General features: G+C 44.5%; 1 protein-coding gene across 2 annotated transcripts; it reads right to left on the reverse strand.

Annotated features, from left to right (window-relative positions):
- Positions 1 to 2339: 2339 nt before the first annotated feature.
- Positions 2340 to 107416, reverse strand: LOC138784709 (maternal DNA replication licensing factor mcm6). 2 transcript variants are annotated; one of them, XM_069960367.1, is made up of 17 exons: positions 107310 to 107416; positions 104022 to 104168; positions 99715 to 99825; positions 99356 to 99605; positions 85515 to 85680; positions 83726 to 83871; positions 83448 to 83598; positions 54928 to 55069; positions 46963 to 47104; positions 38251 to 38358; positions 36993 to 37148; positions 31721 to 31849; positions 25264 to 25425; positions 25029 to 25140; positions 12250 to 12414; positions 11526 to 11665; positions 2340 to 2465 (listed from the first exon to the last, which is right to left on the reverse strand). In XM_069960367.1, exons 1-17 carry the CDS (start codon positions 107414 to 107416, stop codon positions 2340 to 2342), a joined length of 2460 nt encoding a protein of 819 aa, XP_069816468.1. The 2 variants fall into 2 exon arrangements, with proteins under 2 accessions (XP_069816468.1, XP_069816467.1); XM_069960366.1 differs by having other exon boundaries at positions 12250 to 12441.
- Positions 107417 to 144179: the final 36763 nt, after the last annotated feature.

Here is a 144179-nt window from a genome sequence, read left to right on the forward strand (position 1 = left end):
TTCCTCTTGGATGTTGTCCCAATATTATCACCCCTGACCCTCTAATTGCACAGCAGGCACAGAGCGATGTGCTTATCTGTCCCCAGCCGAAACTGCCAGACGACAGAGGACCGTGGTTTGCTGCCAGCCACGGGGAGTCTTGCTGGTTGTTCACTGCCACCACTGCCTGTGGGTCCCCTCTCAGGACCAAGGCTTAAAAGGTATTGATGATGTCTGCCTGGTAGGTCTTCTACCCCTCCCTCTTGTGCTTTGCTTCCTTGCAGCTTCCTTGCTGCTTCGGTAGCACCTCACTTTCCTCCCCTGATGACGCCGAAGATAATGCTGCTTGAGGGCGCCACGTCCGATCAGCGACATCATCATCACCACCACTGCTACTTTCCTCCAGGGGCTGGGACAGGATCTCAGGTGTGGCACTGGATGCCCCTCCCTGACTGTTGACTGCTTACAGCCAACACCTCCTCTGCAGCCTCTGCACGTTCCACCTGCTGCCTTTGGGGGACTACTACCTCCTCCTCATCATCACTAAAAAGTAGTAGAGACTCCAAGGGCAAATCAAGGTTTGCCAAGAGTTCCCTGGCAGAAGGTGCCCCAAAGGTGAGTGGCATATTAATAACAGGGGACGGGGCAGAGCACTGTCGCTGACCGTCCCATGTAAGGGTGGTGTCGGATGATCCAGCCGACCTCGTTTGGGAGCTTTGGGCAGTGGAACTGGAGGATTGGGTAAGCCAATCTAGAACCGCTGGCTGTGTGGTTCTTAAATGACCCGTGGGCGTCTGGGGTAGCTGCACCCTGCTGCCTTGCCTGTTGCCCCGGCTGCCACCGGGCCTTGTGCTGCCACTCCTCCTACCCTCACTGCCTGCCATTGCAGTCCTTGCCTGGGAAGTGCTGGAAGTAGGACGCTTGGACATAGTTGTTTGGTTGGTGTAAATTTTGAAAAAGAAATAATCTATTGGCCAAAAGGCACAAAGTTTCAGTGACTATTGCTTTGTGGGTTGGAGGCACACAGCAAAGCAGAAATGTACAGGTTATTACAAAAAAAAAATTATTTTTTATTTTTTAACTTTTTTGGTTGCCGGTGGCTAAACGGGTGTGACGGCAACCAGCAGAGCACAAATGGACAGCTTTTGTGGGGCGCTGACTTAGCGTCACATAGAACAGCTTATCACAAACAAACTTTTTTTTTTTTTACTTTTTTGCTTGCGGCTATACACGGTTAACGGCACTCAGCAGAGCAGCAACGTCTAGCGTCTCCTCTCTGTCACGGAACAGTAGCTGGTTCAATGCTACGTGTCCTGAGTGACTCTTCTCACTTTTCTCTCCGTATTTCTTTTTTTTTTAATCTCCCTATCTCTCCCTAGATAGGCATCCAACTCAAAAATTGTGCTATCCCTCTCTCTACCTAACTCTTGATTTCTCAGCCTCTTTCACTATGTATGGGCTTATCAAGCTTTCCCTGGATCTTGCGATTTTTTTTTTTTTATCTTCCTCTCTCCTGCTTCTCTCACAAACAATATATACTTCTTCTCTATCTCTAACTGTACTTATCCAGTTGTTTTGATATGTAATCTATGTGTTTTCCCTCTCTGCCTAACGTACACCTCCTCTCTCTCTGCAGTCTAGACACACAATGAGAGAGCATGGACGCTCAGGCACTTCCTGTTCCTGTAGTGACGTCACACACTTTGATATTCACATGACAGGATAAAAGGGATTATAGGAGTAATAATTCCTTATATCCTCTTCCATTCTGTGAAAACAATCCAGTTTTGCGACGCCGTTGCGATTTTAACGAACTTCGTAACAAACTTTTGGAAAGTTCGGTTCGATACCGAACCGAACTTTTTGCAAAGTTCGTAACAAATCTAGTTCGTAGCGGTTCGGTTCGCTCATCCCTAAGTGAAGACCATCTATTAGTATTATTGAAGTGCACAACAGGTTTTGGTGCAAAGCCACATTACTTGGGTCACACCCCTTCTTTAGAGACACATTCCCGCTTATTATAAAGTTTTAAAACTTTGGGACTAAGTGTATAAAAGTATTTTGCCGCACATTTTGGGCGCATATATGTTAGGCACATCTGGGCCCATGTGTATTCTCTTTTAGTAAAACATACAGCTACTAGTATAGTAATCAAATTACCTCAATTTATAAGGCTCTATCATGTGCAGAAGTAGTTTGTAAATCAATCAATAGAATAGTTAACTAAAACTTTCTAAATGTTAAAGCTTTGGTATAATTAAAAAAAAAAAAAAAATCAAATAATTTAAATACTGCTTTATTTGAAACACATTTAGCAAAATATCAAAGTAGAATAAAATGGAATACTATACAATATTGGCTTAATCTTCCAATACATAATTTGGGTTGACCACCAAAAGATGATTTTCCTCTGAAGTCTCATCAGTATCATCTTTGTCATCTATCGATTTTAAATCAGATTTGCTGAGTTCTATCAAAATATGATCCTTTAAAAAAAACAAAAAAAATAAAGTGTTACATCAGTGACAAAATTATGGACAAGGCATGTTCACAAATCATATTCTTCAGTAGTGCATAGTATAAACCAATAAACACTTTCTAATTTATTGTTCCTTTAATGATCACAACTACCGGCTGTTATTCCCTTATGCTTCGTTTACACAGAACGATTACTGTTCGAATTTTCGCAATAACTATCGCATTTAAAAAACACAGCAAACAATTGAGCGACAAGCGAGAAATTGTTCATTTTGATCTTTCAACATGTTCTCAAATAGTCGTTCGCTAAAAATTCGCAGAACGCTTAGCGTAAACAGTCTTTCAAAGATTCACCCTATGTAAAAGATGGGCTTAAGCGATCTTAAAAACGTTTGCAATAACAATTTTTCTAATGATTTGTCTAAACGCTGATCTTTAAAAAAAAAGTGCTGTCTCTGAAGACAAGGAGGCACAGCCAGAAGAAAGAGGCGCCCTCTGCAGCAGAATGGCTGTGCTGGAACGCAGCCACGGCGTTATGTCAGACTTCCATCGGCACTGTCCCATCTACATCAGTCAATGATTGGCTGAGCAGGCTGTCACTTGTGTCTCAAAATTGAAAGCCAGCTCAGCAAATCAGTGGCCACAGAGCTGTCCCTCAGTCAGATTGGCTAAACGTGATTTTGGCTGCGGGGACACCGGAGAAGAGAGGACACCATGGGAGTGGGGACAGGAAAATAGACATGACAATAGCATAACAGCACCAAAACAGCTACAAATACCTGCAATTGTTTAGCTGTTTTAGTACAGTTTATTAAGGTTTGGAGGAACCAGACACTGAAATTTTCAAAAGTTCAGTTTGGCAGGTTTGAAAATTTTTACTCACCTCTAACAGTTATCCTTCAATTCTTTGTTGCCTCTTTAACCCCTTCACATCAGCCATACAGCTATGCACGTTTTAACTGTCAATAACCCAGGCAGTTGGAATGTATGTATATATATTCATATACACACACACACACACACACACACACACACACACACACACACGTTCCTGACTTTAATGTAGGCAGTGCTCTTCACAATAAAGCAGTGTCTACCTTTGACCCCCTTAACCCCTTAACGACATCGGGAGTAAACTTACGCCCTCGCGCCCTGGTACTTGGCGCATCAGGGTGTAAATTTACGCCCGATGTTTCCCCGATCGCTGCGTGTTTGCACACAGCGATCGGGGAAGATGGCCTGCTATAAATCATAGCAGGCCATCTTAGCTTCACGGCACGGGGGGTGGTTAACACCCCCTGTGCTTACGATCGCCGCTGTAGGCTGATCAATTCAGATCAGCCAATAGCGGCGATCGGAACCTTTCCGGGTCATCGGCGACCGGATGACCCGGAAAAAAATGGCGGTCGGTGCTGTCCGAGGACAGCACCGACCGCCATTACTGTAAAAAGTAATGGCGATCGGGCCGGTGGCACGGTGATCAGAGTCCCACAAAATAGTAAATACCTGCCCTGGACCCCTCAGCTAGGTAGCCGAGGGGTCCAGAGCAGGTATTTGTACATTACTCACCTGTCCCGGGCTCCTGATTGGCGTCTTCGGGGTTCGCGGCGTCCTAGTCTTCGTTCGGGTCTTCGGCTTCCACCGTGACGTCACGTTCGGCTTCTCTCGGCTATTTTCGGCTCCAGCGTTGGCTTTTTCCGTATTTTGCGCTCTGCTGCCCTCTAGCGGCTGATATGTGTAATACACTTAGCAGCTACAGGGATGTTCAGAATGTAGAAAATTTATTTTTTTTTTTCAAATTTTTTTTTTCTATTTTCCGCACCCTATCGCCGCTGAGTGTTGATCAGCATCGCACGAAAGTGCGCTGCTAATCAGCAACTCCTCCTTTTTGGCGTAGGGTGTTTTTTTTCTATATTCTACTGCCACGGTCTGCTTATAAGTGCCGCGCATAAGTGCGGCATTTATCAGCAACTCCTTTGTTGGCGTAGGTTTTTTTTTTATACTTACTGTAAAAAAACACGTAAAAAAACACTACATTACACCACACTACATTGAATAAAGTTTGACACTACACCACTACATACCCCATATACTAGTCCCCATATAAAGATGGCCCCCAGGGTGTTTTCGGCGTCAGAGGGATATGTTATTGCCTCCGACACCGAAACAGCCAGTGAGGATGAATGGGGGGAATCCTTCTTTCCTCCATTCATCCTCATCATCCAGTGACGTGTCTGGGGGTAGCGTAGCGTACGCTGCCCCCCAGACACGTCTTTTCCGCCAGTACCGTCCCAATAAGAGATGACGGTATGGAGTGAAATTCTACACACTCTGTGAGCGTACCTCAGGGTACTCATACAGATTTAGGGTACGTGGACACTGCGGAATGGCAAAGGATAACCCTTTGTGCATTCCGCAGCTGGCACCCGCTGGCGGACTGATGCGGGCGCATGTCTCTACCCGTGTCATAGACTCCATGTTATGCACGGGCGGATTCCATAGTCCGTCCAAAGAATAAATACGTTGGACAGAGAGCGGAATCCGCCCGTGCATAGAATGGAGTCTATGACACAAACGGAGACGTGCGCCTGCATCACTCCGCAGGCGGGTGCCAACTGCGGAATGCACGAAGGGTTATCTGTCGCGATTCCGCAGTGTGCACGTACCCTTAAGAGTGTATGTAGGAAGGGACACCCGAATCCAGCCCCCAGATGCCCCCTCCCCCCCCATCCTCGGAGTTAGTAGGGAGATCATTCGGGAACTGATCTTCCCACTGCTGGATAAAGGTCACCACCTGTACGGGGATAACTCTTATACCAGCACCCCCTCTTCCGGTCCCTCGCTGCCCGAGCTACTGTAGCTCGCGGCACGATCCGAAAATATCAGAAGTAGTAATAGCGCCCTAATATTTAGCAGCCATGGAGCGGACCCAGCGCTTCTGGATATGAAGGACCCCGTATCGCACCAGGACAACATTTTCCAGGTGACGTCCCCCACACTGGAGAACAGGAGACCCCAGAAGATGTGCAGAGTGTGGCGTAACAGGGGATCAGGAAGGACACCATTTTCCTGTGTGACACCTGTCCTGATCACCCCGGCCTCTGTATACTGGATCGCTCCAAGGCGCACCACACGTCACTGGGGTTCTACATTATCTAAATTCTGTCCCTTATTCCTATTTCAGGGGTCACGTTGATCCAGGGATTATTCTGATCGCCATTATGGAGTCGGGAAGGAATTTTTCCCCTGTGATGAAGCTACTGTCGTCTGCCTCACGAGGGGTTTTTGCCTTCCTCTGGATCAACACAGGTTGAGTTTGATGGACACCTGTCATTTCCAACCTTATAAACTAATAATTGGCCTAATACCCCCAAATAAATTAGAATTGTCCCTTTTCCCCAGCTAAGTAGGTATGGCCGCCATTCCCATTAGAGGATGCCATGATGCAATTACAGAGCCTCTGTGCGGCCAGGACAGTAGAAACCCCCGACAAGTGACCCCATTCTGGAAACTACACCCCATAAGGAATCTAACAAGGGGGGCAGCGGGGATATGGCCCCCTGGTGACGGCCACATTTGGGACGTGAAAATGAAAAAAATTGTATTTTTTATTTTCTCGGCACATGTTCTACGTAAGTGCCCGTCACCAGTGGGGTCCATATGCTCACTGCACCCCTTGTTAGATTCCTTATGGGGTGTAGTTTCCAGAATGGGGTCACTTGTGAGGGGTTTCTACTGACCTGGCAGCACAGGAGCTTTGTAATTGCGACATGGACTCCATTTTCCATTCCAGCCTCTAAATGGCTCTCTGTCCCTTTGGTGGCTTGCCCTGTGCCCATATAGCACATTATGCCCACATATGGGGTATTTTCGTACTCAGGGGAAACTACCCTACACGTTTTGTGTTCATTTTCTTTTTTAACTCCTTGTGGAAATGGAAAAAAAATCAAGGCTAGACCAACATTTAGTGTAATTTTTGTAAAATTTTTACTCTAAATCATTAATCTTGTCATGATTTTTTCATTTTCACAAGGGGTTAAAAGATAAAAAAAAACATTTAATGTGTAGCACAATTTCCCCTGAGTACGGAAATACCCCACTTGTGGACATAAAGCGCCATGCGGGTGCAGGGTAAGCCTCCAAAGGGAAGGAGCGCCATTTGGTTTTTGAAGGCTGGATTTGGATGGAATGGATTTCGAGGGGCCATGTTGCATTCAAAAGGCCCCTGTGTTGCCAAGACAGTTGAAACCCCCCACAAGTGACCCTAATATGGAAACTGCACCCCTCAAGGAATGTAACAAGGGGTGTAGTGAGCATATGGACCCCACTGGTGACGGACACAAATGTGGAACAATGTGGCGTGAAAATGAAATATTAAATTTTTTACACTATAATGTTGGTTTAGCCTTAAATTTATCATTTTCACAAGGGGTTAAAAGAGGAAAAAAAAAACAAAATGTGTAGAGCAATTTCCCCTGAGTCCGTAAATACCCCACATGTGGACATAAAGCGCCATGTGGGTGCAGGGCAAGCCTCCGAACGGAAGGAGCGCCATTTGGATTTTGGAGGTTGGATTTGGCTAGAATGGATGATGAACGCCATGTCGCATTTACAGAGCCCTCGTGCTGCCAAAACACTGGAAACCCCCCACAAGTGACCCCATTCTGGAAACTGCACCCCTCAGGGAATCTAACAAGGGGTGCAGTGAGGATATGGACCCCTTGATGACTGGCACATTTGTGCCATGAAAGTGAAAAAATGCAATTTTTCCCTTTCACGTCACATTGTTCCACATTTGTGCCCGTCACCAGTGGGGTCCATATGCTCACTGAACCCCTTGTTAGATTCCTTGAGGGGTGTAGCTTCCAGAATGGAGGCACTTTTGGGGGGTTTCCAGTGTCTTGGCAGCACGAGGGCTCTGTAAATGCGACATGGCCCTTGAAATCCTTTTCAGTGAAATTCAGCTTCCAAAAGCCAATTGGCGCTCCTTCCCTTTGGAGGCTCGTCCTGCGCCCCCTTGGCACTCTATCGCCACATGTGGGGTATTTCCGTACTCGGGAGAAACTGCGCTACACATTTTTTGTCTTTTTTTCCCTCTTATCCCTTTAAGAAAATGAAAAATTGAAGGCTAGAACAACATTTTAGTGTAAAAATTTTTTTTTCTTTTTTCAAGCCATATTGTTCTGAAAATCTGTGAAGCACCTGTGGGGTCCAGATGCTCACCGCACCCCTTGTTACATTCCTTGAGGGGTGTAGTTTTCTAAATGGTGTCCCTTTAGGGGTGTTTTTTAGGTTTTGGCACCCCAGAGCCTCTGCCAACCTGAAGTGGTACAGTCAAAAATGACCAAATATAACGGAGGCGTTGAAATTCACTAGGCGCTCCTTTATATCTGAGGCTTGTGGTTGCGTCAAATAGCGCAATAGGGTCACATATGGGGTATTTCTATAAACTGCAGAAACGGTACAATTATTGGGGTGCATTTCTCTGGTAATAGGTTTATAATTATGAAAAATATTGGATTACAATAAAATCTCTGCACAGAAAATTTAAATTTTCAAATTCCTTACACACTTAGCTTTCTGTGACTCCCCTAAAGGGTTAAAACACTTTCTGGATATGCTTTTGCAGAGTTTGGGGGGTGCAGTTTCTGAAATGGGGTGCTTTGTGGGGCTTTCTAACATACAGGCCCCTCAAATACACTTTAAACCTGAACAGGTCCCTAAAAATATCTGATTTTGAAATTTTACTGAAAATTTGGAAATTTGCTCCTAATGTTTTAAGCTTCCTATCGTCTAAAAAAAATGAAAGATAGTTTAATAAATGCCGCCAACATAAAGTAGACATGTTGCTAATGCTAATTAATATATAATTTATGTGGTATAACCACTTTCTGTTTACGCAAAAAAGTTTCAAAGTTGGAAAAATGCATTTTTTCAAATTTTTTTCACATTATTTGGGTTGTTTTCATAAAGATTTGTTATGAGTATCGACTCCAATTTACCAGAAATGTAAAGTACAATATGTCACGAGAAAACAATCTCAGAATCAGCCGGATAGGTAAAAGCATCCCGAAGTTATTAATGAATAAAGTGACACTGGTCATATTCATAAAATTTGTCTCTGTCATTAAGGCCATTTCAGGCTCTGTCCTTAAGGGGTTAAATGCAGCATTTAAGTTTAGTCACACTAGGGGGTTTTCGTTTGGTCAGTGGCATTTAAATGACTATCCCTTTCCCTGAGCTCTTCTTAGAAGGAATCCTAATGTAGAGCACAGCTTCACTATGACCTGGACTCATGTACATCAATGACCTTTGGTCATGAAGGGGTTAGGAATTGCTGCTGATAACAGGGTGTCCAATCCTAGGGACAGAATCTACAAAAAATTGACAGATGTAAACCCACTCTTTAGCTTTTTGTACCCTTTTCCAGATTCATGCATCTCTATAATAGTTTGTGTCAAGACATTGTCAGAGTCCCAGAGAGGAGTATGAATAAAGCTGGGAATACCATGTCTGATGTATCCTGCATAATTGATTAAATACAAGGATCCATAGAGAGGTAAGTAAGCTTCTGATAATATCATATTGCTATTATACATGCTAACCAATCTTTCTTGAAGAGAATAGATTTGATATAATGGGAAGAGGACCTATAAGATCCACATCCACATTCAATCTCATCTGTTTAAATTTAAATATCTTTGCCAATCAGCTCTTGGTAAAGTTCTTAACAGGATCAATTTCTCTCCCTGCACTGTGGGGATTTAGTTAGAATGATTTTAGGTATTAACAAGTTTTACTAGTTTTTATTTTTGTATATAATTGTAACTTAATCAGACCACATCTTAGTAATCAATGCAGAACAGAATTCAAAATGGTGAACTTTTACTATCATCCGTAGCCTGTAGATAAACTCCATGAAAATACAGCATTAGGTTGGTCATGATATTCACTTAAAATTTCTATAGGAAGCCCACCAGGGACTGAAGCTTTCCCTAAGGCCAAGTCCCTGATGGTAAAGCCTATTTCAGTTAAGACAGCTGCATCAAAGAGCTCCCATCTGGTCTCTGTCAAAGCTGGGAATACCATGTCTAATACATCCTGCATAATTTCTTCCTGGGGAATCAGAGTAGCAATCATTCAAACAATCCCTATGGGCTCAGTAAGGATTTTGTTCATAGGTAATTTACTGTAAGTTTTAAAACTGTATTTGATGCAGAAAGTTATCTTACATACAATATGCAAGCAGTTTGTGGTAAGAGGAAAATAGCTTACTCTTGGAGTTTGCATGTAGACATAAACAACAGAATTATTGGTGTCCCGACCAGTTATAATAAATATTATATATATATATATATATATATATATATGTATATATGTATGTATGTATATATGTATATATGTATATATGTATGTATGTATGTATGTATATATATATATATATATATATATATATATATACACACACACACACACACACATATATATATATATATATATATATATATATATATATATGTGTGTGTATGTGTATATAATATGTGTATATATATATATATATATATATATATATATATATATATAATATATGTGTGTATATAATATATATATGTGTATATAATGCAGATGTGTAATCAGCCGATTACAGGACCAAGAGTCGAATCCACACCAGGTATAATAAGCGCAGGAGTATTTAAATTTGCACACAACGGTGCAGCCAGGGATCATCCAGAGGTAGATGGCATAAAAAACATATACTCTTTATTGCAACGCGTTTCGGCCCTATATTGTCTAACATGGGCCTTTATCAAGCATGTGTATATAATATATATATATATATATATATATATATACACATATTACATATGTATATAATATATATATATATATATATATATATATATATATATATATATGTGTATGTGTATAATATATATATATTATATATACACACACTGTATACACACACATATATAATTTTTATTTATTTATTTTTTACTTAACATTCCTTAGCTCTGAGTTTAAATTCCTAATAGCTCTAGGACACACTGCTGATATTGGAAAAATGTTAGTATAGAGCAGCAAAACTTTAGGGTATTTTCACATACAGAAGAGTACTAATTAAAGGGGTACTCAAGCCATGTACATTTTTTATATAAAGCTGTAACAGCCTGCTTAGCTGGTCCCTGGCTGCGGCATTAGGGTCACATAATAGGTAGCTGGGGGTAAAATAAAATGTAGCATTATGTGTGTGTTTCCCTTAAAGTAAAAATGCTTTTAATTGAGCAATATACAAATAATTCAAGCAATGTATGTAAGCGAAATGGTAAATAAATCTGTTAAAACAGTATAGGGTCCTACTCCATAAGCAGATAAAAGAAAACCAAAATGAATAACTGGTAATGTTTATATATTAGTGAAGGGATGTCTAGGATACCTTTTAATCATTCAACATTTACCTCCTGTAGGTTAGACCAGTGTTTCTGAGGTATGATTTATGCAAAACACCACCAGTTACAACCACAAAATGATGACAATGAGTATTACATTGTGTATCTCCTAGGAGACATAGCAAATTTTTCCATTCACACCATGTCAATATCTGGGTGCTAGACCACAGGTATTAACGGGGATATCCAAAAAGCAGAAAGGTCCTTCCTTCTGCCGATTCTTCAAAAGATGAGAGGGGGTGGAAGCATGCTGCAGGCAGTGATCAATAGCTGCCTGATCTTACTGTGATATCAGGAAGCTATTGGGCATAGTGTGTGGGCATGGTTTCGATAACATGCAGTGCCAGCAGTACTTGCCACATGCTCCCACCCCTCTCTTGTCTGTGGAAGTTTGCAGCGTGGGTGGGCAAAAAGAGGAATTGGAGCACCGAAGGACAGAAAATATAGGACCTTTCCTGCTCGCCGGATATCCCATTTAAGAAATAAGTATCGATCCAATAAAAGTCACTTTAGGGCTATGTTCACACATTAAAAAACAAACAAAAAACGTTTGTTATTGTCACATTGTAACAACTTCAATGCATCAAAGGTTTTGTAATACAATTCAGAGATACTTACATAATGAATTAGCCTGTGAATTACCCTCTCAATTAAACGTTTGCGTAGGATTAGTTCAGTTTCTGTTTCAATGTCACTTTCAATTTCTTTAAGATACCAATTAACCAGGTCACTTTTCTTCAGTTGGCAGTCCTCTTCAGCTAGAAAAATAAATAGCATTGCATATATTAAGCCTTGCAGGACCTGGCTAACTTTTAAAAATCTGACTTGTCTTGTTTTACTCAGTTATAGCTCTGTAATGCTTTAACGTACCCTAGCTATTCTGAGATTGTAGCATATTGTGCCATAGGTACATGATAAATATTGGCAGATACTGTATGCTCAAATTTGATTGGAAAAAAAAAAAATGACAATTAGATTTTTTTTGTAACTTGACCTAAAATTTTCTGTGGTCACTGTGTGGGTTGATAATGTCACTTTCACCTTTTTTCACTGTGTCACCTTGGGGACTTCACCGTCTGATTGCCTGATGACATAATACATGGCAGTGCTGATCTATAGATTCTGTGATTGCACTGACCTCAGCATATGTGTATATGTGGGAATGAGGGAAAAAAGGACATGCTGGTATGGCCATCTGCAAGTAACCTCTGACAAGTATCCAACCCAAAGCTTTATTTATCCTGTGCTTTATTGCTATTTTTCACTTGAAAAACAAGTGAGGAGAATGTTCAAATGCAAAAACAGCATTAAACCCAAGAAAGAACATTTCCATTCAACTTACACTCCTCAGTTTTCTGCATGTATAAAACAAGCAGGTTGGAGATTTGTTTGTATTCAGAAAAAGACATTTTTAATTGAGCACTTTGATCAGATTTCTCCTTTGTTTCTTCATCTTTATTTGTTTCCATAGCTGCTTCTTTATTAACACTGGCGTTGTCATCCTCTCCTGTAGTAGAGAAATAGTCAGAATTATCTACTAATCAGTACTGAGCCAGAGAAGTAAAAATGTAATGCAGTTAAAAGAGGTGATCAGAGCTTACAAAACACATGGCTGCTTTCTTCCACAAACGCTTTAGCTTGGGTGTCGTTTTACATTCCACTTCCATTAAAATGAATTGTAATACCACACACAACCTGAGAACAGGTGTGGGGCTGTTTTTGCAAGAAAGTAGCTGTGTTTCTTTTAATTTTGAATACCCCTTAAAATGAGTGTTCCCAACCAGGACCAATAGATTTCCAAACACAATTTATGAGCTGTGAAAGCAGTAGAGAACTGGAAGCTATACTGTTTGGTAAATTCTGAAGCTAGTGCTGCTACGCTGTTTACACAGCTCCCATTAGAAGTAAGCCATCAAAGGTGTTGGGCGGGGGTGGGGGGTGGAAATATGCATCTTCTGTATGTAGGTCCCACCTTTTGTTCTGGATATGGCCTTTTGTATGGCTATGCAATAATTTTCTCACATGGGAATACCCCTTAAAGTGTGATGTCCCTTTAGAAGGGAGCATTAAAGCAGAAGTCCAGCAAAATTTTTTACTAAAAGTATTGTATTGCCCCCCCAAAAGTTATACAAATCACCATTGTACACTTATTACCGGAAATGCTTATAAAGTGCTTTTTCCTTGCACTTATCACTGCATCAAGGCTTTTCCCTTCCTCAATAAAATGGTGATGTCACAACTGGACTCCCAGAGCTGTGCGGGCTGTGGCTGCTGGAGAGAATGATGGCAGGGGGGCACTGAGGGACACAGGGCACTGGAGGGACACTGAGCAATCCCTCTGCCACCATCCTCTCCAGCAGTCACAGCCCGCACAGTTATAGAAGGTCTGGTCATGACATCACCATTTTATACAGGAAGTGATGCAGTAGTAAGTGCAGGGGAAAAAAAACACTTTATAAGCATTTTTTTTTTTTTGGGGGGGGGGGGGTGGAAAATACAATACTTTAATAAAAATTTTTTACCAGATTTCTCCTTTAATTATGTTTAAGGAACAAGGTAAACTTTGCAGAGCTATGCTACACAATCAGAATATTCTGACACTGAGTTCAGCATCTGTTACATTCTCAGTATGTGCCAAGTAGCAAAAGTTGATTGTTGATAGAGACTTCTCACATTATATATATATGCAAAGGACCCTTGTATATAGAATAGAGATGGGCAAGTACTAAAATGCTTGGGTGCTTGTTATTAGAGTCTAAATTTTTCCCGATGCTCGGGTACTCGTTTCGAATAACAAACCCCATTGAAGTCAATAGGAGACTCAAGCATTCTTGCAGGGGATCAAAGCTCTGCACAGGGAAGGTTGGGTGAAAATCTGGAAACCTCAGGTCAATGATGGAAACACCATGGAAATAGAGGCATTCATGCATGATGCCCCTGCTATTTCCTGTCTGAGGCTGCCTAATCGCACCATTACGCCCAATTCTTTGCAACAGCCTGGTGGTGACCCTCAATACAATTTTGGGTGACAGTGTAGTGGCAAGGCTCCAAAAAAAAGTGTGTGAGAGCCTGGAGGTGACCCTCAGAAACAATTGGTTTGAAAAAGCATGATGGTGCACCCCTGAATGATAGTCTGTGATGAAAGCATATGCCAAAACACAAATACCACCTGCCAGTCCTGGTCCCCATAGAGCAGTTGATTTCCACTGCTATATGGGGACCAGGACTGGCAGGTGGTATGTGTGTTTAGGCATATGCTTTCATCATTTAGCTTCATTTTTTCTTTTTTAATTGGGACAGTTACTTTTGTCATATAATTGAACTGTAATTTTCTGCCCAGTAGTCCCCCTGGGGTAAGTCCTGCATATAGCAGGACTGTTAGTGTGAGCACAGCCTGCATCATAGGCTGATGCTGCGTATAGATTTTTAAATGTTTTTTGTATACCCGATTCAATAAAGCCATTTTAACTCTATATTTGTGTGCACTGTGAGTTAATAACTAGAGATGAGCGAACTTCGATCATGCTCGAGTGCATCCGAACCCGAACGTTCAGCTGCTGAAGTTCGATAAAGCTCTAAGGCTATGTGGAAAACATGGATATAGTCATTGGCTGTATCCAAGTTTTCCAGACAACCTTAGAGCTTTATCCAAGTTCAGCAGCCCCAGCTAATCAAATGTCGAACATTCGGGTTCGGATGGACTCAAACCCGATTCGCTCATCTCTATAACCTATGTTTTTCTGTCCCTACTTTCTAACCCGGAGAGGACTTTGGGCAATTTCTTTAGGGTTTATGTGGACTACCCGCTGTCCCCTTTCTGGCTCCTGTCGTTCTACACAGTGTGTAGCCAAGATGCACTACAAGTCCAAACCAGCAAACAAGATTTTGCCTCCCTAACACTCTCCCTGACAGACAGCAGCTCTCTCCCTAAGCTCATCCAGCCTGCATCTGAAGCAAGCATTGCGGGACCTGATTCTTTTATGCCCAGTTCATCTGATCTGGCCAGCCAATCACTGCTATCGACGTGCAGGGGTTCCCACGTGATGCTAGGAGGTCCCGAAGCCTCCCCTGCATGTTGATTGGCTGAGAAAAAGCATAACAGGAAGAGGAAGATGCCATTGCCTCAAGTATCGCGAGATGCTCACCCGAGTACCAAGCACCTTCGAGTACTCTAACACTTGAACGAGTAACAAGCTCGGGCGAGCATGTTCACTCATCTTTAATATAGAACCCTTCATAGAGTACAGAATAGACCATTGAATAATGTAGATGCTCTTATGAATGCCTTACTTATACATATTTGAGTTGCCATTTATGCGTTGTCTGCCGTATTGATATTTATTCTTCCTCTTTGAAATGGCTTCTCTGATGCAGCCCACAATATTTGAAATGGCTTCTCTGATGCAGCCCACAATACTGTGTTGACTCAGACATAGACAGGAAGTGTGAATCCATATAATACGGCAGCTGCAAAACTCCCATGAGTCACTGTACAGCATTGAATTGAATTTTTTAATTCTAGAGTGCTTCTTTAACTTCTCAAGCTCTGCTCATGCTAATAGCTGTGGTCAATACAATTACCCCAAGCAGAGCTTTCCTGAATGTACATGCACTGTCAACAGCAGTTGAAGCTGGAACACTGCTTCAACTGCTGAAAACAGGTATGAATCTGCTAGCCACAGTTTTACTTTTTTTTTCTTCCAGAAGTCAATAGTAGAGGCGATTTTAAGAAACTTTGTAATTGGGTTTATTAGCCGAAAAATGATTTTTTTTATAATGAAAAAGCAGTTTGAAGCTCTGCCCCCTGTCTTCTTGATTGTCTATGGAGAGGGGAGGGGTTGAGGGAGATGAGGCACCAAAACAGGACAACAAAGTTAAATAACAGCTTCACACAGCTTCCTGCTGTGTAATCCTTTGTTCTCTGCTCTCTGCTGGCGACTAATCTCCCTCCTTCCCCCTCCCCTCTTTATAGAACAGACAGGGTCCGACTGATGTAAACTAATCGAGACTTCCTGATAATGAGCAGTGAATGAGAGGGGGGGACCTGAGGAAAATATTTTTGAATGCAGATAATGGCATATTTGCCTAATAAACCCAACTACAAAGTTTCTTAAAATCACCTGGACTATTGACTTCTGCAAAAAAATAAAATAAAATTAATAACAGTACCACTTCAAGGGTATGTGCACACTGAGGAATAGGCGAGGAATTTGAAGTGGAATCCCCTCTTAATTTCTGTATGAAATTCCTCCGGTAAAATATGGCATACTGAATCATAAACTCAGTTACTTGGTATATGCCCCAACAGAAGGGAAAGATTATAAAGGTAAAACGTAACATGATAGTTCGACCACTAGAGGTCGCCATTAAGCTATATTATAATCCAAGTCCTACAACGCACCACTTTGGGAGAAGATTCTGCTTCGCCTTTCATCTTGTTTACAACCCTTTGGATATTTAAGCCCTAGGGTTAAATACTGCCATTATGTATTTTTCCTACATTGATTCTATTTTTCTTAACACTGTAGTTACTTATCTCTGGCATTTTTGTATGTGCATTCATTATACAAAAGTTGATTACATATTTTTATTTAATTAAATTCGGAACTATTTTTTATACACAAACTGTTAAGTGGTTTGAGGTTTCTTACTCACTGGGCAAAAGTTTTTAGAATTCTTGGATACTTTAGAGGAGGACTATTGGTTAACACTATTTTTATACACAATTTTTATACCCATTTGTGCAAATTATCGGCATTATTATTTTTTCATATTTTCTATATTTTCATTTTTTATATTTTATTTTTCAATTAAATTTTTAGATTTAAGATTTAATGGTTTTGTTTAGCCTTAATAGACCAATACTTTTATTTATTTTTACTTTCATCATTATTTTGGTTTTCATTCAAATTTTTCTTGCTTTATATACACTATGCACTTTGAGTATAAAGGTTTATCCTCCTATGTTGTAGAACTTTGAATATAATGTAGCTTTAGGGCAACCTCTAGTGGCTAAACTACCTTGTTACATTTTACATTTAAAAAGCTATTCCTCCTGTTGGGGCATATACCAATGATGTGCGCTTTTTTATGAGGTCTAATTGCGGAGATTAGTAGTATTTTTTGGCTAAGTTTGTGTTTTACGGTATGAATTTTTGCTGGGATGGAATAGATCATGTATGTGTCTAGCATGCTTACAATTCATTTATTCATATTTGGGAGAAGGCTATCTTGGTATATGTTTACTGTCATTAAGCGTTCCAACGTGTGTTCTGCACCATGGTTGCTGTCCAAGTGTATTCCATTGTGCGTTTTAGAGGCACATCCGGTGTCCGATGGTTGTGTCGCGATATTTGCTCATGTGACCATTGTAAAAATAATTTGGCTGTCATTTAATGGCAATTAATGGCCGCTATTTCAATACAACACTCGTTATTGTAAAATAATGAAAATTTGTCATTAAATGACAGCCATCCACTAAATTCCAGCAGTGTGTGAACATAGCCTGTTTTGGAGTCCTAAAGTTCAGATCCCCATTGACTTCAATGAGGTTTGGTTCCATGTAAAAGTATGGGTTATAAGTCTGGCTCAAACTTTTCTTTCCCATAATTTGAACGAACTGGTCAACCTGAATATCCACGGGTCCGCTCATTGCTACTTTGGAGGTTTGTACAAACAAAACGAAAAGAGAAACTGTAATACACAACTAAGTGAATAATGACTTAGTTAGTTTTATTAGGTAAATACAGGAAAGAGTGTATTGCCACTACAAAAGTCAAGTGGTAGACCAAAGTAAATAAACAAAAAACAAATCCCAATTCGGGACAAAGGGTAACTAAAGTGATGACCTACTATGCCCAACCCGACAACTAGGTCCCCTAGGTGTGGGCGTTCCTACTGGGAGAGTATGACCCTACACTAGGTTAGTAAAGTCAGTGTGGTATGATGCATAGGTCACTAAGAGAAGGAGATATCGTAGCCCTCAATGATATGATGTAACATCTGTGATGTACTGGACCAGTTTAAAGTCAAATAAGGTCTTATATTGCTAGTGGGTGAATAGAGACTACACCCCACGTCTGCCGACGCGTTTCTTCCGCTCTGGTCAACGGTTCATCAGGGAGGTGGGATGATGTAGTAAAGTGCATGAGGATTTATGCGACGACCCAATGTTTGAGGAGTCTGTCAGCTTTGAAAGATAGATGTCCTTGTGGGGCTAATTTGTTTGTTGTGGAGCTAACAGGATAATAGTTCAGGAATGGACTCCCTTAGTTGTAGGTTAGTGTGGCATCCATACAGAGAATAATAGTAAGATGTAGATTAAGTTCTTGAGAGAGCGCTAGTACGTCCACTCGTAGTAGCTTGATAAGGTATAGGTGTCTGGATAATCCGTACTCCGGTATAGCGTCCGTGTCTCCTGGCGTCTGGATGCGACGTGTACAGTAGGCAGTAGACAGTGTGGCGTACTATTTGTTTGCAGTCCAGATAAATGCAAAAATATTGAATCCGTATGTTGGACACTGGACGAATGGATGCTGGGAGTGTTGTCTGCAAAGATAGATAGATCAGGAGGCGTCCTGGTGAAAGTCCTCCATTCCTGTGCCCCGTGCGGGATGCAAGCGCTGGCGTCCCGCACTGGGCACACAGCCAGGAATGGAGGACTTTCACCAGGACACCTCCTGATCTATCTATCTTTGCAGACATCGCTCCCAGCAACCATTCGTCCAGTGTCCAGAAAAATGCAAAAATATTGGATCCGTATGTTGGACACTGGACAAATGGATGCTGGGAGCGTTGTCTGCAGTGTCCAACATACGGATCCAATATTTTTGCATTTATCTGGACACTGGACGAATGGTTGCTGGGAGCGTTGTCTGCAAAGATAGATAGATAGATCAGGAGGTGTCCTGGTGAAAGTCCTCCATTCCTGGCTGTGAGCCCCGTGCGGGACGCCAGCACTTGCATCCTGCTCGGGGTACAGGAATGGAGGACTTTTACCAGGACGCCTTCTGTTCTATCTATCTTTGCAGACAACGCTCCCAGCATACATTCGTCCAGTGTCCAACATACGGATCCAATAGTTTTGCATTTATCTGGACTACAAACAAATAGTACGCCACACTGTCTACTGCCTACTGTACACAACGCCAGGTGACACGGACGCTATACCGGAGTACCGATTATCCAGACATCTATACCTTATCAAGCTACTACGAGTGGACATACTAGCGCTCTCTCAAGAACTTAATCTACGTCTTACTATTATTCTCTGTATTGATGCCACACTAACCTACAACTAAGGGAGTCAATTCTTGAGCTATTATCCTGTTAGCTCCACAACAAACAAATTATCTTTCAAAGCTGACAGACTCAAACATTGGGCCGTCGCATAAATCCTCATGCACTTTACTACATCACCCGACCTCCCTGATGAACCGTTGACCAGAGCGGAAGAAACGCGTTGGCATACATGGGGTGCAATCTCTATTCACCCACTAGCAATATAAGACCTCTTTTGACATTAAACTGGTCTAGTATATCACAGACATTACATCACATCATTGACGGCTACGATATCTCTTGCTCTTATGGACCTATGCATCATACCACACTGACTTTACTAACCTAGTCATACTCCCCCAGTGGGGTCGCACAAACCTAGGGGACCTAGATGTCAGGTAGGGCATAATAGGTCACCACTTTAGTTACCCTTTGTCCCGAATTGGGATTTGTATTTTGTTCATTTACTTTGGTCTACCACTTCATTTTTGTAGTGGAAATACACTCTTTCCTGTATACACTCTTTCCTGTATATACCTAATAAAACTAAGTCATTATTCACTTAGTCGTGTATTACAGTTTCTCTTTTCGTTTTGTACAATCTCTTTTCGTTTTGTTTGTACAAATAGTTTTAGACTGGGTTCACACTACGTATATTTCAGTCAGTATTGTGGTCCTCATATTGCAACCAAAACCAGGAGTCGATTAAAAACACAGAAAGGATCTGTTCACACAATGTTGAAATTGAGTGAATGGCCACCATATAACAGTAAATAACTGCCATTATTTCAATACAACAGCCGTTGTTTTAAAATAACAGCAAATATTTGCCATTAAATGGCGGCCATCCACTCAATTACAACATTGTGTGAACAGATGCTTTCTGTGTTTTTAATCCACTCCTGGTTTTGGTTGCAATATGAGGACCACAATACTGACTAAAATATACGTAGTGTGAACCCAGCCTTAAACTGTAAGCACAACATTTCATCTCCTCACCTACAATGGGACACCTTTGATATACTTTGTCCTATAACCAATAGGTAAACCTCCAATTAAAGGAACATAGCTTGACTCATCCCTTTGACCAGTTGCTAGGTTATGTAGGCCCAATTAGTTTTGTAGTTGTGCCATGTTGGCCACATGTTCCGAAACCAGGCACACTTCTTTAATGTTTCAAGAAAAGTAAAGCTTTCCTTTGAAACCTTTAAAAAAAAAAAAAAAGAAGTTTTTCAAATTGCTCTATTCCCATCCTTAACATTGTTATCCTTTGGTGTATGGGGTTATGTGAGGTGTAATTTTTTGCCCCATTATCTGTACTTTTTATCGGTGCCTTGATTTCGACTTTTTGATCACTTATTACAATTTGGGATTTGATGTGACAAAAATATCAGTAATTTTGCATTTTGGCGGGGTTTTGCACTTACGCAGTTTACCGTGCAAGATCAGGATTGGGATTATTTAATAGTTCGGGCACTACCAAATATGTATGTTTGTTTATTTAAAAAAAAAATAAGAAAATGGGGGGGGGGGGGGGGGGGGGGTTCAGACTTAGGGGAGGGGATTTTTTATTGATGAAAAAAAATGTTTCAATTTTATTTTATGTTTTAGTCCCCCTGGGGGACTTATTACTGCAGTGATCTCCCAGAGATCACTGCAGTTTTCTTACAATACACTGATCCATTAGATTAGTGATAGATTTCTGGCTCCAGCAGCCCTAAGCAATCTATCACCGAGCCGAAATCAGCGCCAGTCAGATGCCGAGGCCTGGCTGGGAAAGCAGAAAGAATCACCTCTCCGTGAACGCATTGCGGGGGGGGGGGGGGGGGGGGCGCGATCTCCCACACTAGACACCAGGGATGGGGCTGTAACTCATCTAATAGTGTGTTTTTACGAAGACCGATTTGTCTGACAGATTTTTGAAGCCAAAGCCAGGAATGGATTTAAGAAAAGAAGAAATCTCAGTCTTTCCTTTATGACCTGTTCTCTGTTTATAGTCTGTTATTGGCTTTGGGTTAAAAAAAAATCTGTTAGATAAAATCTCTGTGTAAACCAGGGGCGTCGCTAGGCAGTTTTCTCCGGGGCTCCTGCCTCTGATAAAATGCCTGCTGCCCCGAATGTTGTGCGCCTGCATCTCCTAAAGGCTGGCAGTGATTGCACTCACACTGACTGTCCCGTGCTGTCAGTCAGAGTCAGTGTGTGCCGGTGCAAGCTGTTATCTGACGGGACCCTGGTTCAGGCACTTACCCAGTCAGATGACAGTCAGCTTCGGAAGCCCCTGCACCTGGGAGGCCCACTTGCTGGGACAGAACACACGCGTAGCGCGCTGACATCCTGTCGCCGTAACTGTACGGCATTATCACATGTCCTGGGGGAGGGGCCTCAGCTTTACAGTGCATCTGACCCAGGCAGACTTGTCTTAGGGAAGGGGGGCTGTCACTGCACACTGAATCTGACTGTCCTGGCCCCGCAGCAGGATGCGCATCAGTCAGTGTGTACAAGCTGTAATTTGATGGGGCTCTTATCTTACCCAGTCAGATGACAACCAGTGTGGGGCCCCCTGCTCCTGGGGAGGCCCAGCAGGCTGCCTCATGCTGGGGTCCACCTTCCTCCACATGAGTTGTTTTCTGCTCTCCTCTGCTGTCGGGAGGAGGGGGAGGGGCGGGAGAACACAGGAGAGCCGGCATCAGGAGGAAGAGGGAGACTGGGACTTCCAGGAGCTAATGACAATCTGGAGTTTCCTTATAAAAATAAGTTTGTGTGTGTGTGTGTGTGTGTGTGTGTGTGCGCACCTGCCTGCCCATGTATGAGAACTGTGGATCTCTATATGCAGTGTTGTGTATGTGTGGAAAGTGGGCTTATGTATGTAAGGTGCACAGTGTGTGTATTGTACATGTAAAGGATGTATAAATGCATGTACAGTATATGATATATGTGCAGTAAGTGCATGCATGTACAGTAATTGCATATGTATGTGTACATGTGCAGTATGTGTATATGATGTATATATATATAGTGCAGGGATGTCAAACTCAAGCCCTCCAGATGTTGCAAAACAACTTCAGCTTTGGCTGTCCAGGCATGATGGGAATTGTAGTTTTAAAAAAGCTGGAGGGCCTGAGTTTGACATGTCTGATATAGTCTATGCATGTTCAGTATGGGTGTATATGGTGTATGCATGTATAGTATGTGTGTATATGATGTATGTGCAGTGTGCATAGGGGTGTGTGATGTATGTGCAGTGTGTATAGGGGTGTGTGTGTGTGTGTGTATGTATATGGGGTTTATATAATGTGTACACAGTGGGACTACCAACAGGGAATATTAAACCACCTGGGATGGCGGCCAAGTGGGGTAGTGTGTGTGTGTGTTAGTAGTAATGTACGATGCACCGAAATATCGATACTACTATGGATATTTCAGGCAAAAAAAAAATGATTCTATACTAGGATTTCCTGGTATCGATACTTTATGTTAAGTTGCGTAATAGAGCAGCTTAATATAAAGTATAGCGCAGAGAACACGGATGGTGGCTAGCTGAGTGCCAGCCATGTTCTCTGTGCCACCCCCAGCCCCCTAGTGTCACCACCTCGGCCCTGCGCACGGTTTAAAAAAATGCTTAAAAATACAAATATAATGCACCCCCCCCCCCCCGCCTGTGGCTATGATGCTAGGAGTTATTGTGCACAAGGAGGTATGCTGGGAGTTGTTGTGCACAAGGAGGTTTACTGGTGGTACTGGGAATTATTTTATTGGAAGGCTGCTGTTGCACAACAGCAACCTTTAGCATACCTCCTTCTCCACTACAACTCCCAGCATATCTCCTTCTGCACTACAACTCGCAGCATACCTCCTTGTGCACAAGGGGGTATGCTGGGAGCTGTAGTGCAAAAGGACATATACCGGCAGTTGCAGCAGCCCCCCACCAAGACCCATCCCCCGCCCCCAAGTGCCGAACCTGCTCCACTGCCACTGTACCGGCAGACATGAAGGACTGCAGCAACGGTGGGTCCTGGGAGAGGGGGGTGGGGAAGGGGTTGTGCTGGAGGACCGCTGCGCCGGGGGAAGGGGGCTTACGCTGGCTGCAGTCTTTAACATTGGGGCCGCTCCATATGTAGCAGACCCCTGCTGCATATGGAGCGGCTCAAGAGTGGTTAAATGCAGCTGTCAAATAGCTGTAAAATAGCTGACACGAGCAATCTGTGTGCCGGCTATTGCTGGGAGCGGCAATAGAGCTGGGCTAATAGCGCAGTCATTGGGGTTACTAACTTATGCACTGGGCTCCTTCGCTAACTGTTTTTGACTACACTCAGAGGGCCCTGTCCCGGATTTTTTTGGACCCTAGCAATTCCCCTGGTGTAAACACACCATAACTAGTCAATTAGCCGGGTGCAGCGATTGGCCGCAGCTGCTAATGCGTACGGTCCCTGGCTTTGCCTTGCGTACAGCCGGGTACCATGCGTTGTGGAGAGGGCTAGTGCAGTGAGCCCTCTCTGCATCTCCTTAACGGCAGCATGACAAATCTACTTTATAATTAAATGTTATAATTTGTGTTTCTATTCATAGTGATACTTTTGCCTATTGCTTAATATTTGGGAATATTCATTAATACTGCTATTCTATTGCATATGATGTATAGGTAGAAATTTGCACTTATTGACCAATTTTAAAGGGAACCATCTCTGGCCAGCAGCCCTTTTTACCTGATGTTCAAATAAAGTCACTGTTGAACCATAAGTTCAATCCCCCTGTTGGTCGATTTCTACTGCACCTTGCCAACACCAAGGGCGTCACTGTAATCTCCTCCGACAACATTAGGGAAAAGGCCCTGTTAGAAACTACAAGGTCCATCAATATCACTAACACCTAGGTGCAGCACTCCCTTCAACCTCTGACAGATCTCTCTAGGAAAGTTATAGGAACTAGCTTGTGACAAGACTTAATAAAGGAGAGAGTATGCTGAAGCAATAATAGAGTTAACCTCACCCTGGAGAGCTCTCCTGAGTGAAGTTAACTCTGTGAGTCACCTGGCAGGTTACATCAGGTGGCCTGTCCTAATACCGCGTCTGCCAGCAGAATAAGTGACATTGTAAAGGACTCTTATTCTGCCGACAGAGAATGTATTCAGACAGGTCATCCGACATAACATGGCAAGTGCTTTAAAGGATTAACTTCAACCAGGGGAGCGGTGGGCAGCATGTAGTGACACAGTGAAAGTGTAAGCTGTGTAGCTGTTAAATCGTTTCTATCCTAATATTCTCACACTATCCTTTATTTGTCCACAATACCTAAGTAACCTTCTTTAGCCCTCTCTAACCCGGTCTCTACCTATCTCTAGTAAGTGAAAATGTATGTGTTCAGTTCACTGTACAGGAGCCAACTTGCTCCAATAAGTATAGTAAGAAAGAAAGTGCAAGGTTGCAGGGGGAAGGGGGGGTTAGGGGCTTGATTACCTTGTGACCAATCTCCCCCTTACAAGGAATTATCTATAACCCCTTGCACCCAAGCTTTTAAATGTAAGGTATTTGGGGCATGCTTTATATGCAAAATGACGAAGTCTTTTTGCCAAGCTCTACCCATCTATTGGACTGAGTGCAAAATTCTTTTGGGGTACAAACACACACACCGATCTGCAGCAGATTTGATGCTGTGTTCAGTTATATAGATCTAATCTGCTGTGTATCTGCTGCGTATCGCAGCAGTAAATACGCAGCGTATACGGTGTGTGTTTATACCCTAAATCTAAAAATAAAATCTGATGAACAGATTTTGCACAAAAATGGCGGACAAGCATTTAATTATTCCCCTGTTTTTCAAATAATGTTGGCAAATAAACTATACCTTCCACAATCTTCTCATCTTCGCCTGGATCAAAACTGACATCAGGTGTGTCTACACGAATGATAGATTTGTTTAGCAGTCTAAAGGCTTCTTTCACATGCTTTGGCTGCACCTGTAGTGTTAGAAGTTTTAGGTGTTTCAATGCTTTGTCTCTTGTAAGCAGTCATACAGTATATTTGGTCTTCGTTATAATTTACTATATAATGTGTTCCATATAACTTAGATTATATCTTACCTCATCAGAGCAGTGCATACGAGCCATACTTTCAGATAATCTAATTAAACTTTCAAGCTGTCTCACTGTAATTCTCCATGCAGATTTTGTAACTCCACTGCCATCACGCTGCCGCAGACGACGGTATTGTTCTACAACAAATTCTTCTGCTTCTTTAGTGATCTTAAATATTGCAAGAAAAATATTTGGCATTAACATGAGATAAAAGCGTAACAAGTCACGTAGAATAAATATACACATGTCTATGAACAGATTACTATATATCTTTCTAGCTATTTTGGTAGAGACTCCTGCCTTTTCAAAATTAGAAATAAGAAAAGGGGAGTGAACAGAGCAACTTTGAATGAGGCATGATCAGAACTAGAGTAGCCAGAGCCCATTAAAACCGTCAATCTTAATACAGAGAATGGTGCAATGGAGGTAAAACATCCCGTGGCCACAAACTTTTCTTCAATTATCCACTAATTCCCTTAATGCAGGAAACCCTTTGTTTTTTTTATTTGAACAGGCACATATTGCATAACAGGATTTTGTGTTTAATAGCTCAGCCACAGCAGTTACAGGCTAAATGGCCCAAGACCTTCTGAACCCACAAATTCTGCTTTTACAGGTCCAGCAACAGTAGATACTGGCAAACTTACAAGCTACTGGTCCCCCAGCCCCTAATCCATGGATATTCAGGGCCCTTCAGATGATTACCCACAAATGTTCTGGCCCAAACATCACTCTTAATGTACAGATGTTTTGTCCCCAATCTTTCTTCACAGACATTTAGGAACCACCCTAGCTCCTTAGCACAGACCATCAGGCATTGTGTATAATTCTGCTTATCTTTCCTGAGCAGTCAGCTCAGGAGTAGGGATGAGGGAACAGAACCATAACAAACCGGATTCGTTACGAACTTTGCAAAAAGCTCTGCACCGAACTTTGAGAAAGTTTGTTACAAATCTAGTAAAAACAACAGCGACGCAAAATTTTACTTTTTCACAGAATAGACCAGGATGCAAGGGATTATTACTCCTATAATCCCTTATATCCTGGTTTTCTGTGAATATCAAGATGTGTGACATCACCCGTTAGGATGAGACCTTACATTAGTTTCCTCAGATATACCTGGGTGCTGCCTAATCAAAAATGTAATGTGACAGCTGTCTGAGTATTAGACACAAGAAAGCAACTTCAGTGTTCAAGCTTATCGAATTTATTAAGGGAAAATCAGTTCATATCTTTACAATAAGGTTAAAAAAAATAGGAGAACGCCGTTTAGCCGCAACAACAAAAAGTAAAAAAAAAAAAAGAAAAATAAAGCCCAAAAACAAAAAGGTCCCACCGGCTGTCCCATCACTGCACAGTGTTGTAGAAAAATGTTGATGACTCATTGGGATTCTTGGTGTCCAAGACCGTGCACCCCAGTGCTGAGGTCTGGTCCTTTAATTATGGGCAAGGGCAGTACAGGTCTGTTAGTGCCCATTGGGTCAACATTCCCCCAGAAGACCACCAGAAAATTAGCCCATTCTTGCCACTGTCACCTCCCTGGTGCTTTAGGGGGCCAGTACCGCAAAAGTTCTGTCTCCACCCGCTTGCAACTATCCACCGCTTCGACTGCAGTCCAACTTGCCCCGGTGTCTTACCAACAATGTCAGGCCCGGCTCTCTCAGGCTGCCTTCCATTTTGTGAGCCTGGGTGAATGGAGCCACAGTGGGCAGAAGCTCCTATGGACCATCAGGGAGAAGATATAGGAATGGCTGACCCCATGTCAATTAACGGTGGGAAGTGTTGTAGCCCACAAAAGGAGGAACCTTTTCTCTGCAGTGCAGCAGGGAGGGCTGCGCCATACACCTTGTATGGCACATGCGATAAACCTCATAATGCACAGGTTTCTTCGAACATGTCCTGCCAATTGTTGATCCCTTTTGAGGACGTGTCTTTAAAGTGCGGTGAACAACATAATCAGCACGGATTCCCAGGCCACCACTCCAAGGCTGAACATTCTCCTCCTTCTCCATGAATAGTCTGTTCTCAATTATACTGGCCTGGGTGCAACCAGGTACTGCCTCTTCCTCCTTAAATAGTCTGATCTGAATCATACTGGGCTGGGTGCAATCAACTTTGTGTCCTATGCCCCGTATAATCACTTACACCTTAGCTAATTTTTTTTCACTATTTTTGCACTTTGATTTTTCCACTTCTTTCATTGTAATAGCCACTGCAACTAAACAAAACTATACCCTATCAGACTCCCACTATTGTAGCTGCAATTATTCAGCCATTATTGCAAGGTTCGTTTTAAGTTCGGTTCGTACAAATCTGAACTTCACGTAAGTTCGCCAGATCAAACAGAGCTTTTCAAAAATTAACTCATCCCTACTCAGGAGCCTTTAAACAAACTTCGAACAATGACTGGTGATGAGCGGTACTAAAATGCTCGGGTGCGCGTTACTCGTGACGAATATCTCCCGATAGTCGAGTGCTCGTTTCGAGTAATGGACCCCATTGAAGTCAATAGGAAACGCAAACATTTTTGTAGGGGACCCAAGTTCGGTAGAGGGAAGGTTGATTAAAAACCTGTCAACCTCAGAAAATGATGGAAACACCACGGAAATGGACAGGAAACAGCAGGGGCAGCATGCAAGGATGGCTCTGAGGCTGCCTAATCGCACCATTATGCCAAATTCTGGGCAACAGCTGTGGGATACAATGTGTTGGTGGCTGCACCTATACACACTCTGTGACACCCCCTTTACACTGTGCAAGCAGTAGTGAACTTAGATATGCCTTGTGTAAGAAAAACAGAAATCAGAAAATATAGCAGTGGTCCCAATAAAATAGTACTGAGCCCTTCCTAGGGGTCTGTATGCAACACCTAATATCCCCTTTCTGCCAGCAGCCGATCACCACAGTGTGCTGCTGAAATCGTAGTAGCTGCACTGCAAGTCCCAGACAGCAGTCTGTAGTAATACAACTTAAAAACAATTTGAAGCCCTTACAAGGGCTGTTTGGTTGTTTTGCTAGTATTCTCTGCCTACTGGAACGCTAATTCCCGCCCTAAAGCTCTACCTGACCAGCAGCAGCTCTGTCCCTAAACTCTTGCAGCATGCATGTGAGCAGAGCCTTGTCGGCCACGCTTTTTATATGGCAGGGTCATCTGAGTCCCACATGATCGCAGGATGTACCAAAGAGTCTCCAGCATGTTTATTGGCTGAGAAATGGCGCCCAAACTTACAAGAAACTGATGAAACGGACAGACTTTCTTGAGTATCGCGAGATACTCGTCCGAGTAACAAGTACCATCGAGTACCCTAATGCTCGAACGAGTACCAAGCTCGGACGAGCATGCTCGCTCATTACTAATAATGACCCTGTCCACAGGCAGACTTGACTATTTGCTATTCGTTATTGCGTTTGAGCTGCTGAACACGTGGGTTTGGGCGTGAACCCATATTTGGTGGTTCAGGTCCTTTCTGAACCTTATTTAACTCCTTAGTGACTGCCGATACGGCTTTTTACGGCGGTCACTAAGGGTCCTTATTCTGCTGCCATCAACTTTTTACGGCGATGGCAGAGAATAAGATTGCGGGGCCAGGCCCCTTCCCCACCCCCCCAGTCACCCCCCCTTCCCCATTTAAGTTACCTGATCCTGGAGCTCCTTCCTCCTCGGCGTCCTGGCTGGTTATGAAGTGTGCATGCGCTCCACATCCAGCCAACTCTGAAAATTTTAAGTGACAGAGACCAATTTGGTCTCTACTCAGGAGAACCTGCGTTACATATATTGGGGTGACATTTCTCTCCTGTTCCTCGTGAAATTGAGAAATTTTAAACTAAAGGAACGTATTATTGGAAAAATGCGAGTTTTTCATTTTTACTGTCTACTTTTGAATACTTTCCTCTAATACCTGTGAGGTCAAAATGCTCACCACACCCCAAAATGAATTCTCTGAGGGGTGTACTTTCCAAAATGGAGTGACTTATTGGGAAATTTTACTCTGCTGGCACTACAGTGGCACTGCAAACGCACCTGGCGCTCGGAAACTTCTTCAGCAAAATCTGCATTGAAAAAGCTAATTGGCGCTCCTTTCCTTCTGAGCCCTCCTGTGTGCCCATGCAGTGGTTTATGCCCACATATGAGGTACCTTTTCACTCAGGAGAACCTGCGTTACAAATTTTGGGGTACTTTTTTCTCTTGTTCCTCTTGAAATTGAGAAATTTCAAACTAAACGAACATATTATTGGAAGAATTTGAGTTTTTAATTTTTACTGTCTTCTTTTGAATACTTTCCTGTAATACCTGTGGGGTCAAAATGGTCACCACACACCAAGATGAATTCTTCGAGGGTTGCACTTTCCAAAATGGGATGACTTATGGGTTTTTTTTTCTCTCTGCTGATACTACAGGGGCACTGCAAACGCACCTGGTGCTTAGAAACTTCAACAAAATCTGCATTCGAAAAGCTAATTGGCGCTCCCTTCCTTCTGAGCCCGGCTGTGTGCCCATACAGTGGTTTACGCCCACATATGGGATACCGTTGTACTCAAGAGAACCTGCGTTACAAATTTTGGGGTGCATTTTCTCTCATGTTCCTTTTGAAAATAAGAAACTTTAATCTAAACGTATCTAATATTGGAAAATTTAAATTGTGAATACTTTCCTCCAGCCCCTGTAGGGTTAAAATGCTCATTATACCCCTAGATTAATTCTTTAAGGTGTGTAGTTTCCAAAATCGGGTCACTTATGGGGGTTTTCAGGATACCAGACTTCTAAATCCATTTAAAAAAAGAACTGGTCCCTAAAAAAAAAAAAAATCAGTTTTGGAAACTTTCACGAAAATGTGATAATTTGCTGATAAATTTCTAAGCCCCATAACACCCTAAAAAAGTAAAAAATGTTTACCAAATTATGCCAGAATAAAGAAGACATATTAGTAATGTGACTTAGTAACCCATTTATGTGCTACGACGTTCTTTTTTTAGAAGCAGAGAATTTCAAAGTTCATAAAATGCATTTTTTATTTTATTTTTCATGATATTTTGATGTTTTTCACAAAAAACACTCAAAGTAGTGACCAAATTCTCCTTCACCCAGTTTAGAGATGCTGCTTTCTGCTGAAAGACAAAACTATAAAACCTGTATGAACTTCTCTCTCTCTCCCCGTCCATTTCAAGAAGGCTGACAGCTGTTTTTATGCTTGTTGGGTCTCATTGCCTGTATTCACTAATTGTAAAAGTTTGCATCAAGGATGTGGGGACCATTTTTTGGGGGTGTAATATATGTTCAGTTTGTACCCTGAGCAGAAAGAGACCATTAAACTGAGTAAAGATAGATTAACTCCTAAAATTACACCTCCATCACGTATCAAGGAATTGTATACATTAAAGTCTACTTTGCTTGCACCATACTTCTCTATTCTGAAGTGAACATTAAAAGGTAGTTTTGTCACAGTACAGTACAAACAAAGGGTAGAATATATAAGGCAGCAAAAGTCAATATGCAAGATGTTTGACAGGAAAAGAGGCTTCTATCTGGCCTCTCTTCCTGTCACTCATCCTGCAAAGTGCGCCAACAGGCAGAGAGCAGTGACTAGTCACAGACCAGATGACTGGTTCCCAGCACTCTGCCTGTCCCGCGCCACAAAAAAAAAATTACTCTGTCTTAGTAGCTAAAAGGTTTTACATTACACACAGGACACATGGTAAGAGGGTGTTTTGGCACATCTTCCGGGGGCTGCTAGTAGCGTAGGGAAAATTTAAGTGATTGATTCGCTTTAAAGCCTCACTGTTATAACTTTCTAAATCTAAAAATAGGTTGTGACATTAAGCCCACAGAAAGGAGTCATTTGACTGACACATTGAGCCGTGACACTCTGTACTGGCCAGGACTTCCTGCATTTGGTCTTTTTTTTTTCAACCAGCAAAAGACTACAGAATACAGACATTACAGAACATCTTAACAGGTCTTTTGGAGTGCATGGGGAAAGTTTATCAAATTCACGGCACGGGCGTATGCCAGGAAGAAGGTGCAGATTCGCCCCTTCTCCCTGGTGTATGCCTGCCGTATCCCCAATGGGTGTGCAGGGGAGGCTGGCGCAGCAAGGCGGGGGGGGGGGGGGGGAGGTGTGAATCATGATCCAATGCTACACCTGATGGACACAGGTGTTGATTTCGGAATGCCAGGCACATGGCCAGCCGTATTCAATAAGAGGCGTGTGCCTCTTAGTGAATTCGGCCGTGAAGTAGTGGACTGGGCCTCTAACCTGGGGGGTGGTGGTGGTGGTTGTGCTGCTGAAGGTCAAAAGGTTCCCACGCATACATTTTTAATGCTATGGCTAATAATAACTTACATACACTTGTATTTTACTATGCATCAGATTGTATTAGCTTATATATATTTTAATATTTGAAATAACTGTCCTACATTTCAATAAAATATACAAAAATATGAGTAAAAAAAATGTAAACTCACTTTTGGCTGGAATTGACGGGCAAACAGCAAATACCTTTGAATGTCTTCAATTGAATAAACTCGCTCTATAGATTCTTCATTTCTCGCATGTAAATCAACAATCCTTCTTGCTATAGCATAGTCTGTTACCTAAAAAGGAAAGTTAAACACTCAATCTGATTTGTTACAAAGCTTTGTTATATAATTTGCTGTTTACAAACAAAAATAATTTACAAAGTCTGTATACCTAGGTAATGCTCTGAAACAAAATCCATTCAACTCCAGATTTATAGGTTGTACCTATTAGGTAAAGTACTGTGTAACTTTAGGCAGGTATGGAATAAATGCTGCAGCGAACGCATTTTAACAATTAACAAAACGCATAGTGAACAAATAGAAGAGAAATCTAAATGAATTCAATATTCGGTGTGACCAGCCCTTGCATTTAAACACAGCTGCACTAAAATGTAGTCATAACAAATCAACCTCAGCAGCCCACATACAATCAGTCACCTCCCCAACCCAAGTCACAGAAAAGCAGCAACATGTAATGTATTGCAAAAGTCACTCCAGTATCAGAAAATTACATTTATCACTCCAAGATATATTACTTAACATGGTATCACTAAAAGAACTGGCTTCAGTGTTCTTTTGCGCAATTCACCTTTAATAGGGTGCCGGAGACAATCTGGTAGTTCTACAGTCCATTTCCTGACTCCTCACTCTCTCCCAAGACAACATATCATCCTCTGATGTCACAGAAGGCTTGGCTGGATCAAGTCTCTCTGCTCTAGAACCCCCCCCCCCCCCTTTCCCGATGGGAAAGACTGCTGTGCGGCCTGTGTCCCCCTAGCTCTTCCTTAATGATACTGCAAAGAAAAACAGAAGATGGCACTGCCTGGCTCTCCACTTGTGGACACCATTGACACTGTCAGAGCCTAACGCTGGTGGTACTCAATTGGAAAATCCACAAGAATATAATATAATATAAATATAAATATATATATATATATATATATATATATATATATATATATATATATATATATATATATACACATATATACATACACACACACATATACACACACACACACACACACACACACAGTATAAGTACACACACACATATACACACACACACACACAGTATAAGTATTTGTGTATATATATTATATACACACACATACTGTATGTGATTGTAATATATATATATATATATATATATATATATATATATATTATATTACATTACAATCACATACACAACTGTGGTCGTCCATTTCCTTCTACTTCCTATCACTGCAATAAAGTACATTGTCTGACGTATATGCAATAGTGAGTGCTGTTCATCATTTCTTATGAATTGTGTTTGTGTGTGTGTGTTTAATATATATAGTGCCTTTGAACGTGGCATGGTTGTTGGTGCCAGAAGGGCTGGTCTGAGTATTTCAGAAACTGCTGATCTACTGGGATTTTCACGCACAACCATCTCTAGGGTTTACAGAGAATTGTCCGAAAAAGAAAAAACATCCAGTGAGCGGCAGTTCTGTGGGCGGAAATGCCTTGTTGATGCCAGAGGTCAGAGGAGAATGGGCAGACTGGTTCGAGCTGATAGAAAGGCAACAGTGACTCAAATAGCCAACCGTTACAACCAAGGTAGGCAGAAGAGCATCTCTGAACACACAGTACCTCCAACTTTGAGGCAGATGGGCTACAGCAGCAGAAGACCACACCGGGTGCCACTCCTTTCAGCTAAGAACAGGAAACTGAGGCTACAATTTGCACAAGCTCATCGAAATTGGACAGTAGAAGATTGGAAAAACGTTGCCTGGTCTGATGAGTCTCGATTTCTGCTTGAACATGACAATGAGTTCACTGTACTCCAATGGCCTCCACAGTCACCAGATCTCAATCCAATAGAGCATCTTTGGGATGTGGTGGAACGGGAGATTCGCATCATGTATGTGCAACCGACAAATCTGCGGCAACTGTGTGATGCCATCATGTCAATATGGACCAAAATCTCTGAGTAATGCTTCCAGCACCTTGTTGTAGCTATGCTACGAAGAATTGAGGCAGTTCTGAAGGCAAAAGGGGGTCCAACCCGTTACTAGCATATATACATATACATACACACACAAACACAATTCATAAGAAATGATGAACAGCACTCACTATTGCATCTACGTCAGACAATCTACTTTATTGCAGTGATAGGAAGTAGAAGGAAATAGACGACCACAGTTGTGCTTTGACTAAACACTACAACTTGTCAATGCAGCACAAGCTGCAAAACTGCGGTCACCCATTTTCTTCTCCACTGCTAGTGAGTGCCGTTCCTTTCTTATGAATTGTGCTTCCTTAATGATATCTTCCAGCTGCTGGCCTTTTGCAGCTCCCCCAGCTGAAATGTCACAGAAGGGCTGATGGGGCTATGGGGGTACAGGGATTGGTAGGTATAACTTTAATAGTCCTGCACCCCAGACTGTCATTCTGCCCCCTGGTCGATGTCTATATATATATATATTATATATATATTATATATATATATATATGGCAGGGGCTTCCCAGTTTACCCATAATTTTCTGGATCTTACATTTAATTGTGCCATTTAATCTCTACAGCCTTTCACAACTCTGCCTATGATAAAAGTGTATGAAAGGCTTGTTCTATACCCTGGGTTTAAATAAATTTCCTGCACTTAACTTCCCCAGTAAAGTGGGTACCTCTGTCACTTTTAAAGGTTTAAGGCACACCAAACCTACAGAGGACTTCTCTCAACTTCTAGGCTGTGGCTTGTGCTTTGGCTCTTGGTACAAGGAATACTTCCGTCCCACCTGAGAAGGGACACACACACACACACACACACACACACACACACACACACAGCGCATCTGCTGTGTACTGTTTAGACTGCATCTAGTGGTTTTTATGTTCACCTATATGTTTATTATTTTCACCTCACGAAAGTGTACAGATGCAGTTAGAGACCAACAGTTTTGCTACTACCACTACGTTCAGTATGCAGTGCTTAGCACCTTAAAGAAGATGTACCATTGGGTGCATCCTCTTTAATATGACCCACGGATAAAACCGCACCTTCATGGGGAAGGTCCATTTTTTTTGAACTGCGGCCCGGTTTCCGTGTACGGCACCGTTTTATCCGTAGGTACCGGGATGGGGCTGAAGCACAGGAGGTGGGCTGGCCTGCCCCCAGTAGGGAGAAACACCCCTTGATTCTAATGGAGCTGCATCATAGAGGAGAGGGTTTCCCTCCCATTGGGGAAGGGCCATTTCAAAAATTGGACCGTGGCACCGATGCCATTCTATCCGTGGGTCATATTAAAGAGGATGTACCTGATGGTACATCCTCGTTAAAAGGGAGAGGTAACCAAAGAACACCCTAACTCATGCCGAGAACATGTCTAAAAGGAGCAGGGCAGTATCCTGATAGAGGAACCAGCCTTGAAAGGACAAAGTTATCATAAAGAAGGTCTACATATCCTATCGTGCTGTGCAGGTAACTGGGACGCCTCAGCACAAAAGGTCAAGCACTCTAGAGTACCAAGATTTGTCTATTCTGTGAAACACGACTGTTATTTTGCAAAGTATTATATGGAAATCCCGGCACTCACCATTTGCAACGCGTTCTGCTGTTAACATTGCAATGGTTATGGAACCGAATAAAAAGTATATGATAATCCTAGAGTTTTGCAAGAATTAAATACTGTGTTAGACAGACCGTTATTCCTAATATTTAAAGATTCTATTACGACAGGGATTGTTCCACAGGACTGGCGCATAGCTAATGTGGTACCAATATTCAAGGGGTAAAAGAGTGATCCTGGAAACTATAGGCCTGTAAGTCTAACATCTATAGTAGGTAAAGTATTTGAGGGGATTGTAAGAGATGCTATACTGGTGTATCTTAATGAAAATAATCTTATAATGCAGCACCAGCATGGATTTATGAGGGATTGTTCCTGTCAGACTAATCTGATTGGCTTCTATGAAGAGGTAAGTTATAGACTTGACCTGGGGGAGGCGGTGAAAGTTGTGTATCTGGACTTTTCAAAGGCATTTGATACTTTGCCGCATGAAAGGTTGGTCTACAAAATGAGGATGCTGTGACTCTGGGAAAATGTATGCAAATGGGTAAGTAACTGGTTGTGTGATAGAAAACAGAGGGTGGTCATTGATGGAACATATTCAGATTGGGTTTTAGTTACTAGTGGGGTACCACAGGGGTCAGTGTTGGGTCCACTTCTTTTTAATATTTTTATTAATGATCTTGTTGAGGGGCTACAGAGTAGAATCTCCATTTTTGCAGATGATACTAAACTGGGTAAAGTAATCAGTACAAAGGAGGATAATATCATATTACAGAGGGATTTGGAGAAGCTAGGGGCTTGGGCAGGGAAATGGCAAATGAAGTTTAATGTGGATAAATGTAAGGTTATGCACTTGGGCCGTAGAAATAATAAGTACAGTTATGTGCTAAATAATAAAACACTGGGTAAAACTACTTCCGAAAAGGACCTGGGGGTATTGGTGGACAGTAAACTCAACTTTAGTGATAAGTGCCAGGCAGCAGATGCCAGGGCTAATAAAATAATGGGATGCATCAAAAGTGGTATAGATGCTAAAGATGAGAACATAGTTTTGCCTCTTTATAAATCACTGGTCAGACCACATATGGAATACGGTGTACAGTTTTGAGCAACGGTATATAAGAAGGACACAGCTGAACTGGAGCGGGTGCAGAGGAGGGCAACAAAGGTCATTAAGGGAATGGGTGGGTTACAGTACCAGGACAGTTTATCAAGCTTGGGGTTATTTACGCTGGAAAAATGACGTCTTAGGGGCGATCTGATCACAATGTACAAATATATGAATGGACAGTACAGAGATCTTTGTAGTGATCTTTTTACTCCTAGGTCTGTAACCATGACAAGGGGGCATCCTCTACGTCTAGAGGAAAGATGATATCATCAGCATCGACGCGGGTTGTTTACTGTACGAGTGGTAAGACTGTGGAACTATAGTCATGATGTATACAGTCAATGCAATATGTTCACTGCTGGTATATAGTTCTGTTTGTGAAAGGAGGGGAGGGGAGGCACATTACAATTTTTGCTTCATGCAGCAGAAAACCTAAAAATTGGCCTTGTATGTAAAAATACATGTAAAAAACACACCACATATCACTTTAAACATTGTATGAATAAAAAAAGGCCGTCCTCACATTGGGCAAAATTGCTCTAAATCAAAATATTTTGAAAAACATACCTCATTGCATTCATCCACTAAAATGAAGAAAAGGTCAAATCTGGACATTATGGGAGCTGAAAGATTTACATTGTGCTTTAGGGACTTTGAGCGTTCATATCTTCCACCAACAGGATTTGCTGCTGCCAAGATGGATGTACGGGCATTTAATGTGGCCTTAAAAAGAGAGACAAGAACATAGTAAGGTGACAATGGTTCTTAAACCACCCTTTTATAAGTTAACCAGAACATTAGCATAGGTTACAGAAAATACAACTGGTTCTTGGCCTTGAAAATTTGTGTAACTCTCAGTGATACTGTACATGGTATATGCTCCTCACATTACAGAGGTAGTCCGGTTTCAGAATTGTATTTAAATAAATAACTAATCACCTAAAGATATAGAACTTACTAATATAAAGGTTATTACGAATAGTATTGGCTCCAGCATGCTTTTGTGAGATTCATCCCTGACAAAATGTGTGTGTCATCTACAGTTCCCCCAGCTCCTCCCTCTCCTGATCTAACAGGAAGCCAACCCCGCTCTCTTGGATGCCAATGACTGCAGAAAAAAAAAAAAAAAAAAAAAAGTGCCAAGGTGATAAGATAACCCACCACCAGATAGGCAATCCATTTCTAAATTCATAGACCTCTTTATCTAGTCTCTATTTATTTTACACATGCTCCTATGCTGTATCCTTGGTGCACCTGACATGCTCTGAAGTCATGGATGCAGTATAGAGAGGGCCAATAAAGATAATACTCCACTTTTTTAAACAGCAAGTACCACTACCAGAGCTACTTCTGTTACATTCAGGTTATCATTTTCTGTTGCTGCATTTGAAGGTCAGCATACCTTTAAAGAGACATCACCCCTTTCTAACATAGCTCAAACCAAGATTGACTGCTACCCTGTGGATGTACTCCAGTATTGTGCTAGGTGTGCTATGCATAGTTGCAGCTGATGGTAGTCTGTTTTTTGTAAAAGGTAGCAGCCACAAAGACTGATGGTGTAGAACACTTCCCTTTTCTAAGTTACTGGTGTAGCCCTATGAGTTACATATAGGCAACTCTGGCTGTGTTAAACAGTAATCACTTTGAGACCCGTAATGGCATAATAGGATGGCTAGAAAGCCAACTGTTACTTTGGCTTAGCCCAAGCTGGTGGAAATGTGCACCAGCTTGCAAAACTGTGGAATTAATTTTTTAACACCACTAGCAGAACAGATGTTCCACTGATTAAAATAAGGAGATATATTCTTTAAGATGTTCACGCTACCTTCACCCCAGCTTTTGTGATTGATATAGTCTGCTGCTCCATAGCTTCATGAATAGCCACCTGATCTTTTAGATCCATTTTGTCAAACTCATCAATACAACAAACACCCTAAAAGAAAATGGGAAAAAAAAGGAAGAGAAGGGTAAGGCTGGGTTCATGCTGCATTTTTGCAATCCGTTTTTTTCATCCGTTTTTGCAAAAAAACTATAAAAAAACGGATTGCAAAAAACTGATGCATTTGTGCGTTGTGCATCTGTTTTGATCAGTTTTTCCATTGACTTATTATTATAAAAAAAACGGATCAAAACGGATCCTTTTTTTTTGACGAACACAAAAAAGGTTGCTGACAATTTTTTTGTCTGTTAAAAAAAACGGATCCATTAAACGTATGCTGAAAACGCAGTGTGAACCAAGCCTAAGACACTGGTGAAATAGAAAAAGAAAAAGTTAAAAGTTAAAACATACCAGCTCTTGACCCCCAGAGTACCGTCACTGTCCAGCCACTTCTCTTTCAGAGCTGAGAGTGGCGGTTGGGAACCTAGACAACTGCTGTTAACAGGACAGACAGAGAAAGGTGCCAAACTTCAAAAGAAAGCAAATTTGCTAATGCAAAGCATCTGCTAAGTTGCTTTCTTTTGCATTCTCTATCACCTATAAAAAAAGGTTATGTGATTGGAAGACTTGAAGGACATGCAACTGTTACAGAGCCACACTGACCAGCTACATATTCCCTTTCCTGTGCCTGATGTTATAAACTGAAGCGATGAGCGCATCTCAAGCATGCTCGAGTCTGATAGTTTGGCATTTGAATCCTGGTGGCTGAAGAAAAAGTCTAAGGCTGTCTGGGAAAACAGGCCTATAGTGTTAGCCATTTTTTCCCAGACTCCCTAGGGCTGCATTCAACTTTAACCACTGGTATTCCTATTCCAAACAATCAGACTCGAGCCTGCTTGAGTTGCAATCATCTCTAATATTGAGATTAATTCTCTTTCAGTTCATTAACTAGTTTTTATTGCATAAAATTACGTTTGAATAAACAGTGGCAAAACCACAAATATCCCTTAACCAATATTAAATCTGGTGTCAATAGTGTTAATTACTGTCATCACTAATCATTACATGTATTGTAAACAATGTAATTACAATGTTTAACTCAATCTTATATATTGCAGTAACAACTTTTATGAAAAGGATGGTGTACCCATGCAGGTAAGCAAACCAAACATTTAACCTTAAAATGTCTGGTAAAGGATGGTCTTACACACGGCAGTTCTGACCCGTAGTTGCCAGTGTTCTTTGATTGCAGGCAGCAAGCCTTATTAGCAGTGGCTGGTCCAGGTGTCATCTGTAATTAGCAATGACTTGCCACAGTGCTTGAGAACAACTACAATTGCAGGCAGCATATGGTCTTGCTACTGCTTAAAATGGCAAAGCCAGATGCCACTGCATGCAGGAGACCCCTAAACGTTTAGTTTTTTTTTTGTAATATACAACAGATGTTTTGCTGTTGACTTTTATATGCAGTGTAAATACTATGCATGTTATAATACGTTTATATTCCTTATTGTGCACCTTTATGCAGGGCCGGATTAAAGGGAGGGCACCCGGGGCTCGTGGCCCCCTCCAACCCGATAATTTATTTTTTCAACCCCCCTCTGCCGCCCCGCCCCCCACGGTAATGTCTGAGCCGGGGAGGGGGGGGGAGGTTGCATGGTGTCAGCCGGGGTGCAGCTTCGGGGTCAGGTGAGCTTCCGGCACGGGCAGCCTGTTGCATACAGGCACAGGAGCCTGGACTTACTGCTCGGCAGCGGCACACAGTGACGTCACGCGCCGAGCAGGGGAGAAGTCCGGGTACTGCGGGCTGCTACTGTGAGCTTCCGTGCCTGTGTGTGACAGGCTGCCTCCCACTATTACCCTCCCACTATTACCCCAGCTGCCCCACCTTCTCCCTCTGCCCCCAGCTTCTCCCCTGTGACCACAGCTTCTCCCCCTACCTCTGTCACCTCAGCTGATCCCCCTGCCCCCCTAGCTGCTCTCCTTGCCCCCCTAGCCGCTCCCCCTCCCCCAGTCACCCCAGCTGCTCCCCCTGCCACCCCCAGTTGCCTCCCTTCCTCAATCACCCCCTGCTGCCCCTCTGCAGATGAATTATGGTTGGAGAAGTCTTCATGATGGCTGCGCCAGATCGAGAGGAAAGCAAAGAGTGAGCGTCGGAGAAGACGTCACCTGTGAGTCATTAGTAACTGCACTGTAATCACTTCTATAGTGTGCAGAGCCTGTGTACTTATTCGGTAGGGGTGCCCAGAGTTATAAAAAAAAAAAAAAAAAAAAAAGGTTAGGCTATATTGCTCTAAGTTATAATACCCACACTGCTTTTCCCTAGCAAAATCCCCCCATTTACTGATCAATGTCTTTCTACATGTTCAAAAATTAGCCACCGGCCGTGCATCGCTACGTTTAATAGTGATGTGCGACTGATGGCTAATCGAGCCAGGAGCGAGGAGGGGTCTCCCGTGCCAAGTCGCCTACAGTAAGCTGACATCTGTATAGGATTGCGATATTGTTTTCTTTTCTTTTTTTTTGGGGGGGGGGGGGGGGGGGGTTGGAAGGGGTTCTCCAACAAAATTGTTGTCCGGGGCCTTCACCAACCTTAATTCAGCCCTGCCGTTATGTATAGCTTACCTTAAGTGTTTTAAAGCGTAACTGTCATTTCAGGGTCATTTTTCTGAAAACATTAAATATCAACAATACAAGCGAATTTAAGAAACTCTGTAATAGGTTTTATGTACTAAAAGAGTTTTCTTCTGTACTAAAAAAAGCAATTTCCCAGCCTCCCCCCTCACATCAAATGAAGCAGGATTTCTGTCTCCATTATGTGGCTATGGAGAGGGGAGGGGCTGTTAGGAGTGACTGAGCACGGAGGATTTCTGCACAGCACAACACCCTGCAATCTTCTCTCAGTAAGTTCATAGATAAGCACTGACCTTTCTGACACCTGAATTTAGCGTTTTAGCTGCCCAGACAGTCTACAAACAGCTGACGTTCATGTCACCTCTTCCTGCTCCCTCATCTCCCTCGGCCCCTCCCCCCTTCATAGGCTTACAACGGAGAGAGCAGAGCCAGTCTTCACTGGCTTCTCTGTAATGAAGACGTGTTTGCCTGATAATGCACAGATAAGAAGTCAGGGGGGAGGCTGGGAGATTGCTTCTTGAGTACAGAAGGAGGCTTTTTTGGCTGATGAAACCTATTACAGAGTTTCTTAAAATCGCTTATACTACTGATTTCTGCAATAAAAAAAAAAACATGACAGTTACTCTTTAACCTCTTAAGGACCCATGACGTACCGGCACGTCATGGATCACTGTCACTTAAGGACCCATGACGTGTCGGTACGTCATCCCTTTAAACGGGCGCCGCGGCCGGCCGGGTCCCGATCGGGGGAGATAGCCTGCTATAATACATAGCAGGCCATCTCTCCCTGTCGGCATGGAGGGTTGTTAACCCCCCCCATGCCGACGATCGCCGCTATTGGCTGATAAGCCCATAGCGGCGATCGGAACCTTTCCGGGCCATCGGTGGCCCGATGACCCGGAAAAAAATGGCGGTCGGTGCTGTCCGAGGACGGCACCGACCGCCATTACTGTAAAAAGTAATGGTGGTCACGGTACCACCGTCCCGATCGCCGTGAACGGCCGGCTAGCCGGCCGGCCGTTCACGGCGATCAAAGTCCCCACAAGTAATAAATACCTGCTCCGGACCCCTCAGCTAGGTAGCTGAGGGGTCCGGAGCAGGTATTTGTACATTACTCACCTGTCCCGGGGTCCTGATCGGCGTCTTCCGGGTTCCCGGCGTCCTCTTCATCTTGTCGGGACTTCGGCTTCTTCCGTGAGTCCCGATCGTCTGTTTCCGGCTCCAGCGTCGTCTTTTTTCGTATTTTTCCGGCTCCAGCGTCGTCTATTTTCGGATCTTGCTCTCTGCTGCCCCCTAGCGGCTGATAAGTGTAATACACGTATCAGCCACTACAGGGATGTTCAGAATGTAGTAAAAAAAAATTTTTTTTTCCCAATTTTTTTTTTTTTCTATTTTCCGCACCCTATCGCCGCTGAGTGTTGATCAGCATCGCACGAAAGTGCGCTGCTAATCAGCAACTCCTCCTTTTTGGCGTAGGGTGTTTTTTTTTATATCCTACTGCCACGGTCTGCTGATAAGTGCCGAACATAAGTGCGGCATTCATCAGCAACACCATTTTTGGCGTAGGTTTTTTTTGTATACTTACTGTAAAAAACACGTAAAAAAACACTACATTACACCACACTACATTGAATAAAGTTTTACACTACACCACTACATACCCCATATACCAATCCCCATATAAAGATGGCCCCCAGGGTGTTTTCGGCGTCAGAGGGATACGTTATTGCCTCCGACACCGAAACAGCCAGTGAGGATGAATGGGGGGTCCTTTGTTCCTCCATTCATCCTCATCCTCCTCATCATCCAGTGACGTGTCTGGGGGTAGCGTAGCGTACACTGCCTCCCAGACACGTCTTTTCCACCAGTACCGTCCCAATAAGAGATGACGGTATGGCGTGAAATTCTACAAACTCTGTGAGAGTACCTCAGGGTACACTTACAGATTTAGGGTACGTGCACACTGCGGAATGGCGAAGGATAACCCTTCGTGCATTCCGCAGCTGGCACCCGCCGGCGGACTGATGCAGGGGCGCGTCTCCGCCCGTGTCATAGACTCTATCCTATGCACGGGCGGAATCCATCATCCGTCATTCCATCAACACGTTGGACGCAGAGCGGAATCCGCCCGTGCATAGAATGGAGTCTACGACACGGACGGAGACGTGCGCTTGCATCAGTCCGCCGGCGGGTGCCAACTGCGGAATGCACAAAGGGTTATCCTTCGCGATTCCGCAGTGTGCACGTACCCTTAGAGTGTATGAAGGAAGGGACACTCGAATCCAGCCCCCAGATGCCCCCTCCCCCCCCATCCTCGGAGTTAGTGGGGACATCGTCCGGGAACTGATCTTCCCACTGCTGGATAAAGGTCACCACCACCTGTACGGGGATAACTTTTATACCAGCACCCCCCTCTTCCGGTCCCTCGCTGCCCTGTAGCTTGCGGCACGATCCGAACATATCAGAAGTAGTAATAGCGCCCTAATATTTAGCAGCCATGGAGCGGACCCAGCGCTTCTGGATATGAAGGACCCCCTATCGCACCAGGGCAACATTCTCCAGGTGACGTCCCCCACACTGGAGAACGGGAGACCCCAGAAGAAGTGCAGAGTGTGGGGTAACAGGGGGATCAGGAAGGACACCATTTTCCCGTGTGACACCTGTCCTGATCCCCCCGGCCTCTGCATACTGGATCGCTCCAAGGCGTACCACACGTCATCGGAGTTCTACATTATCTAAATTCCGTCCCTTATTCCTATTTCAGGGGTCACGTTGATCCAGGGATTATTCTGATCGCCATTATGGAGTCGGGAAGGAATTTTTCCCCTGTGATGAGGCGACTGTCGTCTGCCTCACGAGGGTTTTTTGCCTTCCTCTGGATCAACACAGGTTGAATTTGATGGACACCTGTCATTTCCAACCTTATAAACTAATAATTGGCCTAATACCCCCAAATAAATTAGAATTGTCCCTTTTCCCCAGCTAAATAGGTATGGCCGCCATTCCCATTAGAGGATGCCATGATGCAATTACAAAGCCTCTGTGCGGCCAGGACAGTAGAAACCCCCCACAAGTGACCCCATTCTGGAAACTACACCCCATAAGGAATCTAACAAGGGGGGCAGCGGGGATATGGCCCCCTGGTGACGGCCACATTTGGGACGTGAAAATGAAAAAAATGGTATTTTTTATTTTCACGGCACATGTTCTACACATGTGCCCATCACTAGTGGGGTCCATATGCTCACTGCACCCCTTGTTAGATTCCTTATGGGGTGTAGTTTCCAGAATTGGGTCACTTGTCGGGGGTTTCTACTGTTCTGGCAGCACAGGAGCTTTGTAATTGCGACATGGCCTCCATCCCCCATTCCAGCCTCTAAATGGCGCTCTGTCCTTTTGGTGACTTGCCCTGTGCCCATATGGCAAATTATGTCCACATGTGGGGTATTTTCGTACTCAGGGGAAACTACCCTACACGTTTTGTGTTCATTTTCTTTTTTAACCCCTTGTGAAAATGGAAAAAAATCAAGGCTAGACCAACATTTAGTGTAATTTTTTTTTAATTTTTACTCTAAATCATTGATCTTGTCTTGATTTTTTCATTTTCACAAGGGGTTAAAAGATAAAAAAAAACACAATGTGTAGAGCAATTTCCCCTGAGTACGGAAATACCCCACATGTGGACATAAAGCACCATGCGGGTGCAGGGTAAACCTCCAAAGGGAAGGTGCGCCATTTGAAGGCTGGATTTGGATGGAATGGATTTCGAGGGGCCATGTTGCATTCAAAAGGCCCCTGTGTTGCCAAGACAGTTAAACCCCCCACAAGTGACCCTATTATGGAAACTACACCCCTCAAGGAATGTAACAAGGGGTGTAGTGAGCATATGGACCCCACTGGTGACGGGCACAAATGTGGAACAATGTGGCGTGAAAATGAAATATTAAATTTTTTACACTATAATGTTGGTCTAGCCTTGAATTTATCATTTTCACAAGGGGTTAAAAGAGAAAAAAAAAACACAAAATGTGTAGAGCAATTTCCCCCGAGTCCGTAAATACCCCACATGTGGACATAAAGCGCCATGTGGGTGCAGGGCAAGCCTCCGAAGGGAAGGAGAGCCATTTGGATTTTAGAGGTTGGATTTGGCTAGAATGGATGATGAACGCCATGTCGCATTTACAGAGCCCTCGTGCTGACAAAACACTGGAAACCCCCCACAAGTGACCCCATTCTGGAAACTACACCCCTCAAGGAATCTAACAAGGGGTGCAATGAGGATATGGACCCCTGGATGACGGGCACATTTGTGCCATGAAAGTGAAAAAATGAAAATTTTCACTTTCACGTCACATTTTTCCACATTTGTGCCCGTCACCAGTGGGGTCCATATGCTCACTGCACCCCTTGTTAGATTCCTTGAGGGGTGTAGTTTCCAGAATGGGGTCACTTGTGGGGGGTTTCCAGTGTCTTGGCAGCACGAGGGCTCTGTAAATGCGACATGGCCCTTGAAATCCATTCCAGTGAAATCCAGCTTCCAAAAGCCAATTGGCGCTCCTTCCCTTTGGAGGCTCGTCCTGCGCCCGCTTGGCACTTTATGTCCACATGTGGGGTATTTCCGTATTTGGGAGAAACTGTGCTACATGTTTTGTGTTTTTTTTTTCCTTTTATCCCTTTGTGAAAATGAAAAATTGAAGGCTAGAACAACATTTTAGTGTAAAAAATACTTTAGTCTTTTTTCAAGCCATATTGTTTGGAAAATCTGTGAAGCACCTGTGGGGTCCAGATCCTCACCGCACCCCTTGTTACATTCCTTGAGGGGTGTAGTTTTCTAAATGGTGTCCCTTTAGGGGTGTTTTTTAGGTTTTGGCACCCCAGAGCCTCTGCCAACCTGAAGTGGTACAGTCAAAAATGACCAAAAATAACGGAGCCATTGAAATTCACTAGGCGCTCCCTTATATCTGAGGCTTGTGGTTGCGTCAAATAGCGCAATAGGGCCACATATGGGGTATTTCTATAAACTGCAGAAACGGGGCAATCAATATTGGGGTGCATTTCTCTGGTAATAGGTTTATAATTATGAAAAATATTGGATTACAATAAAATCTCTGCACAGAAAATTAAAATTTTCAAATTTCTTACACACTTAGCTTTTATTTCTGTGACTCCCCTAAAGGGTTAAAAAACTTTCTGGATGTGCTTTTGCAGAGTTTAGGGGGTGCAGTTTCTGAAATGGGGTGCTTCGTGAGGCTTTCTAACACACAGTCCCCTCAAATACACTTTAAACCTGAACAGTTCCCTAAAAATATCTGATTTTGAAATTTTACTGAAAATTTGGAAATTTGCTGCTAATGTTTTAAGCTTCCTATTGTCTAAAAATAATGAAATATAGTTTAATAAATGCCGCCAACATAAAGTAGACATGTTGCTAATGCTATTTAATATATAATTTATGTGATATAACCATTTTCTGTATAAGCAGAAAAGTTTTAAAGTTGGAAAAATGCATTTTTTCACAATTTTTCACGCTATTTTGGTTTTTTTCATAAAGATTCGTTATAAGTATCGACTCCAATTTACAAGAAATGTGAAGTACAATATGTCACGAGAAAACAATCTCAGAATCAGCCGGATAGGTAAAAGCATCCCGAAGTAATTAATGAATAAAGTGACACTGGTCAAATTCATAAAATTTGCTCCGGTCCTTAAGGCCATTTCAGGCCCGGTCCTTAAGGGGTTAAGTACTACTGTGTAAAGTTAAACACAAAACCAAACCTTTGCACTAACTACCAGCTTTAAATATGTAATAAAAACGCAATGTGTTTGCGTTTAACCAATCTATTAAAAAAAGGCAAAAAACTCAATAGAAACCTCATATATTGTATAATTGGAACCCATTTCTACTCAATAGGTTAGTAGCGATTGTGAAGTGATGAATACTTTAAAAATGTTAACATAGAAAATACTATGATTATTGATTCCAAGTTAAATTATGATCGGGAATAAAATGCTTAAGCGACATACATTATCCGCAAGCATCAGTGCTCCTGCTTCAATCACAAATTCATGAGATTCTTCATCCTTTACAACAGCAGCAGTCAAACCTGCAGCACTGCTGGCTTTCCCACTAGTGTACACGGCTCGTGGACTGAATTCTTCCACATGCCTGCAAAAGCAAGGCAGGAAAGGCAAATTAAAAAAAAAATGCATTCAAAATACAATACTTCTAGCACAACTATGTATAGGCACCACAAAAAATTCTTTAACTTGCGAGTCAATGCTTAAATTAAAATTCACCTTGGAGCCTGAAACCTTGACAGGGTATTCTATTCAAACATAACTTAATATATTGCTGCAAAAAGTAAGAACACAACAGCCAGCCTATTGTTACCTTTCCGTGCTCTCCCGGTTTTCTCCTTTGGCATGTTCGAGTCCTCAGCTGAGCGATCCCATCTCCACTTCCAAGTGGAAGCAGGCTCACTCGACCAAGGACCCAAACATGCAGAATCTATCAAAGGAAAATCAATTAGCATTTTATTGCATTAAAAAAAAAAGTATTTGATTACCAACCAACAAGAATTCTGGCTCTCACAAACCTGATGGTTTTCTTTAACCCCTTAGTGACCGCCATGCTGCCTTTTCACGGCGGCCACTAATAGGCTTTATTCCGATGCGTACGCCTTTTAACGGCGGGCGCATCGGAATAAATTACCGCCCGGCGGCGGCTGCAGGATGGGTGATCAGCGGTCAGTGTGACCACTGACACCCTCCTGTAACTGCTCCGGGCAGTTTAACCCATTAAATGCCGCTGTCAAACCATGACAGCGACATCTAACGGGTTCTGGTCGGCGCCGTGGGTCACTTACGTGATCGCGATGTCCTGCGGCGCCGTCCGGTCCTCCGATGTCTCCATGATGATCCCGGGGTCCTAATGAAGGTCCCCGGGATCACCATGGAGATGCCTGATGCTGACGGGGTGGCCGTGGCTATTGCCTGTCAGCATGAGGCATGATACAATACATTGCAGTACATCAGGTACTGCAATGTATTGTATCAATGATCTAAGTATTTTACACTAGTGTACAGTAATGTACACTAGTGTAAAAGTAAAAAAAAGGGGAAAAAAGTGCACCAAACACAACACAGCCCCCCCAGCCCCCCCCCCCCCATAAAGATGCATTACATTCCCCATACCCAATAAAACGTGACATAAAAGTGATCAAAAACACAAATCATATACATATTTGGTATCGTTACGTCCGTAACGACCCAATCTATAAAACTATAGCAAAAATTATATCGCACGACACACGCTGTAAAAAAAAATAAAAAAAAAAACTTACCAGAATAGCTGTATTTTATCAATCCACTTTAGAAAATACGTCATAAAAGAGATCAAAAAGTCATATACATATAAAACTTGGTATCAATAGAAATACAGATCTTCCCGCAAAAAATAAGCCCAAAAACAGCTCTGTCGCGCAAAAGATGAGAACGCTATGGATCTTGCAATGCGGCAACAGTTTTGTGGGTTTTTGCTAGAAAGATAGTTTCTATTGCGCCAAAGCGGTAATAGTTAAAAAAAAACCTATACAAATGTGGTATCGCCGTAACCGTAGCGACCTAGAGAATACATGTATTATGTTATTAGTGACCGCCAATACAGATTTTTATGGCGATCACTAATGGGCTCTATTCTGCTGCCATCAGCTCTTTATGGCGATGGTGCAGAATAGTGCAGCGGCGCTGGTAATGCCCGCAGCCCCCTCCTCTCAGCTACCAGAGGTAGCTGAGGGGTTGGGGCAGAGTGTGGGGTCAGTCCCGGCAAGTCCCCTCACCTTATCAGTATAACGGCGGCCACCGGTAACAGACATTGCCTGCGCAGCTGAACGCCTTCATCTCTTCTCACCGTGAATCCACAGTGAGAGGAGATGAGAACATGTCCCCCCCCCTGTCCCCAGAATTAACCCTAGTGACCTGGTCACTGACCCTCCCCTCCCAGGGTGGCCATCTGATCCAAGATGGCCGCCACCATCACTGTGAACAGACTCTGTTCACACAGTGATGGATTCCTAAAAATGATCAAAGCTTCATTCTCTCCACCACCGGAGGTGGTGGAGAGCATGGGCCAATGATCGGTTGCCACCCGGTGTGGTCCCAGTACAAGTGATCAGCGGTATATACTATATACCACTGATCGCTTGTTCCAAATGGTGCCGGCACTTTTTTACGTCTGTCACCAAAGTCAAGTGCCCTGGATTACCCGTAACCACCCCGAATTACTTGTAACCACCCCAGATTACAGGCAATCTCCCCAGATTGCCTGTATCCACCCCAGATAGCCCATAGCCATCCCAGACAGCCCATAACCACCCCAGATTGCCAGTCACCTCCCCAGATTGCCCGTAACCTCCCCAGATTGCCCGTATCCCCCCCAGATAGCCCATAACCATTCCAGACAGCCCGTAACCACCACAGATTGCCACAGACTGCCTGCAACTACCCCAAATTGCCTGTAACCACCCCAGATTGCCCATCACCACCCCAGATTTCCTGTCACCACCCCAGATTGCCCATTGCAACCCCAGATAGTCAGTGAACACCACCAGATTGCCCGTTACCACCCCAGATAGCCAGTGAAAACCCCCAGATTGCCCATCACCACCCCAGATAGCCAGTAACCACCCCATATAGCCAGTAAACACCCCAAGATTGCCCGTAACCACCCCATACAGCCAGTAAACACCCCCAGATTGCCCGTAACCACCCCAGATTGACCGTTACCACCCCAGATTGGCACAGACAGCTCGTAACCACCCCAGATTGCTCATAACCCCACCAGATTGCCTGTTGCCACCTCAGATAGCCAGTAAACACCCCGAGATTGTCCATTACCACCCCAGATAACCAGTAAACACCCACATATTGCCTGTAACTAAAATGACACTCCTTCCCTTCTGAGCCCTGCTGTGTGCCCATACAGTGGTTTATGCCCACATATGGGGTACCTGTTTCTCGTGAAATTGAGAAATTTCAAACTAAACAAACATGTTATTGGAAAAATTCTATTTTTTCATTTTTACTGTCTTCTTTTGAGTACTTTCCTCTAATACCTGTGGGGTCAAAATGCTCACCACACCCCAAGATGTATTCTTTGAGGGGTGCACTTTCCTAAATGGTGTGACTTTTGGAGGGGGGTTATTCTGCTGACACTACAGGGGCACTGCAAACGCACCTGGCACTCAGAAACTTCAGCAAAATCTGAACTGGAAATGCTTATTGGCTCTCCTTCCTTTCTGAGCCCGGCTGTGTGCCCATACAGTGGTTTACGCCCACATATGGGGTACCATTGTACTCAGGAGAACCTGCGTTACAACATTTGGGGTGCATTTTCTCTCATGTTTATTAAGAAAATGAGATACTTTAATCTTAACAAATATATTATTGGAAAATTTCTATTTTCCATTTTTTTCCGGCCTAACTGAATACTTTCCTCCAACCCCTTGTAGGGTTAAAATGCTCATTATACCCCTAGATTAATTCTTTAAGGTGTCTAGTTTCCAAAATGGGGTCACTTATGGGGGTTTCCAGTATACAAGCCTCCTAAATCAACTTAAAAAAAGAACTGATCCCTAAAAAAACTCAGTTTTGGAAATTTCATGAAAATTTGATAATTTGCTGATACACTTCTAAGCCCCGTAACTCCCTAAAACAGTGAAATATGTTTACGAAATGGAGCCAGAATAAAGAGGACATATCTCAGAATCGCTAGCATTCGTTAAAGCATCACTGAGCTATAAGCGCATAAAGTGAGACAGGTCAGATTTTAAAAAATTAGCCTGGTCATTAAGGCCCAAACAGGCTTGGTCCCTAAGGGGTTAAAAGGCCCTCCTGCCAGTGGCAGGACTACCACTGTAGCTGTTTCTACGGGGCCCACTTCATCAGGGACCCCGGTATCCATTCCTGTAATGGACCAGGCCCCCTGAGCTGTCATTTGCAGCGCGCGGCCACCCAGCAGGTGCTGCAAATCCTTCCAGAGGATATGGGGCTCTCGCTGTGAGCGCTCACAGTTCAATGTGTGGCTCTCTCAGTGTCAGGAGCCAGTGGCTCTGTATCCTGCCTATCACTCCTGCAGGGCTGCCATCAGGGGCCCTCCCACACACTTCCAACACACTTTGTAGAAAGCTTGGCTAATAGAGAATGTGGGGGAAGGATACGAGAGTTGCTGATGATTCTTTTGGTCTCTTGCATCAGCAGGACTCATCCACTCCCCCTGCACTCTCTGTGGACAGGCTGCAGAACCCCCTCACCCCTCATCGGTCTCCCTCCTCAGCAGCTGTAACCCAGTGTGCCCTCTCCCAGGTGACAGACGCTGTGGGCCCTCTCCTGCCTCCCCCTCCCATCCAGCAGATAGGTCTGTTCTCTCCGCTGTACAGCTCTGCAGTCAAAGTAGAGGGGGAGGGGCGGCAGGCTGCACAGTCCTAGTCCAGAGCAGACACTTTACAAGTGGACCCCCCAGCAGCTTGTATAAAAAGTGTGTGTGTGTGTGACTGGGTTCATATTGGTCTATCTGTGTAATGTGTGTTTCTGCATTTATGTTACTTGTCTGTTTTTGTGTTAATGGAGGTATATATGTAATCTGCATGTGTTTGTGTAATGTCCCACCACGGATGTTTGTCTTTACTTCTCTCACAAAAGCCTGTATTTCAAAGTATTAGTGGTGGTGAAGTATTAGTTAAGTTTTACCACTAGATGTCGCTAGTATATGTACTGTATGCCCAAGTCTTGCACAGCTGTAGCAGTTTAAGGGTTATTGTCACTGATCTGTGCACCAATGAGAGCTCTCTTTTCTGCCCATCTCTATCCTTCTCTTTTCTTGCACTCTCTTCTCACCCACTCACAGCACATGCTACATATGCTGTAGAAAGTTGTCACATGGGGAGTGTAAGTGTAGCCACACCTTTGAGAAACTTACTTTGGATTCTGTAGAGGAAGGACACAAGCCAGAACAGTCCCTACAGCGGTCAAGCCGAGCCCTGGCTTATGCCAGGTCCCGTTAGAGGACACACAACTAGTCAGTGTCCGGTGTAGTCTGAGGTGTGATAGTGAACAGACGCACATGGGAAACAAGAGCACTCTTATTGAAAGCAACCCTTCTATACACTATGCAGTGCTGAACGCACACTTAGAGAGGACATGTCCCCTATCATGCCAGCCCACACCGAGAACCTGTCTAAAAGTGCAGGACAGTATCCTGAAGAAATATGAACTGATCCGGATAGATCCCTTGCTAGAAGCCTATGTACACTCTCTCGTAGCGCGGGTGTTAACAGGAAACCTTTGCTACTCTGCTTATCCCAGGTAATGAGGTCTGGGGCTTGTGTCACCCTCTAGGACGGGTCGCCTGACACTGGTGGGCAATAGGTGGTGAAAAGACCAAGAGAGCCAAAACACGGACAGAAGTATTCTTTCTGCTTTCAAGGATTTCTATCTATTCTACTTCTCAAGTTCCGTCAGAGCACAGTACTACTTTGGGTTGGGACTCTCTCAACATCCTCCTCTCTACTTCTCTGAACTTCTTCTACCTCTCAGCACGCAACTCAGTCAGCATGGCTGTCCTCTTTCAAGCTCTCAGCACAGATCTGGTTCCAAAAGTCCAAGGCATCTTATCAAGCCAAAAGCCTATTGCATATGACTGTATCAAGTATTCCTGCAGTAAAGAGGAGTTTATTTATTGTAATGGGACTCTGATTCTTGTCCAATCACCAACACAGTCTTTGCATCTTTCTTGGGTCATCTCCCCTTTCTGTGGGTGGCGGTACCAATAGTCCAGGTGGGTCATGGCTCCACTCCAGACCACCTTGATAAGTACCCAAGGGACCCACAAATAGCCCATCGGGTTACTAACCACAGGGGAAAGGGTTTAGCCAGCCTCACTAAACTAAACGCAGGTGTGCCATCATACCTGTGTGCCCAACCGGCACTGGTATCAAGACAGCATAACACCTGGCTGAGCTATTCCCTGACCAACCACTACTGCAGTGGAGTCACACTTGATCATCTGGCAAGTGACCGGTCACACTTCCCAGTGGGGCTTCACCACATTTGTATCTGTTTAGTTGGCATATTTGTATATCATGTAATGCCTCTGTGTGTGTAAACTTGTATTGTGGATCTGCGTGTAATCTGCCTGTGTTTGTAACTGTGTGATGTGTGTGCATTCTAGTGTATATCTGTCTATTTATACAGCATGGGTTTCTGCATCTATTATGTATTTATGTCATTTGTCTTTCTGTGTGGTAGTACAATATACACATGTAAAGTGTCTGTGTATATAATATAATATATTATATATTATACATATATACAGGGGCGGATTAACTTTACCATAGGCCCCGGGCTGTTCACCAAGCCTGGGCCCCCCCACCCCACTGTAACTATGGAAGCACTAGCCTGGCGTTCATAGTACAGGATAGATAATGTCATGATGTCCAGATTTGTGCAAAATTGCCATAAAAAAAACTGTGATTTTTTTGCAAATCATGGCAGAAGTGTAGCCAGGAGACAGTATACCATTGAAAGTATAAATCTTTTTGGGTGGTCATGGGCCCCCCAGGAGCTCAGGGCCCCGGGCTGCCACCCAAAACGCCCCTATATGTGGATTATACTATAATATGGGCAGTATGGGTGGCCATCCAGGACTCCCAGGTGCCCCATAGCTGCTCACACTGTCCATATTCTGTTGCAGCCCCCACTCTACAATCCAGATTCCCAGACAGTCGCTGTTTTGCAGTGGTAGGTGCCATTACATGTATTGCATCTTAGCGGATTTCAATTCTCTGGTTCCCTGGCATCCTGCTCAGCCAGTTAGTGCGCTGTTTTTGGGCAATGTATCTCAAGATTTTGATCAACAACCTCCTTTCCTCAGTAACAGCATTGAATAAAGTTGTGGCTGGGTCTTCCAGCATGACAATGACCCAAAACACACAGCCAGGGCAACTAGGGAGTAGCTCTGTAAGAAGCATTTCGAGGTTCTGGAGTGGTCTAACCAGTCTCCAGACCTGAACCCAAAAGAAAATCTTTTGGAGGAAGCTGAAACCTGAAAAATCGGCATGAAAGTGTGACAAAATACCTGCTGTAGTGTGTGCAAACTTGGTTAAAAACTACAGAAAATATATCTGAACTTTAAAAAAAAAAGTTTCTGTACCAAATATTAGGTTCTGTTTTTCTATTGTTTCAAATACTTTTTGATCCAATAAAATGCAAAAAAGTGATTTGAAAATCAAAAAATGTGAATTAGATTTCTCTTTTTTTTTATAGATTCACTCACAATTGAAGTGTACCTATGATTAAAAATGCGAGACCTCTCCATCCTTTGTAAGTGGGAAAACTTGCAAAACAGTATCTAATACATACCTTCCCTATGTTCTTAGGTTTAAACAAAAATATATGGTCCTTTAAAAAAGGTTAACAGAAATGACTGTCCAAAAAATAAAAATAAAAATAAATAAATTCAAAAAATTACGGGGGTCAGAATACTTTTTCTTAAATTAATAGAAAGAAATCAGGTTATATAAATTGGGTCTTTTATTTGTTCTGACCCACTAAATAAAAGGTGAAAGGTATTTAAAAAAAAAATTATATAAAAATTATTATATATATATATATATATATATATATATATATAAATACACATACATATACACACACACATATATATACACATACATACATATATATATATATAAAAAATATATATATATATATATAAAAAAAATATATATATATATATATATACACACACACACACACACACAAAATAAATATATATACACATAAAATAAATATATATATAAAATAAATATAAATAAAATATATATATATATATTTATTATATAATAAATATAATATAATTATATATAATATAATTATATAATTATTATAATAATATAAATATTATAAGTTCCGTAAAAAATATTCAGTTCTTACTTTAGAAACTGGCTTTTAGATGTGCTTGGATCTCCAATAATGCACACATTGATATCACCTCTCAAAGAGGTACCTTCCATCGTTGTTTTAGGTACACCTCCAAACAACATTAGAAGTACACCTCGCTTTATTTCATCATTACCTAGGAAACCACAGAAAAATACATTTAAGCAGCATGTTAAAGTTAGTTACTTTTTTAGGCTGGGTTCACACTATGTATATTTCAGGCAGTATTTGGTCCTCATGTCAGGTCCTCATGGCAACCAAAACCAGGAGTGGATTCAAAACACAGAAAGGCTCTGTCCACACAATGTAAATAACTTCCATTATTTCAATACAACAGCCGTTGTTTTAAAATAACAGCACATATTTGCCATTAAATGACTGCCATCCACTCAATTACAACATTATGTGAACAGAGCCCTTCTGTGTTTTCAATCCACTCCTTGTTTTGGTTGCTATACAGCCTCAAACATAGAGCCTCAAATATACGTAGTGTGAACATAGCCTAAAGCAAATAATCAGATGAAGTTCGGGTTTCAGCTCACCTGTTGTTGTCCGGGACCAAAGTTTGTAAGTAGCGAGTGCACGGATCCTGGGTGGCAACCCACTTGTAGCAAAATTTCCGAAAACAAGAAGTAGTGGATCGAGCACTTCCAAGTGGAAGAGATAAACTTTTAAAACATAATACTTAATTCATGTTTAGTTTAAAAACGACACCCATATTAGGAAGTGCTCCGGCTGGCGACGCGTTTCCCTCATGCACGCTTCGTTATGTCTAAAGCCTTGCAATAATTAAAACAACATGTATGGCCATTTGAAGTTGTGGAATCAATAACATGATAAAAAACTGTATTATTTCAGCTGTGTGTGAAGCAAAAACATTGAACTGAATGTCTAAGTCGCAGCAGGCATGTATGTGTAAAGTTGCTGTTGCTGCATTAGAGATGTGTGTGTGTATAGATCCTATCATTCCTAATTTTAAGATCCGAATGGATATAATCTAGTTAATACAATATGGGGGGGGGGGGGACGCAATAGACACTAAACGACCCTAGCAACCAATCATATTCCACCTTTCACGTTCCAAAGAGTCTACGAGGAATGAAAAAAGTGTGTACATGTACCAAAAAGGGGGGGGGGGGGGGGGAATATATAAATACACACACACACACACTTTTTTTTTAAGATATATACACACACACACACACACACCTTTAGGGGGAGGTTACAACATGAAAATATATACTGTGTGCAGGTAGAAACATTTAAAATAGGAACCACCAATATATAGCAACTTGTAAAGAGCCCTAAAAATGTTATGGACAAAAGAAATTACTAAAGATATTCTGAGAACACCAATCAATGATTAATAATGAAACAAACGATCGTTCTTAAAATTTAAACACTTTGAGAACATTTTTCGTTTGGATAATAGAGCACCAGTTTCTATATGTAAAAACTTTTTTTTTTTGCCAATATCCCCCTCTTTTGCCAATATGGGTCTCGTTTTTTTTTTAAACTAAACAAGAATTAAAAGTATATGTGGAAGTGTTGGATCCACTACTTTGTTTCCAGACTTTTTAAAACAAATTAAATCTAGATCACTTTCCTGGCAAAGATTGCTTTATTAGGAACTAAAGCCAGGGGGCGACAGAGTCCAGCACAGCAGCTCTAGCTCAGTGTCACACTGACATTTGCTTTTCAGACCTCCATTCTGGAAAATCAAAGTAATAAAACACAGCACCTCCTAGAACAGGGGTGGGGAACCTTTTCCATGTCGAGGGCCGGTCGGGCATTAATAAAATCATTCGAGGGCCGCATACTGTGCGCGGCAGTTAGTAGCGTGGGTTTGCAGCACATGGAGCAAGGCAAAGTATTGTTCCCCCAGTGCCCCTGCTATTTTAGTTAACCCCCAGTGATGCCCCTTGTAGTCTAGTTAACCCCCCCAGTGATGCCTCTGGTAGCCTAGTTAACTCCCATCAGGCATGTCCCTGGTAGCCTAGTTATCACCCCCATCAGGCATGTCCCTGGTAGCCTAGTTATCACCCCCATCAGGCATGTCCCTGGTAGCCTAGATATCACCCCCATCAGGCATGTCCCTGGAAGCCTAGTTATCACCCCCATCAGGCATGTCCCTGGAAGCCTAGTTATCACCCCCATCAGGCATGTCCCTGGTGGACTTGTTAACCCCCAAATAAAAAAAAAATAAACATCCCTCTCACCTTTCCTCCGCTCCCACGCTGTCCAGGTCCTCTTCTGTCCCAGCTCCTCTGTGCCGGTCTTCTCCTGCAGGCGGCGCGCGCTGAAATGACATCATTGCGCGGCCCGCAGGAGACTGAAGACACGCGCCGCTCTGCTGGTGAAGAAGCCGGCACAGACAGCATCCTCCTGTATCCGGCAGCTGTCACAGACACCGGAGGATGCTGTGTATGCCGGCTCCTTCCTCCTCCAGAGCGGCGCGCATCACAGGGGAGCTGCGGGCCGCATCGGGAGGTCTCAGGGGCCGGAAACAGGGGTGGGGATACAAATGTAATAAAGAATAAAAAGATAAGCCACTGTGCTACATAGACCGTGTGTGAGGGTGTATGCATATGTTCATCCAGCTCACCTGCTGTCTTGTTAGCCCAGAGCTCCAGTCTTGCTGCCAGCACTGGCTCCTGTATCCTTACTTTGTGATAAATATGCTAGCTGCTGCTCTTTAGCTCCTTTATACAATTATCATGAGTCAGTACCTGTAATAGGTATCACTGCTGAGCTCAATCAACACATGTCAAGCATATATCTATAAACCACTCATCTATGCGAATTGTATTGCAATTAGCTATATGTGGTCAAATCAGATGGACTTATAAAAAATAAAAATAAAGAAACCTCTTATTCCAAGCAAAGTGTTTTGGTTCTATATTTTATCAGAAAAACATGCAACAGCTTAACACAATGGCAAGATACAGACCCACTGCAGACATGAAAATAGTGAAAAGCAGCCCCCCCCCCCAAAAAAAAAACAAAAACAAAAATGACACAAAAATAATGAGGCTCTTGGTTACCATTTGCAAACAGTGTAAATCACCCCACCACGTTAACCTTTCTCAGATATTCCTCACCTCATGCCTGGGGAAGGCTCTGATATATAATATAGAACCAAAACCAGTGTTTGGAATAAGTTTTTTTTCCTTTTCACAAGTCAGTCTGTGATGTGACGGACTTGTTGCAATATACTTCGGCTACACAAGCAATTTATGGATATATGCTAATACACCTGCACTTGGCTCCAGATTCTCCGGTGAGTGACCGAGAGCAAGCAGCAGTGGAGGAGTGTGCTACAAGTGTAAGAGTTTTGCCTGTTCCTTTGCACAACTCGTACAGGTTAGCAGGCCCGTATCTGCCATGAGGTGAGGTGAAGTCTTTGCCTCAGGCGGCAGATAACACAGTCCTTGAATGGGGGCCGCATCACTGATGAAGGGAAACACCGTGAAACAGCTGTCTGTGGATGGATACTTGGCCTTGGGTTTTCCCTTGTCATTACATTGACTAAGGGTCTATTTACACAAATATTATCTGCCAAAGATTTGAAGCCAAAGCCAGGAATGGATTTGAAAAGAGGAGAAATCTCAAGCTTTCCTTTATGATCTGACCTCGGTTTATAGTCTGTTTCTTGCTTTGCCCTAATATCTGAGATTATCTGCTAACGATTTACTTTGTGTAAATGGATCCTTATAGTCCTACTTAAAGGGGTTATCCAGCGCTACAAAAACATGGCCACTTTTCCCCCTACTGTTGTCTCCAGTTCAGGTGCGGTTTGCAATTAGGCTCAATTTACTTCAATGAAACAAGTTTCAAAACCCCACCCAAACTGGAGACAACAGTAGGGGGAAGTGGCCATGTTTTTGTAGCGCTGGATAACCCCTTAAATATGGTGGTTATCCTACAGGAGCCGCCTCTTAGCTGTGCCCTTCCTGGAGGGATAGCTGGCTAGTCCTGTGTTTTGAGACTCTTAAATGAGGCTCCACAGGCTCTTATGCACATTCCAAAAGGCATGGCTGTGTAAATTGCCTGTCAGCTCATTGCTGACATAAGCAATACACTGCACTACCGTATTTTTTATTTATGTATACAACTGGTATCAATAAACACTAAACATTTTCCCGCTAAAAAAAAAAAGCCAAAACCACTATTGTTGTGCGAAAGATAAGAACGCTACAGATCTTGAAATGTGGTGACAGTTTCTATTGCGCCAAGGTGGTAATGGTAAAAAAAAAAAAACTAATTTGGGATCAATGCAATCGTAGTAAACCAGAGAACACAATTATTATTACCGCACACTTAATAGCGTATGTTTGATATTTAAAATACTGGAAAAAGAAATAAATTTTTTAGTTTTTTCATGATGTTATGTCCCCCCCAAAAAAAATTTTTTGCCCCTAATATAAAGCATGATGTCACAAAAATCATTAGCATACGTTAATACATTACAGCGCTGTAACTGTATGAAGTGAGACAGCTCAGATTTTGAAAATTTAGCTTCATTATTAAAGCCCCAAACTAGTTGCAGCACTAAAGGGTTAAATTTCCTAGCATGTTTTTGTAGAGTAAATAATGCAAACCCTTCTATTTTAATTCCAGTTTGTGAGGTAGCAAAGCACCAAAAAATTCAAAGGGGTCAATACTTTAAGCCACTTCATTCCTTTCCTGTGAGTGTTCCATTTCAACACAATTGTACAAAAACAAGATTTTATTGCAGTAATCTCTTTACATACTGTCCAAACCTCTTAAGCACAGCTTCACAAAGGACGGATCACAGCGAAAATCTTGCTGTGAGTTTTGCAATGGGATCCATTACAATCCAAGGTCCTGGCAGTTCCCTGTGAATTCATACTTGCAGCGGATCTTTCAGACCGCTGCAAGTCTGTAAATCACCCTCCCCCTTGATGAGGAGGGCAGGGAGGAGGGACAGAGAGGTTGTGCAAAGTTAGAGCACAGATACTCCCATTTGAAGGGGCATAGCGGTTTTATAAATTAGCATTGAAACAGATCCAATGAATTTGTATTTCTTTCAATGTGCATTTTATTACACTTAGTGATGAGCGAACATGCATCTCGCGATACTCAAGAAAATCTCATCCATTTCCTGTAAGTTTGGGCACTATTTCTCAGCCAATAAACATGCAGGAGACTCTTTGGTGCATCCTGCGATCACGTGGGACCCATACATGTCGATAGCAGCGATTGGTGATGACCCTGCCATATAAAAACGCGCAGCTGGCAGACCTCTCTTCAGACGCATGCTGTGAGAGATCAGGGACAGAGCTGCTGCTGGTCAGGGAGAGCGTCAGTGTAGGATTTAGCGTTCCAGTAGGCAGGGAATACTAGCAATACAAACAGCCCTTTTAACCTCTTAAGGACATAGGACGTATGCGTACGTCATATGTCCTCACTTGCACTTCAAAGCGGGGCCGCGCGGCGGCCCCGCTTTGAAGTGCCGCGATCCCGGGTGCCGCGAGTAGCCCGGGACCGCTGCTATTAGCGGGCACGGTCTGATCGCCGTGCCCGCTAATTAGCTAATCGGAGGCAGCTGTCAAAGTTGACAGCTGCCTCCGATTACCGGAGGCAACGTTTCCCTGGGGTCTAGTGGGGGAGATCGCTCCTCCGGGAACTTGTCCCGGAGGAGCGATCTCCGTTACTGATGCCGGCCGGGGACGCGTCCAAGATGGCGCCGTCCTCGGCTCGGCACTCGTTCGTTTTCGGCTGCAGCAGCCGAAAGCAAACGAGTGCCGATCTCATGGATCTCTGCAGCATATCTATGCTGCAGAGATCTCAATGAGAGATCCAAGTGTATATACTAGAAGTCCCCCTAGGGGGGCTTCTAGTATATGTGTAAAAAAAAAAAAAAAAAAAAAAAAAAGTGTTAATAGTAAAAAGCCCCCTCCCCTAATAAAAGTCTGAATCACCCCCCTTTTCCGAGGTTTTAAATAAAAGTAAACAAATAAATAAATAAAAACATGTTTGCTATCGCCGCGTGTGTAATCGCCCGAACTATTAATCACATTCCTGATCTCGTACGGTAAACGGCGTCAGCGCAAAAAAATCCCAAAGTGCAAAATTGTGCATTTTTGGTCGCTTCAAATCCAGAAAAAATGTAATATAAAGCGATCAAAAAGTCGTATATGCGCAATCAAGGTACCGATAGAAAGATCACATCATGGCGCAAAAAATGACACCTCGCACAGCCCCATAGACCAAAGGATAAAAGTGCTATAAGCCTGGGAATGGAGCGATTTTAAGGAACGTATATTGGTTAACAACGGTTTGAATTTTTTACAGGCCATCAGATACAATATAAGTTATACATGTTATATATCGTTTTAATCGTAACGACTTGAGGAACATGCATAACAAGTCAGTTTTACCCCAGGGCGAATGGCGTAAAAACACATTTCCCCCAAATAAAAGAAATGCGTTTTTTTTTTTCAATTTCACCACACTTTGAATTTTTTTCTAATTTCGCAGTGTACTTTATGCAAAAATTCAGCCTGTAATTGCAAAGTACAATTAGTGACGCAAAAAATAAGGGGTCATGTGGGTTTCTAGCTGGAAAAATGCAAGTGCTATGACCTTTTAAACACAAGGAGGAAAAACCGAAAAATAAAAACGAAAATGGGCCATGTCCTTAAAGGGTTAAAGGGCTTCAAATAATTTTTTAATAGTATTACTACAGACTGTTGGCTGCTACCACGATTTCAGAAGCACACTGTGGTGACCAGCTGCTGGCAGAAAGGGGACATTAGGTGTTGCATTCAGACCCCTAAGAAGTGCTCAGTACTCTTGATTTAGTGGCTGGTGGTGCTGCTGTACTACATTGTATTGCTGGGAGTTGTAGTACACCTGCATAGAACTTCACTGTTTATTGATAGATTTTGTCAGGAGAGTGTGTATAGGTGCAATCACTACTGGATTGTATGCCACAGACCCCCAAAACTAGTGGGACCACAAGTATTTTTCCTGATTTCTGTATTTCATACGCAAGGCCTATCTAAGTTCCATACTTTGCAGTGTCCATAAAATAGTGAACCCCAGGGGTAAGGGTCGAGGACGAGGGCATGGGCGTGGGGTTCCAAGCGAAGCAGCTGGCAGAGGGCGTGGTTTAGGGCAGGGTGACAGCAGTACCTGTTGAGTTGGGAGCAGTGGCACACCACAGATGTGCAGTCCCTAGCTTCCTTTCCCAACTCACAGGGTCTCATGGTAGACAGATATTGAAACCGCAGCAGTGTGAACAGGTGATCACATGGATAGCGGATAATGTGTCCAGTAACTTATCCACCATCCAGTCTTCCACGCAGTCCACCCACGCTACCCAAGGGAGTGGAAACCTTACTCCAGTAGCTCAGCCTCCTTCCCCCAGCCTGGCCCCTCCAGGGAAAGGAGGGATTCAGAGCCACCACCACCACGCTCCCAGGAACTCTTTTCTGGACCCTTCCCCGAGTCTGAGCAACCGGAGCAGTTGATCTGTCCTGATGCCCAAACTATGAATCTCACGCAGTCAGTGGGTGATGAGAGTGGGGACTTGCAAGCGGGGTTGGAAGAGGTGTCAGATGATGACGATGAGACCCGTTTGTCAGACAGTGAGGTTGCGGTCATGGATGTAATTCAAAGTGAGGAGGAGAGTGAGGAATTGGAGGAAGAGCTGGATGAGGATGAGGTGACTGACCTGAGCTGGGTGGATAAGCCTAGTGAAGACCGTGCTTCTAAGGGGGAGGCAAGTTCACCCGCAGGACCGGTTGGAAGAAGAAGAGCAGTGGGCAGAGGGAGAAGCAGGGGCAGAGAGAGTAGATCAGCCACTGTTTCACGGAGTCAAACTCCCGTGCCCAGGGCTAGATGTTCCCAAGTCTGGAGGTTTTTTAAAGAAACTGTGGATGTCCGACAGACTGTAGTGTGCAACGTGTGCCATGCCAGGATCAGCAGGGGAGCCACAACTACCAGCCTAACCACTACCAGCATGCGCAGGCATATGAATGCTAAACACCACACTCAGTGGAACAAAGGCTGTTCAGTGAGTGCAAGTGGCACACCTGCTCCTTCCCCTGTGTCAGACGCTGGCTCTGTCAGGCCCCGCCCAGGCCCCAGGCACAAGGGCCTGCCGCCCTACACACCCTCCAGCAAGGTGTCCAAGTGCAGCGTTTAACTGTCCCTTGCCTCCATGTTGGCTACTGCTGGGCCTTAACTGGCATCCATGTTGACTACTGCCGACTACTGCTGTGCCTGCCCTTGCCTCCATGCTGGCTACTGCTGGGCCTCAACTGGCATCCATGTTGACTACTGGTGTGCCTGCCCTTACCACTCAAAACGGTGGGGGGAGAAGTGGGGAGTCACACGATGCAGGGAATGTTACCAACTACTAGAGTCAAATTCATAGTCAAATTCAATTTACCTTCCTTGTCTTGTCCATTTCGAACCATTTTATCTGCGGATGTCATCTTATCTTAGGGGTTTCCTCTGCATTCCTTTCACCAGTACCTTCTACCTTTTTTGAATGTCAGAGCCGTTTTGAAGGCAGGATTGACCAGGCCTTTCACCAGTAGCTTCTATCCTTCCTTGGATGTTGTATTAGCCTTTTTGAAGGCAGGATTGACCGGGCCTTTCAACAGTACAGTCTACCTTCCTTGGATGTTGTAGCCTTTTCAAAGGCAGGATTGACCAGGTCTTTTTAATAGACACTTGCTCTCTCTTAGAGACTCTTTAAAGGATTGAAGGTGAATGCATTCGTTCAAATCAAATTCCGGGGCCTCTTAAAAAGACTGTATTGTTATTCTTTGTCCCTACCTCCAAAAGATATGCCTCTCACGCACAACTGCATGTGGGTGTGAGGCTAAATCTAGCCATAATTGTACTGTCCATCTTGGTCTGGGTCTGTGGTGTCAGGCTAAGTTTTTGGGTGGTCCATATGCTACCAGTGTTTGAATGGTTCCATGTGTTCTCACCGCCATGCTGTGTCAGGCTAAATTTTGGGTTGGTTCAAATGATAACTTTGCTTTAATGAAACTCTGTGCCTCACCGCCGTGCTATGTCAGGCCTAATTTGGGGAGGCTGACTTGCTACCTCACTTTTAATGGTTCTCTGTGTCATCACTGCCATGCTCTGACGTCACACTACGTCTGCGGAGGAGCGGGACTGGTTGCTGGGGGCCCACCAATCGCGCCCCGGCCAGCCAGCCAGCTGTTTTATTTTTTTTATTTTTTTTTTTACTCTTACTCTACTGTGTCAGGCCTAATTTTTGTGAGGTTCCACGCCTGCCTCATCTAACGGCCAGTAATGGCCACTTTATTTTTTTTTTTATTTTCTAACCTTCAATTTAAGTTTTAAAATCAAATAGACTTCAATTCAAGTGCAATTTTGCAGGGCTGTCTGGTCATCTATTATATCTCCAAGATACACGCCACTGTTCAAAGGAAAAGATAGTGATAATGGTGTATCCTAAATTTAGCATCCTTGTGTTGTCCATTTCGTACCAGACAATCTGTGGATGTCAACTTGCGGGTGTTCTCTGCCGTCCTTTCATTTTTTAGCTCGGGGCCTCTTAAGAAGACTGTATTGTTATTCTTCATCCCTACCTCCAAAGAGATGCCTCTCACGCACAACTGCATGAGGGTGTGAGGCTAAATTTAGCCATAATCAGGCTAGATTATGCACCTACCTTGGATGTTTTTGCCGTTTTGAAGGCAGGATTGACCAGGCCTTTCACCAGTACCGTCTACCTTCCTTGGATGTTGTAGCCTTTTTAAAGGCAGGATTGACCAGGTCTTTTTAATACACAGGCTACAGCACTTGCCCTCTCTTAGGGTGGGTTCACACCTACAGGATCCGCAGCAGATCTGCAGCAGATTTGATGGTGCAGATTTCATGCTGTGTTCAGTTAATTAAATGAAATCTGCCGCGGATCTGCCGCAGAAAATCAGCTGCGGATCCGGTAAGTGTGAACTTACCCTTAGAGTCTCTTTAAAGGATTGAAAGTGTATTCGTTCTAATTCCAGGGCCTCTTAAGAAGACTGTATTGTTATTCTTCGTCCCTACCTCCAAAGAGATGCCTCTCATGCACAACTGCATGAGGGTGTGAGGCTAAATCTAGCCATAATCCGGATATTTTCGTTTTACGCGCCGCAGCACTGCCATGGGTAAGCGCCAACAGACTGCTCTCAAACTGATGAACAGCACCTTCTACCTTCCTTTGATGTTTTAGCCGTTTTGAAGGCAGGATTGACCAGGCCTTTTACCAGTAGCTTCTTTCCTTCCTTGGATGTTGTAGTAGCCCTTTTGAAGGCAGGATTGTCTTTTTAATACACAGGCTAACACACTTGCTGTCTCTTAGAGACTCTTTAAAGGATTGAAAGTGTATTCGTTCAAATTCCGGGGCCTCTTAAGAAAACTGTATTGTTCTGTGTCCTCACTGCAATGCTCTGACGTCACACTACGTCTGCGGAGGAGCGGGACTGGTTGCCGGGGCCCGCTGATCGCACCCCCACCAACCAGCCAACTGTTTTATTTTATTTTTTTTGGTCTAGCTGTGGCCGGGGCCTCACCACCCCCGGTCGAGAGACATCAAGTGTACCCTTGATGGTGAGTGGTGACTGACAGCAGGCCTAACCAGTTAGCTGTCAGCACCTGAGTTCATGTCCACTACATATCCCAACCCCTGGACACACTCCAATTTTTGGGTGGGCTCACTTGCTTCCTTACTCACTTGTAATGGTTCTCTGTGTGCTCAATGCCATGCAGTGTCTGGCCTAATTTTGTGGTGGTTCAGTTGCTTCCTCACTCACTTGTAATAGTTCTCTGTGTGCTCAATGCCATGCAGTGTCTGGCCTAATTTTGTGGTGGTTCAGTTACTTCCTCACTCACTTGTAATAGTTCTCTGTGTGTTCAATGCCATGCTGTGTCTGGCCTAATTTTGGGGAGGCTGATTGGCTACCGCTTCAACCTTGTTCACTCTGTCCTCATCACCATGCTGTGTCAGGCTGAATTTTTGGCTGGTTCATGATAGGCTACCTCTGTCTTAATGGTTCCCAGTGTTCTCAAATTCCAGGGCCTCTTAAGAAGACTGCATTGTTCTATGTGTCCTCACTGCCTGACGTCACACTACGTCTGCGGAGAAGCGGGACTGGTTGCCGGGGGCCAGCTGATCGTGCCCCCGGCAACCAGCCAGCTGTTTAATTTTATTTTTTTGGTCTAGCCGTGGCCTCACTACCCCCGGTCAAGAGGCATCAAATGTACCCTTGATAGTGAATGGTGACTGACAGCTGGCCTAGCCAGTTAGCTGTCAGCACCCGGGTTCGTGTCGACTAAATATCCCAGCCCCTGGACTCTAATTTTTGAGTGGGCTCACTTGCTTCCTCCCGCACTTTTAATGGTTCTCTGTGTGCTCACTGCCATGCTAGGTCTGGTATAATTTTTGTAAGGCTCACTGGCTACCGCTTCTACCTTGTTCACTCTGTCCTCACTGCCATGCTGTGTCAGGCTGAATTTTTGGCTGGTTCATGATATGCTACCTCTGTTTTAATGGTTCCCTGTGTTCTCACTGCCATGCTGTGTCAGGCTGAGTTTTGGTCCATATGCCTACCTCTGTTTTAACCAGGCTGTTGCACAGAATTAGACACAATGGTGCCATTAGGCAGCCTCAGAGGCAAGCATACATGCTGCCCCTGCTGTTTCCTGTCCATTTCCGTTGTGTTTCCATCAATTTCTGAGGTTGACAGGTTTTAACACGACCTTCCCTCTACCGAACCCTGCAAAAATGCTCGAGTCTCCCATTGACTTCAATGGGGATCGTTACTCGAAACAAGCAGTCGAGTACACATACATACACTATATACATCATGATAATTACGTTAATTAAAATGCACAATAAAATGTAAGTACAAGCGAAGTACTATAGAAATATAGTTATCAATGTGTGTGAAAAAAAAAAAAAAAAAAAAAAAATTTATATATATATATATATATATATATATATATATATATATATATATATATAAAAAAAGCTAATTGTGCAAGGAGTACTGTTGATTTTTTTTAAAAAGGCGGAGGAGGAAAAAAATGAGAACTATAAAGTGAAAGCAAACCTTGTCATGAAGTGGTTAACCCTTTAAGGATGGGGCCAATTTTCATTTTTGCATTTTCGGTTTTTCCTCCTTGTGTTTAAAAGGCCATAGCACTTGCATTTTTCCACCTAGAAACTCACATGAGCCCTTATTTTTTTCATCACTAATTGTACTTTGCAATGACAGGCTGAATTTTAGCATAAAGTACACTGCGAAACCAGAAAATAATTCAAAGTGTGATAAAAAAAAAAAAAAAACGCATTTCTTTTGTTTGGGGGGAATGTGTTTTTACGCCATTCGCCTTGGGGTAAAACTGACTTATTATGCATGTTCCTCATGTCGTTACGATTAAAATGATATATAACATGCATAACTTTTCTTTTATCTGATGGCCAGTAAAAAATTCAAAACATTGTTTACAAAAATATGTTCCTTAAAATCGCTCTATTCCCATGCTTATAACGCTTTTATCCTTTGGTCTATGGGGCTGTATGAGGTGTCATTTTTTGCGCCATGATGTTTGCTTTCTATCAGTACCTTGATTGCGCATTTACAACTTTTTGATCGATTTTTATTACATTTTTTCTGTATTTGATGCAACCAAAAATGCGCAATTTTGCACTTTGTGATTTTTTTGTGATTTTTTTGCGCTTATGCCATTTACCGTGCGAGATCAGTAATGTGATTAATAATTCGGGCGATTACGCACGCAGCGATAGCAAAGATGTTTATTTATTTACTTTCACTTAAAACCTGGGAAAAGGGGGGTGATTCAGACTTTTATTGGGGGGGGGGGGGCTTTTTACTTATAATTTTTTTTTTTTTTTTTACACATATACTAGAAGCTGCTGCAGCCGAAAACAAACGAGTGCCGAGCCAGGAACGGCGCCACCTTGGAAACGTCCCCGGCCGGCAGCAGGTACGGAGATCGCTCTTCCGGGACAACGTCCGGGAGGAGCGATCTCACCCACTAGACACCAGGGATAAGCTGCGTCCGGTAACGGGTGCAGCTGTCATGTTTGACAGCTGCATCTGATTACTGTATTAGCGGGCATGGCGATCGGACCGTGCCTGCTAATACCCGCCGTCTCGGGCTACAAGGGGCATCCGGAACCGTGGCGGTTCATAGCGGGGTCACTGCACCTCCCCGCTCTGACCACCTCTTACGGGCGCATGACGTACGGGTACGTCATGCGTCCTTAAGAGGTTAAACAAAGCTGTTAATCTGAATCCGTTTTGGCAGATCCGCAAATTAAGGTGTAGTGGAAAAAAAAAAAAAAAAAAATAGATGGCAAAAATGTAAGCAACTAATCAGGGGGCCATTTTACAGCTATTCCCTTCATAAAATGGGTGCCAGGAGATGCACTGTCAGCAAATTTTGCATTCTTCATAGGGGTGCCCCTTTTGCAATCATGGACCGTATTTCAACCTGTCCTAATTTTTTACGCCACGTATTGCAGACCGCAAATGTACTGTATGTATGAATAGGTCCATTGAAATTAATGTGTTCTGTGTTTCCTAGTCAATGAAAATGGATGAAAAATACTGAACGTGTGAATGTAGCGGTGTGTGTATGTGTGTGTGGTGGTGGTGGGGGGAAACGACGCTTGAAAAACGCTTTTTGAGTACAGAAAGAGGGTTTTCTTGCCTAATAAAATCTATTAGTGTGTCATAAAAAAAAAAAAAAAAAAAAAATGACAGTTACACTTTAAGGAATAAGTACTAAAAAGTATTCTTGAAATTCTTGTGATTGCTGCCCCCTTACAGCTCTGTATAACCAATCCCTACTAACAGGAGATGTCCCATATGATTGGAAAAAGGCCAATGTTATACCCATCCACAAGAGGAACCCAGTAACTACAGGCCAGTGAGCTTAAAGGGAACCTGTCACCCCCCGTGCCGGGGTGACAGGCTCCTGACCCCCCATTAGAGCCCCCTATACTTACCTAATCCCGCCGGGTCCCACTTCTGGAGGTAGTCGGGTGATGAAGATCTCAGCCGCTGCAGCCCGGCGCACGCTGAGAGATGAGCCCAACACCCATAGAGAATGACAGGAGTCTCCAGCGCTCCGTCATTCTCTATGAGCGTTGGACTCATCTCTCAGCGCGCACCGGGCTGCAGCGGCTGAGATCTTCATCACCCGACCACCTCCAGAAGCGGGACCCGGCGGGATTAGGTAAGTATGGGGGGCTCTATTGGGGGGTCGGGAGCCTGTCACCCCGGCACAGGGGTGACAGGTTCCCTTTAACATCTGTAGTAGTAAAAATGATAGAAACTCTTAAAGATGATATGAGATGACCAGCACGGCTTTACTGCGGGTCAATCATGTAAGACTAATCTCGTTGTGGTGGTGGTGCCGTGGATATCGCCTATCTGAACTTCAGCAAAGCCTTTTATACAGTTCTCCATAAAGAGCTAATAGAGAAGTTAGAGAAAAAAGACGATTACTTACGGGTAATCTTGTTTTCGGTAGCCCATGACAGCACCCCTTGAGAGCACCTCCCACCGCAGGACAGAAAACAGGATATAAAAGTTTGACACCTCTCCACAGACCTCAGTTCGTTAACAAGTACTCCAGCGGAAATAAAACATACAACACAGAACATAACAAAAAAATTTTCAGCCACCTCTAGGTACATTTTTACGGGCAGGGTATATTTGAGGGGTGCTGTCATGGGCTACCGAAAACAAGATTACCCGTAAGTAATCGTGTCTTTACCCTACCGCCCATGACAGCACCCCTGGAGATTTGTAATAGCTAGCCATAAGCTAGGTCAGAAACTGGCCTAAGCTGAACACGATAGTGTTTGAAAAATGTATGAACAGAACTCCAGGTGGCAGCTTTGCAAATTTGGTCTAATGAAGCATCTGCTCTCTCTGCCCAAGATGTTGCTATTGATCTGGTAGAGTGGGCAGTGAAGAATGGAGGAGGATCTTTCTCTTTACTAGTGTAGGCTAGCGAGATACACTGCTTGATCCATCTACTAACTGAAGCCTTAGAGGCCGCTTTCCCCTTACTTGGGCCTAAAAATTGCAGTAATAGGTTCTCTGAGGACCTGAACTCTTTAGTGACTTTTAGATATTTAAGCAGACACCTTCTAACGTCTAGCGTGTGAAGAGTGGCCTCCTTTTGATTTTTTGGAGCATTGCAAAAAGGAGGGAGAATAATGTCCTGTTTTTGTGAAATTCTGAAACTACTTTGGGCAAAAAAGTGGGAAAAGTCTTCATGACCACTCTGTCTTCAAAGATCTGAGTGTAAGGAGGATGAGCAGATAACACCTGTAGTTCGCCTACCCTTCTTGCTGTAGTTATGGCGAGGAGAAAGGACATCTTGATGGTTAACATTTCCCACTGAGGTACTGTAACTCTTTTCGGAGGATTTAGACGGGAGGCGGCAGTAATAAATCTTTTCACAAGAGAGTTGTCGGCCAACTTATAGTTTAGAAATTAGCTTAATGCAGAGATTTGGACCTTCACGGTACTTGTACTCAAGTTCATGTCCAGTCCCGCTTGGAGGAAACTAAGAACTAAGGGGATATTAGGCTGATCTAATGGATCCTGGCTACCCTTTGAGAAACTAAAGGAAGGCCCTCCAGACACGAAAGTAAATGTTTGACGTGACGTCCTTCCTACTAGAAAGTAGGGTATTTATCACACCATCCGAGAAGCCTCTTCTTAGGATTCCCCGCTCAGCATCCAAGCAGTCAAGTGGAGACTCCGGGATTCTGGGTGCACTACTGGGCCCTGCAACAGGAGATCTTTTATTTCTGGAAGAACACATGGCTGACTTGTTGACATTTTTCTTAGGCAGGTGAACCACGGCCTTCTTGGCCAGAACGGAGCTACTAGAAAAATGGTAGCTTTGTCCTCTGATTTTTTTGATGACTCTTGGGATCAGTTTGAAGGGGGGAAATGCATACCCTTTTTCTTTCCCTCAATGTAGGGAGAATGCTTCTACTGCCGTCGGATGTTCTAGAGGATTTAGGGAGCAGAACTTGTGTAGCTTTCGGTTCTGTTTAGTGGCAAAGAGGTCTATGGACGGATTGCCGAACCTTTTTGTTATGAGGAGGAAGATCTCGTTGTTTAGGGACTACTCTGTTTGATTTAGCTGTACTCTGCTTAGGAAGTCCGCTACCCTGTTTTGCTTTCCTTTTAGATGCACTGCTGATAGCGACATTAAATTCTCCTCTGCGAAGAAAAAAATTTGCGATGACAGATTCAAAAGAGTCTGTGATCTTGTGCCCCCCTGCCAGTTTACGTATGCAACTGCTGTTGTGTTGTCTGTGTAGATCAGTATGTGATTGTGGCGGATCTGAGTTTTGAAGGCTTGTAGGGCCATCTGGATAGCCAACAGTTCCTTATAATTTGAGGATGAGTGCCTGACTTGAAGGGGCCACTGACCTGGTCTCATCTGGGAGCCCATATGAGCCCCCCAACCCCAAGGACTTGCGTCCGTTGTGATTCTCAGTAATGGATGTGGTGACCAATGAATGCCCACTGATAGATTGATTGTATCTAACCACTACCGAAGTGACAGCCTTGCTTCGGATGAAAGGGGGAAAGGTAGGTCTAGTGTCTCCTGTGCTCCGTTCCAATTGAACAGGATGTTTTGTTGTAAGGGTCTTGTTCTGAATTGAGCCCATCTTACTGCTGGGATTGTTGAGGTCAAAAGACCTAAGACAGACATTGCCTCTCGCAAGGATGGTCTGAAGGTTAAGAAAAGCTTATGAACTTTCTCTGATTTGTCTTTTGACCTCTGGCAGGTATGGCATTTGGACTGTAGAGTCCAGTAGGACTTCTAGGAAGATGCATTTGGGTGATGGGATCAAATTTGATTTTTTTGTGTTGATGTTCCAACTCAAAGACTTTATAATTTGTGAAGCTTGGTCCAGATGGAGAAGGAGAGGCTGAACGAATCAGAGATGAGGAGGAAATCATCCAGGTAGGGAACTAGAACGATATCTTTCATCCTTATAATTGCCACCATATCTGCCACAATCTTTGTGAACACCTTTGGTGCCTGGGAGATTCCAAACGGCAGTGCCCTGTACTGGTAGTGGCACCATTGTCCCTTGATATTCACAGCTAGCCTCAGGAATTTCTGATGAGATGGATGAATCGGGACATGGTAATACGCATCCTCTAAATCTATGGATGGCATCAGGCAGTTTGGAAATAAAAGATGCAGAGCAGATTTCAGAGTTTCCATACGGAAATTTTTGTATTTTAGATGAACATTCAGACCTCTTAGATTTATAATTACTCTGAAGGAGCCGTTTGGCTTCTTTACTAAAAAGAGGGGAGAATAGTACCCCGTCCCCCGCTGATCTAAGGGGACTGGCACTATTACGTTTTTGTGAATCAAGGAAAGCACCTCTAATTCCATAGCTGCTTGCTTCTCCTTGTCTGAGACAAGTCTGGTGGGAAGATATGTCCCTCAGGACACTGCTGAATTCCAGCAGAAGACCCCGAGACACAGTATTTAGAACCCAGGGACTGGAGGAGATCTCCCCCCAGGCTGGGGCAAAAAGGGACAGACATCCCCCCACCGGACAAACATCATTGTGGATTCTTGGTTTTGTCCCTCCCGGAAAAAAGAAACCCTATACCTCTACCCGGGGCTTTAAACCTCTTATTTGAGTCCTGTCTAGGACGGAAGGGCCTCTTATACTGTTTCTTGGCCTGGCTCTCCTGAGATTTAGGCTGACCAGGGAATCCCTTTTTTCTGTCTGAGGCCTTCTCCAGCAAGGAGTCAAGGACCGGACCAAAAAGACTCGCAGTCACACGGGATGGCACATAATTTTCCTTTGGCTGCAATATCACCTTTCCATGTTTTCAACCAGAGGGCTCATCTGGCCGAGTTTGAAAGCACTGCTGCTTTTGCTGACATTCTCAGAGAGTCTACAGAGGCCTCAGCCTTAAAGTCCCCTGCTTTGGACAATACTGGAAAATCATTAAGGATACTGGCCGAGGCATTGTCATTGGTTAGTTGTGTTTTTAGTTCACTCAACCAGACTCTTAAAGACCTAGCTACGCAAGTAGCCACCACACTGGTTCGTAGTGTGCTAGTTGTGGCCTCCCAGGTCTTCCGATTGAAGTGATCCGCTTTCGGGTCCATAGGACCTGGCAAGGAGGCTAGATCCTCAAAAGGCAGGCTATCCTATTTTGCCAACCTGGCTATGGACGCATCAACTGCTGGGGCTTTCTCCCAGGTTTTACAATCTTGCTCTTCAAACGGGTATTTTCTATTGTAATAACGTGGCACAAAGAATTTCCTATTTGGGATATCCCATTCTCTTTTAATTAGGGTTTAAATACTTGAATGCAGAGAGAATGTTCGGCCTTTTTTGGGGGCCAAGTCCTGATATAGAGCATCCTTTGCGGACAGTGGATGTTTCGGATCTTCTATGTTCATAGATGAACTAATAGCTTTTATTAGCTGATCCGTATCCTCGGCCGGGAACCATGTTTTACTGGAGACCGGTTCTTCCTCTACATCAGAGACTGTCTGTATCTCCCCTTCTTCTACGTCCTGCCATTGCATAATAGGGGATGGCTCGGACTGGACTAGGCTACCCGAGGGACCAGGGCCTGTATCTGGGAGAAGGAAGTTCTGATTTCATCTCTGACCATCTGTTTGAGACTATCAGCCAGAGACCTGGATTCCTGGGCTACCATACGATCTACACATGTAGGGCACACAGACCTATGGTAATCCTCACTTAATTCCCTTCTACATTCTCCACATTTCTTGTGACAGTCGCTCAGAAGATCTAGATTCCTTAGGCTGGGGGATTATCTCTAAACATAAACACATGTTGCCGGGCCTACTCCCCATACTGCCCCGCGCTGACGTCAGACGCCAGGGTAATCCCGGAAGTCAGCACGCTAGGATGCCTCGTTCCCCGGAGGCCACAATCCCTCAGCCGGGGATCACCGCCTCCAGTTGGAGCCCCGCCAGAGTCCGGAGAGACCCCCGCCAACTTCCAAGCTGCTCACCAGAAGACCCTTACGCCTGCAGGGAGCCCCACTCTTCCTGTCGCAAACTGAGGACCTGCGGCCCACTCCCGATGGAGTGTCCCCAGACCTCCCATCCACAAGGACAGAAAACCTAAACTAGGTCTGTGGAGAGGTGTCAAACTTTTATATCCTCAGGTTTCCTGTCCTGCGGTGGGAGGTGCTCTCCAGGTGTGCTGTCATGGGCGGTAAGGTAAATTAGACTTAATCCCTGGATAGTTTAGTGAATTTGTTGTTGGCTGAAGGAGAGATATCAGAGGGTTGTTGGTAATGGTGTATATTCCGAGCAGAGACTGGTTACAAGTGGTGTGCCACAAGGGTCTGTACTGGGTCCTATTCTTTTTAATATGTTTGTAAGTGATATAGGAGAAGGTTTAGTAGGTAAGGTTTGTCTGTTTGCAGACGACACAAAAGTGTGCAACAGGGTAGATATTCCTGGAGGTGTCAGTAATATGGAAAACTGTTTAGCTTTGCTAGATAAGTGGTTAAAACATTGGAACATTGGAAATTGAAGTTCAATGTTTCCAAATGTAAAATAATGCACAGAGTATTATAATTGGCAGTTCTGTGTTGGCAAAGACTTCAGAAGAGAAGGATTTAGGGGTGTTTATTTCTGACAGCCTTAAAATGAGTCACTAGTACAACTAAGCGATGGGAAAAGCAAATTGTATGCTGGGCTGTGTAACTAGAGGTATAACCAGTAGGAAGAGGGAGATTGCGATGCCGCTGTATGGAGCTCTAGTGAGACCACATCTGGAATACTGTGTCCAGTTCTGGAGACCTCACCTAAAAAAAGGACATTGATAAAATAAAACGGGTCCAAAGACGAGACACAAAAATGGTGGAAGGTGTGAGGTATAAACCATATCAGGAAAGGTTTCAATCAAGTCTCCCCTTTCCCTTTTTTCCTCCAGACTATACAGATTAAAATCCTTAAAAGTTTTTTTTTTTTGCAGAAATCAATAGTACAGACAATTTTAAGAAACTTTGTAATTGCGTTTGTTAGCCGAATAATGCATTTTTATCATGAAAAAGCAGTTTGAAGCCCTCCCCCCTGTATTCATTGTTCTCTATGGAGGAGAGAAGATGAGGCTCCAAAACAGGACAACAGAGTTAATTTAAAGCTACATCACCAGGCTCTCTCCTCTGATGTCACCACTGACCTCTCTGACCTCTGAATAGAGCTTTCAGCGGCTCCCTGTTGTGTAATCCTTTGTTCTTTGCTGCCCACTAACCTCACTCGTCTTTCCTCCCCCCTCCCCTTTCCATAGCACAGACAGGACCTGTCTGAGATTTCCCAATTATGAGCAGTGGATGACAGAAAGGAGAGGAGGGGGGACCTGGGAAAAAAGTCTTGTAAAATGCAGATAATTGCATATTTGCCTAATAAACCCAATTACAACGTTGCTTGAAATCGCCTGGATTATTGATTTCTGCAAAAAAAAAAAACAAAAAAAAAAACCTCTTAAGGACCCATGACATACCGGTACGCGGGTTCTTTAAGAGGGCGCAGCGGCCGGCCGGTACGCGATCGGGAGAGATTGCCTGCAGAAATACACTGCAGGCCATCTCTCCCCATGCCAACGATCGCTGCTATTGGCTGATCAGTTTAGATTAGCCAATAACGGCGATCGGAACCTTTCCGGGCCATCGATGACCCGATGACCCGGAAAACAATGGCAGCCGGTGCTGTCCGAGGTCGGCATCGACTGCCATTACTGTTAAAAGTAATGGTGGCCATGGTGCCACGTCCCGATCACAGCGATCAAAGTCCCCAAAAATGATAACTGCCTGCTCTGGACCCCTCAGCCAGGTAGCTGAGGGGTCCAGAGCAGGTATTTGGCCATACTAACTGGATCCCGAGGTCCCGATCGGTGTCTTCCGGGTTTTGTGACGTCATCTTCTTCCGTTCGGGTCTTCGGCCTTTTCAGTCGGCCCCTCCGATGTCCGACGTTTTTTTCGGCGCTCTGCTACCCTCTAGTGGCTGAAAAGTGTAAAACACTTAGCAGCTAGAGGGATGTTCAGCATGTAGTAAAGGTTTTTTTTTTTTTTTTTTCAAAATTTTTTTGTTGTTGTTATTTCCGCACCTTTACGCCGCTGAGTGTTGATCTGCATCGCACGTAAGTGCGCTGCTAATCAGCAACTCCTCCTTTTTGACGTAGGGTGTTTTTTTCTGTATCCTACTGCCACGATCTGCACATAAGTGCGGCATTTATCAGCAATACCATTTTTGGCGTAGTTTTTTTTTTATACTGAATGTTAAAAAAAACTTAAAAAACACTACGTTGACTAAAGTTTTACACTACACCACTACATACCCCATATACCAATTTCTATATAAAAATGGCCCCCAGGAGGGCGTTTTCGGTGTCGGACGCGTACACTATTATTGCCTCCGACACCAAAACAGCCAGTGAGGATGAATGGGGGGATCCTTCTTTCCTCCATTCATCCTCATCCTCATTATCCAGACACGTGTCTGGGGGTAGCGTAGCATACGCTGCCCCCCAGACACGTCTTTTCCGCCTCTGGATCAACACAGGTTGAATTTGATGAACACCTGTCATTTTCAACCTTATAAACTAATAATTGGCCTAATACCCCCAAATAAATTAGAATTGTCCTCTTTCCCCAGCTAAATAGGTATGGCCGCCATTCCCATTAGAGGATGCCATGATGCAATTACAAAGCCTCTGTGCGGCCAGGACAGTAGAAACCCCCCACAAGTGACCCCATTCTGGAAACTACACCCCATAAGGAATCTAACAAGGGGGGGAAGCGGGGATATGGCCCCCTGGTGACGGACACATTTGGGACATGGAAAAAAAAAAAAAAAAGGTATTTTTTATTTTCACGGCACATGTTCTACATATGTGCCTGTTACCAGTGGGGTCCATATGCTCACTGCACCCCTTGTTAGATTCCTTATGGGGTATAATTTCCAGAATGGGGTCACTTGTGGGGGGGTTTCTACTGTCCTGGCAGCACAGGAGCTTTGTAATTGCGACATGGCCTCCATCCTCCATTCCAGCCTCTAAATGGTGCTCTGTCCTTTTGGTGGATTGCCCTGTGCCCATATGGCACATTATGTCCACATGTGTGGTATTTTCGTACTCAGGGGAAATTACTCTACACGCTTTGCATTTATTTTCTTTTTTAACCCCTTGTGGAAATGGAAAAAAAATCAAGGCTAGACCAACATTTAGTGTAATTTTTTTTTAATAATTTTTACTCTAAATCATTGATCTTGTCTTGATTGTCTCATTTTAACAAGGGGCTGAAAGATAAAAAAAACAAAATGTGTAGAGCAATTTCTCCTGAGTACGGAAATACCCCACATGTGGACAAAGTGCCATGCGAGTGCAGGGTAAGCTTCCAAAGGGAAGGAGCGCTATTTGGTTTTTTGAGGCTTTTAAAAGGCCCCTGTGTAGCCAAAACAGTTGAAACCCCCCACAAGTGACCCTATTATGGAAACTACACCCCTCAAGAAATGTAACAAGGGGTGTAGTGAGCATATGGACCCCACTGGTGACTGGCACAAATGTGGAACAATGTGGCGTGAAAATGAAATATTACATTTTTTACACTATAATGTTGGTCTAGCCTTGAATTTATAATTTTCAAAAGGGGTTAAAAGAGAAAAAAAAAAAACACACAAAATGTGTAGAGAATTTTTCCCCGAGTCCGTAAATACCCCACATGTGGACATAAAGCGCCATGTGGGCGCAGGGCAAGCCTCCGAAGGGAAGGAGCGCCATTTGGATTTTGGAGGTTTGATTTAGCTAGAATGGATGATGAACGCCATGCCCTCGTGCTTCCAAGACACAAGTGACCCCATTCTGGAAACTACACCCCTCAGGGAATCTAACAAGGGGTGCAGTGAGGATATGGACCCCTTGATGACGGGCACATTTGTGCCGTGAAAGTGAAAATTTTCACTTTCACGTCACATTTTTCCACATTTGTGCCAGTCACCAATGGGGTCCATATGCTCACCGCACCTTTAGTTAGATTCCTTAAGGGGTGTAGTTTCCAGAATGGGGTCACTTGTGGGGGGTTTCCAGTGTTTTGGCAGCACAAGGGCTCTGAAATCCATTCCAGTGAAATCCAGCTTCCAAAAGCCAATTGGCGCACCTTCCCTTTGGAGGCTCACCCTGCACCCGCTTGGCACTTTATGTCCACATGTGGGGTATTTCTGTACTCTGGAGAAACTGCGCTACATATCCTGTGTTTTTTTTCCCTTTTATCCCTTTGTGAAAATGAAAAATTGAAGGCTAGAACAACATTTTAGTGTAAAAAATACTTTTTTTCACGCCAAATTGTTCGGAAAATCTGTGAAGCACCTGAGGGGTCCAGATGCTCACCGCACCCCTTGTTACATTCCTTGAGGGGTGCAGTTTTTTAAATGGTGTCCCTTTAGGGGTGTTTAGATTTTGGCACCCCAGAGCCTCTGCCAACCTGAAGTGGTACGGTCAAAAATGACCATATATAACAGAGCCATTGAAATTCACTAGGCGCTCCTTTGTATCTGAGGCTTGTGGTTGCGTCAAATAGCGCAATAGGGCCACATATGGGGTATTTCTATAAACTGCTGAAACGGGGCAATAAATATTGGGGTGCATTTCTCTGGTAATAGGTTTATAATTATGAAAAATATTGGATTACAATAAAATCTCTGCACAGAAAATTAAAATTTTCAAATTTCTTACACACTTAGGGGGAGATTTATCAAAGGGTGTAAAATTTAGACTGGTGCAAACTGGCCACACCAACCAATCACAGCTCAGCTTTCTGCTCTGGTGAAAGGAGAGAGTAGCTGTGACTGGTTGCTGTGGCCAGTTTGCACCAGTCTAAATTTTACACCCTTTGATAAATATCCCCCTTAGTTTTTATTTCTGTGACTGCCCTAAAGGGTTAAAACACTTTCTGGATGTGCTTTTGCAGAGTTTTGGGGGTACAGTTTCTGAAATGGGATGCTTTGTGGGGCTTTCTAACATACAGTCCTCTCAAATACACTTTAAGGCTAGGTTCACACGATGTAACTGTGCGGCTGTATTTTTTATGCAGCTGTAAATGTGCGGGTGAAACTCCGGCCGTGGGAAAAAATAGACATGCGGCTCAAAACATACGGTCATTTACTTGGAAATCTGGTTCAACTAAAAATAACAAATAAAATCTTAAGAAAGTGATGCAAACACCTCTGGATGCATCTGGGAAAGCAGGGAACACCGTTTACATGAATCGCTATTACCGGGGTTTGCGATCCTCTGCACTATAGCCGATGTCTCTCATGGTTAATATATTGAATTAATAAAACACATTTTCTTTGTAATAAAGTCCCTTTCGTTGTTCAATAATTAAATGTAAACGATTCCATCATTTTGCAATTAAATATACTGTTAAAATAAATATATATATATAAATAAATGTATATTTATATATATATTTATTTTTTGACAGTATATTTAATTGCACAATGATGGATTTGTTACAATTAAATTATTGAACAAAGAAACTATTTATTTCAACGAAAATGTGTTTTATTAATTAAATATTAATTAGTACAGGAAGCTCCATAAGCCGTTAATTCATATTCCCGGCAATAGAGCTTTCTGTATTAAATCATCACTTTACTTTAATTAAAACATCAAATGTTTCTTCTAATTATGTTATGACAATAGCATTATTAGAAGAAAAACATTTAGAATTATATGTGCGCTCAGCTAATTGGCTGTTATGCTGAGCGCACATATAATGAGCCGGTCCGCAGTACAGTGACTTCATTGTGCTGCGGACCAGCGAAGAGGACACATCGGGGTGAGTATAGAGCTCTCCCCACCCCCTCCCCAGCACTGCACCCCTCCCAGCAAGGAAGGGGGGTCACTTAACCCCTTCCTTGCTGGGATGGGTGCAGTCTGACATCAGCCTGGCCCCCAGGCGGTTAAAGGGGATGCAATACATCCTCCCTTAACCCCTTGGGGGCCAGACTGTAAGCAGCGATCTGTAAAGATGCTGCATACTGTAAGGAGCACAACACCGCTCACAATGATGGGTGTTGTGCTCCTGTTTGTGTTTTTTTTTTGTGTGTTTCTCCCTTTTTGTTTTTCAGATATCGGTATCCTGGGGATTACGTCGGATTCCATGGACTACGTCGATGACCAGCGGTTGTTGTTTTAATTTTTTTAATAAAATGGTCAATGAGGGGTGTGGGGGTGTTTTTATTTGAATAAAAAAATTTTTTAAACTTGTGCCTTGCCTTTATTTCTTTACTTTATAGACTTAGTAGTGGAAGCCGTCTAATAGACGGAATCCATTACTAAGTCGGGGCCTAGTGTTAGCCGGTATAAAATGGCTAACACTAACCCCCTATTATTACCCCAGTACCCAATGCCACCAGGGGTACTGGGAAGAGCCGGGTGCCAGTGGTCCCGGAGCGTCAGAATTGGCGCTCCTGGACCGGGCGGCAGCAGGCTGGTAAGATTTAGGCTGGGGAGGGCCTAAACCAATGGATCTTCCCACCCTGGTGTTACCAGGCTGCTGTCGTTTGATTTTTAACCCGGCTGGTTATAAAAATAGGGGGGACCCTATGCGTTTTTTTTTTAATTATTTATTTATTTATTTAAAAAAAAACTCGCATAGGGTCCCCCCTATTTTTATAACCAGCCGGGTTAAAAACCAAACGACAGCAGCCTGGTAACACCAGGGTGGGAAGAGCCATTGGTTTAGGCCCTCCCCAGCCTAAATCTTACCAGCCTGCTGCCGCCCGGTCCAGGAGCGCCAATTCTGACGCTCCGGGACCACTGGCACCCGGCTCTTCCCAGTACCCCTGGTGGCATTGGGTACTGGGGTAATAATAGGGGGTTAGTGTTAGCCATTTTATACCGGCTAACACTAGGCACCGACTTAGTAATGGATTCAGTCTATTAGACGGCTTCCACTATTAAGTCTATAAAGTAAAGAAATAAAGACAAGACACGAGTTAAATTTTTTTTTAACACCCCCACACCCCTCATCGACCATTTTATTAAAAAAATTAAAACAACAACCGCTGTCACGTAGTCCATGGAATTCGACGTAATCCCCAGGATACCGATATCTGAAAAACAAAAAGGGAGAAACACACAAAACAAACACAAACAGGAGCACAACTGTGAGCGGTGTTGTGCTCCTTACAGTATGCAGCATCTTTACAGATCGCTGCTTACAGTCTGGCCCCCAAGGGGTTAAGGGAGGATGTATTGCATCCCCCTTAACCCCCTGGGGGCCAGACTGATGTCAGACTGCACCCATCCCAGCAAGGAAGGTGTTAAGTGACCCCCCTTCCTTGCTGGGAGGGGTGCAGTGCTGGGGAGGGGGTGGGGAGAGCTCTATACTCACCCCGATGTGTCCTCTTCGCTGGTCCGCAGCACAATGAAGTCACTGTAGTGCGGACCGGCTCATTATATGTGCGCTCAGCCAATCAGCTGAACGCACATATAATTCTAAATGTTTCTTCTAATAATGCTATTGTCATAACATAATTAGAAGAAACATTTGATGTTTTAATTAAAGTTAAGTGATGATTAGTGCAGAATGGTCTATTGCCGGGAATATGAATTAACGGCTTATGGAGCTTCCTGTACTAATTAATATTTAATTAATAAAACACATTTTCGTGGAAATAAATTCAGTTTCGGTGTTCAATAATTTAATTCTAACGAATCCATCATTGTGCACTTAAATATACTGTCAAAAAATAAATATATAGATAAATATACATTTATTTATATATCTATTTATTTTAACAGTATATTTAATTGCAAAATGATGGATTCATTAGAAATAAATTATTGAACAACGAAAGTGTCTTTATTACAAAGAAAATGTGTTTTAGTAATTTAATATATTAACTATTAGAGGCATCGGCATTCGGCATCATTACCGGCTATTTTTGAAGTACTCCGTACGGACCGCCTGTCAATCCTCGGCCGCATGTCCAGCCGCAAACAATGGTCTTGTTCATTTTTTACGGGTCCATTTACGATAGGGCCGTAGATTCAGACATAGTGTGCACTGTGCAGCCGCATATCCTATACTTCCAAGCATACACACGAACCACCAAAAATACCGCCGCACAATTACAGCCGCAAATACAGCCGCACAGTTACAGCGTCTGAACCTAGCCTAAACCTGAACAGGTCCCTAAAAATATCTGATTTTGAAATTTTACTGAAAATTTGGAAATTTGCTGCTAATGTTTTACACTTTCTATGGTCTAAAAAAAATGAAATATAGTTTAATAAATGCCGCCAACAAAGTAGACATGTTGCTAATGCTATTTAATATATAATTTATGTGGTAAATCCATTCTGTATGAGCAGAAAAGTTTTAAAGTTGGAAAAATGCATTTTTTCACAATTTTTCACGTTTTTTTTTCTTTATAAAGATTCCTTATAAGTATCGACTTCAATTTACAAGAAATGTGAAGTACCATATGTCACAAGAAAACAATCTCAGAATCAGCCGGATAGGTAAAAGCATCCCGAAGTTATTAATGAATAAAGTGACAGGTCATATTTATAAAATTTGCTCCGGTCCTTAAGGCCATTTCAGGCTCGGTCCTTAAGGGGTTAAGGACAGTGTTTGTTAAAGGAGAAGTACGCAATTTTTTCTCCCAGAGCTGTGTGAGCTGTGGCTGCTGGAGAGGATGATGGCAGAGGAATGTTCATTGTCCCTCTAGTGCCCTGTGTCCCTCAGTGTCCCCCTGCCATCATCCTCTCCAGCAGCCACAGCCCGCACAGCTCTGGGAGTCAGGTCGTGACATTACCATTTTATCCAGAAAGTGAAGCCTTGACGTAGTAGTAAGTGCAGGGAAAAAAAGCACTTTATGTGCATTTCCCGTAATAAGTGTATATTGGTGATTTGTTTAACTTTTGGGGGGCAATACAATACTTTAATAAAAATTTTCCTCACGGCACTGGGTGGTAAATTAACTCCGCTGCAGCCTATGCCCGATGCTGCAGCGACGTTAATTTAGGCTGTGTCATCCGCGGCGGGTGCCGGGGACCCGCCGCAACTCTCAGCTCCAGAACACTGTAGATACTGTGTTCACGACCGCAGCATCTATAAGGCTTCAGACAGAATTCTCCCTCTACAGAGGGAGAATTCTCTGTCCGCTTTCCATCTGGCCTCTGAGAAGTGCCTCAGGCTTCCGGTATCCTTGTTAACATGCCGGGGATAAACATATCTATCCTAAGATAATAAAAAGGAAAATACTAAAATGGCAGACTAGATTGACCCAGTGGTCTTTTTCTGCCAACAATCTACTTTTCTATGTTTCTAAATGCCACAAAAAGCCAATGTGTAAATAGGATCCATTTACCCCCAAAACACACCCAAAAAAACATAATAATGAGAAAATTAGGTACTTACCATGTATTGTGGGAAACAGGCTTGCGCATAAATTATGGTACAAATTTTTGTCTTGACTCATCTCAAATACTTTTTCCCATTCTTGAACAGTCATTTGATTCTTTATACTTTCTGCTGTTTGGTCTTCCTCTCTCATATCTTTGCCACCAAACTGCAAAAAGACAAACATTTGATGGGTATGACTATGTAAATATAGGTTTAAAAAAATTTCACATTCTGGGTTTTAAAATGCTTACTAGAGATAAGCGCAACTCTGCATGCTCATCTGTAATGCTTACCCTTGGGTTTGTAGCTCCCACATGACATGCTAGAAATGCGAGTCTGTAAGATAAGTCTCTTACTCCCAAGGCTTTTAAACCCTGAACTCCTTCAGCATTAAATCCTTCCCCACCTGTGACTTTGGCACCTGTCTCCATTCGTGCATCTAGAAACAAAAGTTGAATTTCATTTTTTTTATAGACTATATACACACACACCAAAAAAAAAAAAAAAAAAAAAGTGGTCTCCAGAGATTAGTTTTTAAACTTAAATTGTGTCAAAAAGTTATGATTTGTAAGTGCCTGACAGCGCTCTCTGCTGCCACCTCTGTCTGCAACAGGAACTGTCCAATTCACGAGAGGTTTTCTTTGTTTATTTGCTACTGTTCTGGACAATTCCTGTCATGAACAGAGGTGGCAGCAAAAAGCACTGTCAGGCTGGAAAGAATCTACCACCTCCAGTATTTATCGCCTGCTATATACCATGCTGGAAGACTTGAGACTTTAAATCAACTGGTATCATTAAGATATACAAATTGTAAATTCGTAAATTCTATTTTAAAGACTTTTTCCTGGCGTACCCCTTTAAACTACTACCTACACCATCTGTAAATACTCTGTATAAGAGGGAATGGAAATTTGCCATCGGCACAAAGAATATTTCTGTACCCCAAAATAAAGAGATTCCTGCATACACATTTGGAATTGTATTTATATTTAAGAAAATTCATACTCCTTTTTATAAAAAATTCAAAATAGCTGACTACAAACTCCAATTACACTGAAAACATTTGTACTCTAACCTAGCACACTTCACTCTAGTACTTTTTTTTGGGGGGGGGGGGGGCGCAAGTTGTGGTCATGGACCCCTAAAAATACCTTAGGCTAAGTCCATACTATGTTTTTGCAAATATTTTTATTTTTTTTTTCAAAAATAAGATGAAAAACCTGTGGAAAAAACAGATGCAGTCGTGTGCATCAGTTTTTTAATTAAATTCCATTATAAAAAAAAAAGGATCAAAATGCATTTTTTTTTTTTAAACGTACACAAAAGTAACGTCAGCCACGTTTTTGTGCACGTTAAAAAAACTGATGCGTTTTGATCCTTTTTAACAATGGAAGTCAACAGAAAAACGGATGCACACAACTGCATTTGTTTTTTCCATCCATTTTACATTCATTATTTTGCAAAGACTGATGAAAAAAAAAGGATTTAAAAAACCTAGTGTGGAGCCAACCTTACCTGTGCAAGAGCTCACCACAGAAGTCATGCCCCTTGTTTGCCAGCACAATTCTGCCTGCCTTAAACTTCACTAGATGACCAATACAACAACCCCTGTATTAGTTAATTTTCCCTCATTATTGCAAGTGGTTCTACGGAAAACAAAAGGGGAAAGTTAGCAGCCCTGTTAAGTTTTTATAAATTATAAACCCTTATATTTAGGAATGGGAATGAAGTTGCTCTCATTCCAGGACCTCCTGGGCACCTTGTCAGTCTATACTTCCTGATCCTTCTTGGTGTGACATGTGACAGCAGCAAACAGTCGTCACTAGCTATAGCCAATTTGCAGCTCTAGGTCTACAATATTTTTTTGTTTTATTGGTCCAAAGTATCTATATAAAAAAAAACAACAAAAAAAAAAAACTGTTTTCTGATTGTCTCCTGCACAGTGTACAAAGTAGTTGAAAGCAGTTAAATGTGCCATAAATTGGAATCAAACAGGTTTTTAAATTACTTCAGGTTTGTTTACGCATTAACAGCAAATAAGAATAAGTCTTGCTCAAATAAAATAGAATCTATAAAACATACCTCCTACTGATAATGCAGAAACATCAGGTACAACAATCAATGTGCCTGTGAAATCACAGCGATCTCCCGCCATTGCAGTTTCAACAGCTTCTGCACGGAGAATAACTTCTACGCTGCGTGGAATAGCACCACGTGGCAATTCTGCCTGAGTTTCTTGAATTCTCACCTAAGAAAAACAGACTATTATGACATCCACAAGCTAAAATGGAATTAATAGATTAGACTCTAGAGGTCACCATTTACCTAGTGCTCTAAAATAATTTAACACTGACCGCAAAATCCCCCCCCGTTCCACCCCTCCACACGCCCTCCCACCATACCCGGCAGAAAGTTCAGTTTTGCGAATAAAATATTCGCAATAAACGGCACTTTCCGCCGAAAATCAAAGATACGCCAGATGATACATGTCCCCCATTGTCTTTATCCACTCTTCCATATATTTCCAAAAAGTTTGTTCAGTGACAATAGCTTTCGCACTTACATTTTACAACATTTACATGGGGCCTCACTCATGACCAATTAAAAAGTTGGTGTAGCTCACTCAACCTTAGGGAGCCAAGGTCAAGTAGGAATCCACAAAAGTTAATTGTACAAAAAAATGTAGTGTCCCAGTACTGTTGGTCCACTAAGTCTTTATTTCACCTGGGTAAAGTGCCTGGTTAAAGTATTGCCCTAGAAGGGGATACTTGTCCCCACTAGGTGTCCCTCTGTCTTTTTTATAAGTCTTTTTTATGAGCACAGCTGACGCAGTTCATCGGTTAGGCCAGACACAGCATGGCAGTGAGCACAAAGAGAACCATTAAAAGTGAGTGAGGAAGCAGCATAATGTTGTTTGGTTATGTTTCATGACGGATGGTAATGAACTAGACCGGGTATATTTAGCATATGGAGACTGTATGGGATAAGATGTGGATAATTGAAGTTTTTTAAACAGGATTTCCTGTACTTTCCTGTGAGAGTCTAACACTGCATAGTGTTGTGTAGCGTTACTAAAGGCCCTATTCCACGGAACGATTATCAGCCATATTTGGCCGATGTCGGCTGATAATTGTCTTGTGGAATAGGAGGCAACGATCAGTCGACATGAACGATGGGTGAAAGACATGTTGAAAGACAAAACTACTTATATAGCAGCCGCAGCTCCGTGTAATAGGAGTGGTGGTAGCAGACTGCTGCTATATCCTATGGGCTGCCCGGACGATCAGCGATCACCCGGGCAGCCCCCCTGCAGCTTCCCCAGGCCCTCCCCGGACTCACCCGCTTGCTGTTGCCGTGTGGAATAGCGGCGGCAGTGAGCGGGGAACAAGGAGCAAATGAGCGCTAATAGCACTTGTTCGCTCTTCTCAGTCGGCCCGTGTAATATGGCCTTAAGAAGGAAGACTGTGTGCTGTCTTGCATCCTACCCATGCGGGGTTCTAGCAGAGGGCCAGGGCCCAGTGAGGACCACTATAGAAAGCTGTCTAGCCTGCGTCCTTCCTCTACAATGTCCAACACGAAAGACCTGTGCACTTCCTACACCCATGTGACTTCCTTCCTCAGTACATCTAACGTGCGCTGTGAGTGGTTGAAGAGTGCGAACAGAAGTAGTAAAGAGATGATAGGAGAGAAGAAGAAAAGATTCTAATTGGTCCGCAGATCCATGTGACATACAAATAAACAAAAACCCTTTACAAACTTCAGCCGTGCAGCATCTGAATACACATCTAATACGGCAACATCTAGTGGCGAAACTTTAGTACTACTTTAATCACCACTTAAGTGTATTCAATAGCAACACCCATGGTAGGATACCACATGGAGAAGTGCAGAAATGGTTCTTATGGCTTGAGAAAGGCTTTTTGTTGTTTCATAAGCCGAAACACGTTGCCAAATAAAGTTGATTTTGTTACTACCTGTGGAGGCTACACGTGTTGGAAACCGCATTAGGTAACTAGCGAATGTGACATGCTTACACGCAGGCATCTGGGCTATTTGATGTAAAGGGGATTTGGAGAATCTGTCGGTTCTTGGACTCATTGTGGAACCTTGGATTTACCCTCTGATGTTGGTTGGTAGGGATACCCCTTAGGAAAAGCTGTGGTGCTTTTGCTGAGCTAACAGTAGAGTCGTGCCTGTCTAGAGCACAACTTGGTAAGGTGAGTGCACACTACTTTGCACAATAATCTATTTATCAGTGATATTCCACAAGAAGGCACCCTCCGCTTCTATTTCTCTTTCATATAATAAATTTGGCATATTTAACCTCTTAAGGACCCATGACGTACCGGCACGTCATGGATCACTGTCACTTAAGGACCCATGACGTACCGGTACGCGGGTCCTTTAAGAGAGCGCCGCGGACCGGCCGCATGCGATCGGGAGAGATGGCCTGCAGAAATACACTGCAGGCCATCTCTCCCTGTCAGCATGGGGGGGTTGTTAACCCCCCCCCCATGCCGACGATCGCCGCTATTGGCTTATCAGTTCAGATCAGCCAATAGCGGCGATCGGAACCTTTCCGGGTCATCGGTGACCCGATGACCCGGAAAAAATGGCGGTCGGTGCTGTCCAGAGACGGCACCAACCGCCATTACTGTAAAGAGTAATGGTGGCCAGGTACCACCGGCCCGGTCGCCGTGAACGGCCGGCCGCTAACGGCCGGCCGTTCACGGCGATCAAAGTCCCCAAAAGTTATAAATACCTGCTCCGGACCCCTCAGCTAGGTAGCTGAGGGGTCCAGAGCAGGTATTGGTACATTACTCACCTGTCCCGGGGTCCTGATCGGCGTCTTCCGGGTTTGCGGCGTCCTCGTGGTCTCGTTCGGGTCTTTGGCTTCTTCCATGACGTCACGTTTGGCTATTTTCGGCTCCAGCGTCGGGTTTTCGGGATTTTCCGCTCTGCTGCCCTCTAGCGGCTGATATGTGTAATACACTTATCAGCAGCTACAGGGATGTTCAGTGTGTAATAAAGTATTTTTTTTTTTTTCAATTTTTTTTTTCTATTTTCCGCACCCTATCGCCGCTGAGTGGTGATCAGCATCGCACGAAAGTGCGCTGCTAATCAGCAACTCCTCCTTTTGGCGTAGGGTGTTTTTTTTCTCTATCCTACTGCCACGGTCTGCTGATAAGTGCCGCACATAAGTGCGGCATTTATCAGCAACACCATTTTTGCCGTAGTTTTTTTTTTTTTTTATACTTACTGTAAAAAAACACGTAAAAAACACTACATTACACCACACTACACTACATTGAATAAAGTTTGACACTACACCACTACATACCCCATATACCAATCCCTATATAAAAGTGGCCCCCGGCGTGTTTTCGGCGTCAGAGGGATACGTTATTATTGCCTCCGACACCGAAACAGCCAGTGAGGATGAATAGGGGGGATCCTTCGTTCCTCCATTCATCCTCATCCTCCAATGACATATCTGGGGGTAGCGTAGCGTACGCTGCCCCCCAGACACGTCTTTTCCGCCAGTACCGTCCCAATAAGAGATCACGGTATGGCGTAAAATTCTACTAACTCTGTGAGCGTACCTCTGGGTACTCTTACAGATTTAGGGTACGTGCACACTGCGGAATGGCGAAGGATAACCCTTTGTGCATTCCGCAGCTGGCACCCACCGGCGGACTGATGCGGGCGCGCGTCTCCACCCGTGTCATAGACTCCATTCTATGCACGGGTGGATTCGATCGTCTGTCCAAAGAATGAATACGTTGGACAGAGAGCGGAATCCGCCCGTGCATAGAATGGAGTCTATGACACGGACGGAGACGCGCGCCCGCATCAGTCCGCCGGTGGGTGCCAACTGCGGAATGCACGAAGGGTTATCCTTCGCCATTCCGCAGTGTGCACGTGCCCTTAGAGTGTATGTAGGAAGGGACACCCGAATCCAGCCCCCAGATGCCCCCCCCCCCCCATCCTCGGAACAAGTGGGAAGATCGTCCGGGAACTGATCTTCCCACTGCTGGATAAAGGTCACCACCTGTACGGGGATAACTTTTATACCAGCGCCCCCTCTTCCGGTCCCTCGCTGCCCTGTAGCTTGCGGCACGATCCGAAAATATCAGAAGTAGTAATAAAGCCCTAATATTTAGCAGCCATGGAGCGGACCCAGCGCTTCTGGATATGAAGGACCCCGTATCGCACCAGGACAACATTTTCCAGGTGACGTCCCCCACACTGGAAAACAGGAGACCCCAGAAGAAGTGCAGAGTGTGGGGTAACAGGGGGATCAGGAAGGACACCATTTTCCAGTGTGACACCTGTACTGATCCCCCCGGCCTCTGCATACTGGATCGCTCCAAGGCGCACCACACGTCACTGGGGTTTTACATTATCTAAATTCTGTCCCTTATTCCTATTTCAGGGGTCACGTTGATCCAGGGATTATTCTGATCGCCATTATGGAGTCGGGAAGGAATTTTTCCCCTGTGATGAGGCTACTGTCGTTTGCCTTACAAGGGTTTTTTTTGCCTTCCTCTGGATCAACACAGGTTGAATTTGATGGACACCTGTCATTTCCAACCTTATAAAATAATAATTGGCCTAATACCCCCAAATAAATTAGAATTGTCCCTTTTCCCCAGCTAAGTAGGTATGGCCGCCATTGCCATTAGAGGAGGCCATGATGCAATTATAAACCCTCTGTGCGGCCAGGACAGTAGAAACCCCCCACAAGTGACCCCATTCTGGAAACTACACCCCATAAGGAATCTAACAAGGGGGGCAGTGAGGATATGGACCCCACTGGTAACAGGCACATGTGTAGAACATGTGCCGTGAAAATAAAAAATACCATTTTTTTTCATTTTCACGTCCCAAATGTGGCCGTCACTAGGGGGCCATATACCCGCTGCCCCCCTTGTTAGATTCCTTATGGGGTGTAGTTTCCAGAATGGGGTCACTTGTGGGGGGTTTCTACTGTCCTGGCAGCACAGGAGCTTTGTAATTGCGACATGGCCTCCATCCACCATTCCAGCCTCTAAATGGCGCTCTGTCCCTTTGGTGGCTTGCCCTGTGCCCATATGGCACATTATGCCCACATGTGGGGTATTTTCGTACTCCGGGGAAACTACCCTACACGTTTTGTGTTCACTTTCTTTTTTAACCCCTTGTGGAAATGGAAAAAAATCAAGGCTAGACCAACATTTAGTGTAATTTTTTTTTAAATTTTTACTCTAAATCATTAATCTTGTCATGATTTTTTCATTTTCACAAGGGGCTAAAAGGTAAAAAAAAAAAACACTAAATGTGTAGCACAATTTCTCCTGAGTACGGAAATACCCCACATGTGGACATAAAGCGCCATGCGGGCGCAGGGTAAGCCTCCAAAGGGAAGGAGCGCCATTTGGTTTTTTGAGGCTGGATTTGCCTGGATTGGATTTCGAGGGGCCATGTTGCATTTAAAAGGCCATTGTGTTGCCAAGACAGTTGAAACCCCCCACAAGTGACCCCATTATGGAAACTACACCCCTCAAGGAATGTAACAAGGGGTGTAGTGAGCATATGGACCCCACTGGTGACGGGCACAAATGTGGAACAATGTGGCGTGAAAATGAAATATTACATTTTTTACACTATAATGTTGGTCTAGCCTTGAATTTATCATTTTCACAAGGGGTTAAAAGAGAAAAAAAACCACAATGTTTAGAGCAATTTCCCCCGAGTCCGTAAATACCCCACATGTGGACATAAAGCGCCATGTGGGCGCAGGGCAAGCCTCCCAAGGGAAGGAGCGCCATTTGGATTTTGGAGGTTGGATTTGGCTAGAATGGATTATGAACGCCATGTCGCATTTACAGAGCCCTTGTGCTGCCAAGACAGTGGAAACCCCCCACAAGTGACCCCATTCTGGAAACTAAACCCCTCAAGGAATCTAACAAGGGGTGTAGTGAGCAAATGGACCACTTGATGATGGGCACATTTGTGCCGTGAAAGTGAAAAAATGAAATTTTTCACTTTCACGTCACATTGTTCCACATTTGTGCGCGTCACCAGTGGGGTCCATATGCTCACTGCCCCCCTTGTTATATTCCTTGAGGGGTTTAGTTTCCAGAATGGGGTCAGTTGTGGAGGGTTTCCAGTGTTTTGGCAGCACGAGGGCTCTGTAAATGCGACATGGCCCTTGAAATCCATTCCAGTGAAATCCAGCTTCCAAACGCTCCTTCCCTTTGGAGGCTCGTCCTGCGCCCGTTTGGCACTTTATGTCCACATGTGGGGTATTTCCGTACTCGGGAGAAACTGCGCTACACTTTGTGTCTTTTTTTTCCTTTTATCCCTTTGTGAAAATGAAAAATTGAAGGCTAGAACAACGTTTTAGTGTAAAAAATACTTTTGTCTTTTTTCACGCCACATTGTTCGGAAAATTTAAAATTACTAACCGGTAATTTCTTTTCTTTGAGCCCATGACGGCACCCCTGGAGAGGTCCACCTCCTTTCCCTATTGGACAGGAAACAGGATGCAGGGAATCCCTGGATCTTTAAAAGAAGTAACCTTCCCTCCTCTCGTCAGTATTTAGCAAGGACCTAGGAGCGAAGCTCACAACACACAAAAAAAATATAGAAATGCACACTTTTTTTTTTTGTGTTTTGTATGTCTTTTTTTTTATTTTTTTTTTTTTATATACAATATATACAAGGGCGGGATTTAGGCGGGGTGCCGTCATGGGCTCAAAGAAAAGAAATTACCGGTTAGTAATTTTAAATTTTCTCTTTTCGCCCTATGACGGCACCACTGGAGAGTAGAATAGGAATATGGCCGCCTAGGGGGGGACTACAGCTTGTAAAACTCTGCGACCAAAGGTCAGATCCTCAGTAGATGATAGTTGTAATCTGTAATGTCTGAAAAAATTATGTGGGGTGCTCCATGTTGCTGCTCTGCAAATTTGGTCGATGGAAACTGCTGCCCTCTTCGCCCATGAGGTAGCTACTGCTCTAGTTGAATGAGCTCCAAACCCCACTGGCGTTATCATGTCTTTAGCCCTGTAACACTCTCCAATCGCTTGTTTGACCCATCTGGCTATTGTTTGTGTAGAGGCTGCTCTACCCCTATATTTCCCTTGGAAGGATATCAGTAAGTTATTACTTAAGCGCCATTCTTCTGTGACTTTTAAATAATGTCAAATAACGTCAAGACTATGAAAAGATGTCTCTTGTTCATTAGATGGTGTGCTGCAAAATGATGCTAACACTACCTCCTGAGATCTATGAAAGTCAGTGACTACCTTTGGTAAGAAGGCTGGGTCAGGTGATAGGACCACCCTGTCATCTCTAATGGTCATATAGGGAGTCTGTATAGAGAAAGCCCTAATCTCGCTAACCCTTCTGGCTGACGTTATGGCTAGGAGAAAGGCTAACTTATATGATAGAAATTTAATATGGCTTTCTGCTAATGGCTCAAAGGGCTTAGTGGTGAGGCCATTTAACACTAGATTGAGATCCCAGGGAGGAATCTTAGACTTGACAGTGGGACACAACCTGCTGGCTGCTTTAACGAACCTCTTAATCCATGGATGGTCCGCCAGTTTATAATCGTAGAGGGCAGAGAGTGCCAAGATCTGTACTTTAATAGTGCTGGGTCTAAGGTTTTTATTTAGACCTTCCTGAAGAAACTGTAGAATTAAAGGAATGTCCGGGGCAGCCAGTACATTTATCGGTTTATTTACAAATCTGCAAAATGTTTTCCAAGTGCGTAAGTATATCATCGAGGTAACTCTCTTTCTGCTGGCAAGCAAGGTGGTGATGACTTCAGAAGAAAGGCCTCTATCAGCAGTTGCCTTTCAAATGCCAGGCAGTCATGTGAAGATTGTGAGCTTGTGGATGGAAGACTGGGCCCTGGCTGAGGAGATCTGCTCTGTCTGGTAGTATCCAAGGAGCCGTCAGGGACATTTTTCTGAGCCAGGTAAACCAGACCCTTCTTGGCCAAAAGGGTGCTATCAGTATGACATGGGCGCTGTCCTGTCTGATCTTCCTGACCACTCTCGGAATTAGTCTGATGGGAGGGAACGCATAAAGAAGGCCCCTGTTCCACGGTTGGGCTAACGCATCCAGTGCTATGGGCTTGTCGGCAGGGCAGAGGGAGAAGAACTTGGGAATCTTCCTGTTTGCTCGAGAGGCAAACAGGTCTATTTCTGGTGTTCCCCATAGTCTGGAGATCTGGTAAAAAACTTCCTGTGAAAGTTCCCACTCTCCCTGATTTAGAGAGTGTCGGCTGAGGAAATCTGCTTTTACATTGTCTACCCCCCTTAAGTGAAGTGCTGACAGGGATAGGCAATGTGGTCCTATTAATCTGAAAAGAAAATGAGTTACCCTCATGAGCTGTGGTGACCTTGTGCCTCCCTGGTGGTTGACATATGCCACTGCCGCCCTGTTGTCTGATAAGATTCTCACATTTTTGTTTCTTTTTAGTGGAAGAGCCTGGGATAAGGAGAAGAATATTGCTCTCAACTCTCACGTTTTGTGGGTACCTGGCATCCTCTGGAGACCATTGGCCCTGGAAGACCTGGGAATCTGCATGGGCTCCCCATCCCCGAGGACTGGCGTCCGTGGTGATGGTCACAACTTCTTCTAAGCTCCAAGGAAGTCCCTTGGAGAGATGATTTCTTTGTGTCCACCAGGAAAGAGATCTGAGTGTCTGTGGAGATAGAAGGAAGGGCAAATCAAGAGATTCAACCGCACCGTCCCATTCACCAAGAATTTGAGACTGGAACACCCTAGAGTGATATTGTGCCCAGGGAACCGCAGGAATACAGGAAGTGAATAGACCCAAAAGTGACATAGCCTTCCTGAAAGTAGTCTGAGGGTTATCCAAAAGTTCCTGAGTTTTAGCGCAATTGTTGGAAATTTTGTTTTCGGGTAAAAAGGATCTTTTGGATCTAGAATCCAGACAGATCCCCAAGAACTGGCAATACTGAGAGGGTATTTTGTTGGATTTGTCATCATTAATTTCCCAACCTAATTTAACCAGGATGTCCTCTACTACTTTGATCTGGGTCTGTAGTGAATCAGCGGAGTTACTCACCAGCAAAAAATCATCTAGATAGGGAATGATTATTATGTCTTGTTCCCTTATGTGTGCCATCACTTCTGCCATTACTTTAGTAAACACTCTAGGGGCCTGTGAGATACCAAAGGGTAACGCCTGGTACTGAAAATGACATACTGAATCCAGCATCTTTACGGCCACCCTTAAGAACCTCTGATGGTCTGGGTAAATGGGGATATGGTAATAAGCGTCCCTCAAATCTAACGTGGCCATGTAACAATTCTGGGAGAGATTTAGGATGGCAGTGGCAACAGATTCCATCTTAAACCTTTCATAAGTAAGAACCTTATTGAGCGGTTTAAGATTGATGATGGTTCTATAAGAACCATTGGGCTTTTTTACCAGGAACAAGGTGGAATAAAACCCTCTACCATACTCTGCTTCTGGGACCGGGATCAGAACTTTTTTATCCAGTAAGGACTGAACTTCTAGTGTGAGGGCTATCTGTTTTTCAGGCTCTGATGATAGATCTGTAACCACAAATCTTACCCCTGGGGAGGACAAAAATGAAATCTTTAAACCATGTTTTATTATATCCAGTACAACCGTGCTATTAGAAATGCTACACCACTGTGACCAAGACGCCCTCCCACAGGGACCTGGCGTCATTGTGTAGGTTTTTTAGGGTTATCTGTATTCTTAAAGAGGAACCCCTTGGTTTTTTTCGTGGGTCTCCACTCTTTTTTATTAGTGTTAGAGCTCCTCTGTGTGTTCCTACCTTTTCCCTTGAAGGGACGAGTAGATTGTTGCGGTATCAGGGGGAACCCCTTCTTCCTGTCTGATGCTTTCTCTAATATATTGTCCAGAGCTGTACCGAAAAGCAAGTTACCTTCGCAGGGGACCCCACATAACTTAGATCTTGAAGTGACGTCCCCTTTCCACTCTTTAAGCCACATGGATCTGCGAGCAGAGTTAGATACCGCGGCTGAACGAGCGGAAAGCTTCAGGGCGTCAGCTGAAGCCTCAGAAACGAAAGACATGGCTTTTTCCAAGGTTTCAAATGGTTTAAGGAGTTCGTCAACAGGTGTCCCTTTACTAATCATCTCCTTAAGTTCAGACAACCAAACCTCTAGGGCTCTTGAGACTGAAGTGGCTGCCACTAAAGGTTTAAACAAGGCAGTAGATGCCTCCCAATCCTTTTTTAAATAAATCTCTGCTCGTCTGTCCATTGGGTCTTTCAGAGAGGCACAGTCCTCAAATGGTAGAGCATTCTGTTTGAATATCTTGGCTATAGGAGGATCTATTTTGGGGGCCACGCCCCAAGTGCTAGATTCCTCTTGGTCAAATGGATATTTCCTTTTGAACTGTAAGAGAAATAACACAAGGTGGTAGGTGTAAATCGTATGATATTCAAAAAGAAATTGTATATATACACCAGACAAGACAGCACTTACAGCGGCTGGTATAAAGAATTTTCTATCTGGGTTAGACCATTCATGTTTGATGAGAGTCTTGATGTTCTGATGAATAGGGAAGACTGGACGTTTTTTAGGAGCCAAACCGCCAAACATTCTATCCTGTATGGTCTGAGGTTCTGGAGTCTCCTCTATGCCCATAGTCTATCTTACGGCCTTGATTAAGGTATCCACAAAATCTACCGTAGGTGATGGCTCAGACACTACTTCCTCCACCTCCAAGCCCGACTGCCCCATATCCTCTGCCTCTGTGCCGAGACTCTGGTCCTCCTCTTCTCCTAAAGAGGACGGAGGATGAGACACAGATCTGACCAACTAGGTCCAGGTTGTTCAAGATCAATAATCGGAAAAACGGCTGGAGCTGACATAGGAAGAGGCAGAGCTGGAGCCGGTATAGGGGCTAACGGAGGGGCTGGTGTTGTAGGAGGCTGAGCCTGAAAAGGCATAGAAGCCTGAAATTAAGCAGAAGAAAGAAAAATATGTCTATATATCTAAAAAAAAAAACTTTTTTTTTTTTTTTTTAAAACCTACCCTAATTTCCTTTTTTATGATGTTCTTCATGTTACGAACAAAAGATGGTCCCTGGTCTTCCAGAACTCTATTCATACAGCTACCACAAAGAAGCTTATTGTAGGAGATACTTAATCGTTTTCTACAGGTTGGACATTCTTTACTCTTAGAGCGAGTCTTACTGGATGACCCTTCCTAAAATTGATAAGACATTAAAAACTTTAGAGAAGGAAAAAACATAAAATTGATTGGGGAACTTCCCCTCTTACCCACTCCATACCTTTGGAACCTGAGTTGCAGGAGGAGTAGATTCAGTAATTTCAGCGCTCTCACCCTCCATGATGATCGTATCAAGATCCAGGAGGTCAGATACTTCGGTATAGCACCAGGTAGCTGCTTCACAAGGGAGAGCAGCTCAAGCACCCAGGATTGAGCACTGACCTGGCGTCTATCATGGCACCTTTTTTAAATCTGGCACCGAAATCCCATGTGACCGGCTGGCTCCGCCCCCACGCCGTGCACTGACCCGGCGTCACCCTCCCGGCGCTCCACCTGAGCAGGCACAGACCCTGGAAGTTGCCGAACACGGCCGGCAGAGCTACCCCCTCCCCCGTACTTCGGGCTACTCATGCCGCAGCGCGCGCGGGCGCAGCGCTGCAGACTGGAGCTCCAGCCGCACCGAGGAGGGCCAGGGGAGGTCCGGGGACCCGTCTTCCGGAGGTGTCGGGGGGAAGCCAGACTAGGAGGCTGCTCCATAAACGGAGCCTGACGCCGCCGGGAAGCCGTAAGTTTTAATCCGGTAACCCCCAGTCACTCTCTCTTTAATCCAGGGTAGGGAAGGGAGAGTCCCTTCCAGCTCCTGCTCCCTTGGGACAGGAAACAGAAACTGACGAGAGGAGGGAAGGTTACTTCTTTTAAAGATCCAGGGATTCCCTGCATCCTGTTTCCTGTCCAATAGGGAAAGGAGGTGGACCTCTCCAGGGGTGCCGTCATAGGGCGAAAAGAGAAAATCTGTGAAGCCCCTGTGGGGTCCAGATGCTCACTGCACCCCTAGTTACATTCCTTGAGGGGTGTAGTTTTCTGAATGGTGTCCCTTTAGGGGTGTTTTTTAGGTTTTGGCACCCCAGAGCCTCTGCCAACCTGAAGTGGTACAGTCAGAAATGACCAAATATAATGGAGCCATTGAAATTCACTAGGCGCTCCTTTGTATCTGAGGCTTGTGGTTGCGTCAAATAGCGCAATAGGGCCACATATGGGGTATTTCTATAAACTGCAGAAACTGGGCAATAATTATTGGGGTGCATTTCTCTGGTAATAGGTTCATAATTATGAAAAATATTGGATTACAATAAAATCTCTGCACAGAAAATTAAAATTTTCAAATTTCTTACACACTTAGCTTTTATTTCTGTGACTCCCCTAAAGGGTTAAAACACTTTCTGGATATGCTTTTGCAGAGTTTGGGGGGTGCAGTTTCTGAAATGGGGTGCTTCGTGGGGCTAACACACAGTCCCCTCAAATACACTTTAAACCTGAACAGGTCCCTAAAAATATCTGATTTTGAAATTACCGAAAATTTGGAAATTTGCTGCTAATGTTTTACGCTTTCTATTGTTTAAAAAAAATGAAAGATAGTTTAATAAATGCCACCAACATAAAATAGACATGTTGCTAATGCTATTTAATATATAATTCATGTGATATAACCATTTTCTGTATAAGCAGAAAAGTTTTTAAAGTTGGAGAAATGCATTTTTTCACAATTTTTCACGCTATTTTGTTTTTTTTCATAAAGATTTGTTATAAGTATCGACTCCAATTTACTAGAAATGTGAAGTACAATATGTCACGAGAAAACAATCTCAGAATCAGCCGGATAGGTAAAAGCATCCCGAAGTTATTAATGAATAAAGTGACACTGGTCATATTCATAAAATTTACTCTGGTCCTTAAGGCCATTTCAGGCCCGGTCCTTAAGGGGTTAAAGTGTAACTCATGTTTTTTTTTATTGCAGAAATCAGTAGTATAAGCGATTTTAAGAAACTCTGTAATAGGTTTCATCAGCCAAAAAAGCCTCCTTCTGTACTCAAGAAGCAATCTCCCTGCCTCCCCCCCTGACTTCTTATCTGTGCATTATCAGGCAAATCAGTCTTCATTACAGAGAAGCCAGTGAAGACGGGCTCTGCTCTCTCCATTGTAAGCCTATGAAGGGGGGAGGGGCTGAGGGAGATGAGGGAGCAGGAAGAGGTGACATGAAGGTCAGCTGTTTGTAGACTCTCTGGGCACCTAAAACGCAGGAATCAGGTTTCAGACAGGTCAGTGCTTATCTATGAATGTACTGAGAAAAGATTAGAGTGTGTTGTGCTTTGCAGAAATCCTCTGTGCTCAGTCACTCCTAACAGCCCCTTCTCTCTCCATAGCCACATAATGGACAGAGAAATCCTGCTTCTTTTGCAGTGAGGGTGGGGGCTGGGAGATTGCTTTTTTAGTCCAGAAGTTAACTCTTTCAGTACATAAAACTTATTACAGAGTTTCTTAAAATCGCTTGAACTGTTGATATTTAATGTTTTCAAAAAAATGACCCTGAAATGACGGTTACGCTTTAATGTTTCCATTAGGGAAAATTGCAAGCTAGAAAAGTGAAGGCCCAATTAATATTTTCCTCTCATATTTTCCATGAGAAACTACAGTTCACCCATTCTAGTCTCTCTCTTGGGATCTTGACTTTTTTTCTTTTCCAGTAATGCCCAATTTCTGACCTGGAAGTTTCTAAATGGCACATCCCCCCCCCCCCCCTCCAATCTTGTTGAATAGATGTTCCTTTATAAACAAAGCTGGGAGAGTATGCAACATCTCATGGTTGTTGACAAGGGGGAAAAAAATACCTTCTGAAAATCAACAAATCTGGACTTGTTTGTGTCCAGTGTAAATCTGCGACGGTTGGCACAAACTGGATTTTTACATATGGTTGGTTGTGTATATTTGAACTGTTGTTCCACATCTTTTACGACAGACTGACAGTCCATACATAGAAAAGTGCCACTGACAAGTTCTGGATGAACTGGATGAGTCCTCACAACTTGTCCACTAATACGTAGCAAAGTTCCAATTTTTAAAGAACTTAGTTCTCGTATCCTAGTGACAAAATATATAAGGGGATAAAAAAAAAAAAAAAACAACCTTTAGCAAATTTTCATTTAGGCACATTTTAGATTCTTAACTTATTCGCAAAATAAAATCTTACTTTTGTCGAGCAGGAAAGTCTGAGAATGCAACATAGAACTCTTTATTTACTGGTACATTTCCAATTTGTCTAACAAAGTTTCTAACAGCTCGGCAGAGATGGGGATATACTCTGTTAGAGAATGAGGAGTAAAACAGTACAATGTGTTACTTACCAGATTATATATTTACCAGTAATTAGGACATTTTTATTTTCTTTTAATATACAGTTCTATAACTGGAATCTACCCACAATTGTGCTAAAATTCAACATACACTGATTAATAATATTTTATATATTTTATTATAAATGCCCTTAGTTGGGAACTCAACACGTGTGCAACAATCCTCCGGTCTATTTCGCCAAGTGCGTGGCCTGGGAGAAACTGTAAACATGGTATGCGGCCCTTGTCAGCAACTGCATAAGCACACCAGTAATGACCAGAGCAAGCAGGCCAGCTGAAAATATTCATGGCAAAGAGGAAGGAGGAGGCGGCCCAAAACTCAAATTACTATTCCTCTTTGACTCTTTAACCTCTTAAGGACATATGCCATACTCGTACGGCATATGTCCGGAATATGAGCTCAAAGGGGGGCCGCACCGCGACCCTGCTCTAAACTGTCACGATCCTGACTGCCAACTGCAGGGCGGGACCGCGGCTATTAGCGCGTTAGGTGCAGCTGTCAAACAAAATTGTACGTAGTGTGTGGATGATGGTGCATAGTGGATGGATGAGGGGCCTGCTGAGGTTCTGTCACCCATAGGCCCACAAAAACCTGGAGCCGGCCCTGGTTGTACTCATGTACTAAAAGTCCAAACTACATTTTATAAAATGTATTAAAAACAAAACCACAGTAAACTATGTAATATAACTGACTAGGATGAGATAGCTGCTGGCAATAAAATATTTAAATGAAGAAAATCATTATCTTAAAATATCTATTCACACGTATCTGAAACAAGAAATAAGGTGCTACCAGTGACGCCGCAATGATGAGGCGACCTGAGTCGTCTGCCTCAGGCGGCGCCACCAGCTGTCATCATGGGGGCGGCAGTGGCATAGCTATTGGGGTTGCAGCGGTCGCCATGGCGATCGGGCCCCTACGCTAGGGGGGCCCGCACGACCCCCCTTGCCACTTGTCTCTAAGCATCCCAAGAAGCTGCGGTCGCGACCTCTCCGGCAGACGTGATCATGTGACGTCATCACGCCTGCCGGAAGTCCCGTCCCTGCGGCTCGCAAGATGGAGCCCGAAGAGGAGGAAGAGCTGCTGCCTGTAGCCACAGCGCGGATTAGGTGAGTAGGATGTTTGTTTTTATGGGGGCCCCTCTGGGGGCATTATTAGCTCATGGGGGCATTATTAGTATATGGGGGCCCCTCTGGGGGCATTATTAGTATATGGGGGCCCCTCTGGGGGCATTATTAGTATATGGGGGCATTATTAGCTCATGGGGGCCCCTCTGGGGGCATTATTAGCTCATGGGGGCCCCTCTGGGGGCATTATTAGCTCATGGGGGCCCCTCTGGGGGCATTATTAGCTCATGGGGGCCCCTCTGGGGGCATTATTAGCTCATGGGGGCCCCTCTGGGGGCATTATTAGCTCATGGGGGCCCCTCTGGGGGCATTATTAGCTCATGGGGGCCCCTCTGGGGGCATTATTAGCTCATGGGGGCCCCTCTGGGGGCATTATTAGCTCATGGGGGCACAGCAGGGAATCCTACATACAGGGGGCACCCCACATAGCGCAGTTACTTTGGGAGCCTACAGGAGGGAGAAAGGAAAGGAAGTTGTTAGAAATGTGCGGAGACTAAATTGTTTGTCTCGCAGGTTCTGAAAAGGTGAAACGTATCTGGAAGGAATCAGCATGAAGGTCTGGGCCGGATGGAGAGGAAAAGGGAAAGTGACGCCTCAGATCAAAGAAGAATACAATGATTAGACAATGACACAGTACAGTCCATTAATTATAGGGGGCAGTAGTGCAGTACATGAGGTGGAGGCAGTGACAGGGCATTAGAACATGGTGGCACATTAGAGTAATTGGATATAACGTTAGATATGACTTTGCCTGATCGGGTAAGATGGGGGGCCCCAAGCTAACATTTTGCACCAGGGCCCATCAGCCTTTAGCTACGCCCCTGGGGGAGCAGCATATGGGCGGATTATAATATGGACGGTTTGGGCGGCTGCCCGGGGCCCGAGGCTCCGGGGGGCCCATGCACCGCCGCCCACATTATAATCTGCCACTGGTTAGCTGCATTCCCGGAATGCATGTACCGGAGTCCCCCCGCACCCGGACAGCATCTGTAATTAGATGCTGGGAGCGGGAGAGACTGTATTCATAAGCGCCGCGCTGTACTGAATCAGCCGCGCGGTGCTGATACTACAGCGCGGCGCTTATGAATACAGTCTCCCCCGCTCCCAGCATTACAGATGCTGTCCAGGCGCGGGGGTCTCCGGTACCGGCATTCCACGTCCGTGATCAGTCAGGATCACGGAACGTGGGAATGCAGCCTTAGTCCCCGGGGTGATGCGCGGCTGCCGGAGGTGTCCCATCCTGTCCCCGGCAGCGCGCGCATCAGAGAGCTCCCCGTGCACCGGAAGTCACAGCCACAGCCACGGGGAGCTCTCTGATGAAAGCGCTGCCGGGGACAGGATGGGACATCCCCAGCAGCCGCACCTCAGCCGGGGACCACACCAGAGAGGCTCGACGGGGGAAACGGATGGCAGATGAGTTTTGAGCTGTTTTTTGTTTTATCTGCTGTGCAGGGGGGGGGGGACCATCTATAAGGGAGGGGGGGGGGGAAGAGGGGGACCATCTATAAGGGAGAGGGGGACCATCTATAAGGGAGAGGGGGACCATCTATAAGGGAGAGGGGGACCATCTATAAGGGAGAGGGGGAGATGGGGTCCATCTATAAGGGAGAGGGGGACCATCTATAAGGGAGAGGGGAAAGGGGGACCATCTATAATGGGGGAGAGGGAAGAGGGACCGTCTATAAGGAAGGGGGGAGAGGGGGACCATCTATAAAGGAGGGGGGAGATGGGGGACCATCTATAAGGGAGGGGGGCATTATTAGCTCATGGGGGCATCTCTGAGGGCATTATTAGTATATGGGGGCACCTCTGGGGGCACCTCAGGGAGCATTATTAGTACATGGGGGCACCTCAGGGGGCATTATTAGTACATGGGGGCACCTCAGGGGGCATTATTAGTACATGGGGGCACCTCAGGGGGCATTATTAGTACATGGGGGCACCTCTGGGGGCATTATTAGCACATGGTGGCATCTCTGGGGGCATTATTAGCTCATGGGGGCACAGCAGGAAATCCTACATACAGGGGGCACCCCAAACAGTGCAGTTGCTTTGGGATCCTACAGGAGGGAGAAAGGAAAGGAAGTTGCTAGAAATGTGCGGAGCCTAAATTGTTTGTCTCGCAGGTTCTAAAAAGATGAAACGTATCTGGAAGGAATCAGCAAGGAGGACCATCTATGAGAGGGGGGAAGAGGGGGACCATCTATAAGGGAGATGGGGACCATCTCTAAGGGAGGGGGAAGAGGGGGACCATCTATAAGGGAGAGGGGAGAGGGGGACCATCTATAAGGGAGAGGGGAGAGGGGGACCATCTATAAGGGAGAGGGGACCATCCATAAGGGGGGGAAGAGGGGGACCATCTCCTAAAAGATTAGCACCCTCCTCTCCTGACATCCTCTGTGCTGCTGGGACTTTTCCTATAGGATTAGCACCCTCCTCTCCTGACCTCCTCTGTGCTGCTGGGACCTCTCCTATAGGATCAGCACCCTCCTCTCCTGACCTCCTCTGTGCTGCTGTGACCTCCCCTATAAGATCAGCACCCTCCTCTCCTGACCTCCTCTGTGCTGCTGTGACCTCCCCTATAAGATCAGCACCCTCCTCTCCTGACCTCCTCTGTGCTGCTGTGACCTCCCCTATAAGATCAGCACCCTTCTCTCCTGACCTCCTCTGTGCTGCTGTGACCTCCCCTATAAGATCAGCCCCCCCCCTCCTGACATCCTCTGTGCAGCAAGGGACCAAACATTATGTTTACTGGGGACAGCATGGGGGGGGGGGGGGTCAGTATTGGATTATAATGGGGGCGGATTGACGGAGGGGGGGGGGGGGGCGTCATTCTATAGTTCGCCTCGGGCAGCAGAGAGGCTAGAATCACCCCTGGGTGCTACTACTATGTGTCAGAGTGGAGAAGAGACAGTCATATACCATCAGTTTTGAATTATTGGTGCCTATACTGTATATATGCAGAGATGTGTGTTAATGGGTAGTTACATGAAAAAAATTAATATATAAAAAGTACCTGTAATACTCTTCTTGGATTGTGGTAGCAAGTTGCTGGTTGTAATATTCAATATCAGTAAAACTTACAATCAAAGTATTCCTTTCTGGTCGAATTAACTCTTCAGCTGCAGGCACATACACATTTCCTCCATCTTTACCTTTGCATCTGGAATGTATTTGAAGAAAATATTTGAATAATTAAACATTCTAAGCATCCGACCACATGCAATCACCAAGGCAACCACATTTTGAAACAAACAAAAAATAAATAAATTAAACCAGCAGTTTTCTCCAACATTTTCCCAACTCCACACATACAAAACATTGATTAAAACTTATTTTAAACTTATTTTAACATAGTTTTACATTTAAGTTATTAAACTTGTATTGTACATTATTTCTGCACAAAAACTTGGCATTTTCCCCCCAGAAATTGCTGAATCCAGATTTTTTTTATTTTATTAACTCTTGAGTTGCAGTATTTCCAGAAGACACCTGTTGTAGTTACGGCATTTTTTCGCCTAGTTTCTGCCATTTTCCGTTCATAGCTTTTCTTTGGTTTATGGAACATTTGTTAAAAGTAATCCTTTGATTCACACATCATATTTTTATTTTTGACCAGTATCTTCTCAACCAACACATGGAGTGGGTCAAAAACACCAAAGCTGTATAAATCTTACCATTAAAATTTTGCCCTTTCAATTCCACTCATTTTGGCTTCGAATACTGACAAACCCTGACTATAATACGATGTGTGAACATAGCCTGAAAGTGTTGGGCAGCATTCACACGCTCGGTTATGGAATGCCTGTAACACAGCTATCTGCCACTGCACCTCAGGAGCCTGGAAAAGCTGAATCAAGTCCTGGAAAACTTCTCCATTTCCCAGGACCAGATCCAGCTTTACCAAGGCCCCGGGGTGAGGCGGCAAGCAGATCAAAAGCAGCCAGAGTATTGGCCAACTGCCGAGCGTACAACTGCCTGGCAGCAGCTGTGATAAGATGCTGGGAGCAGGGGAACTGTATGCATATGCACCGCGCTCTAATGACAACGCCGCACAGCTGCTTTATTACAGCGCATATGCATACAATTCCCCTGCTCCCAGCATTTTATCACAGCTGCTGCTCGGGGGGGGGGGGGGGGGGGGGGGGGGGGGAGTCCGTTATAGGCATTCTACATCTGTGTGTTACATGCACAACATGGAGCGTGTGAACGCAGCCTGTCAGTTCAAACGAATCAGAAATCAATAGCTGCCTTTGATTTCCTTGCCGTCTCACCCCGGGTGCTTGGTAAAGCTGAAACTGGTCCTGGGAAACAGAAGTTTTCCAGGCCTTGATCCAGCTTTTCCAGGCACCTGGGGTGGAGTGGCAGAGAGCTGCATGGAAATTAAAGCCATCTAGCATATAAGCCAACTGGAGCAGGAAGTGGAAGTGCATGTAATGTTTAAGAAAAAAACAAAACAAAACTACATTTTGGGGGAGATTTATCAAAGGGTGTAACATTTAGACTGGTGCAAACTACCCACAGCAACCAATCACAGCTCAGCTTTAGGCAGTGCTGAAAGGAAAGCTGAGCTGTGATTGGTTGCTGTGGGCAGTTTGCACCAGTCTAAATTTTACACCATTTGATAAATCTCCCCCTTTGTGTTTTTTTAACCCCTTAAAGACAGAGCCAATTTCGATTTTTGCGTTTTCGTTTTTTCCTCCTTGTGCTGAAAAGGCCATAGCACTTGCATTTTTCCACCTAGAAACCCACATGAGCCCTTATTTTTTGTGTCACTAATTGTACTTTGCAATGACAGGCTGAATTTTTGCATTAAGTACACTGCGAAACCAGAAAAAAATTCAGTGTGGTGAAATTGAAAAAAAAAAAACAAAACAAAAAAAAAAAACGCATTTTGTTTATTTGGGGGAAAATGTGTTTTTACGCCATTCGCCCTGGGGTAAAACTGACTTGTTATAGATGTTACGATTAAAACGATATACAACATGTATAACTTATATTGTATCTGATGGCCTGTAAAAATTCAAACCATTGTTAACAAATATATGTCACTTAAAACCGCTCCATTCCCAGGCTTATATCATTTCTTTATCCTTTGGTCTATGGGGCTGTGCCAGGTGTCAGTTTTTGCTCCATGATGTTTACTTTCTATCGGTACCTTGATTGCGCATATACGACTTTTTGATCGCTTTTTATTACAATTTTTCTGGATTTGATGCAACCAAAAATGCACAATTTTGCACTATGGGATTTTTTTGTGCTGACGCAGTTTACCGTGCGAGATCAGGAATGTGATTAATTAATAGTTCAGACGATTACGCACACGGCGATAGAAAACATGTTTGTTTATTTATTTATTTACTTTTATTTATAACCTGGGAAAAGGGGGGTGATTCTGACTTTTATTAGGGGAGGGGGCTTTTTATTGACAACAACACTTTTTTTTTTTTTTAACTTTTACACTTATACTAGAAGCCCCCCTAGGGGACTTCTAGTATAAGTGCACTGATCTCTCATAGAGATCTCTGCAGCATAGATATGCTGCAGAGATCCATGAGATAAGCACTCGTTTACTTCCGGCTGCTTTAGCCGGAAGTAAACGAGTGCCGAGCCGGGGACGGCGCCATCTTGGAGCGGTCCCCGGCCGGCTTCAGACAAGGAGATCGCTCCTCCAGGATAACGTCCCGGGGGAGCGATCTCCGCCACTAGACACCAGGGAACGGCTAAATCCGGTAATCGGATGCAGCTGCGGTCCCGGGCTACTAGCGGCACCCGGGACCACCGCGGTTCAAAGCGGGGCCCCCGCACGGCCCCGCTCTGAACACCCTTACCGGCAATAGGGCGTAAATATATGCCCTTTGTCTAAACAGTAAAATGTAAGAAAATGCAACAGGAAGTCAGTTTTACAATTGTGATCTTTGCAGCTTTAGCAGGTTTCACAGATAAAAACCATACAATGTAAGAGCACAAACAGCAGTAATGGAAGAGGATACTGCTGTATTAGTCTACACCATGTCCAACCTCTACCTGATTTAGCTACATGTAAATAGGGTTTTTACATGGTCACATACATTTACTTTATTTTGTTTACTTCTAGAAGCTATTGCATTCTTTTGATAAAAATGCCTTATACAATACCATATTTAAAAATGCTCTAAACCCAATCTAATGTAACATGGTATCATCAGTCATAGATCCCACTGAACACAATACAACCTCAACCACAGCAATGAAAAAAAACAGGCATGTATCCAATACTATTTCATTAATAGGTAAAAGAAGAAAAAAAAAAAAAAAAGCTTACTCCTCTAAGAACTCTAGGAACAGTTTCTGACACTTATCAGACAGCTCATCTTTCACTTGCTGTCCTGTGGTTTCAGCTGCCACCGCTGCTGGTTCACCTAGCTCCATGATCACACAAGCAAAGCAGACACACACTGCAACTGCTGCTCTTGTTTGCTCCTTTGTAATCTTTGCTCCTCCTCTTGGCACCTCCCAATATCAATCACTAATTGTTTTAGGATTTGAACATTGCACATTGAATTAGTGGTTTTGTCCTACTAAGTGGAAATATTAACCCTTATTGGCAAAATGTTTTCGTTTCATACATGTTTGCAACTGACATGTTTGTTTATATTATCCACACAATGTTTGCTTGTTTTTTTTTTGTGTTGGGGCTTTAGTTTTCTACTATTCTAAGGGCCCTTTTACACAGAAAGATTATGTGACAGATTATCTGCCAAAGATTTAAAGCCAAAACCAGGAATGGATTTGAAAAGAAGAGGAATCTTAGGCTTTCCTTTATGAACTGATCTCTGTTTATAGTCCATTCAAGGCTTTGGCTTCAAATCTTTGGCAGATAATCTGCCAGAAAATCTTTCTGTGTAAAAGGGCCCTAAGGGATTTTTTTTTTATGTTGCTATTGTGGGCATCATATGGTTGCTGATCCAACTGTATCACCCAACATGGTATATGTCAATGGAATAAGCAAACTAACAAAAATAGTTGAAAATATGAAAAAAAAAACAAAAAAAACTTCACAACTAGAGATAAAGGGTACGTGCACACTGGCGAATGACGATGGATAACCTGTTGCTCATTCCGCAGCTAGCACCCACGGGCGGACTGAGGCAGGCGTGCCCGTATCATAGACTCCATTCTATGCATGGGCGGATTACGCCCTCCATCCCGCCCGCCTCAGTATGCCGGCCGGTGCGAGCTGCAGAATGCGCAACGGGTTATCCGTTGGGCCATTCTGCAGTGTGTATGTACCCGAAAACAGATAAAATATGGAACAAATACAGATCCTACATGGAACCAAAAGTGAATCAATTTGTGAAAAAAGATCCATATTTCGTATTCAAACCATATTTTAAAACACAGTCTAGATGAGGCCTTAGGGGATGTGCACACTACGGAATCCCAGCGGATCACCCGCCGCAGATAAGGCCGCTCGCCCCCGCTTGGACATGGACACTGGCAGACAGGCACATGTCCGCTGGTCCCATAGGCTTCATTCTATGGTATGGCAGATTCCCCCGTCCACCCAAAGAATTAACCCATTCTTCGGGCAAGCGGCAGAATCAGGAAAACCATAAAATGAGCCCAGGGCCAGCGTTAGGGGGGGGGGGGGGGGCAAACAGGGCAATTGCCTATGGCCCCCATCCCCCAGGGGCCCCCTGCCGCAGTTACAGTGAGTGTTAGTGGCAGGAGCACACTGGCAGCGTCCTGCAGCCTCAGGCAGTGATCCCTGGCTGCAGCTGATGGCTGCTATCAGGGGTCACACAGTGTATGGACTGGATGGGTTGGATTAGTATGTGTTTTCATGGATGTGTTAGTGTGTGTGTGTGTGTGTGTGTGCGATGCCCTGACCCGTGAGGGTCACTTCGCAGTGCAGGTGTTGTTAGCGGGCAGGAACCGGGGCAGCTGCAGGGTATAGGCTTGTCACAGTATAGGGCCTGAGGGTGGCACAGCTGAGGGACCGGTCTGCGGATACTGGGGTAGAATTGCTACTGGGCATGAGATTCTTCGCTGTACCTAGTCAGGGCACCAGTAAACAGACACCAATGCCAGGGTTTAGTAACAGCGGTGGTTACACTTTTATTGTAACTGAGGTAACTGGTAGCAAAAGTCTCTTCCAGATGCAACCGGGTATATAGCAGACTTGTAAAGACAGAGCTAAGGTGGTGCTTCATAGGCTGAGGTGAAACGTGCCGGATGATGGGAGTAGTAATAAGAGAAGAATAGAGATGTTGGGTGGACTTAGAGTACTTGCGGTATGAATCTTGACTTGATGAGGAGATGAATAACAGGAACGACACCCAGATGAGAGGATACTCCAGGCACTTGAAACAGACAGCGTGTTCTGGGACACTGCATACCTCCCTAGCAAGGTTGAGCCGACCTTCGCAAATCTCGAGGGTTAGCAAACATGAATAGACTGGACAATTAGACAACAGGACTGAATGATGATTGTTAATGCTGAAGTGTGTGTTTCCCGCGCTTAAGGCACAGGTGACAACGTGAAACTAAGAAGAGAGAAAACCCTGGTGGCAGGACTTCACCTAGGGGTGCCTAACGTACTCTGGTTACAGGTAGTTAGTGCGTAAACCATCTGACATGGAAGCCAGGACAGTAGGTTTTCAATATAAAGTGTTACCCTACTGGAAAAAGAGAACCGTGAAGACCTGTGTACTGCCTTGGGTGTCTGTGTGAAGTGTCTTGGACACCTGGAAGAGAAAGAATAAAATAACAAAAGCAAGTATACATTTGGCGCGCCATACATACCAGTCAATCACACGACACAATTACTCAATAGGCCGAACACATGAAAAGGTATCCAAGGTGCAATATGTATGATCATATGTAAAGGTTAAGTATGACTATGTGTAGCAACTTCGGTGTGTAGGGACAAGACAGAGGTGAACAGACACTGGAAACAAAATGAAGGGAAATACAAAAGACAACAAATACTGCAAGGTCTGGAGGAGGATTGGCTTACATAACTCTGAAGACATCTGAAGAAAACTGGCTCAAATAATCTTTCCAGCTGTAGATATAATACTGTAATGAGAAATACAAGACTTGTTAAGAAAAGACACTCCTGCAAAACTATACTTTCTCTGAGAGGTATATAAACTGACTTCTCTTATTCAGAGGAGGAGCTATCTGACACAAAAATATAGATAGATACTGTTTCTTTTTCAAGAGAGGCACTCTACTCTGAGGCTATCTCTGTGACCTTTTGCTTACTCAGAGGAAGAACATACACGAATAACCTTGATACTACTGGAATATGATACTAGAAATAAGTGCAATACTGACATAAGTGCAATGACAACCTGTTGATACCACATAATTGGACAAAAGTGCTTTAGGAAGGAATGGGTTAAGTGTCTCTGTTAGGTAGAGTCTCTTTTAGGCAATTGAAACCATCGTCTATGTAAAAGGCTCTGAAACAGGCACTAGAGAACAGTTTTGTAATGGTAAGTGTCCATCAGCTCATGGCTGGATAGTACAGGAAACTTGGTCAGGAGGACCAGGCACGAACCTTAAACGTTGCAGAGCAAAAACTTAGAACATCAACAGTCAAACAACAAAAAAACAGTTTAAGTAATCTGGTCTCTGTAGCGAATTGGGGCAATTCCTCTCGTAGAGTGCTCAGACCGTCTCAGCGGAGGATCCTCTTCAACAGTGATCGGTGCAGGTACAGGTCGAGGATCACCCCCAGTGCCTGGTTGCGGAGGTGGAGCTGTTGGAGGCACAATTGGAAGAGGAGGGCCCACTGGAATGTGTACAGGGACCGCTGAATAGCCTATGGGCATGAGGAATGGTTCAACTTGGAACATTTCTTCCAGAGAGAGTGAGGTTTAGCTGGAGCCGCTGGGGGAGCCGTAGGCATTGGTGCAGGTACCGGACACTGGGTTGTAAGGCCTTGTAGGTCCTCCTTAGTGCAACGCTTTATCCTATTCCGGTGCACCGTCTGTGGGGCTAGCCCTGGCTTTTTGACCTCATACACATCAGTTTTTGGGTAAGGGATAGAAGAGATGACATAGGGCTCAGGCTCCCAAAGGATTTTAAGTTTGTGAGAGCAATGATATTTCTTTAGCCAAACTTTATCTCCCACTTGTAGTGGTGTGGCATTTGTCTTTTGGTTGTAGGCATCCTCTTGGCGCTGTTGAGCTTCCCCCATCCTCTTGTCAACAATTTCCCGGGCATCCTGGATTCTCCTCTGATGCTCCTGAACCCAGTCAGTTTCAGGTAGGGGGTTGAAGGCATTGGGAGCTTGAACATCAGGTAGAACGTGGGAGTAGCCAGTGGAACAATGAGTGGTATTGTTATAGATCTCCACCAGTTCATCCAACAAGTGGGGCCACTCTACTCTCTTCGTCACTGAAGCCGTTCGGAGCATGTTGATAAAGACCTGATTAAGTTTTTCACATAGACCATTCCCTTGAGGATGATAGGCCGTGGTACGGAGTTTCTTACACTCGTGGTAGGCACACAGCTCCTGGAAAAGTTGCGACTCGAAGGCCGAACCCCGATCCGTCAGCAGAGACTCTGTGCACCCATAGTGCTTTACATACTCCTTGTAGAAAGTGAGGGCGGTGGTTCTGGCGGTCAAGTCTCTGACAGGTACCACGACTACCCACTTGGAGTAATGCTCGACCATGGTGAGGGTGTAGGTATACCCGCATCTTGTAGGGACCAGCTTCACATGGTCTAGGGCAACTAGCTGATTCGGCCGGTGGGAGGTGATTGGATGCAAAGGGGCCCTGACTTCTCTTCCCCCAGCCTTGGAGATATTACAGGCAGGGCACTCAGCGCACCAGTTCTCAATGTCAGCCCTCATCCAATAGAACCGCTGTTGAATAGTTGCTTCGGTCTTGTGTACCCCGAATTAACCGGACCGGTCATGGTAGGCATCTAGCACCCTCTTAGCGTCTCGCCAGGGAATTAGGATCTGATGGCACCTTTCCCCAGAGACCGGGTCGAGGGAGTTCCGCAGGATCAGCCCCTTCTGTAAGAAAAGCCTCTTCCTTTGCCTCCAGAGTCGCCTTAGTTCGACATCAGGATAGTGCCTCTTGATCCGCATGGGGACCCGACCAGTAGAGAGGTAGTCATAGATCTCCCCCAGGACACGGGACTCTTCCTGGATGGTCTGCCATCTGGCCAAGTCTTGCAGGGCCCTAGGTGGAGGCGGAGGCATTTGAGGCCTAGCGGCATCAATCGCACTCTGAGTGGCAAACCTTTGATAGAAGGGAGGCATTTCTACATCTTCCCAATCACTGTCCTCTGGGGCCTCTTCACCCTTGGGTAACTGGGACAGGAGGTCTGCAATGATGTTAGCTTTGCCACTGCGATACTTGATTTCAAACTGGAAGTTGGCCAGTTGAGAAGCCCATCGCTGTTCCAGGGCACCCAGCCGAGCTGTGTTGAGATGCGCCAACGGGTTGTTATCCGTATAGATAGTGACAGGGGTGGCAGCGAGGTAGTCCTTGAACTTTTCAGTGACGGCCCACACTAAGGCTAGTAACTCTAACTTGAAGGAGCTATAATTGTTGTTCTTTTCAGCGCCCCGCAGACACTGGCTGGCATACGCCACAACTCTCTCCTGGCCATCTTGAACCTGGGACAGCACAGCTCCCAGGCTCTGGAAGTTGGCGTCCGTGTAGAGCCGGAAAGGAGGTTATAGTCCAGGTAGGCCAGGACAGGAGGCGTGGTCAACAGGCATTTCAGGGTTTGAAAGGCAACCTCCTGCCGTTCGGACAACTTGACGGGGAGTCGTCGGTTGTAGCTTTCTCGAGGACAACCCTGAAGTAACTCGTTGAGGGGCTTAGCCACTTGTGCAAAGTGGGGAATGAAGCGGCGGTAATAGTCGGCAAATCCCAGAAAACTTCTCACCTCCTTGATGGTCTTAGGGGTATCCCAATGTTCCACAGCCGAGATCTCTGGATCGGGTCGTATCCCCTCAGCACTCACAACATGCCCCAGATAATACTCTTGGGGTTTGAGAAGGTGGCACTTGGAAGGCTTGATTTTCAGACCGTGATCGATTAGGACCTGGAACACTTCAGCCATATGATGGATGTGATCTTTGTAGGTACGGGAATAGACAATCACATCATGTAGATATAGCAGGACACTCTGGAAGTTGAGATGGCCGAGACATCTTTCCATCAACCGCTGGAAGGTAGCGGGGGCGTTGCATAGACCGAAGGGCATGCTGGTGAATTCAAAGAGCCCCATGGAGGTGGTGAAGGCCGTCTTCTCGTGGTCTTCGGGTGCCATGGGCACTTGCCAGTACCCACTGGGGAGGTCCAAGGTGGAGAAGTAGGCGGCTGACCCCAAAGCGGCAATAAACTCTTCAATCCGGGGTAATGGATAGGCATCCTTGGGGGTAATTGTGTTTATCTTCCTATAGTCCACGCAGAATCGGATGTTACCATCTTTCTTTTTCATGAGGACAATAGGGGCGGCCCACAGACTCTGATTTTTTGGATGACATTAGAGTCTTTCATCTCCTTGAGCAGTTTCTTGACCTGCTGATAGCTGGCAGGGGGAATTGGCTGATGCTTCTCCTTGATAGGCAAATGGTCTCCAGTATTTATTTGATGCTGGACTTCCCAAAATCAGTGGTCTTCCCAAAATCAAGGGAGTGCTTGCTGAAGGCCTCGTGGTACCGCTTGGCAACTTTGAGGATGCTGTGGAGATATTCGAGGGGAGTGTTGGCGTCGCCAATGTGGAGTTCATCCCACCAAGGGACAGGGGCCTTGTTTGAGTCTCTTTGGGTAACGCGGATAGACCTTTGATAGGCAATAGTCTCCTCACAGACAACGTCCTCAGGATCAAGTTGATAAAGCTTGGCCACGGTAGTGAACTTAGGTAGGTCAGCGGCGGAGTCCCCAAGATTCACCAGGCATACAGGGACCTGACCATTGGAGACAGTCACCAGGCTCCTAGCGGCTCTGACGAGGGGTTGTCCCTCGATCTCAATAGCATCCAACAGAGTGGCATAGTCAGCATTGTCAAGGCCCGGGCGGACTCTGCACCAGATAAGAAACTCACTGTTAGCCTCACTGATCGGATGAGCGTCCTTAGTGCCGACACGGCAGATTTCTCCTCGCTGATTGGCAAACCTCCGCTGAGCGGTGAGCGTCTTGATTTTTTTCTGGACAGCTTGCCTGTATTGAGAGGAAGCATGAGACAGGGAGGCATGTAAAGCATCAAGTACTTCAGCAAACACATGGCGAATAACATTCATGCCTAACACAACAGTGCCGCCATCTCCCTGGGCCTCAGTGACAATGACACCCTGCCGAGGTAGTTCTCGGCTACCAATACAGATAGTCGGTTCCCAGTACACTAGTTGCACAATAGGCCGGCCATTGCTAGCAAAAAGCTTTAAACGGTACTCCTCAACCGGGCTCAAGGCCTTTAGGTTCCAAAGTTCCTCAAAAACATGTCGAGGTATCGTGTTAACCTGGGAACCAGTGTCTATGAGGGCCTCCAAGGGGACCTTGTCTATCCAGAGAGTCACATGTGGGCATTGTGAGAGGAATTTGGAGAACCACTGTGCTTCTTGCGGGCCTGGGGTTTGACCTCCTGGGTGTTGGCCCTCGGACCCAGGGGTAGCCCGTTTAACTGAAAGCACTGGGATCGGTAGTGTCCATGCCGCCTACAGTGGCGGCAATAGGGTCGTTCAGGAGTTCTAAGTCTTTCTGGGCGAGGCCCATCAGGATCCCTGTAGTCGGTGTAGAAGTCCTGAGGTAGAGGTGCAGCAGAGGCCCCTTGCAGCCCCTTTAGGGCTTGGCAGAGAGAGTCAACAACCTGTGTGAGAAGGTCGGGGGCCACTGGTGGATTGGCACAGACCGGCTGTTGAGCAGCTTGTACAGCAGAAACAGGTGGGGCCACAATTGAGCCTGGAGGTGAGGGCGTGGGTCCCACTGGATCTGGAGGACTCGGACCTGGGGTACAGCCAGCACAGGGAGTGTCGGTGCCAACCACCCTTAAAGCAAGAGTCTTAAAGTCTAGGAAAAAGTGCAGCCATTTCTGTCTTTTTGGCTTGTGCATATTAAAGTCCAGGAAAGGCATTGTAGGGTTTTGGGCGGCTAGCATACGCAGTTGGCTCTGGATGAGTCTAGAATCCACCCCCTCTATGAAACGGTCAGTTATCATGCTCTCTACAGCCGAGGGGTCTATAGTGTCCACTTGCCTGAGGGCCCGATAGGCAGATTGGAGGGCAAGCGCATAGTCCCTGAGGGTCTCACCTGGCCTCTGATGCCGGTCATAGAACTTGAGGCGGACCTCCATGGGTGACTGTACCTCAAATTCTTTGCTTAGCCGGACCAGGATCTGTTGGACGTCAGCATTCTCAGAGGGAGGCCAGGACAGTACTTCATCAGCAGCAAGACCCTCAAGTTGTCGTAACAGTAACTGCACCTGCTGAGTGGGAGAGAGTGAGACAAGTTCAAGTGTGCGAGAGATTTTCTCCTTGAAAGCAAGGTTCCCCTTTATAGCTGGGGAGATTGGAGGGCCCGATGAAGAACGGCACGGCTGCTGTGACTATAGCGGCAGGGGCAAGGGCAGCAGCACGTGCTGCAGGCGGACTGCCTGACCCATCAGAGTCACTATCGCGGCCAGTAGACATGATGATGGGATCCGGGGTGCTTCGCCTTAAAGGGAGCGGGACTGTGCTAGAGCGCCGGGCAGGTATGCCGGATGATGAGAAGGTGCAGAGCTTGTAATTGGCTGCCAGCGATGACAGTATTGGAGCAGCAGGACCAGCAAACACAGCGGTGCAGTACGCCCGGGGTTGAGGAGATAGGGCGGAAGTCGGCTCCAGAGCTTCCGGCGGTCCGGTCCCAATCTTCTTCCCCTTTGCAACAGAGGCTGGGGCACCGCAGGGCCGGGGCAGAGCATGAGCGGCGCGCGCCGGGGAGACATGTCATTCCACTTGTTTAACCCCTCCGTAGGCCGCAGCGCGGCAATGGCAAAGTCTCTAGGGGGGGTAACAGTACAGTTCTGGGCACTTACAACTGGCACACCACAGTCTGGATCCTGTTCGTGACGCCAAAATTGCGATGCCCTGACCCGTGAGGGTCACTTTGCAGTGCAGGTGTTGTGAGCGGGAAGGAACCGGGGCAGCTGCAGGGTATAGGCTTGTCACAGTATAGGGCCTGAGGGTGGCACAGCTGAGGGACCGGTCTGCGGATACTGCAGTAGAATTGCTACTGGGCATGCGATTCTTCACTGTACCTAGTCAGGGCACCAATAAACGGACACCAATGCCAGGGTTCAGTAACAGCGGTGGTTACACTTTTATTGTAACTGAGGTAACTGGTAGCAACAGTCTCTTCCAGATGCAACCGGGTATATAGCAGACTTGTAAAGACAGAGCTAAGGTGGTGCTGCATAGGCTGAGGTGAAACATGACGGATGATGGGAGTAGTAATGAGAGAAGAATAGAGATGCTGGGTGGACTTAGAGTACTTGCAGTATGAATCTTTACTTGATGAGGAGATGAATAACAGGAACGACACCCACATGAGAGGATATTCCAGGCACTTGAGCAGACGGACAGGCAGGATCTGTTACAGCAGAGCACCAGGTCCACTCTTCTGAAGGTGAAGAGAGACACAAACACACAACTTGTCTCCTGAAGGTGGAGGACAAGACTGAGGTAGAACAGGAAGTCACATGGTACTCCTGGCCAAAGCTCGATGGCCATTGGAGGAACCATGGTTACAGGGCATGGTCACGTGATCCTCAGCCTTTGCATACCACTGCACAGAGTTAAACACATGTACAATATACATGAACCTGAGAGTAATAGGGACTACATAGTCACAGTTGCAGTGCAAATAGTTTCCAGAACAGGCATGGCTGTAGAGGCAAAAAATAAACTGACAGTGAGAAACAGACAGCGTGTTCTGGGACACTGCATGTGTGTGTGTGTGTGTGTGTGTGTGTGTGTGTGTGCGTGTGTGTATATATATATAGTGTGTACTGTATGTGTATCAGCACTGCTGACTCCAATGTCCATCAGAAGTGTTGAGGTGAGTAGACTGTACATGTGAGCTGCAGCCATTCTCTGGCCTCATCAGTCTTATGTAATTTCTGCACATGTGACCACTGAGGCTGGTGATTGGCTGCAGCTCCTATGTATAGTAGTGTATGATGATGTCACTAAGGTAATACAGTGTATTTTATTGAGAAAAAGTGTGTATATAGTCATTATGTGGCGGTCAGTCTATGGCAGTAATATTGGTCTGTATGTAGTGTGTATATAGAGTTATTATGTGGCGGTCAGCCTATGGCGGTAAAATTGATCAGTATATAGTTTATATAAAGAGTCATTACCGCCATAGAGTGACCGCCACATAATGACACTGTATACAGACCAATATTACCGCCATAGACTGACCACCACATAATATTGGTCTGTATATAGTGTATATAAAGTCATGATACGGTGCTCAGTCTATGGCAGTAATATTAGTCTGCATAAAGTATCATTATGCGGGGATCAATCTATGGCAGTAATATTTATCTGTATTAGTGATGAGCGAATATTGAGATATTCGAATATTCGATATTCTACCCCATTTAAGTCTATGGGAACAAGTATTCGATTAGTGAAAAACATCTATTTGACCATTTGGAGTGTAAAACCGGAAGCTGGGGGATTTGAACGCTTATCGAATATTTATCTATTTGCAGGATATTCTTATTCGTATATTTTTATTTGCGGGATATTCGTACGAATATCGAATATTCTAATATATCACTATTTGATCGAATATCTATTCGATCTAACAGTATTTGCTCATCGCTAGTCTGTATGTAGTATAGAGTCATTATGTGGTGGTCAGTCTATGGTGGTAATATTGGTCTGTATGTAGTATAAATAGAGTCATTATGTGGTAGTCAGTCTATGGCGGTAATGTTGGTCTGTATATGTTGTATATATAGAGTCATTATGTGGCGGTCATGGTGTGGTGCTAATATTGGCCTGTATATGGTGTCATTTTGCGGTGGTCACTCTATGGTGGTAATATTAGCCTATATATAGTCTGTTTTCTTCAATAATGGTATGGAGGTAATATTTGGTTCTGATATAGTGATTTTTTATTTTATTTTTTAAAACAATGCATATAAATAGTTTTTATGTTTACAACACTAGCAGCAGTCATGGCATGTAGCGGCAGTCCTGGCATGTAGCGGCAGCCCCGGCCTGTAGCAGCAGTCCCGGCATGTAACGGCAGTCCCAGGATGTAGTGGCAGTCCTGGCATGTAGCGACAGTCCTGGCATGTAACCTACTAAACTGACTCAATGAGACTAAGGGCCCTAATACACGGAATCAGGCTGATATTGCTCTGTGTAATAAAGGCAACAGTCATCAACAGATCGTTGTCTTTTGGCAAGTATAAAAATCATTGGCTGATGATTGTGCATATAAACTAATAAAGCTGTTACTTGCCTGATCACGCTCCCTGGTGTCCTCAACCTTTGTCTGTTTGTTACGGCCAGTGATTGGCTGAGCAGCCTGGCACTTCAGAGAGGGGACCAGAAGTGACAGCTGCAGCTGCGGTGACTGGGAGATCACACAGACAAGGCCTGAGGACGCCGTGGAACGTGATCAGGTAGTATATATCACAGACAAGGCCTGAGGACACGGGGAAACGTGATCAGGTAGTATATATCACAGACAAGGCCTGAGGACAATGTGGAACGTGATCAGGTAGTATATATCACAGACAAGGCCTGAGGACAATGTGGAACGTGATCAGGTAGTATATATCACAGACAAGGCCTGAGGACACCGGGAAACGTGATCAGGTAGTATATATCACAGACAAGGCCTGAGGACACCGGGGAATGTGATCAGGTAGTATATATCACAGACAAGGCCTGAGGACACCGGAAAACGTGATCAGGTAGTATATATCACAGACAAGGCCTAAGGAGACCGGGGAGCGTGATCAGGTAGTATATACCACAAACAAGGCCTGAGGACACTGGGGAACGTGATCAGATAGTGTATATCACAGACAAGGCCTGAGGACACCAAGGAACGGGATCAGGTAGTATATATCACAGACAAGGCCTGAGGACACGGGGAAACGTGATCAGGTAGTATATATCACAGACAAGGCCTGAGGACAATGTGGAACGTGATCAGGTAGTATATATCACAGACAAGGCCTGAGGACAATGTGGAACGTGATCAGGTAGTATATATCACAGACAAGGCCTGAGGACACCGGGAAACGTGATCAGGTAGTATATATCACAGACAAGGCCTGAGGACACCGGGGAATGTGATCAGGTAGTATATATCACAGACAAGGCCTGAGGACACCGGAAAACGTGATCAGGTAGTATATATCACAGACAAGGCCTAAGGAGACCGGGGAGCGTGATCAGGTAGTATATACCACAAACAAGGCCTGAGGACACTGGGGAACGTGATCAGATAGTGTATATCACAGACAAGGCCTGAGGACACCAAGGAACGGGATCAGGTAGTATATATCACAGACAAGGCCTGAGGACACCGGGGAACGTGATCAGGTAGTATATATCACAGACACGGCCTGAGGACACCGGGGAACGGGATCAGGTAGCATATATCTTTATTGTTTACTATATACAGCAAAAGTTGCACAGACATCACTAATGATATATACATAACCTTTGCTGCACAATGTAGTAGGTACTCTAAGCAAGCTCCATTCTACCAGACTGGGGCTCACTTCTCTGGAATATCAGGCTGTGTAATATGGCCCTTAAACTGGCCATACATTAATAACTGCTGGCTAAACAATCCTTCAGCTGACAATTATCTCTCCCATCCGGACCCTTTCTCGCCATACACAAGAATGTTCGGCACAGCTGAGTGTTCCTGTGTTCTCTATAGGAGGGGTAAGCCATAGCTAGACAGATTTGATGGCAGCTTGTCTCTCTGAGAACAAAGTGGTTGGATGTTAATTTTCCATTAAGCCTGACCCCTTATGTCCGCTGATATCATCTGTCAGAGGACTGTCCAGAGAGCCTCATACACCTTAGGGTACTATTACACGGAACGATAATCGGCCGAATTGGCCCGATTCGGCCGATTATCGCTCCGTGTAATAAATGCAACGATCAGCCGATGACCACGATTATCGGCTGATCGTTGATATAGGTTAAACCCTATTTTCGTCGGGCGGTCCCGGCCTGTGATTGGCTGAGCGGCCTACCAGCTGACAGGCCGCTGTGAAGCTAGAGCGCGCACGGGACCCCGGGAGAAGCGGACGGCAGGAGAAGCGGCCGGCAGGAGCAGCCCTGGAACGTGGATGGGTAATGTATGCCAGTTTAGCAAGGGCTGCAAGGACATCGGTAACGATGTCCTTGCAGCTCTTGTCAAACGATCATCGGGCCGTGTAATAGGCCCAGTAAACGAGCAACGATCTAGCAGATCGCTGCTCGTTTACAGGTATTATCGGGCCCTGCTCGGCCTGTGTAATACCACCCTTACACTGATGGCCGAACACACCACAAGCAACAGTTACCATCAACAAAAGAGTAAAATGTATGGGGGGATGCTACAATATTACAGCATTTGGGGCCCCACCTTCAACTTTGCCCAGGACCACATTTGGTTTAAAACCGGCCCTGATTATGAGTGTATGGGACCAGTGGAGATGCAAGTCCGCAAGCTGAGGAATCCACGGCAGGTGATCTGCTGGGATTCCGCAGTGTGGATATACCCTAAGACTATGTTCACACTACGTAAGAGACCAGCCGTTCTGTTACGGAACGGCCGGTCTCTGCCCGGATCATCCCGGCCAGTACTTAAGTACCGGCAGGATGATCTTTCCGGCTGCAGGGTTCTGATCAGGCCCGGACTGGTAATCTGGCAAGCCGGGCAAATGCCCGCTGGGCTGGCCGGATTACCAGTCCGTGGGCCGCCCGGTCTACATAATAATAAAAAAAAAAATCACCGCTTGGCCCGCCCCTGCCCGCACCTGATGTGCTCCTCCAATCAACGTGGAGCAGGAGAGTGGGGCCGATGCGGCCGACCGCGGCGGCCCCTCGTTGGTTGGAGAAGCAGGCAGGGGCGGGCCAGCCGGGACGAGGTGAGCGGCTGTGGTGGCGGGAGGGGGCTGCGGTGGCGTGTCTCCGCCCCGCCTGATCCTCCCCCAAATGCCTAGGCCGCAGACGTGCCGCGCGCAGGCACGTCTGCAGCCACCTACACAAGGCCCCCAGCGGTGACGTCACTTCCCTGACGTGCCGCTGAGGACCTGGAGGAGAGAGAGGAGAGGAGCCGCCGCCGCCGTGGATCGAAGATCAAGACTGAGGACAAAGCTGCTGAGGAGCGAGGTGAGGTGAGAATGTTTTCTTTTTTTTTTTTTTTTAACCCCCTCACATGTGGCCAGAAATGCAGGGGAGATGCAAGGGGGGAGGGGGGATGCAGGGGGTCTAATCTGTATGGGGAGATGCAGGGGGGGGCTATTTTATATGGGGGGATGCAGGGGGCTATTCTATATGGGGGGATACAGGGGGGCTATTCTATATCGGGGGGATGCAGGAGGCTATTCTATATTGGGGGATGCAGGAGGCTATTCTATATGGGGGATGCAGGGGGGCTATTCTATATGTGGGAGATGCAGGGGGGGCTATTCTGTATGGGGGGGATGCAGGAGGCTATTCTAAATGGGGGATGCAGGAGGCTATTCTATATGGGGGAATGCAGGGGGGGGGCTATTCTATATGGGGGATGCAGGGGGGCTATTCTATATGGGGGGGATGCAGGGGAGGCTATTCTATATGGGGGGATGCAGGGGGCTATTCTATATGGGAGGGATGCAGGGAGGCTATTCTATATGGGGAGATGCAGGGGGCTATTCTATATGGGGGATGCAGCGGGGCTATTCTATATGGGGGGGGTGCAGGGGGGGGCTATTTTATATGGGAGGGATGCAGGGAGGCTATTCTATATAGGAAGGGGTGCAGGGGGGCTATTCTATATGGGAGGGGGATACAGGGGGGCTATTCTATATAGGAGGGGGATGAGGGGGGCTATTCTATATGGGAGGGGGATGCAGGGGGCTATTCTATATGGGGGGGGTGCAGGGGGGGCTATTCTATATGGGAGGGGGATGCAGGGGGCTATTCTATATGGGGGGATGCAGGGGGGCTATTCTATATGGGGGGATGCAGGGAGGAGGGCTATTCTATATGGGGGGATGCAGGAGGCTATTCTATATGGGGGGATGCAGGGGGGTATTCTATATGAAGGGGATGCAGGGGGGTATTCTATATTGGGGGGATGCAGGGGGGCTATTCTATATTGGGGGGATGCAAGGGGGGCTATTCTATATGGGGGGGATGCAGGGAGGCTTTTTTATATGGGGGGATGCAGGGAGGCTTTTTTATATGGGGGGATGCAGGGGGCTATTCTATATGGGGGGGATGCAGGGGGCTATTCTATATGGGAGGGATGCAGGGGGCTATTCTATATGGGAGGGATGCAGGGGGGCTATTCTATATGGGGGGATGCAGGGGGCTATTCTATATGGGGGGATGCAGGGGGCTATTCTATATGGGAGGGATGCAGGGGGGCTATTCTATATGGGGGGATGCAGGGGGCTATTCTATATGGGGGGATGTACAGCAGGGGGGCTATTCTATATGGGGGGATGTACATGTACAGCAGGGGGGGGGCTATTCTATATGGGAGAGATGTACATGTACAGCAGGGGGGCTATTCTCTATGGGGGGATGTACATCAGCTGGGGGTTATTCTATATGGGGGGAAGTACCGTGTGGGGGGGGCGCTATTCTATATGGAAAGATGTGCAGCGGGGGGGCTATTCTATATGGAGGGGAAGTACCGTGGGGCGCGGGGGGGGGGGGGCTATTCTATATGAGGGGATGTACAGGGGGGCTATTCTATATGGTGGGATGTACAGCAGGGGGGGCTATTCTATATGGGGGATGTATAGATGAGGATGTTGCTGGAGCATAAAGCCTAAAATGTCTGTCTGACAGATCCCGTGGAGAGGAGTCATGGCCAGAGAAGCCTTCATGATGGCCGGAGCCAGATGGAGAAGAAAAGGAAAAGTGGACGTCTCGTCATGCAGAGAAGACGCCTACTGTGAGTCACATGATGTATTTGCACTAAAATCACTTACAAGGTTTGCAGGACCATTATACAGCTGGGATCTACCTTTGTATCTGGGGTGTCACACTCCGGCCCTCCAGGTGTTTCAAAACTACAATTCCGGTCATTCTTTAGCTGTCCACGCATGATTGAATTTGTAGTGATGTAACAGCTGCAGGGACGGAGTGTGACACCTGTGTTCTATGGTCACTGCTTTGAGAGAATACTGGTCTTTTATAGTGGCTGCTATTTGGTGACAGTATAGTGGTATCCAGTCACTGTATGCTGAGGGTAGTGGGCATGGTGTGATTGTATTACTCGTATTATTGGTAATATTAGTGTTTTATATAGTGCAGGGGTGGGGAACCTCCGGCCCGCGGGCCGCATCCGGCCCCTGAGACCTCCCGATGCGGCCCGCGACCCGCGGCTCCCCTGTGACACGCGCTGCTTTGGAGGAGGAAGGAGCCGGCGCACACAGCATCCTCTATGACAGCTGCCGTGCTGTCTGTGTCGGCTCCTTCCTCCTCCAAAGCGGCGCGTGTCTTCAGTCTCCTGCGGGCCGCGCGCGATGACGTCATTTCATCGCGCGCCGCCTGCAGGAGAAGACCGGCACAGAGGACCTGGGAGAGAAGAGGACCTGGACAGCGTGGGAACGGAGGTAAGGTGAGAGGGATGTTTATTTTTTTTTTATTTGGGGGTTAAATAGGCTACCAGGGACATGCCTGATGGGGGGGGGGGGGGATAACTAGGCTACCAGGGACATGACTGATGGGGGGGGGATAACTAGGCTACCAGGGACATGACTGATGGGGGGGGGGGGATAACAAGGCTACCAGGGACATGACTGAGGGGGGGGGGGATAACTAGGCTACCAGGGACATGACTGATGGGGGGGGGATAACTAGGCTACCAGGGACATGACTGATGGGGGGGGATAACTAGGCTACCAGGGACATGACTGATGGGGGGGGATAACTAGGCTACCAGGGACATGACTGATGGGGGGGGGGATAACTAGGCTACCAGGGACATGACTGATGGGGGGGGGGGATAACTAGGCTACCAGGGACATGACTGATGGGGGGGGATAACTAGGCTACCAGGGACATGACTGATGGGGGGGGGGATAACTAGGCTTCCAGGGACATGACTGATGGGGGGGGGATAACTAGGCTACCAGGGACAAGACTGTTGGGGGTTAATTGGTCCACCAGGGACATGACTGTTGGGGGTTAACTGGTCCACCAGGCATATGACTGTTGGGGGTTAACTGGTCCACCAGGGACATGACTGTTGGGGGTTAACTAGGCTACCAGGGACATGACTGTTGGGGGTTAACTAGGCTACCAGGGACATGACTGTTGGGGGTTAACTAGGCCACCAGGGACATGACTGTTGGGGGTTAACTAGGCCACCAGGGACATGACTAATGGGGGTTAACAAGCCACCAGGGACAGGCCTGATGGGGGGTTAACTAGGCTACCAGGGACATGCCTGATGGGGGGTTAACTAGGCTACCAGGGACATGACTGAGGGATTAACTAGGCTACCAGGGACATGACTGTTGGGGGTTAACTAGGCTACCAGGGACATGACTGATGTGGGTTAACTAGGCTACCAGGGACATGCCTGATGGGGGTTAACTGGTCCACCAGGGACAGGCCTGATGGGGGTTAGCTAGGCCACCAGGGACATGACTGTTGGGGGTTAACTAGGCCACCAGGGACATGACTAATGGGGGTTAATTAGGCTACCAGGGACATGCCTGATGGGGGTTAACTAGGCTACCAGGGACATGCCTGATGGGGGTTAACTAGGCTACCAGGGACATGCCTGATGGGGGTTAACTAGTCCACCAGGGACAAGACTGATGCGGGTTAACTAGGCTACCAGGGACATGACTGATGGGGGTTAACTAGTCCACCAGGGACATGACTGATGGGGGTTAACTAGGCTACCAGGGGCATGACTGATGGGGGTTAACTAGGCTACCAGGGACATGCCTGATGGGGGTTAACTAGGCTACCAGGGACATGGCTGGAAGGGTTAACTAGGCTACAGGGGCATGGCTGGGGGGGTTAACTAGGCTACCAGGGACATGGCTGGGGGTTAACTACAATAGCAGGGGCACTAGGCGAACAATACTTTGCCTTGCCCTGGGTGCTGCAAACCCCCGCTACTAACTGCCGCGCACGGTATGCGGCCCTCGAATGATTTTATAAATGCCCGACCGGCCCTCGACATGGAAAAGGTTCCCCACCCCTGATATAGTGGGTCGAGGTATAGTGGTGTTAGTCATTATGTGGTGGTAATGGCCGTGCTCATGGTGTGGTGGTAATGGCCGTGCTCATGGTGTGGTGGTAATGGCCGTGCTCATGGTGTGGTGATATTATTTGTTACTTATATTCTGGTAGTTTTGAAATATTGGTGGGTTTGCTTGGTAACAGTATGGCAGTAATGTGTACAGTATGGTGATAATATTTGCTTACTGGTGTTATTAACTATGACAGTATTATTATGCACAGAAAATTCTTACCTATGTTACCATTATATATGCCTAAAATATTTCCTGGGGCCCTAATTATACCTTAGATAGATAGGAGATAGATAGATAGATAGATAGATAGATAGATAGATAGATAGATAGATAGATAATAGATATATAGGAGATAGATAGATAGATAGATAGATAGATAGATAGATAGATAGATAGATAGATAGATAGATAGATAATAGATATATAGGAGATAGATAGATAGATAGATAGATAGATAGATAGATAGATAGATAGATAGATAGATAGATAATAGATATATAGGAGATGGATGGATGGATGGATGGATAGGAGATAGATAGATAGATAGATAGATAGATAGATAGATAGATAGATAGATAGATAGATAGATAGATAGATAGTTACAATGTGAAATAGTCTGCAGCACTCCCAATGGTACGTGCAAAAAGTGGTTTATTCCATCAAAACAATAAATTCACAACATGTGAGTAAATGCGGCGTGTGCAAACGCGACGTTTCGATGACCTCACGTCATCATTTTCAAGCGTGACAATGTGAAACAATTACAACTTTATATAGATGTGTTACAAATTCAACAAAACTTTCATTGGTTGTGAGAAAACAATTAGAAGCTCAGCAGCTGTGTAGAGCCAAGTGCACATTAACCCCTTATCCCCACATAGGATCGCAATATATGAGAATAAAAGTGTCCAGTGAGTGTCCATAGTAGCTTGAAAATATGGGGAAGGTACATCCCATAAGATATATAAAGTCCATTTATAAATAGATATAAACAAATAGTTTTACTTTATTGCGTAGTCCCATGAGCTCACTGCTCCACAAGAGTTTAGACGTAGTTCACATTGGCAGAATACTTTTTCTGCCAGAATAGGCAAACCAGTGAGGTCAAGCTGTCAGTTCCTCTCCAGATTCAGGGCGGCATAAGGTGTTTATGCATTCTAAGTACCTTACACCGGCTCAGGGGGGCAGTAACATCGTCTCACCATATAGGATCATCGTCGGTACTGTAACCAAGTTCCGTCCACTTCCGACGCACCGATGTGTGCCGGTGTGTGCTGTTCCTGGTAATCTTCCACCCCTTCCACGCCGGATGGTCACTCCAGACCGTATTAAATATGTTGCCGCTACTGTATCCTGCTGTAGTTGGAATATGTTGTAAATGCATCTACGTGTTTCCTCTTGTTATTCAAGTGAGCTCACGGTCCACCATGCTGCAGTAAAAAAAGAGAGAAAATATAAGTAAGTATAAAGTGTTTAACAAATTTAAACACCAGCATTAATGTGAACACCGTCCAAGGGATACCAATGGAAAGTCAGATCACCTGTACATACCACTGCTGACTTTATACTCTACATTTAATCCTTTAGGTGTTAATGTTTGTAATTCAAAAATCCATTGCAACTCTCTCCTTTTTAAAAGGGTTTTTCTGTCTCCTCCATATTTCAAAGGTGCAATCCTGTCAATTATCATGTATTTCAAATCTCTTTCTCCATGGCCTGCCTCAAAAAAATGCTTAGAGACAGGTAGGTCTAACTTCCCTTTTCTGATAGTGTAGCGGTGCTGCAGGCCCGGACTGGTAATCTGGCAAACCGGGCAAATGCCCGCTGGGCTGGCCGGATTACCAGTCCGGGGGCCGCCCAGACTGCAAAGAAAAAAAAAAAAAAAAACATTATAAATAAACAGCTTCGCCGCGGCCCTCTGCCGCTGTGCTGCTTAATCAGTAGCAGAGGGCCGCTGCCGGGCTGAAGACTGCGTGGTGGGCCGGGAGGGGGGAAAAAAACAAACAACAACATCTCACCTGTCACCCGTTCCTGCCGCTCCTCCCCCGGCAGCGCGCGTCTTCTCGCTCATCTTCCGGCGCAGGCAGCATAGTACAGGAGACTCTGCCTGGGCCGGACGTCGCAGCCTCTATCAGACGTCAGCGTGTGACGTCAGCGTGTGCGTGTGTCTTTAAGACGCACACGCTGACGTCACACGCTGACGTCTGATAGAGGCTGCGACGTCCGGCCCAGGCAGAGTCTCCTGTACTATGCTGCCTGCGCCGGAAGATGAGCGAGAAGACGCGCGCTGCCGGGGGAGGAGCGGCAGGAACGGGTGACAGGTAAGATGATGGGTTTTTTTTTTTTCGCGGGTATGGCACTATGGATGGGTCACTGCTGGTGGGGCACTGTGGGTGGTGGCAAAATACGGGGCACAGAGGAGGCATAACATAACAAGGGGACACAGAGGACATAGAAAAGTATTTGGGGCAAAGAGGGGGCATGGAAAAAGCTATATATGGGCACAGAGGGGATATTTAAAAACCATATGGGGCATATAAAACTAAGGGGGCACACAGAAGTACTTTATACATTGTAGGGGGCAAGAGGGGGCATAGAACACTATGGGGCACAAAGGGGGCATTTAAAAACTATATGGGGCATAGAGGGGGCATACGAACATGGGGGCACAGTGGGGATATATATACACTATATGGGAGCACAGTGGGGATATATATACACTATATGGGGGCACAGTGGGGATATATATATATATATATATATATATATACTATATGGGGGCACAGTGAGGATATATATACTATATGGGGGCACAGTGGGGATATATATACTATATGGGGGCACAGTGGGGATATATATACACTATATGGGGGCACAGTGGGGATATATATATACACTATATGGGGGCACAGTGGGGATATATATATATACTATATGGGGGCACAGTGAGGATATATATATACTATATGGGGGCACAGTGGGGATATATATACTATATGGGGGCACAGTGGGGATATATATACTATATGGGGGCACAGTGGGGATATATATACACTATATGGGGGCACAGTGGGGATATATATATACTATATGGGGGCACAGTGGGGATATATATATACACTATATGGAGGCACAGTGGGGATATATATATACACTATATGGGGGCACAGTGGGGATATATATATACTATATGGGGGCACAGTGGGGATATATATACACTATATGGGGGCACAGTGGGGATATATATATATACTATATTGGGGCACAGTGGGGATATATATACTATATGGGGGCACAGTGGGGATATATATACACTATATGGGGGCACAGTGGGGATATATATACACTATATGGGGGCACAGTGGGGATATATATATATACTATATGGGGGCACAGTGAGGATATATATATACTATATGGGGGCACAGTGGGGATATATATACTATATGGGGGCACAGTGGGGATATATATACTATATGGGGGCACAGTGGGGATATATATATACTATATGGGGGCACAGTGGGGATATATATATACTATATGGGGGCACAGTGGGGATATATATATACACTATATGGGGGCACAGTGGGGATATATATATACACTATATGGGGGCACAGTGGGGATATATCTATACTATATGGGGGCACAGTGGGGATATATATACACTATATGGGGGCACAGTGGGGATATATATATACTATATGGGGGCACAGTGAGGATATATATACTATATGGGGGCACAGTGGGGATATATATACACTATATGGGGGCACAGTGGGGATATATATACACTATATGGGGGCACAGTGGGGATATATATATATACTATATGGGGGCACAGTGAGGATATATATATATACTATATGGGGGCACAGTGGGGATATATATACTATATGGGGGCACAGTGGGGATATATATACTATATGGGGGCACAGTGGGGATATATATACACTATATGGGGCACAGTGGGGATATATATATACTATATGGGGGCACAGTGGGGATATATATATACACTATATGGGGGCACAGTGGGGATATATATATACACTATATGGGGGCACAGTGGGGATATATATATACTATATGGGGGCACAGTGGGGATATATATACACTATATGGGGGCACAGTGGGGATATATATATACTATATGGGGGCACAGTGGGGATATATATACACTATATGGGGGCACAGTGGGGATATATATATACTATATGGGGGCACAGTGGGGATATATATACTATATGGGGGCACAGTGGGGATATATATACACTATATGGGGGCACATTGGAGATATATATACACTATATGGGGGCACAGTGGGGATATATATATATATATATACTATATGGGGGCACAGTGAGGATATATATACTATATGGGGGCACAGTGGGGATATATATACTATATGGGGGCACAGTGGGGATATATATACTATATGGGGGCACAGTGGGGATATATATACACTATATGGGGGCACAGTGGGGATATATATATATACTATATGGGGGCACAGTGGGGATATATATATACACTATATGGGGGCACAGTGGGGATATATATACACTATATGGGGGCACAGTGGGGATATATATATACTATATGGGGGCACAGTGGGGATATATATACACTATATGGGGGCACAGTGGGGATATATATATACTATATGGGGGCACAGTGGGGATATATATACTATATGGGGGCACATTGGGGATATATATATACTATATGGGGGCACAGTGGGGATATATATATATATATATATATATATATATATATATATATATATATATATATATTTACACACACTATATATGGGCACAGTGGGGATATATATATATATATATATATATATATATATATATATATATATATATATATATATTTACACACACTATATGGGGGCACAGTGGGGATATATATATAATATATATATATGTATATACACACTATATGGGGGCACAGTGGGTATATATATATATACACACTATATGGGGGCACAGTGGGGATATATATATACACTATATGGGGGCACAGTGGGGATATATATATATATATTGTAGACATGTCACTGGAGAAGTATTTGAGGGGAGGTACATCTCACCCAGGCTAAGGCATATGGTGAGATGGTGAATCCAGGTGAGATCTGTCACTCAGCAGTGTTATGCTGCTGAGGGGTTTTTCCATGTTCCGGGCCTGGATTTACTGGAATGGTGGGTAGGTTGGTAGTGGGACCTGCCATTCCCCTCCCCCGGTCCAGTTCGGGTGTTGCAGGCAGGTGTGCCATGTTAAGCCTGCAGCAGGGTAAAAACTCCACAGAGCTAGAGGAGATGGCTCTCAGCCTGCATGCTGTGTTTCCTGGGAGCAAGGAGTTCTATCACTGCTGGGGCCTATTCACACTCCACGATACCGCCTATGGAAGTGACAGTTAGGTGACCTGTGTTAGTAAGTGCCCAGACGGGCAAGACCTTTTTGTTTTGTTTTATTATCAATGCACGGTGTTGCTGTATTTATGTTGCTGGACCGTTTATGCTACAAATAAACACCAAAGCTGTTTTTAAGTCCCAAGTTTGCTGCCTGAACTGTGTCCTAACACACCATCCCCCGGGAAGATCCCTACAATATATACACACTATATGGGGGCACAGTGGGGATATATACACTATATGGGGGCACAGTGGGGATATATACACTATATGGGGGCACAGTGGGGAGATATATATATATATATATATATATATATATATATATATATATATATATATATATATATATACTATATGGGGGCACAGTGGGGATATATATACCCTATATGAGGTCACAAAGGGGGCTATGTATACTATATGGGGGTGCAGAGAGGGCTATTATATGGGCACTATTACAGTGTGTGGCAATTCATGGGGACTGTGTATAGAAGTGAGGATGGTGCTAATGCCAGGAGCCTAAATTCTTTGTCTGGCAGATTCTGTGGAGATGAATTGTGCTCGGGAGAATAGTCATGATGGCCGGGCCTGATGGGAAAGAAAAAAGAAAGTGAGCGACTCTGATCACAGAAGGCGCCACCTGTGAGTCCAGTGTAATCACTTATGTAGGGGCAAGAGTGGGGGGATACTTAGGTTATGGGGGGCTCAGGCACATCCTTGCACAGGGATCCTCTGCTGTCTGTGTCCACCCCTGCTGACAGCTAATATTGCATCTTCTGAGGACAGTCCTGCTGTTCACACACTATATAATAGTACTAATAGTGTGTGACATAGTAATAATAACAGCAAGTGTTTACTGTGCGAGGGATAATATATTTGGGAGTCTGATAGGGGAACAGCACAATGACAGGAGAGCGGACAGAGCCTCTGTAACTGTTCTGTATTCTACCTGTGACTGCGTTTGATAACTGCTGTATACTCTTCTATAGTCTGCAGGATGTAATACTCTGCAACATCTGTGTACACCTGGTAGCTGATATCACTGCTATATTCTATTCTGTAGTCTTGAGGGTGTAATACTCTGCTGCATCTGTGTACACCTGGTATGTAATATCACTGCTGTATTCTATTCTGTAGTCTTGAGGGTGTAATAGTCTGCTGCATCTGTGTACACCTTGTATCTGGTGACTATATGGTCAGTGTATGGCGGTATTAGTTATATTGGTAGTGTACACTTATTTTTCTTCTGTGATAATTCTGGGCTTCACATATGTAAGAAAGTAATGTGACTAAGTAGAGCTAAAAATTCTTCTGTTGGAAATGGTTGGCAAAATGGGTGTGTGTGTGTGTGTGGGGGCAACGATATATATGGGGGCTGGTGGGGGTTTTGTGCCCGGGCTGCTTTTCAGCCCCAGTCCGGCTCTGCGGTGCTGTGTTAGCCTGGTTTTCATATCGTATGTCGTCTCCCCTACATATAGCCTTCTGCAGGGGCACCACAATACGTAGATAACCCAGTCTGAATCACAGGTGAGAAAGTGTCTGATTTTGTATGTCTTATTTGTTTCTGGGTGAATGAATTGTGAGCCTTTTTCCATGTATCTACAGTTGACACATCTACAGCAGGGATAGCATCCTAGCTTTTTAGGGCCAAGTAGCCTCTGTGTGTCTGTAGAACCCCTCGCTATATCAGCATGTACTAGTTTCTCTCTCAGATTGGGGACTCTCCTGTATGAGAGTAATGGTGGCACCTGGAATTCGGGAATGTTTTTATGCGTATTTTTTATTACATGCCAGTGTTTTCTGATGATGTTCCCAATCTTTTGTGAATGATGTGTATATGTGGATACAAAAGGAATTCTCTGTGTGGTGTCTCCCCTGTCAGTCCTTTGTAAAGTTTTTTGTCTGTCTGTGTTTTTTATTTTGTCCTTACTGTCAAGAAGTAATGCTTGGGGATATCCTCTCTTGGAACTCCCCCACCATCACATTCAGGGCCGTGTCCAGATCATTTTCCTTCTCAATAATACGACGCGCTCGAAGCATTTGACTTTCAGGTAGGGACTTAACCATTTTCTGAGGATGACAGCTTGTAAAATGTAAAATATTATTGCAGTCAGTAGGTTTTCTATAGAGGTTTGTCGTCAGTTTGTCTCCATGTTTGTAAACAATCACATCCAAATAATGGATTTCTGTGGGGGAAAATGTTGCAGTGAATTTGATTGTTTGATCTATTGAGTTCAAAAATTCAATAAACTCATTCAGTAAGTCTTCACCACCTGTCCAGATCATGAAGGCGTCATCTATAAAACGCCACCATACCATGGCGTAGCAGAACAAATTTGACACATAAATGGCATTCTCCTCAAGAGAGGCCATGACAATGTTTGCGAACGTGGGTGCCACGTTCGCCCCCATTGCCACGCCCCTCTTCTGCAGATATACCTGGTTGTCAAAGGTGAAATAATTGTTATTGTGTGGTCGCGAGGCAACAAGATCAAGTATCACAACTCGGGGATACTGTGTTAATAGGTTGGACTCTCAGCGATACAAGCGGCGTTACATCCCTAATACATCCTGCTTGATTACTGTGCCCGAGATTCGTCACAAAACATGCTTTCCATGTGATTAGGTTGCTCAGCAACCTAGGACGCCAATACCTCTATGCATGCTTTCCATAATATGGCCGTGCGTTCCACGGCAGCGTGCGGTCCAACATCATGAAGAAAGGTCATACTACTATGTGGGTGAACCAGATCCGATCCGTATTGTTTGATTCATTTATTGAGCATTGTAACTTTTTGTAAACTTTTTGTACACATTTACACTGTATATTCTCTGGAACAAATGTTGTTCCTGTAACTCTATAACACTGTTCACGTAATTTATGTTTATTATGCCTCACATGTTTTAGTGATCTACGTCACTAATTATTTAAATCACGTATGCTATATAACTCACCTGTGTGTGTATTTTCACTGAGCTTGAAAAAGGTCCACATTGAAGGACTGAAACGTCGCTACTGCTGTTCCAAGTTTTTCTTTTTATGGAATAAATTTTCACCGTTTGTTTACCACAAGACTGGAGTGCTGCAGTTATATTTTTGGTTGTCTACGTAAACACACCCGTGGGTCAGGGTGCAACCGCTGGCACCCAGCAATCACTTATCATTCGAGTGCCGCACCACTTTAAAGCATCTGAAATAATTGTTAGAGAGAACCAGATTCAGAAGTCTCAAAATGAAATCATAAGTCTTAGCATTGTATGGTAACTGTGTCAATGCCCCAGCCACCGCCTCCAGCCCCTTATCCTGTTGTATTGATGTGTAAAGGCTCACTATGTCCAATGTAACTAAAAGGGATTGCGTCGGAACCTGTAGGTCTTTGATGCGATTTAAAAATTGTGTTGTATCTTGTATGTGTGATCTGGCATTTACAGCCAAAGGGCGCAGTATCCTATCCAAAAATACAGAAATGTTACTCAAGATGGAACCCCTGCCAGAGACAATAGGTCTCCCTGGCGGCTGTGTGAGTGACTTGTGTATTTTTGGAAGAAAATACAGAATGGGCATTTTAGGACATTTTACTGTCAAAAAATCCACAAGTTTTTACCCTGACGCCCAATGACAGCACCCCTGGAGAGGACCTCCCACCGCAGGACAGGAAACCTGTGAAGATAAAAGCTTGACACACCTCTCCACACCTCACCTCAGTTCAGGTTTCCTGTCCTGCGGATAGGAGGCCTGTGAAGCGTCCCATCCGGGATGAAGATTTTTTCATACCTCTCCGTGCCGGCTGCAGGTCCCCCGGACGGCCTTTGCCTAGTGGGGCTCCCTGAGGGAATAAGCCTGTCCCAGGACAGCCTCCCTAAGTCTGGTGATGTCGGGCCCCCTTCGTTCCCCTCTGCTGCAGCTCCGGCACGTTCCTCGCCCGCCACCCCCAGGGACTCCGTGGTATACCGGACTCCCGGGCTAAGTGGCGTGGCCGGGTGTGCTGGGGAAATGGTGGAGCAGGGGAGCCATGTCTCTTCCTCTCCGGCTTCAGCGCGCGTCTGCGCATGCGCAGGCGCGCCGACGGGAGTGTACGGCGTGACGAACGTACGCGTGCGTCACGCACTGACGTCACTTCCGGGTTCCGGCCCGGGAACATACAAAGCCAGAGGGGGAAGGAGGGAACAGTGTCCACAGCCTCTAGCGTCCAGGAGGCATTCCGTGACCGCTCACCAGCCAGCCAGTCAGCCGTGGATCTATATTGCTGACAGTCTCCTCCTGCTGCGATGTCTGATTCGGCAGAAAAAGGAGAAAATGGACGCCGTGACCACCATGATCGCAGATCATCCAGAGACTCTACTCCGGTACTTATGGAAAGTCCGTCTGCTTGGTGAGACCGAATCTTTTTTTATGATATTAATGCTAGATTCATATGGTTTATTATAGGGCTCCAGATCAAGTACTAGATCTTCTGGGAAAGCCACATCCAAAGCACATCATAAAGAATGTGCAGAATGTAAAACTCCCCTGAGGGATGACTATGTCAGAACCCTGTGCCCCTCATGTATTAATAATCTGGTTGCCCAGGAGTCTTCAGCTCTAGCAGAGAGCATTAAAAAAATCGTGAGAGATGAAATTCAACTCTCAATGAGGAACATGACTGCTTCATTGCCTTCAGCTTCCTCCTCTTCAGCACTCTTACCCTCGGTTATGCCTTTGGCATCAAATTTGTCTGGTGAACCTTCCCCTCCTCATAGAGAAGTATTATTGGAGGACGGTGAGATTAACCTGATAAATTCCTCAGGTGAGGATGACTCCGACTCTGGAACTAAAACTAAATCTCTGTTTCCAGTTGAGGATACCGACCAGCTTATTAAGGCTATTAGAGCCTCTATGAATATGGAGGATGCCAAAATCACTCCGTCACCTGAGGACGCCTTATATGAAGGATTGGCTCCTAAGAGATCCCGTACATTCTCACTACATAGTAGTATTAAATCCATCATTAACAAAGAATGGGAGAATCCAGACAGGAAGTTTTTTACTCCAAGATATTTTAAAAGGAAGTATCCTTTCGAGGAAGGAGAGTGCAGTTCCTGGGATAGACCCCCGGCCATTGACGCAGCAGTAGCAAAGATAGCTAAGCGCAATACCTTGCCCTTTGAAGACCTAGGCACATTACCCGACCCCATGGATAAAAGGGCTGACTTTTTTAATAAGAAGACTTGGGAGGCAGCAACGGGTTCCCTGAGAACCAGTATAGCCAGCACTTGTGTAGCCCGCTCCCTTAGAGTCTGGTTATCGGATCTTAAATCTGCCTTATCCAAGGATCCCTCGTGTGAAAAATTGGTAGAAGACTTCCCAATTCTTTCAAAAGCAGTGGATTTCTTAGCAGACGCCTCCTTAGACTCTATTAAGATGTCTGCTAGAGCAGCCGCTTTATCAAATTCGGCTAGAAGAGCTTTATGGATTAAACCATGGAAGGGTGAAATGGCTGCGAAAAGTAAACTCTGTGCCATCCCTTGTGACGGAAAGTTTTTATTTGGTCCAATTCTAGATACGTTGCTAGAAAAGGCGGCTGATGGGAAAAAGAAATTCCCTTCACAATTCAGACAGGACTCCTCCTCCTCCTCTAGGGGGGGTAGACAGTCTAGAAGACCCTTTCGTAACTCCTCTCAAGACAATAGGAAGTTTCGTGTCCCCACAAAGGGAAAAGGATTCTTCAATACCAATAAAGATAACAAACCCAAACCCCCTCCCCAATGACGGGGTCCCGGTGGGGGGACGTCTGACTCTTTTTGCTCACGTCTGGAGAAGCATTTCCTCCAGCCCGTGGGTCCTAAACACAATATCCTGGGGATTGCTCCTGGAATTCAGGAGTTATCCCGGAGTCAGATATCTTCCCACCCGGATCCTTTCAGACCCCTTGAAACAGTTGGTCATAGAGTCAGAGGTTCAGTTGTTGCTAAAGAAGAAGGTACTAGTCCCAGTCCCTCCTTCAGAGATAACACAGGGATTCTACTCCCCTCTCTTCTTGGTGAAAAAACCAAATGGGTCCTTCAGAGTCATTATCAACTTGAGGGATCTGAACAAACACTTAATGTACAAAAGATTCCGTATGGAGACTCTAAAGTCAACAGTGAACCTCCTCTTCCCAAACTGTTACATGGCGTCAATCGATTTAGAGGACGCCTACTACCATGTCCCCATTCATCCCAGTCATCAGAAATACCTCAGGGTAGCAGTATGCTTACAGGGCAAATGGACTCATCTTCAATACAGAGCACTCCCATTCGGGATCTCTCAGGCTCCAAGGGTCTTTACCAAGATCATCTCGGAGATGGCAGCTTACATCAGGACGAAGGACATCCTTTTAATTCCCTATTTAGACGACTTTTTACTAGTCTCAAGAGTCATCCCCTCTTCTTCTACAACACATTCAAGAGGCATCCTCACTAATTACTTCCCTGGGATGGAATATAAATCATCTAAAATCCAATCTCATACCATCTCAAAAATGCATCTTCCTCGGAGTCCTCCTGGACTCAAAGCTGCAAACCTCCTTTCTCCCTATCCAAAAACAAGAAGCCTTAATAGGTCGAGTCCGAGACCTCTTCTTGGAACACAGTCCTTCGTTCAGACTGGCAATGTCCATCCTAGGACTAATGACATCATGTATTCCCTCAGTCCAGTGGGCACAATTCCATTCCAGAGCGCTACAAAACAATATACTTCAACTCTGGGACAAACAGCAGTCTTCCCTAAACCTATCCTTCCATCCATCTGAACTCCGGAGCAAGAATCAGCTTGCTTTGGTGGATGGACTCGGTAAACCTTTCCAAAGGGGTGAGATGGACTCCAATAGAGGTCATAAGGATTACAACAGACGCCAGCCCCTGGGGGTGGGGGGCTCACTCAGGTCATCAGCTACTGCAGGGTTCCTGGCCTCAAGGTATAAACCACATGTCCTCGAATTACAAGGAACTTCGGGCAGTCCAGTTTGCCCTGGAGAACCTAGCCCATGTGATATCATCAAAGGATGTCTTGATATACTCGGACAATACAACTGCGTTAGCGTATATCAACAAGCAAGGGGGCACCAGATGTCAAACTCTTCTTCATCTGTCAGCTCAAATTTTCAGCTTTGCAGAAAAAAACCTTTCCTCCCTTTCTGCAGTCCACCTGAAGGGGACCCAGAATCAAACAGCAGACTTTTTGAGCAGAGTTCATCTCAGCCAATCAGAGTGGGGGCTCAACATGGAAACCTTCAACATGGTTGTAGAAAGGTTCGGTTCGCCGACGGTAGATCTATTTGCAACCAGGGAGAACAGAAAACTCCGCAGATTCTTCTCCCTAAATCCCAAGGACTCTCCAACAGCAGTAGATGCCTTTGCCCAGAGTTGGAAACACATCAAAGGTTACGCCTTTCCCCCACTCAACCTCATTCCAAAAGTACTAAAGAAAGTGATGGAAGACAAGGCGAATATAATTCTGATCGCTCCGTTTTGGCCCAGGAGACCCTGGTTCACCAGACTGAGGCAGTTATCTCAGTGTCCTCCCTGGATCCTCCCAGACAGGGAAGATCTTCTCCTCCAGGGCCCAGTCCCATCATCCAGGCTCACCTCACCTACACTTAACAGCCTGGATGCTGAAAGGATAATTCTGCGAGGTAGGGGCTTATCTGACGATGTTATTAATACCTTGCTAGCAAGTAGAAAGGATGTTACTTCTACTATCTATCATAGAGTGTGGAGAGCTTTCCTTAGGTTTGCAGATGGTAGACAAGATCCCCTAGGAGTTCCAAATATCCCCGTTATTTTAAGTTTCTTACAAGCAGGGTTAGAAAAAAATCTCAAACCAAGCACCCTGAAAGTTCAAATATCAGCTCTCAGCTCCTTTCTAAACTGTAAACTTGCCGAAAATTCACTGATCAAAAGATTCGTCACAGGTGCAGTTAGGCTGAATCCTACAAGTAGGGTTACGGTTCCCCCGTGGGACCTTAATCTAGTACTAGATGCTCTGACAGGCCCACCCTTTGAACCTTTAGATGATCTGCCCATCAAAATCCTGTCTCTCAAACTCTCCTTCCTTTTAGCGATCACCACAGCCCGCAGAGTAGGAGAGTTACAAGCCCTGTCAGCCTTTCCTCCCTATACCCAGGTATTAGATGACAGAGTCATCATGAAGACACTTCCATCTTTTCTTCCCAAGGTAGTCTCAGATTTTCACAGAAATCAGGAGATAGTGCTTCCTTCCTTTTGTACTAACGCCACAAATAGCAGGGAACAGTCTTTTTTCATACCTTAGACGTAAGGCGATGCCTCCTCAAGTACCTAGAAGTTACGAGTAGCTTCCGTCAGGCCGAGAACCTTTTAATACAGTTTCTAGGCACTAACAAAGGTAAAGCGGCTTCTAAACCCACTGTTAGTAGATGGATAAGACAGGCTATCATTATGGCATATGAAGCTCAGAAAGTAAGTCCTCCGGCCTATTTTACAGCCCATTCTACCAGAGCAGTCGCCACATCCTGGGCAGAAAGGGCAGACGCCACCTTAGACCAAATATGTAAAGCCGCAACTTGGTCCTCGGTTCATACCTTTTTGAGACATTATAGGCTTCAATTAAATCCTATCTCAGACTTGGCTTTCGGCCGCAAAGTGTTGTCGGCTGTAGTCCCCCCCTAGTTAGAATTACTAGCTTAATCCTCCAGGGGTGCTGTCATTGGGCGTCAGGGTAAAAGCAGGATTACTAACCGGTAATCTTGTTTTCATAAGCCCATGACAGCACCCCTCATGTATACCCGCCCTAAGATTACCTTTATAAATTGACAAATTAATTTTATTTTACTGATTTTAGTTATTTGTTTCCGCTGGAATACTTGTTCAGAACTGAGGTGTGGAGAGGTGTGTCAAGCTTTTATCTTCACAGGTTTCCTGTCCTGCGGTGGGAGGTCCTCTCCAGGGGTGCTGTCATGGGCTTATGAAAACAAGATTACCGGTTAGTAATCCTGCTTTTCATCAATGATTTTTTGTATTAAGCCTTCTTGAAGGATGGTATTAATGTTATGCATTATCTTGAATTTTGGGTCACTGGACAATGGCATGTAGACATCACGATCACAAAGTTGTCTCATGGCTTCAGCGATATACAGATCCCTGTCCATGACCACGATCGCTCCCCCTTTATCAGCGGGTTTGATGACTAGGTCGTGGCCATGGACAAGAGATTGCACAGCCTGCATATCACTGCTTGTCATGTTTGGATGTATTACATCTCCCTCTCTGGTAACTGCTTGTATGTTCTCAATGTCATGCCTGACCAACTGCAAAAATGTGTCTATTGAAGATGGCGTAGTTGGTGGTACAAAATCACTCTCTGTTCTTAACCCCAATGTCTGCATATCAAATGTGGTTTTGCATTTATCATTCGATATGTTACAGGGAACATTATTTTTAAACCAAACTTTCAAATTCAATCGTCTTGCAAATCTAATCAAATCAAGATCAATTTCAAACCAATCAATTGTTGTACTGGGACAAAAATTAAGACCCTTAGATAAAACATGCAATTGTTCAGGTGTTAATGGGGTAGATGAAATATTTACCACGTTTGATGTTACTTCTGACGTGTTTTTGGAGTCCCCACTTTGCTGTTGCTGTTGAGTCTGGTTGTTCTCCCTTTTCTGGCTCCTTTTTCTTTTGCGTCCCCCCCCCCTCCGGGATTTTCGATTCCCGGAGTATGCTGATCTAAAAAAACAGCCTCATTTTTTCCTTTGTTATCAGATGATGGTTTAGTCGAGTCTTTCCTTTGTTTCTTCCTGTAGTTGTTGCTACTGTCCGCTACATCTCTCCACATGTAAATTCTCCCAGACAGATAATCTTGTGAGTCTCTGTACCACTTGTGTTTTTTTTCTTCCTGAATCTCCTTCTTGTGTTTTTCTAGAAAAGCTGTTTGCTTGGAGATAAATTTGTCATACTCATCATCATTCAGCACAGTCTTAAGAGTTGTCTCTAAATCAAGGATTTTAGGTTTAATGTCTTTAGTTTGTTTCAACATCCATTCAATCTGTAGAATAATCACTTCAAGTGCATAACGGTTAGATATAGTTTCAAACTTATTCCTGAAGACAGAATCATGGATAAACATATTTGGCTTGAGTTTAGATCTCATACCTCTGGGAATCCTCTGTAAGCGGTGATACCGTTTGGTGCATTAGGACGGTATCACCGCTTACAGAGGATTCCCAGAGGTATGAGATCTAAACTCAAGCCAAATATGTTTATCCATGATTCTGTCTTCAGGAATAAGTTTGAAACTATATCTAACCGTTATGCACTTGAAGTGATTATTCTACAGATTGAATGGATGTTGAAACAAACTAAAGACATTAAACCTAAAATCCTTGCTTTAGAGACAACTCTTAAGACTGTGCTGAATGATGATGAGTATGACAAATTTATCTCCAAGCAAACAGCTTTTCTAGAAAAACACAAGAAGGAGATTCAGGAAGAAAAAAAACACAAGTGGTACAGAGACTCACAAGATTATCTGTCCGGGAGAATTTACATGTGGAGAGATGTAGTGGACAGTAGCAACAACTACAGGAAGAAACAAAGGAAAGACTCGACTAAACCATCATCTGATAACAAAGAATAAAATGAGGCTGTTTTTTTAGATCAGCATACTCCGGGAATCGAAAATCCCGGAGGGGGGGACGCAAAAGAAAAAGGAGCCAGAAAAGGGAGAACAACCAGACTCAACAGCAACAGCAAAGTGGGGACTCCAAAAACACGTCAGAAGTAACATCAAACGTGGTAAATATTTCATCTACCCCATTAACACCTGAACAATTGCATGTTTTATCTAAGGGTCTTAATTTTTGTCCCAGTACAACAATTGATTGGTTTGAAATTGATCTTGATTTGATTAGATTTGCAAGACGATTGAATTTGAAAGTTTGGTTTAAAAATAATGTTCCCTGTAACATATCGAATGATAAATGCAAATCCACATTTGATATGCAGACATTGGGGTTAAGAACAGAGAGTGATTTTGTACCACCAACTACGCCATCTTCAATAGACACATTTTTGCAGTTGGTCAGGCATGACATTGAGAACATACAAGCAGTTACCAGAGAGGGAGATGTAATACATCCAAACATGACAAGCAGTGATATGCAGGCTGTGCAATCTCTTGTCCATGGCCACGACCTAGTCATCAAACCCGCTGATAAAGGGGGAGCGATCGTGGTCATGGACAGGGATCTGTATATCGCTGAAGCCATGAGACAACTTTGTGATCGTGATGTCTACATGCCATTGTCCAGTGACCCAAAATTCAAGATAATGCATAACATTAATACCATCCTTCAAGAAGGCTTAATACAAAAAATCATTGATGAAAAACTTGTGGATTTTTTGACAGTAAAATGTCCTAAAATGCCCATTCTGTATTTTCTTCCAAAAATACACAAGTCACTCACACAGCCGCCAGGGAGACCTATTGTCTCTGGCAGGGGTTCCATCTTGAGTAACATTTCTGTATTTTTGGATAGGATACTGCGCCCTTTGGCTGTAAATGCCAGATCACACATACAAGATACAACACAATTTTTAAATCGCATCAAAGACCTACAGGTTCCGAAGCAATCCCTTTTAGTTACATTGGACATAGTGAGCCTTTACACATCAATACAACAGGATAAGGGGCTGGAGGCGGTGGCTGGGGCATTGACACAGTTACCATACAATGCTAAGACTTATGATTTAATTTTGAGACTTCTGAATCTGGTTCTCTCTAACAATTATTTCACCTTTGACAACCAGGTATATCTGCAGAAGAGGGGCGTGGCAATGGGGGCGAACGTGGCACCCACGTTCGCAAACATTGTCATGGCCTCTCTTGAGGAGAATGCCATTTATGTGTCAAATTTGTTCTGCTACGCCATGGTATGGTGGCGTTTTATAGATGGCGCCTTCATGATCTGGACAGGTGGTGAAGACTTACTGAATGAGTTTATTGAATTTTTGAACTCAATAGATCAAACAATCAAATTCACTGCAACATTTTCCCCCACAGAAATCCATTATTTGGATGTGATTGTTTACAAACATGGAGACAAACTGACGACAAACCTCTATAGAAAACCTACTGACTGCAATAATATTTTACATTTTACAAGCTGTCATCCTCAGAAAATGGTTAAGTCCCTACCTGAAAGTCAAATGCTTCGAGCGCGTCGTATTATTGAGAAGGAAAATGATCTGGACACGGCCCTGAATGTGATGGTGGGGGAGTTCCAAGAGAGGATATCCCCAAGCATTACTTCTTGACAGTAAGGACAAAATAAAAAACACAGACAGACAAAAAACTTTACAAAGGACTGACAGGGGAGACACCACACAGAGAATTCCTTTTGTATCCACATATACACATCATTCACAAAAGATTGGGAACATCATCAGAAAACACTGGCATGTAATAAAAAATACGCATAAAAACATTCCCGAATTCCAGGTGCCACCATTACTCTCATACAGGAGAGTCCCCAATCTGAGAGAGAAACTAGTACATGCTGATATAGCGAGGGGTTCTACAGACACACAGAGGCTACTTGGCCCTAAAAAGCTAGGATGCTATCCCTGCTGTAGATGTGTCAACTGTAGATACATGGAAAAAGGCTCACAATTCATTCACCCAGAAACAAATAAGACATACAAAATCAGACACTTTCTCACCTGTGATTCAGACTGGGTTATCTACGTATTGTGGTGCCCCTGCAGAAGGCTATATGTAGGGGAGACGACATACGATATGAAAACCAGGCTAACACAGCACCGCTACACTATCAGAAAAGGGAAGTTAGACCTACCTGTCTCTAAGCATTTTTTGAGGCAGGCCATGGAGAAAGAGATTTGAAATACATGATAATTGACAGGATTGCACCTTTGAAATATGGAGGAGACAGAAAAACCCTTTTAAAAAGGAGAGAGTTGCAATGGATTTTTGAATTACAAACATTAACACCTAAAGGATTAAATGTAGAGTATAAAGTCAGCAGTGGTATGTACAGGTGATCTGACTTTCCATTGGTATCCCTTGGACGGTGTTCACATTAATGCTGGTGTTTAAATTTGTGAAACACTTTATACTTATATTTTCTCTCTTTTTTTACTGCAGCATGGTGGACCGTGAGCTCACTTGAATAACAAGAGGAAACACGTAGATGCATTTACAACATATTCCAACTACAGCAGGATACAGTAGCGGCAACATATTTAATACGGTCTGGAGT

Source organism: Dendropsophus ebraccatus, chromosome 2, assembly GCF_027789765.1.
Source record: "Dendropsophus ebraccatus isolate aDenEbr1 chromosome 2, aDenEbr1.pat, whole genome shotgun sequence".
In the NCBI taxonomy this organism is placed as follows: domain Eukaryota; kingdom Metazoa; phylum Chordata; class Amphibia; order Anura; family Hylidae; genus Dendropsophus; species Dendropsophus ebraccatus.

Coding starts and splice junctions, on each gene's coding strand:
- LOC138784709 (XM_069960366.1), bottom strand. CDS start 107,416: ATGGAGCTAGGTGAACCAGCAGCGGTGGCAGCTGAAACCACAGGACAG. Junction 38,359..46,962: donor CACTGATGCTTGCGGATAAT/GTATGTCGCTTA, acceptor ATTTTCTTTTAG/GGTGTTTGTTGTATTGATGA. Junction 11,666..12,249: donor CATGCAGAAAACTGAGGAGT/GTAAGTTGAATG, acceptor TTATTTTTCTAG/CTGAAGAGGACTGCCAACTG.